This window comes from Rosa chinensis, chromosome 4, assembly GCF_002994745.2.
Source record: "Rosa chinensis cultivar Old Blush chromosome 4, RchiOBHm-V2, whole genome shotgun sequence".
NCBI classification, from domain to species: domain Eukaryota; kingdom Viridiplantae; phylum Streptophyta; class Magnoliopsida; order Rosales; family Rosaceae; genus Rosa; species Rosa chinensis.
Window position 1 is genome coordinate 4477840 of NC_037091.1, and position 142017 is coordinate 4619856.

The 142017-nt window shown below is 37.5% G+C and overlaps 11 protein-coding genes across 23 annotated transcripts; 8 read left to right on the top strand and 3 right to left on the bottom strand.

Annotated features, from left to right (window-relative positions):
- The first annotated feature begins 2883 nt into the window (after positions 1-2883).
- Positions 2884-8992, top strand: LOC112201146 (photosynthetic NDH subunit of subcomplex B 5, chloroplastic). Of its 3 annotated transcripts, XR_002936616.2 has the most exons (6): positions 2885-3196; positions 3286-3346; positions 6527-6589; positions 6679-6737; positions 6870-7157; positions 8069-8204. XR_002936616.2 is itself a non-coding variant. In XM_024342158.2 (5 exons), the coding sequence occupies exons 1-5, from the start codon at positions 2945-2947 to the stop codon at positions 8300-8302; spliced, it is 669 nt and encodes a 222-aa protein (XP_024197926.1). In that variant the 5' UTR covers positions 2884-2944; the 3' UTR covers positions 8303-8992. The 3 variants fall into 3 exon arrangements, 2 of the variants coding, with proteins under 2 accessions (XP_024197926.1, XP_024197925.1); XM_024342158.2 differs by lacking the exon at positions 6870-7157 and having other exon boundaries at positions 2884-3196; positions 8069-8992; XM_024342157.2 differs by lacking the exon at positions 8069-8204 and having other exon boundaries at positions 2886-3196; positions 6870-7356.
- Positions 8993-9908: 916 nt separating this feature from the next.
- LOC112197659 (serine/threonine receptor-like kinase NFP) lies at positions 9909-13377 on the top strand. Its single transcript, XM_040518773.1, has 2 exons — positions 9909-11094; positions 12487-13377. Exons 1-2 carry the CDS (start codon positions 9958-9960, stop codon positions 13219-13221), a joined length of 1872 nt encoding a protein of 623 aa, XP_040374707.1. The 5' UTR covers positions 9909-9957; the 3' UTR covers positions 13222-13377.
- A 1777-nt stretch (positions 13378-15154) lies between these two features.
- On the top strand, positions 15155-35816 carry LOC112196820 (putative ion channel POLLUX-like 2). Of its 4 annotated transcripts, none has more exons than XM_040518770.1 (24): positions 15164-15949; positions 17230-17306; positions 28965-29083; positions 29218-29507; positions 29766-29837; positions 30170-30245; positions 30343-30441; positions 30519-30673; positions 30771-30875; positions 31016-31102; positions 31289-31373; positions 31478-31625; positions 32089-32165; positions 32256-32336; positions 32835-33011; positions 33114-33227; positions 33916-34008; positions 34129-34252; positions 34372-34448; positions 34606-34653; positions 34751-34820; positions 34909-34982; positions 35237-35347; positions 35487-35816. In XM_040518770.1, the coding sequence occupies exons 1-24, from the start codon at positions 15855-15857 to the stop codon at positions 35586-35588; spliced, it is 2556 nt and encodes an 851-aa protein (XP_040374704.1). In that variant the 5' UTR covers positions 15164-15854; the 3' UTR covers positions 35589-35816. The 4 variants fall into 4 exon arrangements, with proteins under 4 accessions (XP_040374706.1, XP_040374704.1, XP_040374705.1 ...); XM_040518771.1 differs by lacking the exons at positions 28965-29083; positions 29218-29507; positions 29766-29837; ... (11 more) ...; positions 33916-34008; positions 34129-34252 and adding exons at positions 17868-17986; positions 18296-18582; positions 18834-18905; ... (11 more) ...; positions 22998-23090; positions 23209-23332 and having other exon boundaries at positions 15225-15949; XM_024337276.2 differs by lacking the exons at positions 28965-29083; positions 29218-29507; positions 29766-29837; ... (17 more) ...; positions 35237-35347; positions 35487-35816 and adding exons at positions 17868-17986; positions 18296-18582; positions 18834-18905; ... (17 more) ...; positions 24273-24383; positions 24528-24929 and having other exon boundaries at positions 15531-15949.
- A 1794-nt stretch (positions 35817-37610) lies between these two features.
- On the top strand, positions 37611-49169 carry LOC112196821 (putative ion channel POLLUX-like 2). Of its 2 annotated transcripts, XM_024337278.2 has the most exons (24): positions 37611-37836; positions 41077-41153; positions 41728-41852; positions 42261-42547; positions 42806-42877; positions 43265-43340; positions 43428-43526; positions 43607-43761; positions 43859-43963; positions 44114-44200; positions 44387-44471; positions 44560-44707; positions 45173-45249; positions 45340-45420; positions 45902-46081; positions 46183-46296; positions 46964-47056; positions 47185-47308; positions 47423-47499; positions 47655-47702; positions 47804-47873; positions 47964-48037; positions 48317-48427; positions 48639-49169. In XM_024337278.2, exons 1-24 carry the CDS (start codon positions 37760-37762, stop codon positions 48738-48740), a joined length of 2544 nt encoding a protein of 847 aa, XP_024193046.1. In that variant the 5' UTR covers positions 37611-37759; the 3' UTR covers positions 48741-49169. The 2 variants fall into 2 exon arrangements, with proteins under 2 accessions (XP_024193046.1, XP_024193052.1); XM_024337284.2 differs by lacking the exons at positions 37611-37836; positions 41077-41153 and having other exon boundaries at positions 41740-41856.
- A 14896-nt stretch (positions 49170-64065) lies between these two features.
- On the top strand, positions 64066-74347 carry LOC112200809 (alpha-mannosidase I MNS4). Its single transcript, XM_024341819.2, has 17 exons — positions 64066-64263; positions 65149-65268; positions 65387-65479; positions 66086-66172; positions 67219-67309; positions 68370-68425; positions 68667-68739; positions 69127-69236; positions 70327-70377; positions 71289-71377; positions 71458-71539; positions 71665-71778; positions 71934-72013; positions 72178-72313; positions 72952-73022; positions 73127-73352; positions 73564-74347. Exons 1-17 carry the CDS (start codon positions 64138-64140, stop codon positions 73777-73779), a joined length of 1821 nt encoding a protein of 606 aa, XP_024197587.1. The 5' UTR covers positions 64066-64137; the 3' UTR covers positions 73780-74347.
- Positions 74348-76388: 2041 nt separating this feature from the next.
- LOC112196014 (auxin-induced protein 22D) lies at positions 76389-77861 on the bottom strand. Its single transcript, XM_024336269.2, has 3 exons — positions 77508-77861; positions 77111-77416; positions 76389-76868 (listed from the first exon to the last, which is right to left on the bottom strand). Exons 1-3 carry the CDS (start codon positions 77723-77725, stop codon positions 76793-76795), a joined length of 600 nt encoding a protein of 199 aa, XP_024192037.1. The 5' UTR covers positions 77726-77861; the 3' UTR covers positions 76389-76792.
- A 23100-nt stretch (positions 77862-100961) lies between these two features.
- On the top strand, positions 100962-103133 carry LOC112200817 (auxin-responsive protein IAA14). Its single transcript, XM_024341827.1, has 5 exons — positions 100962-101418; positions 101727-101947; positions 102146-102281; positions 102419-102480; positions 102792-103133. Exons 1-5 carry the CDS (start codon positions 101162-101164, stop codon positions 102827-102829), a joined length of 714 nt encoding a protein of 237 aa, XP_024197595.1. The 5' UTR covers positions 100962-101161; the 3' UTR covers positions 102830-103133.
- A 3080-nt stretch (positions 103134-106213) lies between these two features.
- LOC112196109 (sec-independent protein translocase protein TatB) lies at positions 106214-109329 on the bottom strand. Of its 4 annotated transcripts, XM_024336415.2 has the most exons (8): positions 109141-109328; positions 108792-108913; positions 108524-108662; positions 108376-108437; positions 108079-108280; positions 107337-107449; positions 107132-107170; positions 106636-107071 (listed from the first exon to the last, which is right to left on the bottom strand). In XM_024336415.2, exons 1-6 carry the CDS (start codon positions 109199-109201, stop codon positions 107346-107348), a joined length of 690 nt encoding a protein of 229 aa, XP_024192183.1. In that variant the 5' UTR covers positions 109202-109328; the 3' UTR covers positions 106636-107071; positions 107132-107170; positions 107337-107345. The 4 variants fall into 4 exon arrangements, with proteins under 4 accessions (XP_024192186.1, XP_040373604.1, XP_024192183.1 ...); XM_024336418.2 differs by lacking the exons at positions 106636-107071; positions 107132-107170 and adding an exon at positions 106214-106237 and having other exon boundaries at positions 109141-109329; XM_040517670.1 differs by lacking the exons at positions 106636-107071; positions 107132-107170 and adding an exon at positions 106297-106484 and having other exon boundaries at positions 109141-109329.
- A 427-nt stretch (positions 109330-109756) lies between these two features.
- Positions 109757-113536, top strand: LOC112197398 (tRNA ligase 1). The gene is made up of 2 exons (XM_024338043.2): positions 109757-109917; positions 110223-113536. The coding sequence occupies exon 2, from the start codon at positions 110319-110321 to the stop codon at positions 113367-113369; it is 3051 nt and encodes a 1016-aa protein (XP_024193811.1). The 5' UTR covers positions 109757-109917; positions 110223-110318; the 3' UTR covers positions 113370-113536.
- A 14275-nt stretch (positions 113537-127811) lies between these two features.
- On the bottom strand, positions 127812-129750 carry LOC112198660 (protein FAR1-RELATED SEQUENCE 5-like). Its single transcript, XM_024339794.1, has 2 exons — positions 129026-129750; positions 127812-128946 (listed from the first exon to the last, which is right to left on the bottom strand). The coding sequence occupies exons 1-2, from the start codon at positions 129748-129750 to the stop codon at positions 127812-127814; spliced, it is 1860 nt and encodes a 619-aa protein (XP_024195562.1).
- Positions 129751-130941: 1191 nt separating this feature from the next.
- Positions 130942-135134, top strand: LOC112200144 (magnesium transporter MRS2-I). Of its 4 annotated transcripts, none has more exons than XM_040519162.1 (11): positions 130949-131598; positions 131702-131731; positions 131961-132114; positions 132243-132364; positions 132991-133065; positions 133559-133786; positions 133882-133911; positions 134256-134300; positions 134404-134433; positions 134553-134672; positions 134755-135134. In XM_040519162.1, exons 1-11 carry the CDS (start codon positions 131326-131328, stop codon positions 134839-134841), a joined length of 1194 nt encoding a protein of 397 aa, XP_040375096.1. In that variant the 5' UTR covers positions 130949-131325; the 3' UTR covers positions 134842-135134. The 4 variants fall into 4 exon arrangements, with proteins under 4 accessions (XP_040375097.1, XP_040375096.1, XP_024196925.1 ...); XM_024341156.2 differs by having other exon boundaries at positions 130962-131598; positions 133867-133911; XM_040519163.1 differs by lacking the exon at positions 134404-134433 and having other exon boundaries at positions 130942-131598.
- Positions 135135-142017: the final 6883 nt, after the last annotated feature.

Genomic DNA, 142017 nt, shown 5'->3' on the forward strand with positions numbered 1-142017 from the left:
TGACAAAAAACACTCTGACCGGACTTTTGAGGTGGGTGACATGGTATTTCTTAAACTCCAACCCTACCGACAACAAACTGTTCATCAAGGTGCTTTTCATAAACTCTCTCCTAAATATTATGGTCCTTTTACTGTGTTGGAGAAAATTGGTTCTATGGCTTATAGGCTAGAGCTGCCAGCTAGTGCCAGAATACACAATGTATTCCATGTTTCACTTTTGAAGAAGAGAGTAGGAGAGCATGTTCAAGTGAGCGACCACTTACCTCCCATCATGGACCCAGCCAACCCCAAGTGGGAACCAGCTACTGTGCTCCAACGAAGAATGGTGAAACGCAATGGTGCTGCGGCTACTCAGTGGCTAGTACATTGGTTAGGTACAGCTTCGGAGGAGGCCACGTGGGAATTCGCTGATGACATTCTCCTCAGATTTCCCAGTTTTGAGTCTGCAACTTGAGGTCAAGTTTCTTTGTAAGGGGGGTGAAATGTTATGGTTTGGAACTGATCTATCTATCTAATAATATTGGCTTGTGCACATGGCTAGCACATGGCTGTTTTGTGTAATTGCTAGGGTTAGTTTAACGAGCTAGATGACTGACAAGTGTCAGAATCGTAGGCATCCTTGAGTGGGTATATTAGAACTCTTTGTAACCCTTACCGACTACTGAATGAAAAATCTGTTTTTATTTTACTTCTTTCATTTCTTTCCTTATCTTCTTCTAGCTTTAAGGGTTACTACCTTATCACTGCCCGACCGGGTGGTGGTCCGAATCCAAGTCCGGAGAAGGCGGCGGAGTTGAAGGATTGGAGTTGGAACGGTGACGTTTCAGATAAAGCTGGAGGACAAGGACATCATAAAATATTTTCAGATACGCTATTTTGTTTGGTTGGAGAAGAAGGGTAATATAGGAAACAGATATAAAAGGACATTAGAAAATATTAAAAATTTAAGAAGGGAGTGCAGAATGTAAATTGGGGAGTGCAAATTTCACTCCCCTTAAAAAAATAAAAATAAAAGCCACCATCTACGATCGCACCACGTAGGGTTGTCAATTCCGACACGACCCGATAACACGACTCGAAACCCGCACGAAATAAAGCGGGTTGAACCCGCACGATTAAAAAGCGGGTCAGCCGTGGGTTAACCTGCCATGACCCATTTAATAAATAGGTCAGTCACGGGTCAACCCGCCAACACGAAGTGAACTCGTATAACCCAATTATGTTGTACTTCTTCTTGAAATTTTGAACGTTGGAAGTATTAATCTTATATTTTAAAACAATTTGAAATATTTTTCTTTATAATTATTGGATTTAATTATTTATGAATTATATATAATTATTTATATTATTCGTCTTGTGGAGTTTTAAACAAATTTAATCAATTTATACATTTTTTTAGTTAAATGGGTCGCATAGTTAACCTTTAAATTAGTCATTTTTGTCTAACACTACATGTCCTATTTATTAAATGGGTTAAGCGGGTTGGAAACGGGTAACCCGTTTAATAAATAGGTTGGGTTTGGGTTTAAATTTTTGACACGATTATTAAATGGGTTGGGTTTGGAATTGTCTTTTGTGACACGACAAATACCTTGACCCGACACGAACCCAACCCGACACGACCCATTGACAGCCCTAGCACCACGGCACCAGCAGCGACCACAACTTCGTATTGCTATCCCCTCCATAGCACAGCAACACATTAAAAAAAAAAAACTACTTTTTATTATACCCAATCGGAATCAACGCCCTTCTCAGTAAAGAGAGAAAGAACTACAGGGGGAGAGGAAGAGGTGGTGGTCTCATTTTCAAAATCTGAAATTGGGTACTTTAATTGATAATCCATACAATAGGGAAGAAACAAAACCAAAAGAAAAAATTCTTTAAATTCAAAGAATAATCTACTAGTAAAGGAAGAATATTCAATAGGATATTCATCAGTTCATGATTAGACTGCAAAAGGAATCGTAACTTATTAACACCGTAGGGAACAAAGGTTTGAGAAGAAGATGAAACTCCATGTAAATCATCATACCCAAAGGGAGTTGGAAGCCAAAGAAAACATAGTACAAGACTCCAGCTTTACTTGGCATTTATCTGAGCCCAAAACCATGAAGATTCATCGAACACCCAGTTGGGCAATCATAGTTATGATGTTATCAGAATCCCTTTTTATTAATTAACTACTTCAACATCAGTAGTTAGAAAGAATGGGAATATGGAAATCCAACTTCAACCATGCCTAGTGATTTCAAACTAGTTGAAGAAGAACAAAACAATTAACGTCGCCGATCAGGTAAGATTAAAAACCCACTCTCCGATCACACCAGCCTGTGGGTTGTTGATTTTATTTTTGTTAATAATTGTGGATGATAATCTGGAAAACAAAGAGCGTGTAATAGAGGGGAAAAAAGGATAAAATAGGAAGTTCGTGGTAAAAATAGTCATGGGAGGTCTAAATGCGAAATTAGGAGGTTTGAATAAAACCACTCTTAAGTTAACCATAGTTAGCTATAGTTATGAGTTATCACATGTGACTGTTTTTTATTGAGCGGTGGTATCATCACTTAAGGGATAATGATGAGCAAATTTAAATCCACAAAACTGATGGAATGATTAAAGTGAAATACAATATCTAGGTTGAGTGACTAAAATTATATTATTAAAAGAAAAATTAGTTACCAAAGTGTCAAATGTTCAAAATTCAGTGACCATCTGTGTAGTTGCTTAAATTCTAGTCCCTCCTTAACATTCTTCTTTTATCTTTTCATTTTTTCTAATGTTATTCTCTGTAATTCTTTCAAATACGTGTCGAATTACAACCAGGTCTTCTCCAAACCGATACACACTACGGGTGGGTATAACATCCCTCCAATACAGTTGCATGAAATGAAGCGCGAATTTGAGCCTCACACAACGGCTCAAACCCAAGATAAACCAGAATATGGCAGTCTGCTCCTCTCCACTCGCAGTTGTCTCTCCCAACCCAGCACCACTCCCCAGACTCAACTCTAAGCTATCGCAAACTAGGCTTAACGTTTCCTCGGGTCACATTCACAGCCCCTCCAAATCATCATTGCTCGTAAACTTGCCTAAGAGAAGTTTCACACGGTTGAACGCTGCTGGGTTCGCAGAGATCGAGCCTGACCTCAATGAAGACCCCACTAACCGTTGGGAAACTAACAGTATCTCCGCGGTACGTATCAAATAAATTATTTTTTCATTTTTGATGGAATTTTGTGAATTAATTTATTGTGATTGATGGTTGTGTGTGGTTTGTTTCAGGAGGATTTTAAGTATGGAGACTATGATGACCACCATACTTACCATGAAGGAGAGGAGACAGGTACTTCCATTTAGAGCAATTTTATTGTAGGATCATAGTTACTGTTATTTAGCAATTCTAAAGAATTAATTAATTTTTTTTAGTCACATTTTAATCCCCAAATGATAGATGAGGAGCAAAATAGCAAATGGAACCTAGAGATGAAAAGTTAGCGAAAATTTTTACGAGTGTAGGCTACTTTTGCAAGTGAAGTAATGGAAGATAGGATTCTAAGAGCATTGTGGTTAGAAAACGTTTAATTTGCATTTAGATATGATATGGACTATATAGGACACTCAGAATGCATATAATCTTGGTTTTACCAGTGGAGGAGTGGTGAGACCAAGATTTAAGGGTTGGCTTTGGAGCCAGTTTAGGAAGAAGAGGGCTTGTTGGTTAGGAAGACCTTGTGAGGAGGAGGAAACAAGAAATGTTGAGTTTATCAAGGACAAACTTTTCAGGTCTCGATGGTTTTCATTGGCTGTGTATCATCATTGTTGGGATTGGAGGTGATTTGCTCAAGGTGGTTGAAGAGCTTTAAAGAAATGGGATAGTAAAATGTGTCATTAGTCACTAGTGGACATATATTCATCTTTTTCAGTAAAGGGTAGTCGCTGTTCAGGTAGTGATATAAGACCAATTAATTTGGTTATTCTTGCACAAAAAGCTTCTCAAGATTGAGAAGATTTTGTGAGGGCGAGACAAATTCTAGATGCATCTCTAATAGCCAATGAGGTGTGCAGGAGGTGGAGAAGAAGAAAGAACAGGCCTTTGTAAAGCATGTCTATTTGTATTGGTACGTTTTCTGACTAAGTCAAGGGACAAACAGGTTAGACATTTCTTATTTCAGGGTAATCAGTCATTTGCAATTTGCAGCTGATGCTCTATTTTTTCTCTTGGGGATAGAAGATGACCTGAATAGCTTATTGAGGGTGATTGATACTATGATACACCATTATCTCGCCCATTTTAAGATTCCTTATGGTGTCACAGGAAGACTGGAAGGAGTAAAGTGAATTTATGTGGGAGTGGGTAGCAGAAGGTAAAAATAATCATATTGTAAGGTGGGATGTGGTGGTGCAAGCTAATTAAATAGGACGGCTAGAGGTGGGTAATCTGGTGAGGAGCAATGAAACTATTCTAGGGGAATGGCTACGAGGAGGAGGAAACAAGGAATCTTGAGTTTAGCAAGGACAAACTTTTCGGGTCTTGATGGTGTTCATTGGCTGTGTATCATCATTGTTGGGATTGGAGTGGATTCGCTGAAGGTGCTTGAAGAGCTAAAAAGGAATGGGATAATAAATGTGTCACTAGTCACTGGACATATATTCATCTTTTTTCCATAAAAGGTAGTCTGTTCATGTAGTGATTTAAGACGTTAATTTGGTTAATCTTGCACAAAAAGCTTTTCTCAAGTTTGAGGAGATTTTGTGAAGGCGAGACAAATTCTAGATGCTTCTCTAATAGCCAATGAGGTGTGCAATAGGTGCAGAAGAAGAAATAACAGGGTTTTGTTTGAGAAAGCACATGTCTATGTGGATTGGTACGTCAAGGGACAAACAGGTTAGACATTTGTCATTTCAGGGAAACCAGTAATTTGCAATTTGCAGCTGATGCACTATTTTTTCTCTAGGGGATAGAAGATGACCTGGGTAGCTTATTGAGGGTGATCGATACTATAATATGTTAGAGAGACTAAATCTTCTCCTGAAATCAAGTCATCTAATTCTTCTCCATTGATTTGTTCATAGGCTGTTTTGATACTGAGCTATAATTGCTTATCAGTTTTTATTCTAGCTGTAAATATAGTTTATTGCCTGCATTGTAACAGCAGTTTATTACTGCTATATATGTGTACAATTGTAAACATCAACTCAATGAAAATCACTTTCTACATAATACACCATCATCTCAGCCATTTTTAGATTCCTTATGCTGTCACAAGAAGACTGAAGGACTAAAGTGAATTTATGTGGGAGTGGGTAGCAGAAAGTAAAAGTAATCATTTGTAAGGTGGGATGTGGTGGCGCAAGCTAATTAAATAGGACAGCTAGGGTGTACAATCTAGTGAGGAAAATGAAACTTTTCTAGGAAAATGGCTGCTGAGATTTGAATCAAATAACATATCTCTCTGGCATGCTGTAAGTAGGAGTAAGTACAGGCTGAATCAAATAGCTGGGATACTACCCATTTTGTTTCTTGCTCTCATTTTCAGGTAGGCAGTGGAGACAGACTGAGGTCTTGAAAGAGTGGTGTTTCTTTTTCTTTTGAGTTGCCATTTTAGATTCCAAAGAAATCTAAATGGGATGGGGCTGCATTGCTGCCATACCTGACCTGTTCTAATAGTTCCAGATAAACTAGAGACAAGAATTTGGTGGCTGGAATCTTTTGAAGTTTTTTCCATTGATATTTTTAGAAAGTATGTCGTGGATAACTACATATAATAGGGAAGCAAAAGTACCTTCCCCCACCCCCACCGCCACCCCAACCTATATTTGTTAGCCTGTATAATTTCTCGTGGAAGCTCAATCTTGAGATATGGTTCACAGAAGGCATCCTTTCATTGTTACCTGTCTCCCCATTGTTGTCTTATGTCAAATAGTGCAGTTTAAAGTGGGATAACACTGTTTTATATAATGAATTACTTTGTCTGAGGTTTAAATTCTCTTGGAGGAAAAGAAAAAAAAGGGTGTGGTCTTGAGAATATGTGCTGTATGGCTAATATATATGGTGAGATGGTTGATCTCATCTGGGAAAGGGTCTGTTTTTAGGTTTCTTCATGGGCATTTACTTCAGCTGAGTTCAGGAATCTGTCTTTTTCTCTATTCTTTTACTTAATGTCTCTGTCTTTGGTTTTCTGAAGCAGACCTCTTGTAGGTGCTTCTACAATTTTTCTGTAGTGGACTCTTTACTTTTAATGAAAGTTCTGTTACCCAAAAAAACAAAAGTGCTTTTTTTTTTTAAAGCATGGAAATCAAAGTTGCAGTATCCCAACTGGTACAGTCAGTTAATAGGGGATGCAACTGACAATGCTGCAGTGGAGTGACACCATTATAAGGAGTCCAAATAGAGCTATGAGTTTGGTGTTCTTGAGATTTGGCCTTTTTGTATCTGATTCAGCTCATAGATTGCTAAAGAAATTGAATACTAAATTGTACAATCCAATAATCTTGATTTATTGCTGGAATCTCTGTGATTCAGGAACCTTCTGGGGATCAATAGCAGAAGATGTTGAAGCAGTAGGACCCCCTACAGGTTTTCAGGGTACAAATGCGTACCAAAGAACTTTGATAATATAGTAATTGACCTATAAGACAGTTATTGATCATCATCTGGTTTGATTCTTTTGGCAGGTTTAATATCATGGCTTTTTCCCCCTGCAGTTGCTGCCGCAATGTATTTTCATGCTCCGGTAATGCACATTTCAGACATATATGAAGGATTAGACTGTCAATTAAGATGTTTCTTTGTTTGGGCATAAGCATTATGGTCTTGTTTATCATTTTAAGGAAATCAATATCTAATTTCTGTCTTTGTCTTTCAGGGGGAGTACTTGTTCATTGGAGCAGGTCTATTTACGATTGTATTTTGTATTATTGAGATGGATAAGCCAGATCAACCCCACAACTTTGAGCCTCAGATATACAATATGGAGAGGGGATCTCGTGACAAGTTGATAGCTGATTACAATACCATGGATATCTGGGATTTCAATGAGAAATATGGGGACCTGTGGGATTTCACTGTGAAGGCGAAGGATGATATAACAAAGAGATAAATGATGCAACACAGCACACCATAATGGGAATCTTTAACAACTTGAGTATAAAAGGTATAACTATATTTTAGGCCTCTTTTAGTATTGTCCAAATTCTCCTTTCTTTCTGCATTGTCTTATGTTTTGTTTATATATCAGGTTTAGTAATTGTAATTTGTAAATCTCCAAGAAAGAGAGAGTACATAAATGAAATTCATATATTATGTTATTGGTGTACAAATTCAATAAAACATGCAGCACTTCTCTGTCAGTCTCTCTCCCAGCGTACAGAAGCGATCTGTTAGTTGAGATTAAGAATATTCAAGTTCCCTGACCAAAAATTGGAAAAACAAAAAGGGATGTTTGAGCTCCGCTGATACGTTGGGAAACATTCTAGTAATGAAAACTAAAAAATCACATCATGCTGCAGGCTACTCTCAAGTCTCTTGTAAGTGGTATTATGCGCACATATATTATGTTGAAGACTAGAAATAAACAGGGGTATATGTCTGTTTAGAATATGAACTCCAAATTATGAAGTGTCTGTCCGTCTTATCCACAATTCATATGCAGCTCCCAAGACGGCACTTTTCCTTTCTTGCATTTTGACATGTGGAATTTGAACGTCCAATGTAATGACTTGAAGATTGTTAGTCCAATATCAACTTTGTATGAAACAACAACATTCTAGGACCAATCAATTATGGGTTGTTTGCTTCCTATTTTATATTTATGAAATCTGCATTTAGTATTAGCAAATCCAGCTGTTTAATACCAGAAACTCTGTAATCCATGATGAATCCACATCGGGAACATTTGAATCTTGTGCCCTCTGTTCCCTCTATGCCTATTAAGGCTATAATTTCAGACATATATGAAGGATTAGACTGTCAATTAAGATGTTTCTTTGTTTGGGCATAAGCATTATGGTCTTGTTTATCATTTTAAGGAAATCAATATCTAATTTCTCTGTCTTTGTCTTTCAGGGGGAGTACTTGTTCATTGGAGCGGGTCTATTTACGATTGTATTTTGTATTATTGAGATGGATAAGCCAGATCAACCCCACAACTTTGAGCCTCAGATATACAATATGGAGAGGGGATCTCGTGACAAGTTGATAGCTGATTACAATACCATGGATATCTGGGATTTCAATGAGAAATATGGGGACCTATGGGATTTCACTGTGAAGGCGAAGGATGATATAACAAAGAGATAAATGATGCAACCCAGCACACCATAATCGGAATCTTTAACAACTTGAGCATAAAAGGTATAACTATATTTTAGGCCTTTTAGTATTGTCCACAGTCTTATTTCTTTCTGCATTGTCTTATGTTTTGTTTATATATCAGGTTTAGTAATTGTAATTTGTAAATCTCCAAGAAAGAGAGTACATAAATGAAATTCATATATTATGTTATTGGTGTACAAATTCAATAAAATATGCAGCACATATCTGTCAGTTTCTCTCCCAACGTACAGAAGCAATCTGTTAGTTGAGATTAAGAATATTCAAGTTTCCTGACCAAAAATTGGAAAAAGAAAAAGGGATGTTTGAGCTCCGCTGATACGTTGGGAAATATTCTAGTAATGAAAACTAAAAAATCACATCATGCTGCAGGCTACTCTCAAGTCTCTTGTAACTGGTATTATGCGCACATATATTATGTTGAAGACTAGACATAAACAGGGGTATGTCTGTTTAGAATATGAACTCCAAATTATGACGTGTCTGTCTGTCTTATCCACAATTCATATGCAGCTCCGAAGAGGGCACTTTTCCTTTCTTGCAGTTTGACATGTGGAATTTGAACGTCCAATGTAATGACTTGATGATTGTTAGTCCAATATCAACTTTGTATGAAACAACAACATTCTAGGACCAATCAATTATGGGTTGTTTGCTTCCTATTTTATATTTATGAAATCTGCATTTAGTATTAGCAAATCCAGCTGTTTAATACCAGAAACTCTGTAATCCATGATGAATCCACATCGGGAACATTTGAATCTTGTGCCCTCTGTTCCCTCTATGAAAAAGACTTATGTGGCTAACCTCTTTCATACGCCAAGGTAAATTTGGAATATAGTGTCAACATTAATACCAATGAAGTCATGATCAGATGATATGTATGAGCTCTCACAGGTATTGCAACTTTTCTCAGCTAGGTTTAGCTACAAGTCTACAAGCCTACAAAGACACATTTCTCGCAGATACATAGACTTTCATGTCATTATCTCTGTGTTCACAATTGTTATCTCTTTGTATGTCATGTAAGTCAGTCTTTGTCTGCTAAGTGCGTAGCGTGCTTGACAATATGGCCAACAGTATTATCCTTTGCACAAGTTAGATAAGAGCTATTGACCAAGTCTTGGTCTTTCCATCCAAATCTTAGCTGCAAATTTGATGCCACAAGTGACATCAATGTACAAGCACTCTGTATTTACTTAGCTTCAAAAGTAGAGAGAGTTCGGAAAGTGATTTCCACACACCTCATCAGTACATTTGCACTCATTTTTCTGGCTTTTATGTTTCGGTAAAAGATATTCAAAAGATTAGGAACCCCTGATGTTCTGATCAAACGATCCAGTTTTATTATATCCCTTGGAATTCCAAAGCCTTATAAATTAGTGCAGGCAGAGGATAGTGGAGTGTATGGCTACAATGGCCATTGGACCTTGACCAGAAAATTTTACAAGTTTGAAAATTTATGAGACGGGATAACAAGTGGATTGATAATGCAGTAGAATTAAATAAGAAAGCATCTTTGACACCAATGTTGACAAAAGGGGCTTCAAATTAGAGCTATATATACACCGAAACATACGCTGATGCGCAGGTAGATCTGTCACAACTACAGGCATTAGAAAATGAGAAGCTCCAAACCCAAGTGTCTCTTTTCTCTCTTCCTGTTCTTCCTATGCTTCCATCTCCTTCTTCACCTTTCACAAGCTCAAGAGCCATCAACTGAAGGCTATACCTGCTCAATCAATGAGACCACCACCAATCCATGCCAAGCCTATGCCTATTACAGAGCCTCGGCTCCTAACTTTCTTGACCTGGCCTCCATAGCTGACCTCTTCTCAGTTAGCCGCCTCATGATCTCCAAACCCAGCAACATCTCTTCCCCAACTTCACCTCTGAACCCAGACCAACCCCTGTTTGTTCCTCTATCTTGTTCCTGCAACTCAGTCAACGCCAGCATGACCATCTCCTATGCCAATCTCTCGTACACAATCAATGAAGGTGACACATTTTACCTAGTCTCCACCAACAGCTTCCAAAACCTCACAACCTACCAATCTGTGGAGCTTGTGAACCCTACTCTTGTAGCCACCGACCTTGCAATTGGGGTAACTGCATATTTCCCTATCTTTTGCAAGTGCCCCACCAAAACCCAGACGCAAAACAACGTCAGTTATCTAGTCTCCTATGTGTTCCAACCTTCTGATAACTTGTCAACAGTTGCTTCAAGGTTTGGGGTCCAAACAAACTCTATAGTTGAAGTTAATGGCAATAATACTCAGCCTTTTGATACCATTTTCATTCCAGTGACTCAGCTTCCTGAGCTATCACAACCTACTGTTGTTCCTTCGCCTCCTTCAAATAAGACTGAGAGGAAAGGAGTGATTACAGGGTTGGCAGTTGGGTTGGGGATTACTGGGTTTTTGCTGATCTTGGCTGTCGGAGTTTTGATTTTTGGAGGTGGGTTGGTGAAGAAGAGGAGAGGTACAAGAGGAGATGAAGAGAAGAATCAGAATCTATATAAGAATGAGAAGGGAGATAAGAGGGCGAAGGAAATGGAAGTGAGTTTGATGGCTGATGTTTCAGATTGCTTGGACAAGTACAGAGTGTTTGGTATTGAAGAACTCAGAGAAGCTACTAATGGGTTTGGAGAGAATTGCTTGATTGAAGGGTCTGTTTACAAAGGAAATATTAATGGGGAGGTCTATGCCATCAAGAAGATGAAGTGGAACGCCTGTGAGGAGCTCAAGATCTTACAGAAGGTACTCTGTCTTTTCACTTTGTTTCTTTAACTTCTGTCTATATGGTAAAAGTTTTGCTTTTGGCCTATCTGTATAGCTTCACATGGTTACATTGAAATTTGATATTAGTTTCTGTTGCATGAAGTTTTTAACTCATCTATTATCATTTCATCATCCCATATAGCTAAGACTCATAGTTTAATGTTGAGTTAGTAAATATAGGATCTTTTTCTTCTGTTTCTTATGTTGATATATATTGTGCTTATAATAAAAACAACTGTGTTTCAAGATTAAGGATTACATGAAAGCATGAAGCAGTGTAGCTTTGGATATTAACTTAATATAAGCAATGGATTTGTAGTTGTATTAGGTAATCCGGTTGAACAATTCTTCCAAGAGACTTGCTCACTGAGAGTATCAATTGTCATTTGGCATATAAAAAGCTAGAAAAGCTAGTGCCAAAGTAAAAAATAGGTATCATATGTACAGATGAAACTGTAGTTGATATCAGATCATTGGAATGATTTTTCTCTTTAGATTTAACCAAAAAATGACATTGTGTAGAGGTTCTTTTTTTTTTTAGTGATCAATGCATTTCATGTTTGTAAGCATGTTTTGGATTGCTACTAGGAACATAGACACAGATAGTGAAGGAATCATTAGAATTCCAAAAGCCATAGGGATCCCGTTAAGAAACCTCATTATTAAATTGGTTCATCTTTATTGCTAATATAAGATGTTTAGGTGACCTGTCTGCTTATTACGTTTTTGAAGTTTTAAATTGTATCTTGTTTTTTTGGAAGCTTTATAATAGTGATTAGGACTGGTGGAGAAAAAACAATGTGAAGAAAATGTGTTCCGTCAGGGTCACAATTTGGGTCCGTTTCATTGAATATGCTCAAACAAAGGGATATATCCATGTATGATTTCAATAAATAAACCCTCAGAACTTATGCCTTACTAGGTTGGATTAGCAAAAGCCCTCCATAGATGACATAATTCTAAAATTCCGAGGATAGTTTGACAAACGTGATGAGCTTTCCAGATAAAATGAAGTCATAATCTAAAAGATTTCAAAACTGAGTTGTAAATTGGTTTAATTGGACATGAGGCTTCAAATTTTTGGTAGAAAAACAAAGTCGTCCATGTACATCAACTCCAAGAGTGCCCTTAGGATCTGTTTCTTTTTCATGTTTCATGTTTTATTAGTTGTTTTATATCTATAAATAATAGATTAGGTGAGGTCAGGGAACTTTTATTGATTTTTCATAATAATATATGGTTGGTAGATAGAAGTTCAGGGACTTTCAGAAGGTTTACTATTCCTAAGATTCGGAAGGTTTATTTTTTGCCATATGTACTTTGAAGTTTGAACTATATAATTGATCAAAGATTGACTTTCAAATTTTGCAGGTAAACCATGGCAATTTGGTGAAGCTAGAAGGCTTCTGCATAGACCCAGAGGATGCAAATTGCTATCTAGTTTATGAGTATGTCGAAAATGGCTCTCTCTATTCATGGCTGCATGAAAACTCGAATGAAAAGTTGGGTTGGAAGACAAGGCTGCATATCGCTGCTGATGTCGCAAATGGTCTGCAATATATTCATGAGCACACTAGGCCAAGGGTCGTGCACAAAGACATAAAGAGCAGTAATATTCTCTTGGACTCCAACATGAGAGCCAAAATAGCCAATTTCGGGCTTGCAAAGTCTGGTTGCAATGCCATAACAATGCACATTGTTGGAACTCAAGGTTATATTGCCCCCGAGTATCTAACTGATGGGGTGGTGTCAACAAAAATGGATGTGTTCTCCTTTGGGGTAGTTTTACTAGAGCTTCTTTCAGGGAAAGAGGCCATTGATGAAGCTGGAAATGTTCTGTGGGCTAGCGCCGGTAGGATTTTGGAGGGAAGTGAGGAACAGAAGGCAGAGAAAGTAAAGCAATGGGTGGACAAGGAACTTTTCCTTGAGTCATGCTCAATGGAGAGCATAGTGAATGTTGCTACTGTTGCCATTGCCTGTTTGCACAAAGATCCTTCTAAAAGGCCAAGTATGGTGGACATTGTTTATGCCTTGTGTAAGAGCGATGAATTGTTTTTCGATATCTCAGACGATGGATCATCAGCTCCCCCAGTAAGAGCACGGTAAGTTTAGGTTCTCATTTTCTATTTGATTCAGATGAAGGGTAGACAAAATAATCAAATTCTTGCACAGGATATGAGACCAAGGGACTATTTGGTTTTACTAGTTGAGGCGATGTACAAGAATAAAGTGAGCAGTAAAAGTTTGAGAATATTATCATTATGTACCTGTATATAAGATAGAGAAAAGTTATAGTACTATTTTTTGAGTCTTTTCTCGTACATAAATATTTCTAAAATTAATTAACTACTCTACAATCAGATCGGGAACCTAAAATTAATTAAATTTTTCTAAAATATTTCTAAAAAGCTTTTTTTACCATGTGCTTGCCACGTCAGCAAATAGACGGAGCCGTCACGGATTTTGGACAGAAGTATCATATTGATGTGAATATAAGTCTTTAGGTATTATATTGATACTTTTGAGAGTTCAGGTATCAAATTGGCCTTGGCAGAATTGTTTGGGGACGGTAGCTGAATTTTTCTCATTTTTATTTCACTAGCTTTGAGGTTAGGTCCTCAAAATGAAATCAGGTCAGTCTTAAGGTATATACTCTATCAACAACTACTTTCTCATTTGTTTGTCTTATGATTAATGATCTAGAACACTACTAGACGAACTTCCAAAAAAAAAAAAATTATTTTCCAGGGAGGACTGTCTTAGAGTTTATATAAGATAAGGGTCGCCACGCAATATCTTGAAAGTAAGGGGACTTTTGCCACCTAATTTAGTGGAAAACCTCTGTACAATACTTAATTTTAGAATTCACCCGCTTATGATAGGAGTTATATTTTTTAGGAAAACCTTGCTGATATAAAACATATTGCTAGAATTTGGACTACAAGCCTTACAAAGAAATCACAATGTGAAAATGTACAGTTCATTGAGATATTAGAAGGGGCCCCTATTAGAATCATTGAAGAAATTTTTAAGAGAGGACTTAAAGTGCACATTAATGTGATGGTCTACCTTCACCAAATTGACGTTGAAAAGAGGATGATGAGACCAAAATAACTAATGATATATTGTTGTTATTTTTGTGAATCATTAATATAGAATTAGGCGGTCGATCCAAAATAATTAGTTCTTGGCCATTGACTTCATTTATGTTCATGTGCTTTATAGTTTCATCAATGATACACCAACCCCATCCATTGATATGACTAGCCCCATCAATGCAGGCAGGTGTATTGCTAGTTTTTTTTTTTTTGGGAGTAGGTGTATTGCTAGTTTGAGACGCACGTTTCTGATATTAATTCTTGTCTTTTAATGATATATTGACTCTGAGCTTATGCTACTGACAATCCTTACCCTTAGACCTCGTTTGGTTCATGAAATGAATTTTTTAGGAAAGTGGTTAATTTGTATTTCTATAGGAGAATGGAATGATTCATTTTTCTCCCATTTTTCCTTGCAAGATGAACCATTTTCTCAACCTTACACTTAACAAACATGGGAAAGTAAGCACTTTCTCTTTCCCAAATTTAAAATCCATGAAACAAACTAGGCCTTAAAGAAAGTAAGTGAGGTGGACTGGCTAAGGGAGGAAAGAAAAAGAAGTCTTCTTGGCTTAAAAATTTAGTGACTACTTTTGAGTGAAATGACAATAGATAGATGCAGACTTGAGTTTGATTTGTGTTTGTGTAGTTTTAGGGAACTTGCAGTGTCTGTAATCGGCTCATCACGTAAAAGTTGAAATTACTTTAGTTTTGGCTCTTTTTGTTATGCCCCCAAAGAATTACTGGTGAATACACCCTCCTGTCTTCCCATTAAAAAAAAAAAAAATGAAAGTGAGACTCTATTCACCTTCACATAAATAATAATAAATCCATCACGCGATTCACCTGGCAATATTTCTATGTTATGTTAAAAAATATTTCTTATATGCAGCTGTAATATGTTATAAATTCATCACGCGATCCCATTGCTTCAATAAAGTCAATGATGATGACCTACAAATCAATCCCCCTCCTTTGAATTTATGAGGTTGTCATTACTTGAAGGTACGAAAACACATTATCGGTCTTAGTGTGTTGGTGCCTTGGTGGTGAGACCACTGAGAATGAGATGGGTGGAAAGACTGAAAGAGAGACTCATGGGGTGTTTACCATCTTTGATAGTAACCGAGCGCATTAAAAAAGTTCACAATTTTGACAAAGTTTCCATCTTTTACAACGTTAGGCCTAGCCCCAAAAGTAAATCGGACCCAGTTGCACGAAATCTTCAAAAAGATCTGAGCTAATGTTCTCAAAATCATCAAATATCACCCACATGATTGATCACCAAGTACTGCTCTGTATTGAAGTGAGGCAATAACTGAGGTGGATGGTGATGATTACTTGCTTACAAACGTTGAAAACGACAGTGCACTGTAGTTGCGATGGTCCTGGACTCCTGATGGCCCAACTTGGGTTGTTTCTTCTAGATAACGAAAACCCCAATAAGAAAAAGACACCTCAGACCTGCCTCTCACTTATTCTAGTGCTGTTGGACAGAACAGAAGCCTTCTTGTGTTAAGATCCTCTTGTGTCTCCCCATGTTTTAAATGCTGCTTATTGACCTCATCATCAAGGTCCAATCTTTCAGCTCAAAAACAACAGCTTCTTCTCACTAACAGAGATACAGCAGAAGAAGAGAAGATGGTTGTGAGTCAGTTGCAGCTATGCGTTTTGCCACATCGGTTTCCGAGACTCAACCCCTCTCCTTCTTCTTCTTCTTCTTCTTCTCCAAACAGGTATCTCTTCTTCTTCTTCTTCTTCTTCTTCTCATTGTTGCCATTTTGGCTTTCTGGGTTTTTGTGTTTCTGTGAGTTTATGTGTCAGGTTTTCTAGTTTGTGATGTGGCATTGAGCCATTGCCAGTTTTACATGAATTGAAGTGGTCTTGTTTTCTGGACAAATGGGCATTGAGGGTCAAACGGTTTATGGTTAAGTTGGAGTGTGATTTGCTCACACTAATTTGAACTCCATCATGTGGGAGATGAAAGATTTGTGGAATTCTTAGGTATTTGGGAACTGGGAATGCTTAAGTTTTGAACTTTTGTATAGTAACTCGAATCAAGATTAGCTATTGATATGGCATTGAGCCATTGCCACTTGTTCATGAATTGTGGTTGTTGTAGTGTTCTGGATAATGGGCATTGAGGGTCAAATGGTTTAGTTACTGGTTTGTGAATGAGTTGGAGTTCATCACTTGGTAGTTGATATTTTTAGAGCTTTGTTTGTGGGTAGATTTTAATCTTCGTGCAATTCATAACAATTTGGGAACTGGGAATGCTTATATTTGTGAACCGTTGGTTGATCGTAAAACTAATCAAGATTAACTATTTATGATATGGCATTAAGACATTTTGCAACTTATATGGTTAGAGATGGATTGGAGTGGCTGTAGTGTTCTGGATAATGAAGGTCAAAGGGTGTATTTCCTGGATATGGTGTAGTATGCTTTGCACGAACTAATTTGGAGTCCATCACATGGTAATTGAAAAAGTTTATGGGTTTGTTTTAATCTTTGTGTAATTCATAGCATTTGGGGACTGTGAATGCATAGGTTTCTGAACTCTTCCATGTGCTACAAATCTAGAGATTCCAGGATTTAACTATTGGGGTATGCCAAAGCTGGAGTTGGAAATGTAGAATAAAGGGGCTTAGGATGGAGAGAATGTGTGGTGAGGGTAAGAGAGTGATTGCTCAAAATTTTTAAGAAGTTTTTTCTTCTGGGTTTCAAGCCCCCTTCCTTTGATTTCAACGTTTGTCCCAAATGTAGTTTTTGATTGTATGATATATCTATACTGAATTCAAGGTCCCAATGTTTTTGTCTGAATGATACTGAAATAATATTAGTTCTGTAACAGAGGCAAAATTCATTTTGCAATGCATTTGCTGATATCTTTATTTGTACAATACTACAATGTACTGCATATTGCATATATTGGATAACGTGTTGAAGCACAGTTATCAATCTATTTTTTGAGCTAGGAGCCATATGATGCTAATATTGACATGATACTTCTCAGGAAATATATGCCCTGCCAGTTTTGGTGTATGAAATCTTCATCTTTACATGGACATAATTTCATAACTCCAAACAGAGGTAAGAACAAACTGTCTCGTTAATAAGATTTTGAAATGCCTTCTAGTATGTATACTTTATCAAGTATCAATGCATTAATCGTCAATTTAGTACATAATTGAGCAAACCTTATATGAGGTTGATAAATCTATGATTCCAATGTGGAAGAAAATCAGTGACTTTACCAAAAATTATTGAAGTGGCATCAGGCTCAATCCTAAGTAGACCCATTTCACCTCAACAATCATCTAGATTTGGTCATGTCATCCTTTCCAGCAGGTTTTTCTTGGATTGTAAGAGTTCTTTTATTCTTGGTTTAAGAAGTTGTCTATTTTGGTCAGATTGGTTGAAAAATTATGGTGATGGACCTTAAGTTTATTTGGAAAATAAAAAAGACTAAGAAGTAAAATGAGAAGCAATAAAAATTAAAACAACAAGAAAAGGCGAAAGGTGTTCAATTGTGAAAATTTTCTTTTTGTTTATTGCACGGATGGCTGTCATGTATCAAAGAATCATGTGTCTTAGTTATCCTTATCTTGCATCCTTCACGGTTTACCTATGTTGCGATTATTTTGTTTACAGGAAAAGGCAAGGTCAGGTCTCAAAAGACAGACAATAAACTAGATTCCACTATGTACATAAATGTTGAAGATGACTCGGACACCGAACTTCTTAGGATAGAACAAGTAAAAAGTTCTCAGGTGAGTGTAGACTAAGAATTTGCTTTACTAATACAAGTTACTTTATTTTTCTTAATTTCTTTTTCCTGAACAAAACAAAATTACAATAGGTTGTTCGACTATAGTTCATTTAAATTTTTATAATGGTCTCTCACTTCAATCATGGTTGGTGTTTCATTTCCAACCATGAATTTCATATTATTCATGCGATAGTGCCAGTAGTGGTGAAGGCGAACCCACTGTCTCTTGATCTTGCATTTGATTCAAGCCATAGTGCTGGTGGTGATGATTTTCTAGAAAATGTTCTTATTGGAATTCTCTGTAATGCAGATTCACCTAGCTAAAGTCTTGATGGGATTGACGTGCTTATATATTCCACTTAGACTGGCAAAGCTAAATGTCGTTGATACTTTCATTAAGATTGTCCAAGAAAGACTTCTCTGCACTGTTCAAAATTTAGGGGCCGCCACCTTGCCTTTTGCCTGTGCTTCTAATTCTCTGAATAAACCACTGCCTCTTGGATTGGATGTGTCGTTGCCATCATTTCAAGATGTTAGATGGAGCTTTCAACGATTATTGTATCTTTTTAACGTCCAACTTGAGAAAAATGTTGCTACGTAAGTAAAATATGTAATTTCTTGCTCTTAGTTTATGCTCCTGCAATGTCTAGTGAACTGATTAACAATCTTGCTTCTGATGTGTTGAATAGAGTTCTTCACGATCAAGTTTAGGTTTCATGCTTATATGAATGTTAACCATTCATGATTATGATTATTATATGTGCATGATTATCATCTATGTGTAAGCCTTTAGGTAGCCTGCTTTGTCTTTAATCATGATGTTCTCATTTGGCTGGTCTATTTTGTAGGTTCTTCATAGTGCTCCTGGTAGCATGTTTCTCATTTGTTATCATTGGTGGTTTCCTATTCTTCAAGTTTAGGTAAGCTAAAATCTTTCTAAGAGTGTTGTGGCTATTTTAGTTTGGAAAATTACAATAGCCTTTGGAACCTCTACTACCTTAATATCTAAATTTTATGTTTATTTCTGCGAGCAACACTTTGATTTATGAATTATGCCTGATAAAATCATAATATGAATTTAACAATAACCTTGTTTACAATGTTTGCCCTATGTGCACAAATTACTTTGAGTTTCTTTTTTTACCTAATTTTCCCATCAATTCATCAATCTATGATCAACTCGGTGTGCTGCTTAATCCATTATTTGATTCTAGTCTGTTATAAATTTCTCTGTATTCCATTCTCATTCGGAAACCTGGATATGGGTTTTGGACTTCCATATTGCACAGGGGTAGTAAAGAGTCTTTGGAGGACTGCTTCTGGGAAGCTTGGGCATGCCTATGTTCATCATCGACACATCTAAAGGTGGAATATTTCTTTATTCTCTGAATTAGTCGTTTTTGTCATCATCTTTACTGTTTCTTATTTACCATATTTTAAATAATATGTATTGTACACTGCAGCAAAGAACACGTATTGAACGTGTTATTGGTTTCGTTCTTGCTATATGGGGCATATTATTTTACTCCCGCTTATTGAGCACAATGACTGAACAGTTCCGGGTAACTTCTTGAATCAAGAAACATTTATACACTCAACTAATATGTAAACTGCATCCTGATGACCATCATTTGCACAGAGTAATATGTACAAGCTCAGAGAAGGGGCACAAATGCAAGTACTGGAGACTGATCACATCATTATCTGTGGAGTGAACAGTCATCTTTCTTTCATACTAAAGCAAATAAACAAGTATCATGAATTTGCTGTCCGCTTAGGTACTGCTACAGCTAGGTAATCTGTTCATGTGCTGTTGACATAGGTTTCTATCTCTGGATTGCATGATTAAGCTACTGTCTTGTGTATATTCTACTGTGTTATGCGTTCACAGGAAGCAAAGAATTCTTCTTATGTCTGACTTACCAAGAAAACAGATGGACAAGTTAGCTGACCATATCGCCAAAGATTTTAACCATATTGATATCCTTACAAAAAGGTATGACTACTGAGTGGTCAGAGAATCCCAAAATATATCCAATTTCTTATTAGACATCTTGATCTGATGTTGAACAAAAATAAAAGTTTTGGAACAATACAAATGGTAATTAAATTTAATAGAGCATGTAAAACGTAGTGTGCTTTGATTTCTTACATTGAGGTTTTACTGTTGCAGTTGTAGCCTAAGCTTAACAAAATCATATGAAAGAGCTGCTGCCAACAAGGCACGTGCCATAATTATACTGCCAACAAAGGCAGATAGGTGAGGACTTGATCCACTTTGATTCTATTCGAGCAATTGTTGTGGACTTTATGCTCTCAAAGTTGCTTTGAAATTTCTTGTCATGCCAATAGGGCTTATGAGCGATATGGAAATTCCATTGAATATTCTGGCACATCTGGAATTTTCACTCCAGTTAACTAATTTGACTTGATATCCTTAATTGGTTAGGTATGAAGTTGACACTGATGCCTTTCTATCTGTTCTGGCTCTTCAACCTATTCCTAAGATGGAATCCGTCCCTACTATTGTTGAGGTATATCAGTAATTACTGTATATGTACGAAATTATGTTATGAAGTTTCTGGAAATCAGGTTAAATATTTCCCCCTAATGGATGCAGGTTTCCAGTTCAAATACATGCGAGCTTTTGAAGTCAATCTCAGGGTTGAAAGTAGCGCCTGTGGAGAACGTTTCATCCAAATTATTTGTTCAATGCTCTCGTCAAAAAGGACTCATAAAGATCTACAGACACTTGCTTAACTATCGAAGTACCAATACAAATCTCTCTTGAAGAAAAAACTAGTCTTCTTCTGAAGTTATTGGCTTATTTATGACCCTCTATCATTGAATCCTCAGTTTTCTTAAACCATTGAAACTTTTGAATCTCTATTCAAAAGGGTAAAGAATATTTTAACTTAAGTGCTATTCTTAAAGTGATTTGACACGACCATTTTAAGTTCATGTGTTGGTTTAGTTCAGTCATCTGTTTAATAGGAAGTTCGGTTCAGATTATTGAATGCATTTAGTAGTAAAGTCTTCAGAATCAGTAATGTGAGTAATGTCTAGGCACTAGAACTTGAACTTTCAACCCAATCATGTGTCGCTTTTTTTTTTTTTTTGGTTTGGCCATCCTACAATGTATTGGATTTTATTAATAGTTGTTGTTACTTTTAGTTTTCCTTCGCTTATGAGATGGAACACTAATTCATTTTTTTAATTTTTAATTCCTGCAGAAAATGTGTTCAATCTTTGGAATTCTCCTAGTCAAGCAGGGCTGAAGTATAGGCAATTAGGGCCTGGATTTCAAGAGGTAATACCATCTGCCAAATGTACTTCCGTAGTGAATACATTATTTCATTTAACTGATTTGGATTGTTTCTGCATCTGGATATCCTTTCAGGCAGTTGTTTGTGGGCTTTATAGAAATGGGAAGGTATACTTCCACCCAAATGATGATGAGATCTTGCAGGAAACTGACAAAGTAAGCAGAGTTGTGGACACAATTTGCACTCTTTTATAAAATAAACTAAAACAAGCAAAAATGACTTGGAGATTTCTCATGACTTGTGAAAAACCGAATCAGGAATAATATTGAAATTTTGTTCTTATAAATTTTTCAGACTCATATGGTTGATTAGATTGTTTAATTTAGCAGTTTACTATGTCCTATTTTATTTCAATTCATACAATTTACAACTATACACGACAAAAAGTATTGGAATTCATTAATTAAAGAAGTAGAAGAAAGAAACTAATCAGGTTACTGTTGATTGACTGACTTCCTTCATTATGTGCTAGGTTCAATTGTTCTGATATTAAAACCCTATCATTTTGTTGGCTGAATGGGTGTAGTTAATCATCAAAGAGTTGATAAGAAATTTTGTGATTCAATTTTCATTCATTTTGCTTGGACGAAACTGTTCAGGTAATCAAATTCCTCAAGTTACTTTTCAATTTCCAACCTTGTGCACTTTCCTCATGAAGGTATTGTTCATTGCACCTGTCAGTGGGGTTAAGAAACCTCCTATTACTTATTCGAATGTTAAAGAAATAAGCGATGCCAACCAGAGTTTGGAAGATGTAGAAAAGGACAGTGATACTCAATCGCATGCCTTAAAACTAAGGAAAGAGAACACACATCCCAAGAGAAGAGGCTCCAAGGTACAGCCTTTTTTAATCTTAGCAGCATATACATAATTGCTTGATGTCCACAATGCTGTGATATATTTGGTTATGAGTCTGAATAAATATTTTCTTATTAATGCAGGCTTCAGACGGGACTCTAGGACCAAAAGAATTTATACTTCTTCTTGGATGGCGGCCAGACGTTATTGAAATGATTGAAGAATATGACAATTATCTCGGACCTGGGAGTGTCGTGGTATGCAGTTCTTCCCTTTATCGTTTGAGTATGCATTCAGAAAAAACTTCATTGTAAGACAAGTATGTGTGTGATGGAGTAGCATATCTAATAAGTGGTTGCACTGTACTCCACAATCCTAGGAAGATGAAATTGGCAAGGATCAATCACGTTATTGAGAAACTTAACATTAATAATTAATGAATTGTGGACTTTGTAGTACTCCACGATACTAGAAAAGCAAGAGTTTATTTTTTTGTATAGCTTCCTATACCAGCTAAGGATGTATCTTGAGCATCTTCGTTTTCATCATTCTTGCTATCCACATAGTTTCTGGACTGTCCTTTCACCTTATTGATGGTTCTCTTCAAGCTCAATCGGTATGCATCTGTGCTCAGAAGATTGGGGTAATCAGAGTTGTGTCTTTACACTGTTTTAAATGATGTGCTTCAGAATTTAGCCTTGTGTGCATTTCTGCATCAGCTGGATGCTAGATTTGTAACAAGGATCATGTCTTCATAGGAAATTACATGGATGTTAAACCTGCTATCAATGAATTGACATTGTTATTGAACTCTTAAATCATTAGGCAACAGAATTTTCATTTAATCATCTAAAGTTCCAGACATAAATGTCTCATCATCATGTGCAGGAGATATTATCAGATGTACCGTTAGATGACAGAAATAAGGCAAGAAGAGGTGCCGGTCAAGCCAAACTAAAACATGTGCGGGTTTCACATAGGGTACTGTCTCATTCAATGAACCCAGAGAGTGAAACCTTCTCTCTTGTTATCTTTATTATAGTTTTCTTGAAAGTCTCTTTCTTTCTAATCCTTCATTTCCTTTTCTCATATGCTACAGATTGGAAACCCGATGAACTTTGACACTCTACAAGAAACCATAAGAAATATCCAACATTCTTTGAAGAATGAAGATATTCCCTTATCCATTGTTGTAATATCTGATAGAGAATGGCTTCTTGGAGGTGAAATTACTTGAATCCCCATGCCCACAATTTGTCTTTTTTCTTTTGGCTTTTTCTAGGGTCGAAATAGCTGACCTTGCATTAAAGAACCTCTCTTCAGATCCAAACAGGGCAGACAAGCAATCCGCCTATTCCCTTCTTCTTGCTGAAAATATTTGCAACAAACTTGGCGTAAAGGTAAGTCTAGCACAATTGAACATCAGTATCCAATCAGTGAAGTTCAAACTATTGAGTCTTATTATTGATCAAATAGCTTTTGCAAAACACAGTCTTTATCTTCACATAGAGAAAAGATAAGAACTGACAAGGTGGTGTATTTCAGGTGCAGAATCTAGTTGCAGAAATCGTGGACTCAAAATTGGGGAAACAAGTATGCTTCAGCAGACTTTGTGAAAGTTTTATGATCTCTATTGATACTTTCCAAATTAATGCTACTAAATACTTGCTATACATTTGCAATCCCTATAGATCACAAGAATAAAGCCATCCCTGACTTATATTGCTGCGGAGGAAGTAATGAGCCTCGTAACAGCTCAAGGTCTTACATTATTGTACTATATGTAGCTCTCTCAACATACATAATAGTGGCATTCCAAATTAACAAGTAATTATACGTTTCTGCATAACAGTTGCTGAGGACAGTGAACTAAATGAGGTGTGGAAAGACATTCTGGATGCAGATGGTGATGAAATATATGTGAAGGTAAACTTCCTTAAGTTTTCAATTCTATACATATTTTACCTCAAGTGGAAATAATTATTAAGAGAGCTCTAAGGCATGAAAGGCATACTGAAATGGTTACAACATAAAAGGGACTCTTATTTGGTTGTCAGATGCTATGATTTTATTGGAAAACTGTATCTTACTCATTAGTCAGATTGTCTTATCAGTGATGGGGTTAGTGGCTCTATATTTACGTGACTGTTTTTATACCAACAGGATATCAAACTCTATATGAAAGAAGGAGAGACTCCATCCTTCACGGAGCTTGCTGAAAGAGCTCACTTACGGAAGGAAGTTGCTATAGGTTATGTGAAAAACAATAAGAAGGTATATGTTATCTTCAGTTGTTTACCTCATAAATTGCTTTAGATCCTCATTCAAATATATATATATTTGATACCAACAGGATATCAGACTGTAAATATGTATAGATCAGATTCTCATTCATATTTGTTTGATCTTCTGTTGCAGGTTATTAATCCAGTTCCCAAGTCAGAACCCCTCTCCCTTGAGTTGACAGATTCGTTAATAGTTATATCTGAGCTTGAAGGAGAACAACCGATCGTTATGTAGAATGGCCTCTTGGTCTTTCACAGTTGCCTATATCTTTCAGCCCAATTTTCCTCTCGAGTCTAACTCACTTGATAAGTATAGAAGCAAACGTGTTTTGACAATGAGCGTATTCTTTGAGCTTGCACAGTTATACCATCGGTCAGTACGGCAATAAAGGGTACTGATTACTATCCTGTAGTTTTGGTTCAAAATCAATTCAGTCCCTGAACTTCTAATTTCATCAAAAACACTCATGCACTTTCAATTTTGATATAATAGGTCCAATTTGTTAGTTTTCCAATAATTGAAGTTATTTAACTTGTTAACGTGGCTCATATATGGCCTATGTTTTATGATGTGATGTCGAGGTGACCTGCATAGTCAATTTGGGAGTGAGTCCTACTATAAAATAAATAGTTTTTTAACAAATAATCCAACTATAACTTGAACTCATAACATAATATTAACGAATTGGACCTATTAGATCAAAATTGAAAGTGCATGAGTGTTTTTAATGAAATTAGAGGTTCAGGGACTGAATTGATTTTGGACCTAAACTACAGAGTAGTAACTAGTATTTAGCCCGGCAATAAAACTGCAAATTAATGAGTGCATCACTTAGCTTCATTGTTGCATGATTGTAACACTGATGTAGGGGCATCATTCTTGTTATGCTATAAAAACTATTGCATGAGATGCGCGAATGTGGAGAATTAGTACTGATTAGCCATTCTTTTAAGTTTTAACTAAATAATTTTCTATCTGGTATGTGAGACTCAAATGAGGTTCTACCTGGTATCTCCGCTGATGTTGCCTTCGACCGACATGGCTCAGAGTATGTGCCAAGTACGCTAAAAGAACTTGATCATCTTGAGAAAGTACAGCAAGAAAGGAGAAAATGCTAAACTTGTTCGAAACTTTTTATTTATTTTAATCTTAACACATCTTTTCGTACTCTCTTACCACTTGAGCTGACCTTCAAGGTTTTTTTTTTTTTTTTTTTTTTTTTAATGTTCTTGGTTGTACGTATCCGTATATACTTGGTTCGACAACTATATGTCACCTTGCAGGAAAAAGAGAGGAACTCACATTTCAGTGATGGTAAATCTGATCGACCCCTTTTGTTCTTGTCCGAGTCTGTGCTCCAAAATGCAGCTTTTTTTTTTTTTTTTTGGATGAGATACAGACTAGAGAGGCAAGAAAACATGAACTATTCAAACAAAAAAATAAATAAATATTTTTTCCAACTGTGATAGGGAAACTTGGGTTTACCAATTTACAAAGGTGTCAATTCAGGGTTCAATAAGAAGCGAGGATCACAGATGGAGTTCAATACTTGGCTCTCACACAAGCGTCCGTCGTCTTTCACTTTGATTAATTAGGGACGCATCTTCTTTATTATTTGTCACTCTAGTGTTGTTAGTTTATGCAGCCGCAACTGCAAGTACAACTACGTGCTTATTTAACCTGCATCTTTTATTGTTATGTGTTTGTGTTCCTTGGGTCGACAATATGTGTCACTAATTAACTCCTGTTTTAATTTTCTTTTACTTTCAAGGAAAGAAAAAGGTATTTGTATTCTAATTGGCAGATAATCAAGGAAAATTGCTGTACTATTAGCTATGCTGTACAACAAAATATTTGAACTGCTCTGTTTTGAAATTCATAGTCAAGCCTTATACGGTTATACTATGGTTGAAAAACTGAGCCTAGGCTATATGTGTTTAACTGAAGGGACTAAACCTTTCCACTATACTATCCATGTTGATCTCTTTCATATAGTCTATCTTGTTCATGGCATCAACTGTTGTGTGTTCTCTCATTTTGGCTACGACTTGTGATGTGTATTAATTATGGCTTTTCAGATTCGTAATTAAGCCGGAAGAGTTACTTGACAATTGGTCCTTGAAAATTGCTAGACTATGGTTAGAAGAGTTGGGTGGTGACTTCACAAGGCAAGACGGGATTTAACTAGTTAATGTTTGATCGTAGTGGAAACCAACTGAAAGGCGTGTCAGATTAGCCAGAAAACATGGGACCTCTCCCCTCAAGGAACCAGAACCCAACTCATGACGAGTTTAATGTTAATATGTCAGTCCAGTTTTGTCCTATATATGCTTCTCAGGTTGCTATTAAGTTTGAAAGTTTCAGTGTTAAATAAGTTCATACTAGAGAAAGTGGTGACAAATGGAATCCGGATACAAAATGAAGAATTTAAAAGGTTGAGATACTTGAGACTATTAAGTTCATGGCCTAATCTTGATGGAATTTCTGAGAAGCGAAGTTGTCCCGAGGAGCAATTGATCAACAGACTGCATGATCTAGTCTTCACTTGCATGGTCCCCTGAAACAACAGTTGATCATTTGATGATCACCTTTTTGCACCCAAGTAAGATGCAATCTTTGGGTAATATATATCAATTATTGGTGTGACAATAATTCAAGTGAATGGTGATGCATGATTACTTGCTTCCAAGGCTGAAAACGACAGTGCACTGTAGTTTCCTGCCCGGTGCTGTTTCTTGTAGATACCCATAACAAAAACCCCAATAAAAACACACCTCAGACTTGAGCTCACTTTATTGGCCTCATCAAGGTCCAGCCATTCAGCTCAAAAACAACAGCTTCTTCTCTCTGACAGAGAGAGCAACAGCAGAAGATGGTTGTGAGTCAGTTGCAGCTATGCGTTTTGCCACACCGGTTTCCGAGACTCAATCCCTCTCCTTCTTCTCCAAAGAGGTATTTCTTCTTCTTCTTCTTCTCCTCATTGTTACCATTTTGGCTTTCTGGGTTTGTGTGTCTATGAGCGCGCGTGTCAGTTTTTCTAGTTGATGATACTTTTACATGAATTGAAGTGCTCTAGTTTTCTGGGCAAGTGGACATTGAAGTCAAATGGTTTATGATTTTGTTGGAGTATGATTTACTCACACTAATGTAACTAGCAATGTGGTTGCATTTCTCGCAGGTGATATTGTGAGATTAATGAAAAATGGATCCACTGGAATTTTTTTTTTTTTTGGACATACAATAGTGGGTGGTTTAGTTACTTTTTCAATTTTACATTTTCTTCTATATATATTTTATTGACTTAAATTGATAATTATGTTATGTAAGGATAGTATGGACATTTTAAAATTTCATGAAAAACCCTTGACACAAATAAAGAGCCTCCAGCATCATTTGTGTAATTCGCAAGTATTTGGGAACTGGGAATGCGTAAAATTCTTACCTTTTGTATATTGTAACTCGAATGCTCTTTTTTTTATTTATTTTTTTTTAAACTAGCTCTGAATGCTTTTACCATGTGCATTATAGTCACATTCATGTAGTTGCCTGCCATAGAACTTGAAAACTCATTGATAAAATTGGTCAGTTTGTCCGGTGTCGTATGTATAGATGTCTCCTTGGTGAGCCCTTTCACAATCGCTAATCAAACTGTTAGGTATTGAACGAACAAGTACATTAATTGTGTGCATGTAGTTTTTGATTGTATGACAGATCCATACTGAATTCAAGTTCCCAACGTTTTTGTCAGAATGACTGAAATAGTACTAGTTTCTGTAACAGAGGCAAAAGTTCACTTTGCAATGCAATTGCTGATGTCGTTATTTGTACATTACTACAATGTACTGCATATTGCATATATTGGATAACACATTAAAGCACAGTTATCCCAAATCTAATTTTTGAGCTAGGAGCCATATGATGCTGACATTCATCGTACTTCTCAGGAAATATATGCCCTGCCAGTTCTGGTGTATCCAATCTTCATCTTTACATGGGCGTAATTTCATAACTCCAAACAGAGGTAATAACAACCTATCTATGTTAATAAGATCTTGAAATGCCTTCTAGTATGTATACTTTATCAAGTATGAATGCATCAATCGTCAGTTTAGTAAATTATTGGGCTTCCCTTTTATGAGGTTGATAAGCCTATGATTCCAATGAGGAAAAAAACCAGTGACTTTACAAAATGATTGAAGTGGCATCAGACTAAATCCTAAATAGACCCATTTCACCTCAACAATCGTCTAAGTTTGGCCACGTCATGCTTTCCAGGTTATCCTCCATTTTCTAAGCAGGTTTTTGATGGAATGTAAGAGTTTTAGTAAGTTGTCTTTTTTGGGTCAGATTGGTTGAAAAGTTATGGTGATGACCATAAGTTTATTTGGAAAATAAAAGACTTAAGATGTAAACAGGACGAAATAAAAATTAAAACACGAAGCAAAGACGAAAGGTGTTCGACTGTGATAATGGTCTTGTTGTTTCATTGCCTTGGTGGCTGTCACGTATCGTTATCCATATCTTGCATCTTTTCACATTTTACATATGTTGGGATTATTTTGTTTACAGGAAAAGGCAAGGTCAGGTCTCAAAAGACAGGCGATAGACTAGATTCCACCATGTACATAAATGTTGAAGCTGATTCGGACACTGAACTCCTTAGGATAGAACAAGTGAAACGTTCTCAGGTGAGTGTAGAGTAAGAATTTGCTTTGCTAAAACACGTTACTTTATTTTTCTTAATTTCTTTTTCCTGAACAAAACAAATTTACAATTGGTTGTTCGATTATAGTTCATTACTTCATTTAAATTTTCTGCTATGCAGATTCACCAAGCTAAAGTCTTGATGGGATTGACGTGCTTATATATTCCACTTAGACTGGCAAAGCTAAATGTTGTTGATACTTTCATTAAGATCGTCCAAGAAAGACTTATCTGTGCTGTCCAAACTTTAGAGGCTGCCACGTTGCCTTTTGCCTGTGCTTCTAATTCTCTGAATAAGCCCAAGCCTCTTGGATTGGATGTGTTGTTGCAATCATTTCAAGATGTTAGATGGAGATTTGATCGATTGTTGTATCTTTTTAACGTCCAACTTGAGAAAAACGTTGCCACGTAAGTAAAAAATGTGATTTGTTTTGCTCTTAGTTTATGCTCCTGCAGTGTCTAGTCAACTGATTAACAATCTTGCTTCTGATGTGTTGGATAGAGTTCTTCACGATCAAGTTTAGGTTTCATGCTTAGAATGTTAACCATTCATGATTATGATTATCATATGTGCATAATTACCAATTTACCATCTATGTAATCTTTAGGTAGCCTGCTTCTTTGTCATTAATCATGATGTTCCCATTTGGCTGGTCTATTTTGTAGGTACTTCATAGTGCTCCTGGTAGCATGTGTCTCATTTGTTATCACTGGTGGTTTCCTATATTTCAAGTTTAGGTAAGCTAAAATCTAAGAGTGTTGGGGTTATTTTAGTGTGGAAAATAACAATAGGCTTTGGAACCTCTACTACCTTTAATATGTATCTAAATTTTATGTTTATGTCTGAATAAAATAAAATGAATTTAACAATTATCTGGTTTACAATGTTTGTCCTATGTGCACAAATTACTTTTGAGTATATCTATTTTTACCTAATTTTCCCATCAATCTATGATCAACTCGTTGTGCTGCTTAGTCCATTATTTGATTCTAGTCTGTTAAATTAATTTTCTGCTTCCCATACTCATCCGCAAACCTGGATATGGGTTTTGAACTTCCATACTGCACAGGGATAGTAAAGAATCTTTGGAGGACTGCTTCTGGGAAGCTTGGGCATGCCTATGTTCACCTCACACACATCTAAAGGTGAAATATTTTTTATTTTCTTTGAATTTGTCGTTTGTTATCATCTTTACTGTTTCTTATTGACCATATTTTAAATAATATGTATTGTACACTGCAGCAAAGAACACGTATTGAACGTGTTATTGGTTTCGTTCTTGCTATATGGGGCATATTATTTTACTCCCGCTTATTGAGCACAATGACTGAACAGTTCCGGGTAACTTCTTGAATCAAGAAACATTTATACACCCAACTAATATGTAAACTGCATCCTGATGACCATCATTTGCACAGAGTAATATGTACAAGCTCAGAGAAGGGGCACAATTGCAAGTTCTGGAGACTGATCACATCATTATTTGTGGAGTGAACAGTCATCTTCCTTTCATACTAAAGCAAATAAATAAGTATCATGAAGTTGCTGTCCGCTTAGGTACTGCTACAGTTAGGTAATCTGTTCATGTGCTGTCAACATTGGTTTCTATCTCTGGATTGCATGATTACGCTACTGGCTTGTGTATAATCTATTGTGTTATGCGTTCACAGGCAGCAAAGAATTCTTCTTATGTCTGATCTACCAAGAGAGCAGATGCACAAAAAAGTTGACGATATTGCCAAAGATTTTAACCATATCGATATCCTTACAAAAAGGTATGACTACCGAGTGATATATCCAAATTCTTATGATATATCCATCTGATGTTGAACAAAAAATAAATTTTTTGGAGCAATTAGAGTATGTAAAGCTTAGTGTGCTTGTGGTTTGTTACATTGAGCTTTTACTGTTGCAGTTGTAGCCTGAGCTTAACCAAATCATATGAAAGAGCTGCTGCCAACAAGGCACGTGCCATAATCATACTGCCAAAAAGGGCAGCTCGGTGAGGACTTGATCAACATTGATTCTATTTGAGCAATTGTTGTGTATGTGCTCTCAAAGTTGCTTTGAAATTTCTTGTCACGCCAATAGGGCTTATGAGCTATATGGAAATTCCATTGAATATTCTGGCACATCTGAATTTTTCACTCCAGTTAACTAATTTGACTTGATATCCTCAATTGATTAGGTATGAAGTTGACACTGATGCCTTTCTATCCGTTCTGGCTCTTCAACCTATTCCTAAGATGGAATCCGTCCCCACTATTGTTGAGGTTATCAGTAATTGTTGAGGTTATCAGTAATTACTGTATATGTACAAAATTATGTTATGAATTTTTCGGAAATCAGGTTAAATATTTCCCCCTAATGGATGCAGGTTTCAAGTTCAAATACATGCGAGCTTTTGAAGTCAATCTCAGGGTTGAAAGTAGAGCCTGTGGAGAACGTTGCATCCAAATTATTTGTTCAATGCTCTCGTCAACAAGGACTCATAAAGATCTACAGACACTTGCTTAATTATCGAAGTACCAATATAAATCTCTCTTGAAAAAAAAAATAGTCTTCTTCTGAAGTTATTGACGTATTTATGACCTTCTATCATCGAATCCTCATTTTTCTTAAACCAGTGAAACATTTTGAATATCAATTCAAAGGGGGTAAAGAATATTTTAACTTGAGTACTGTTCTTAAAGTGATTTGGCATGGCATTTTAAGTTCATGTGTTGGTTTAGTTCTGTCATCTTTTTAATTGGGAAGTTCGGTTCAGATTATTGAATGCATTTAGTACTAGTAGTATGATCTTCAGAATCAGCAATGTGAGCAATATCTAGGCACTAGAACTTGAACTTTTAACCCAACCATGTGTCGCCTTTCTTAATTTGGCCATCCTGCAATGTATGGGATGTTATTAGTAGTTGTCGTTACTTTTAGTTTTCCTGGTTCGGTTATGAGATGGAACACTAATTCATATCATTTCTATTCCTGCAGAAAATGTGTTCAATCTTTGCAATTCTCCCAGGCTAGCAGGGCTGAAGTATAGTCAATTAGGACCTGGGTTTCAAGAGGTAACACCATCTGCCAAATGTACATCTTTAGTGAAAACATTATTTCATTTGATTGATTTGGGTTCTTTCTGCATCTTGATATCCTTTCAGGCAGTTGTTTGTGGGCTTTATAGAAATGGGAAGATATACTTCCACCCAAATGATGATGAGATCTTGCAGGAAACTGACAAAGTAAGCGGAGCTGTGGACACAATTTGTTCTCTTTCATAAAATAAATTAAAACAAGCAAGAATGACTTGGAGATTTCTTATGACTTGTGAAAAACAGAATCAGGAACAGTATTGAAATTTTCTTCTTATAAAATTTTTCAGACTTGTATGGTTGATAAGATTGTTTAATTTTCTGTTACTATTTCCTATTTCATTTCAATTCATACAATTTACAACTATACAAGGCAAAAAGTATTGGAATCCAATAATTAAAGAAGTAGAAGAAAGAAACTAAGCAGGTTCAGTTGATTGACTGACTGCCTTCATTATGTGCTAGGTTCAATTGTTCTGATATTAAAACTCTATTTTTTTTACTGAATGGGTGTAGTTCATCATCATAGAGTTGATAAGAAATTTTCTTATTCGATTTTCATTCATTCTGCTTGGATGAAACTGTTCAGGTAATTAAATTCCTATAGTTAACTTTTAATTTCCAACCTTGTGCAATTTCCTCATGTAGGTATTGTTCATTTCACCTGTTAATAGGGGTAAGAAGCCTCCTATTACTAACTCAAATGTTAAAGAAATAAGTGATGCCGATCAAAGTTTGGAGGATGTAGAAAAGGACAGTGATACTCAATCACATGCCTTAAAATTAAGGAAAGAAAATACACGTCCCAAGAGATGGGGCTCCAAGGTACAACCTCTTTTAATCTTAGCAGCACATAATTGCTTGACGTCCACAATTCTGTGATATATTTGGTTATCAGTCTGAATAAATATTTTCTTAATAATGCAGGCATCAGACGGGACTCTAGGACCAACAGAATTTATACTTCTTCTTGGATGGCGGCCAGACGTTGTTGAGATGATTGACGAATATGACAATTATCTCGGACCTGGGAGTATTGTGGTATGCTCTTATTCCCTCTATGTTTTGAGTATGCATTCGGAAAAAAATTCATTGTAAAAATTTAGGATAAGTACATTGATACTTGGCCAAGTACATGTGTGATGGAGTAGCATATATATATCTAATAAGTGGCTGCAATGTACTCCACAATCCTAGGAAGTTCAAATTCCCTAGAATCAAGATCAAGTTATTGAGAAAAATTAACAGAAATTATTAATGTGGACTGTGTGGTACACCAGAATACCAGAAAATGGAATCAGAAGTTTATCTTTTTGTAGAGCTTCCTATGCCAGCTAATGATGTATCTTGAGCATCTTCATTTTCATTATTCTAGCTATCCACGGTAGTTTCTGTACTTTCTTTCACATTATCGATGATTCTCATCAAGCTCAATCGGTATGCATCTGAAAGCAAACTTCATTTTTTTATGTCAAAAGAAGGGGGTAATCAGAGTAGTGTCTTTACACTGTTTTAAATGATGTCCTTCAGAATTTGGCCTTCTGTGTATTTGTGCATCAGCTGGATGCTAGATTTGTAACAAGGATCATTGATTCATATGAAATTACATGTATGTTAAAGCTGCTATCAGTGAATTGACATTGTTATTGAACTCTTAAGACATTAGGCAACAGAATTTTCATTTAATTATCTAAAGTTCCAGACATAAATGTCTCATCATCATGTGCAGGAGATATTATCAGATGTACCGTTAGATGACAGAAATAAGGCAAGAAGAGGTGCCGGTCAAGCCAAACTAAAACATGTGCGGGTTTCACATAGGGTACTGTCTCATTCAATGAACCCAGAGAGTGAAACCTTCTCTCTTGTTATCTTTATTATAGTTTTCTTGAAAGTCTCTCTTTCTTTCTAATCCTTCATTTCCTTTTCTCATATGCTACAGATTGGAAACCCGATGAACTTTGACACTCTACAAGAAACCATAAGCAATATCCAACATTCTTTGAAGAATGAAGATATTCCCTTATCCATTGTTGTAATATGCGATGGAGAATGGCTTCTTGGAGGTGAAATTACTTGAATCCCCATGACAGCAATTTTCTTTTTCTTTTTTTCTTTTTTTTGGGGGGTTGCTTTTCCTAGGGTTGAAATAGCTGAGACCTTGCATTAAAGAACCTCTCTTCAGATCCAAACAGGGCAGACAAGCAATCCGCCTTTTCCCTTCTTCTTGCTGAAAATATTTGCAACAAACTTGGCGTAAAGGTAGGTCTAGCACAATTGAACATCAGTATCAAACCTCCTTTCCAATCTGTGAAGTTCAAACTTTTGAGTCTTATTATTGATTTAATAGCTTTCGCGATAATAGAGTCTTTATATTCACATGGAGAAAAGAAAGGAATTGACAAGGTGGTTATTTCAGGTGCAGAATCTAGTTACAGAGATTGTGGACTCGAAATTGGGGAAACAAGTATATTTCAGCATACTTTGTGAAAGTTTATGATTTCTATTGATAGTTTCCAAATTAATGATACTAAATACTTAGTATACGTTTGCAATCCCTATAGATCACAAGAATAAAGCCATCGCTGACTTATATTGCTGCGGAGGAAGTAATGAGCCTCGTAACAGCTCAAGGTCTTACATTACTGTACTATATGTACCTCTCTCAACATACATAATAGTGGTATTCCAAATTAACTGGTAATATGTTTCTGCATAACAGTCGCTGTGGAAAGTGAACTAAATGAGGTGTGGAAAGACATTCTGAATGCAGAAGGTGATGAAATATATGTGAAGGTAAAGTGCCTTAAGTTTTCAATTGTATACATATTTTACCTCAAGTGGAAATAATAAGGATTAAGAGAGCTCTAGTTCAGCATGAAAGGAATACTGATATGGAATTATGGATACAACATAATGGGGACTCTTATTTGGTTTTCAGATGACATGATTTTATTGGAAAACTGGGTCTTTTGACTCATTAGCCAGATTGTCTTATCAGTAATGGTGTTAGTGGCTCTATATTTACTTACCTGGCTTTATACCAACAGGATATCAGACTCTATATGAAAGAAGGAGAGACTCCATCCTTCACGGAGCTTGCTGAAAGAGCTCATTTACGGAAGGAAGTTGCCATAGGTTATGTGAAAAACAATAAGAAGGTATATGTCATCTTCAGTTTTTTTACCTCATAAATTGCTTTAGATTCTCATTCGAATATACATATGATTATATGCACATAGATATTTGATTATGTATTGATCAAATTCTCATTCATATTTGTTTGATCTTCTGTTGCAGGTTATTAATCCAGTTCCCAAGTCAGAACCCCTCTCCCTTGAGTTGACAGATTCGTTAATAGTTATATCTGAACTTGAAGGAGAACAACCGATCGTTTTGTAGAATGGCCTCTTGGTCTTTCACAGTTGCCTGTATCTTTCACCCCAATTTTTCTCTCAGTCTAACTCACTTGATAAGTATAGAAGTAAACATGTTTACAATGAGCGTGTTCTTTGAGCTTGCACCGTTATACCATTGGTCAGTTCGGCGATAAAACTGCAAATTAATGAGTACATTACTTAGCTTTATTGTTATAAGATTGTAACACTGATGTAGGTGCATCATTCTTGTTATGCTATAAAAACTATTGCACGAGATGCGCGAATGTGGAGAATTAGTGCTAATTAGCTACATTCTTTTAACTAAATAACGTTCTATGTGGTATGTGAGACTCAAATGAGGTTCTATCTGGTATCTCGTCTGATGTTGCCTTCGATCGACGTGGCTCAGAGTATGTGCCGAGCCATTTACACATACACTAAAAGAACTTGATCGTCTTGAGAAAGTACTATAAGCAAGAATGGAGAAAATACTAAACTTGTTCGAAACTTTTTATTTTAATCTTAAATAATCTTAATATATCTTTTCGTACTCTCTTACCACTTGAGCTGACCTCCAAGATTTTTTTAATTTTTTTGGTTGTACATATCCATATATACTGAGTTCGACAACTGTATATCCCCTTGCAGGAAAAAGAGAAGAACTTTATTTAAATCAAGGTAGATCTGATCGACCCCTTTTGTTCTTGTCCGAGTCTTTGCTCCAAAATGCAGCTTTTGATGGGATACAGATCCAGCAAAGCTTCAAGTATACCTGGGCAACAATGAAGAAAAATGTTGTGTGGACGAGGATGAGGATGAGATAGCTAGAGTATGATGAACGTTCTAAATCATATTTTGATTGTAGGTATTGTGATCTTGTGGCCAGAGAACCGGTAGTGACAGTGTGTGGACACTTGTATTGCTGGCCTTTTAAAAAAAAAAAAAATAGAGGATTAGGCGATATTAGCTTCTCTGGCCTTGTTTGTCCTTTTGGTTATTAAACTTGAACAATGAGGACTGCTGTGTTTGTAACACTCACATTAAGGAGTCATCAGTTGCACCAATTTACAAAGGTGTCAATTCAGGGTTTAACAAGAAGCGAGGATCACTGATGGAGTTCAATACTTGGCTCTCACACAAGCGTCGTCATCTTTCACTTTGATTAGGGACACATCTTGTTTACTATTTGTCACTCTAGTGTTGTTAGTTTATGTAGCCGCCACTGCAAGTACCACTATGTGTTTATGTTGCACAGAATGTGCTTATTCAACCTGCTTCTTTTATCGTTGTGTGTTTTTGTTCCTTGGGTCTACAATTTTGTATCAATATGTGTCTGCATTTGAATTGCATAATGTTTAGACAGTTGATAGAAGGGGATCCAAATATACTCTTGAATCAGATATGCAACCAGAGAATCTAATTAACTCTTCCGTACCGCGTATTCACACCGCTACGACCCGCGATCTAGGTAACACTGTGTCAGATTAGCCAGAAAACATGGGACTTCTCCCCTCAAGTAACCAAAACCCAACCGACAGAGTTTAATGTTAATATGTCGGTCCAGTTTTGTCGATGCTTCTCACGTTGCTAGAAGTTTGAAAGTTTCAGTGTTAATTAAGTCGATACTAGAGAAAGTGGTGACAAATGGAATCCGGATACAAAATGAAGAAATTTAAAAGGTTGAGATACTTGAGACTATTAAGTTCATGGCTTAATCGTGATGTAATTCTGGGAAAGTGAAGTTATCCTGAGAAGCAGTTGATCAACAGACTGCATGATCTAGTTTCACTTGCATGGTTCCATGAACAACAGTAGATCGATCATTTGATGATCAACTTTTTGCACCCAATTAAGATGCAATCTTTGGGTAATATATATCAATTATTGGTGTGGCAATAATTAAAGTGGATGGTGATGCATGATTACATGCATGCTTAAAAAGTTGAAAACGAAAGTGCACGGTAGTTGCCATGGTCTAGGTGCTGTTTTTTGTAGATAACCCATAACAAAAACCCCAATAAGAAAAACACACCTCAGACTTGAGCTCACTTTATGCACAGAAGCCTTTTGTTAAGGTCGTCTTGTGTCTCCCCATTTTTCAAATGCTGCTTAAGTGCTTATTGACCTCATCAAGGTCCAATCATTCAGCTCAAAAACAACAGCTTCTTCTCTCTGACAGAGATACAGCAGAAGATGGTTGTGAGTCAGTTGCAGCTATGCGTTTTGCCACATCGGTTTCCGAGACTCAATCCCTCTCCTTCTCCAAAGAGGTATTTCTTCTTCTTCTCCTCATTGTTGCCATTTTGGCTTTCTGGGTTTGTGTGTCTGTGAGCGTCAGTTTTTCTAGTTGATGATGTGGCATTGAGCCATTGCCGCTTGTTAGAATTTGTGGCTTTCAACACCACTTTTACATGAATTGAAGTGCTCTAGTTTTCTGGACAAGTGGACTTTGTAGTCAAAGGGTTTATGATTTAGTTGGAGTATGATTTGTTCACACTAATATAACTAAACTAGCAACGTGGTTGCAGGCAGTGGTATCGTGAGATTAATGAAAAATGAATTCACTAAAACTATTAGTGGTTTTTTTTTTTTTTTTTTGACATAGAATAGTAGTGGTTTTTTTTTTTTTTTGAATCAAGGGAGGTCAGCCATCTTATTAGAATAGTGGTGGTTTAGTTACTTTTTTAATTTTACACTCTTTCTTAACTTAAATTGATAACTAGCATTCTTCATACATACTCGGTATGTGTAAATATGTAATAGTTCTTTTTTTTAAATAAAAAAATTAAATGAAATAAAACAGTTATTGCAGAGAGAAAATAGTGGGGAGTTTCTATTGGGACCTCCAAATCTGCTCACTTGACCTCACTCTATTATTAATTATTAAATGACATATATAACCTACTATAAAATGACTATTAAGGACAATAATTATACTAAAAAATATTATATTTATTTTATGTAGACTTTCCAATTCAATAATATTATATTGTATTTCTTATTATTTTTCTTATCTATTTTTATTTTCCAATTTCACTACATACTCATTAAAGCATTCATATATATTTAATAAGAATTAAAAATATGATTAAGATCATATGACATAAAAATGTATGATATATATGTTGAATGCATATTGGTGAGTTTATGATTTATGACCTAAATCTAAGTCAACCAATTATATTTGCAAAAAAAAAAAAAATAGTAGTTTAGAAAAAAAAAACTAAAAATATTTAAATAATTAATCATGTTGTACAAAAAAATAGAGAAAAAAAAACATTAAAAACAAATGATTTTTTTTTAGAATAAAAAAAATGATTTCTTCATTTTTTTTTTTTTGCACAGCTAAAATAGAAAAAAAAATAGAATAGTTCATGGCATTTTCTTATTGATTAGACATTAATTTTTGAAACCCAAGTTTGATTACGAAATGTATATTTAGTTGAGATTTATAGAGTGATTAAATCATTGAAATGACTAACTTTTTTATTTTAAAGATAACAATTTGTTTGCAAATTATATGATTTGGGGTTATTTGAGGAAGTTTAGTGAGGTTTAGTGAGTAAATTTAGTATTTGAAAATTTGATAAGAGGTGTAAAAAGCATAGAGGTCAGGTGAGCAAATTTGGAGGTTCCAATACAAGGAGAGAAAAGTAGGGGTTGTGGGTTAATTTCTTTTTAATTTTATTAACAACATCTATTTTATTTAATTTAGGAAAAAATATAGTTTTAGTCACTCAACTTTCGCTTGATTGACACTTTGGTCACTCATATTTATAAAATCTCACTTTAGTCACTCAAATTTAACTCCGACTATCACTTTAGTCCACCGGTGAATTTTTCAAATAAAAAAAGTCACATGACACCTCTCATGCCATTTTTCAATGGTTATTTTAAGATGTTGAAGAGATGTGAGACCTTTGGTTTGAATATAGGTTGAAATTTTCTGAAATTATAGGACGAAAATAACCCTTAAAAATGGCATGTTAGGTGTCATTTGACTTTTTTTATTGAAAAAATTTACTGGCGGACTAAAGTGATAGTCGGAGTTAGGGGTCATCATGGGTCGGGTTAGGGCCGGCCCTACCCTAAATTTTAGGGCTTAGGGTCGGGCCGGGCCGGGCCTGGCCTAGTCAAAGTCAACAAAATTTTGGGCTAGGTAGGGTCGGGCCAGGGCCTAAATATGCTAACCCTTACCCGCCCGAAAAGCCCGATTCGCTAGGGCCGGCCTTCCGAATAGGGCCAAATAGAGCCGAAAAGGGCTTTATTTTGTATAACCAAAAAAAAAAAAAATACATTATTTTTTTGTCCTCAAAATGTGGCTCAATGATTATATAGGTAATACAAGACTCTTTTTTTTTTTTATCATATTTAATACATATATATATATATGTAGGGGCCGTGACCACTTACCCATTTTTAGCTTAAAAATTGTCCACCTACTCCACACACACACATATATATAGAAATCAACTTATAACATTTATTAACTTAGTTAAGGTGGTTATATTCAATTAACTATCTCTCTAAATCTATCAATATTAATTGTTGTGTAACAAGGAAAATAATAGTTAAAGAAAACAAAGCCTATGTAATAGAAAATAATATATAAATTTTAGGGTTGGGCCTGGTAGGGCTTTTAGGGCCGTAGGGTAGGGCCAGGCTTCATTTGCGTGACCCTTACCCTACCCTATTTGAGAAAGGGTAGGGCCGGCCCGCCCTAATGTAAGGGCCGGGTCGGGCTTCGGCCCTACTAGCCGGACGGGTTTAGGGCGGGCTTAGGGTCGAAGGGCTAATTGTTGAGGCCTAGTCGGAGTTAAAGTTGGGTGACTAAAGTGAGATTTTATAAACATGAGTGACCAAAGTGTCAATCAAGCGAAAATTGAGTGACTAAAACGATATTTTTTCTTTTAATTTATTCTCAAAGTTTTTTAATCTTTTAAGGTTAAATCTGTCAAAATTTTCAATTTTGGCTAACAAATCCTCTTCTCTTAATAATAGTACTAGTAACGTGCCCGCGTTTCTCACGGGTGACATTGTGTTAAGGGAAAATGATCGACTAAAAGGAATTTTTTTTTTTTTCTCTTGAACATAGAATAGTGGTGGGCTGTTTTTAATTTCAATGTACACTTTTATCTATTTATATTTTATTGATTTAATTTAATAATTATGTTATAAAAGGGTATCATAGACACTTCAAAATTTAGTGAAGCCCTTTCAAACTGTTAGGTATTGAACGAACAAGTAAATTAATTGTTTGCATGTATTTTTTTATTGTATGATTGATCCAAACTGAATTCAAGTTCCCAACGTTTTTGTCACAACGAGTCTGAAATAATACTAGTAGGCAAAAGTTTACTTTGCATTGCATTTGCTGATGTCGTTATTTGTACATTACTACAATGTACTGCATATTCCATATATTGGATAACACCATTAAAGCACAGCTATCCCAAATCTAATTTTTGAGCTAGGAGCCATATGATGCTGACATTCATTGTACTTCTCAGGAAATATATGCCCTGCCAGTTCTGGTGTATCCAATCTTCATCTTTACATGGACGTAATTTCATAACTCCAAACAGAGGTAATAGCAACCTGTCTACGTTAATAAGATCTTGAAATACCATCTAGTATGTATACTTTATCATGTGTGAATGCATCAATCGTCAATTTAGTAAATTATTGAGCTTCCCTTTTATGAGGTTGATAATCCTATGATTCCAATGAGGAAGAAAATCAGTGACTTTACCAAAATGATTGAAGTGGCATCAGACTCAATCCTAGGTCGACCCATTTCACCTCAACAATCGTCTAGATTTGGCCATGTCATGCTCTCCAGGTTATCCTCCATTTTATAAGCAGGTTTTTGATGGATTGTATGAGTTTTAGTAAGTTGTCTTCTTTGGGTCAGATTGGTTGAAAAGTTATGGTGATGACCATAAGTTTATTTGGAAAATAAAAAGACTAAGAAGTAAAACAGGACGAAATAAAAATTAAAACAAGAAGTAAAGGCGAAAGGTGGTCAACTGTGATAATTATGTTCTTTTTGTTTCATTGCCTTGGTGACCGTCATGTATCAAAGAATTATGTGTATTACTTATCCATATATAACTTGCATCTTTCACGTTTTACATATGTTGGGATTATTTTGTTTACAGGAAAAGGCAAGGTCAGGTCTCAAAAGACAGGCGATGGACTAGATTCCACTATGTACATAAATGTTGAAGATGATTCGGACACTGAACTCCTTAGGATAGAACTAGTAAAACGTTCTCAGGGGAGTGTAGGTTAAGAATTTGCTATACTAAAACACATTACTTTATTTTTCTAAATTTCTTTTCTGTGAACAATTGGTTGGTTTTGGATGTGAATCCCAAACCCTTATAAACTCATAGGTAAGGTCCCATTTTTCTCATGTGGGATGTATATATTCTCAACACGCCCCCCGCAAGTGTGGCGGATTTTCAAGCCATACACGTGGACAGCTTTAGGTGATGTGGAGCTCGTGCGGCCGTGAGGCATGCACACGTGGGATAATCTGCTCTGATATCATGATAAAGTAATTTGGGGTTCACATCCAAAAGCCAATTGGCAATGGATGGGCTCACACCCTTATAAACTCATAGGTAAGGTTCCATTTTTCCCAGTATATATTCTCAACAATAGTTCATTTAAATTTTATGTTATGCAGATTCACCAAGCTAAAGTCTTGATGGGATTGACGTGCTTATATATTCCACTTAGACTGGCAAAGCTAAATGTCGTTGATACTTTCATTAAGAATGTCCAAGAAAGACTTCTCTGTGCTGTTCAAACTTCAGGGGCCGCCACCTTGCCTTTCGCCTGTGCTTCTAATTCTCTGAATAAGCCCATGCCTCCTGGATTGGATGTGTTGTTGCAATCATTTCAATATGTTAGAGGGAGCTTTGAACGATTGTTATATCTTTTTAACGTCCAACTTGAGAAAAATGTTGCCACGTTAGTAAAATATGTGATTTGTTTTGCTCTTAATTAGTTTATGCTCCTGCAATGTCTAGTCAACTGATTAACAATCTTGCTTCTGATGTGTTGGATAGAGTTCGATCTTCACGATCAAGTTTAGGTTTCATGCTTAGAATGTTAACCATTCATGCTTATGATTATCATATGTGCATAATTATCATCTATGTAATCTTTAGGTAGCCTGCTTCTTTGTCTTTAATCATGATGTTCTCATTTGGCTGGTCTATTTTGTAGGTACTTCATAGTGCTCCTGGTAGCATGTGTCTCATTTGTTATCATTGGTGGTTTCCTATATTTCAAGTTTAGGTAAGCTAGAATCTTTTTAAGAGTGTTGGGGTTATTTTAGTGTGGAAAATTACAATAGCCTTTGGAACCTCTACTACCTTCAATATGTATCTAAATTTTATGTTTATGTCTGCGAGCAACACTTTGATTTATGGATTATGTCTAAAATCATAAAATGAATTTAACAATTATCTGGTTTACAATGTTTGTCCTATGTTCACAAATTACTTTTGAGTATCTATTTTTACCTATTTTTACCTAATTTTACCATCAATCTATCATCAACTCGTTGTGCTGCGTAGTCCATTATTTGATTCTAGTGATCTAGTCTGTTAAATTAATTAATTTTCTGCTTCCCATACTCATCCGCAAACCTGGATATGGGTTTTGAACTTCCATATTGCACAGGGATAGTAAAGAATCTTTGGAGGACTGCTTATGGGAAGCTTGGGCATGCCTGTGTTCATCATCGACACATCTAAAGGTGGTTATTCTCTGAATCAGTCGTTTTTCATCATCTTTACTGTTTCTTATTTACCATGTTTTAATTAATATGTATTGTACACTGCAGCAAAGAACACGTAATGAACGTGTTACTGGTTTCGTTCTTGCTATAGGGGGCATATTATTTTACGGCCGCTTATCGAGCGCAATGACTGAACAGTTCCGGGTAACTTCTTGAATCAAGAACATTTATACATTCAACTTGTACGTAAACAGCATCCTTATATATGACCATCATTTGCACAGTGCAATATGGACAAACTCAGAGAAGGGGCACAAATGCCAGTTCTGGAGACTGATCACATCATTATTTGTGGAGTGAACAGTCATCTTCCTTTCATACTAGAGCAAATAAATAAGTATCATGAAGTTGCTGTCCGCTTAGGTACTACTACAGCTAGGTAATCTGTTCAAGTGCTGTCGACATAGGTTTCTATCACTGGATTGCATGATTACGCTACTGGCTTGTGTATTTTCTATTGAATTATGCGTTCACAGGAAGCAAAGAATTCTTCTTATGTCTGATCTAACAAGAGAGCAGATGCACAAGAAGGCTGACGATATGGCCAAAGATTTTAACCATATCGATGTCCTTACAAAAAGGTATGACTACTGAGTGGTATATCCAAATTCTTATCACATATCTCCATCTGATGTAGAACAAAAATAAAAGTTTTGGAGCGATACCATTTAACAGAGTATGTAAAGCTTAGTGTGCTTGTGGTTTCTTACATTGAAATCTTACTGTTGCAGTTGTAGCCTGAGCTTAACAAAATCATATGAAAGAGCTGCAGCAAACAAGGCACGTGCCATAATTATACTGCCAAAAATGGCAGATCGGTGAGGACTTGATCAACTTTGATTCTATTTGAGCAATTGTTGTGTATATGCTATCAAATTTGCTTTGAAATTTCTTGTCATGCCAAAAGGGTTTATGAGCGATATGGAAATTCCATTGAATATTCTTGCACATCTAAATTTTTCACTCCATGGAACTAATGTGACTTGACATTCTCTATTGATTAGGTATGAAGTTGACACTGATGCCTTTCTATCCGTTCTGGCTCTTCAACCTATTCCTAAGATGGAATCCGTCCCCACTATTGTTGAGGTATATCCGCAATTAGTTTCCTTATGTACGGAACTATGTTATGAAGTTTTCTGAAATCAGGTTAATAAATTCCCCTTAATGGATGCAGGTTTCAAGTTCAAAGACATGCGAGCTTTTGAAGTCAATCTCAGGGTTGAAAGTAGAGCCTGTGGAGAACGTTGCATCCAAATTATTTGTTCAATGCTCTCGTCAACAAGGACTCATAAAGATCTACAGACACTTGCTTAATTATCGAAGTACCAATACAAATCTCTCTCGAAGAAAAAAAAAACTAGTCTTCTTCTGAATTTATTGGCGTATTTATGACCTTCTATCATTGAATCCTCATTTTTCTTAAACCACTGAAACTTTTTGAATATCTATTCAAAGGGGGTAAAGAATATTTTAACTTGAGTACTGTTCTTAAAGTGATTTGATATGGCCTTTTTAAGTTCATGTGTTGGTTTAGTTCAGTCATCTTTTTAATAGGGAAGTTCGGTTCAGATTATTGAATGCATTTACTAGTATGGTCTTCAGAATAAGTAATGTGAGCAATATCCAGGCACCAGAACTTGAACTTTCAACCCAATCATGTGTCGCCTTTCTTAATTTGGCCATCAGCAATGTATTGGATGTTATTAATAGTTGTCGTTACTTTTAGTTTTCCTGGTTCAGTTATGGAATGGAACACTAATTCATATCGATCATTTCTATTCCTGCAGAAAATGTGTTCAATCTTCGCAGTTCTCCTAGTCAGGCAGGGCTGAAGTACAGTCAATTAGGACCTCAGTGTCAAGAGGTAACACCAGCTGCCAAATGTACTTCTTTAGTGAATACATTATTTCATTCGATTGATTTGGGTTGTTTCTGCATCTGGATATCCTTTCAGGCAGTTGTTTGTGGGCTTTATAGAAATGGGAAGATATACTTCCACCCAAATGATGATGAGATCTTGCAGGAAACTGACAAAGTAAGCAGAGTTGTAAATACAACTTGCATTTATTTATAAAATAAACTAAAACAAGCAAGAATGACTTGGAGATTTCTTATGACTTGTGAAAAACCGAATCAGGAAAAAATTCTTATAAATTTTTTCTGACTCGTACGGTTGATTAGATTGTTTAATTTGCTGTTATTGTTTCCTATGTCATTTCAATTCATACAATTTACAACTATACAAAAAGTATTGGAATCCAATAATTAAAGAAGTAGAAGAAAGAAATAAGCAGGTTACCGTTGATTGACTGACTGCCTTCATTATGTGCTAGGTTCAATTGTTCTGATATTGAAACTCTATCATTTTATTGGCTGAATGGGTGTAGTTAATCATCAGAGTTGAAAACAAGTTTTCTTATTCGATTTTCATTCTTTCTGCTTGGATGAAACTGTTCAGGTAATCAATTCCCATCGTTACTTTTTAATTTCCAACCTTGTTCACTTTCCTCATGTAGGTATTGTTCATTGCACCTGTTAATTGGGGTAAGCAGTCTCCTATTACTTATTCGACTGTTAAAGAAATAAGCGATGCGAATCGAAGTTTGGAAGATGTAGAAAAGGACAGTGATACTCAATCGCATGCCTTGAAATTAGGGAAAGAAAACACACGTCACAATAAGAGAAGAGGCTCCAAGGTACAACCTTTTTAATCTTAGCAGCACATAATTGCTTGACGTCCACAATGCTGTGATATATTTGGTTATCAGTCTGAATAAATATTTTCTTAAAAATGCAGGCTTCAGACGGGACTCTAGGACCAACAGAATTTATACTTCTTCTTGGATGGCGGCCAGACGTTGTTGAGATGATTGAAGAATATGACAATTATCTCGGACCTGGGAGTGTCGTGGTATGCTCTTATTCCCTTTATGGTTTGAGAATGCATTTGGAAAAAACTTCGTTGTAAAAATTTAGGATAAGTACATTGATACTTCGGCAAGTGCTTGTGTGATGGAGTAGCATATCTAATAAGTGGCTGCAATGTATTCCACAATCCTAGGAAGATCAAATTCCCTAGAATCAATATCAAGTTATTGAGAAACTTAACACGAATTATTAATTTGGACTGTTTAGTACACCAGAATACCAGAAAATGGAATCAGAAGTTTATCTTTTTTCCTATGCCAGCTAAGGATGTATCTTGAGCGTCTTCATTTTCATCATTCTAGCTATCCACGTAGTTTCTGTACTTTCCTTCACATTATCGATGATTCTCATCAAGCTCAATCGGTATGCATCTGAAAGCAAACTGCAATTTTTTTTATCAAAAGAATGGGGTAATCAGAGTAGTGTCTTTACACTGTTTTAAATGATGTCCTTCAGAATTTGGCCTTCTGTGCATTTGCGCATCAGCTGGATGCTAGATTTGTAACAAGGATCATTGATTCATATGAAATTACATGTATGTTAAAGCTGCTATCAGTGAATTGACATTGTTATTGAACTCTTAAGACATTAGGCAACAGAATTTTCATTATCTAAAGTTCCAGACATAAAAGTCTCATCATCATGTGCAGGAGATATTATCAGATGTACCAGTAGATGACAGAAAAAAGGCAAGAAATGGTGCCTGTCAAGCCAAACTAAAACATGTGCAGGTTTCACATAAGGTACTTCCTCATTCAATGAACCCAGAGAGTGAAACCTTCTCTCTCATTATCTTTTTAATTTATTTATAGTTTTCTTCAAAGTCTCTTTTTCTTTCTAATCTTTCATTTCTTTTTCTGGTATGCTGCAGATTGGAAACCCAATGAACTTTGACACTTTACAAGAAACCATAAGCAATATCCAACATTCTTTGAAGAATGAAGATATTCCCTTATCCATTGTTGTAATATCTGATAGAGAATGGCTTCTTGGAGGTGAAATTACTTTGAATCCCGATGCCCACAATTTGTCTTCTTCTTTTTCTTTTTCTTTTTTCTCTTCCTAGGGTCAAAATAGCTTAGACCTTGCATTAAAGAACCTGTCTTCAGATCCAAACAGGGCAGACAAGCAATCCGCCTATTCCCTTCTTCTTGCTGAAAATATTTGCAACAAACTTGGCGTGAAGGTAAGTCTTGCTCAATTGAACATCATTATCAAACCTCCTTTCCAATCTGTGTAGTTCAAACTTTTGAGTCTTATTATTGATTAAATAGCTTTGCGATAATAGTCTTTATTTTCACATAGATAAAAGAAAGGAACTGACAAGGTCGTGTATTTCAGGTGCAGAATCTAGTTACAGAGATTGTGGACTCGAAATTGGGGAAACAAGTATACTTCCGCATACTTTGTGAAAGTTTATGATTTCTACTGATATTTTCCAAATTAATGCTACTATATACTTAATTACTATATGTTTGGAATCCCTATAGATCACAAGAATAAAGCCATCCCTGACTTATATTGCTGTGGAGGAAGTAATGAGCCTCGTAACAGCTCAAGGTGTTACATTACTGTACTATATGCTCTTTCTGAACATATATAATAGTGGTATTCCAAATTAACTAGTAGTTATATGTTTCTGCATAACAGTCGCCGTGGACAGTGAACTAAATGAGGTGTGGAAAGATATTCTGAATGCAGAAGGTGATGAAATATATGTGAAGGTAAGCTGCCTTCAGTTTTCAATTGTATACATATTTTACCTCAAGTGGAAATAATACAGATTAAGAGAGCTCTAGAAATAATGAGGATTAAGGGAGCTCTAGTTCAGCATGCATGAAAGGCATACTGATATGGTTACAACATAATAGGGACTCTTATTTGGTTGTCAGATGCTATATTTTATTTGGAAACTATCTTTTGACTCATTAGCCATGCAGATTGTCTTATCAGTAATGGGGTTAGTACGCTCTATATTTACTTACCTGGCTTTATACCAACAGGATATCAGACTCTATATGAAAGAAGGAGAGACTCCATCGTTCACGGAGCTTGCTAAAAGAGCACATTTACGGAAAGAAGTTGCCATAGGTTATGTGAAAAACAATAAGAAGGTATGTGTCATCTACTCATCTTCAGTTGTTTACCTCATAAATTGCTTTAAATTTCTCATTCAAATATATACATGTATATGTATATGTATCTGTGTGTGTGTGCGCGCGCACGCATTTGATCATATTTGCATGATACCAACAGGATATCAGACTCTAAATATATATTGATCAAATTCTCTTTCAATATTTCAAATGTGATCTTCTGTTGCAGGTCATTAATCCAGTTCCCAAATCAGAACCCCTGTCCCTTGAGTTGACAGATTCGTTAATAGTTATATCTGAACTTGAAGGAGAACAACCGATCGTTATGTAGAACGGCCTCATGGTCTTTCAAGTGGCCTATATATTTCAGAATGGCAGCACCATTGCTGCTGCAGCCATACTGAAAGATTGTAAGATTGTAAGATTGATGTGGTGCATCATTGTTGTTATGCTATAAAAACTTTTGCACGAGATGCGCGGATGTTTAGAATTACTATTAGTACCATTAATAATGTTCCATGACTTCTTTCTGGTATCTGAGACTGGAATGGTATCTAAAAGACAACAAGCATCTAAGCCAGCTTGTGCATACCTCCGCAGATGTTGCCCGATCATCTTGAGAGTACTACAATCATGGAGAAATATTAAACTTGTTCATATCTTTTTATTTATTTTTTCGTGCTCTGTTTCATTTGAAGTAACCTCGAAGATTTTTTTATTTATTTTTTAATAAATGTTCAATTAAGGTAAATTTGATCGACCCCTTTTGTTATTCTCCGAGTCTTTGCTCCAAAACGCAGCATTTGGTGAGATAAAAATAAAAAATATTTTTAAAAAAAAACTGTTAATTTTTTGTTTTTGTTTTAAGCGGTCATATTTGGGAAACTTGGGTATCATGAAACTTAAGTCCCTATGGACTGGGGAAACTTGGTACACAGGCCAAGATACAAATCTCAATGGACTAAGGAAACAAACCCCAAATGCTTATATCTGGTACAGAGTACACAGCTTTAGGAAATAACCCAAGATTGTATGTTTGAGTTTCTGTTGATTCATTCATGGCTTGCTTTATTCACACCCCAAAAGTCATCATGGCTTCCAGTTTCCAAAGAATTGAGTTACCAAATTCATGCCTTCTAAATATGAGATTTTCATACCTAGGACGAACTTTAAAAGTTTGGCCCTCTAATCATAATACACATTCAATTTTTTTTTCCGGAAGAATTTTCCAGAAGTAAATCTATAAACTCAAAATTCAACAATAAAATAGCAAGCAAAACGTAATATCCAAAACATTTAAAGTCACATAATAAGGCCGAAGATGTTACAGACCAAAATTTAAAAGATTAAGCTAAAGGTGTTTCAAATTAGAATTATAAAAATAAGCTAAGAGCATCTCTAACAGAGTGCCTAAGTGAAAGTTAAATCTAACCATTGTGTAGTTACTGCAATGGTGTATTTCTCTAGGGCATTCCTGATTATCCTCTCAGATATTTCATCAATACTGCTGTCACACAAGAATGCAGTTAGTTTTTGAGCTGCATCTTCGAGCTCCCTCCAAGTTTCCTGGTTATCAGCACTATCAAGAGTCTTGTTAAAAGTCTCCTTGACCTCATCAAAAAAGCTATCCACATCTAATTCTATGACTCTAATTTAGTAGCCGATTTTCCAAGTTTTTGGGATGAACGACTTCAACAATGCCTTTACAGAAAACCACATACGAATATCACCTTTCCATCATTTCAAAACTATTAAGAGGTCATTCTAACAGGGCAAAAAATATTATTCAAACAATTTCATCAACAAAAGTGTCAACTTCATTACTGAACAATTTCATCAACAGTAGAAACAGAAATGACATTTACTGAACAATTTCATCAACATTCACTAACATTAAACATTTAAACCCATTATTTCTAAAAAGATAATACGTAATTCTGACAGGATACAAAGCCCAAAACTTCTAAAACCTCACAAAAGTGGCAACTCCATTATTGAACAACTACAGCAAAATTCACTGCATCATTTAACCCATTTTAAGAAAGAAAATTACGGATCTTTTCGTGTTTAATTATCGTTTTCTTTCCAAATTACTATGAAATTGTAACTTAACACAAGCTTAACCATTAACAGAGCTAAAGCACTCACATTTTCTGATCAAACAGCTTGTCTGCAATTTTCTTGCTCCTGAATTCTTCAACCTCTGAATTTTCGTTTTCCCGCTCAAACAAGAATTGGGTAATAGCTCTAACATAAATGTATGCCCTTTCTTATATAAAGAGAGCCGCATTGTGAAGGCACCCCCCCCCCCCCCCCCCCCCCCCTCGTAGGCTCTCGTCATTGAGGTCATCCCGCTCGGAGGCTCGTCAAGTGAACAAGTTTTGGGATTTTCGTTTAGCAGAATTGACTTTATTTCATCTAGTGATGGAAAAAGGGCCGGGTCGGGCTATTTTAAGCTGGTCTCTTTATGTTCCATGCTGTGTTCGGGCCGACTTATTTAATAACGTACTCGGGCTCATGTAGACCAATTTTCTTGTTCGTTGAGTCTGGTTTGGTATCGTGCCTGGCCAAATATCGTAACGATTTAGAAAAATAAAATAAATAAATCTCAAACACTTTTTCTAATCTTAATTTTCTAAGAATAATTTCCTAACTGTTTTTATATTCAACAATTTTTGAATCAAATTAAATCGATTTATCATTCATTTCAAGCCAGAATGACTAATACATACCATTCCGCTGTCATCAACAAGACAATAGACAAACAAGACGCACGTTGTGGGGGCACATAGAAATAGATCTACTCAGTGAGCATCTGGCGCTTACTAATTTCTAGTAAGCCTATTACACTATGAAACATAAACATAGTACATAGACCCACTACCAACATAACAAACATATATGTGATTAATGCGGTCATTCCTTATGGATCCCAAAGACGAAACCCTAGAGGACCAGAGCCCATTAGTTTGGTCCAATTTTTATGCCCAAGTCCAAAATGCATTTCTATTTGTTTTGGGCACCCAAAGCCCATTTGACTTCGGCACCCAATCTAATTTGGGCCACAAAAGTGATATGGGCACCCAACCCAAATTAGGTCTTCCCCCTCCTGCACTGATCAGAATCGCAGCAAAACTGTCGCTGCATGTAAGGGATGCAAGCCACTCTGTCTTCGAACCTTCAGGCAGACAACCTCTCTCGCAAGTTGAAGCACCTAAATTGTCCCAGCCACCTCTTCTTGGAGTACATAGCTTTACGCCACCACCATCGTGAAGCTTGTCGTCGTCGTCCATTGGGAATTGAAATCTTGCCTTTTCCATGAAAATATCGCTTACATCTTCATTGCCTTTGTCCAGTTTAAACTTATCCTCGTTGGCAATTTCAGTCCTTCACATGGCTTGAGCCTTGCTTTACTTGGTCGAATTCAACTCGAATCCTGACCATCGTCCTCCCCAGTTAACAAACTCCGACTCTAGAGTCCGGTAACCGCAAATCCACTCCTCTCCAATCTTTGGAGAGGAAGTCCTAATGAGAGCTCTTCGAATGAAGTCGGCGTTGGATCACCGCGAGAAGATAGCGAGAGGCAGTGAAAGAGAGAGTCCACTTGGTATTAGCACCGACCGGCATTACTTAGACACCCAGCCAAAGTGTTAGGGTTTGATAAAATTTAGAAGATCGAGGATCTGTCGCATATCGGGTATTGTTTGTTAAAATAATATTTTATATTCCACAATAAGAAGGAAAGATTTAGTATCATTTTTTTCCTCAATTCTATAATTATATTATTATAAAGAGAGCCACATTGTGAAGGCACCCCCCTCGTAGGCTCTCGTCATTGAGGTCATCCCGCTTGGAGGCCCGTCAAGTGAACAAGTTTTGGGATTTTCGTTTAGCAGAATTGACTTTATTTCATCTAGTGACCGAAAAAGGGCCGGGTCGGGCTATTTTAAGCTAGTCTCTTTATGTTCCATGCTGTGTTCGGGCCAACTTATTTAATAACGCACTCGGGCTCGTGCCGACCGATTTTCTTGTTTGTTAAGTCTGGTTTCGTATCGTGCCTGGCCATATATCGTAACTATTTAGAAAAATAAAATAAATAAATCTCAAATACTTTTTCTAATCTTAATTTTCTAAGAATAATTTCCTAACTGTTTTTATATTCAACTATTTTTGAATCAAATTAAATCGATTTATCATTCATTTCAAGCCAGAATGACCAATACATACCATTCCACTGCCATCAACAAGACAATAGACAAACAAGACGTACGTTGTGGGGGCACATAGAAATAGATCTACTCAGTGAGCATCTGGCGCTTACTAATTTCTAGTAAGCCTATTACACTATGAAACATAAACATAGTACATAGACCTACTACCAACATAACAAACATATATGTGATTAATGCGGTCATTCCTTATGGATCCCAAAGACGAAACCCTAGAGGACCAGAGCCCATTAGTTTGGTCCAATTTTTATGCCCAAGTCCAAAATGCATTTCTATCTGTTTTGGGCACCCAAAGCCCATTTGACTTCGGCACCCAATCTAATTTGGGCCACAAAAGTGATATGGGCACCCAACCCAAATTAGGTCTTCCCCCTCCTACACTGATCAGAATCGCAGCAAAACTGTCGCTACATGTAAGGGATGCAAGCCACTCTGTCTTCGAACCTTCAGGCAAACAACCTCTCTCACAGGTTGAAGCACCTAAATTGTCCCAGCTACCTCTTCTTGGAGTACATAGCTTCACGCGACCACCATCGTGAAGCATGTCATCGTCGTCCATTGGGAACTGAAATCTTGCCTTTTCCATGAAAATATCACTTACATCTCCATTGCCTTTGTCCAGTTTAAACTGATCCTCGTTGGCAATTTCAGCCCTTCACATGGCTTGAGCCTTGCTTTACATGGTCGAATTCAACTTGAATCCTGACCATCGTCCTCCCCAGATAACAAACTCTGACTCTAGAGCCCGACAACCGCAAATCCACTCCTCTCCAATCTTTGGAGAGGAAGTCCTAATGAGAGCTCTTCGAATGAAGTCGGCGTTGGATCACGGAGAGAAGATAGCGAGAGGCAGTGAGAGAGAGAGAGTCCACTTGGTATTAGCACCGACCGGCATTACTTAGACACCTAGCCAAGGCGTTAGGGTTTGATAAAATTTAGAAGATCGAGGATCTGTCGCATATCGGGTATTGTTTGTTAAAATAATATTTTATATTCCACAATAAGAAAGAAAGATGGAAAGAAAGATTTAATATCTTTTTTTCCCTCAATTCTATAATTATATTATTATGAGATTAATCTACTTTAACATACATATATATATATATATATATATATATAAACCAACCCGATTTGAGAAAAATATCTAAAGATAGCGCTGTGAGGACCTAGCGCTCTACTAGGGTTTGAGGAGGGCTTCTATTCTCTTCCCTACATCTACCGTCTTCGATGGCTGTATTCCGATTTGCTTGTCTAATCAGCTTTTGTTCTTACTTTCTCTTCATGAGTGGTGTGGTTCATCAGCGCATGTTGGCCGGGTCGATTCGTGGGCGGTTTCGATCCATGGCTTCGAGAGCGGATCCTTGGATCTAGATTGGTTTAGGCCGGACTGGATTCTCACTGCAATGGTGTCGCCTTGGCTGGGTGTGGCTTTTTCTTCCTACGTCGTTTGGTCGGACGATGACTGCGTGGCTATCAAATCTGGTCTTATTGTGAAAGGCACTGGAGCGTCTGTTAGGGGTGGTGGAGACTCAAAGTTTTTGAGTTCTGCAGTCCTCTATTCTCTGTTGGCGGCGATGAAGTCTGGGTGCGTGGAAGAACGTGTTGACCAAAAGTCGATCCTGTGTGACTCGAGTTTGGTGCTGGCCTGGGTGTGCTTCAATCCTAGTGATGGTGCTATCTCTTTGGCGGCGGCGGCTTGTTTGGTTGTGATGGAAATCTTGGGGTGCCCTTAACAATTCCTACCCAGCGGGTCTGGCACTGGTTGGTGAGCTTGATGCGTGGCTAGATATGGGTGGGCAGGGTCCTAGGTTTTTTTAGGGCCTAGTCTGTCTTTGGAATGGGGATTGAGGGTGATTATTCACTTTCTACTCCCTCTATGAATAGGGTCTCTATGGTCCATAGTATTGTTTAATTTCTGTTTGGGTGGCAAAAACCAGTGCCTTAGTTGAATCCTTTTATGTCTGCTTCGAGGTTTCTTGGTTTTTGCTAGAATAATGGTGCGTTGACTTTCTAAAAGGAGGGTGTACTAAGGACTTTTTGGGATTTTATTCCTCTAGAATAGGGTTTTCATGAGGTTCTAAGGAACTATTCTTTCTGTCGACCCCATAGGGGTGTTTCGTTTTTGTACTGCTTGCTGAACTTAATAAAAGGACTGACCTATTTCGATCAAAATATATATATATATATATACATATATATAATTGTTCAAGTAAACCCTAATTTGTGTTTGGCACAAACACTAGGTTACTTGACCTAGTAGTAATAGGGTTAAATTAGAAGGATCTAGATTCCTATTCAATGTACGATTCCTTTCCTTGTATGATTGAAATTCTATGCATTGTAATCCTCTATATAAATAGGCCCCTATTATCAATGAGAATACACAGCAATTTACTCTCAATTTCTGATTCCCTAAAACACGTTATCAGCACGAAGTCCTAACCCTGAAACAAATAGCCAAACCCTGATTCAAGAAGCTAAAAACCTTGAATCCGAATATAAAACCTTGAAGCCTTTTCTGCCTCCACCTCACACCTTGAAGAACTCAATCCCAAGAGTCCAAAACCGGCAGCCCCACCCCAAGAACCGGCCGGAAAGCCACCGAACGGGCCACTGGAAGCTCCATACAACTTGCAGCAAATATTCCACCGATTCACCATCTTTCGAACCTCCAATTTCCACCAAATTTTGGTAGCAGAAGCCTCTTGATCTGAAGTTTCAGGAACCGGAATAAAAAGTCCAAAAACCGGTGCAAAACTTGCTGAACCGGCCGACTCAAATTCCTGCAAAAAAACCGGTAGAAGGAAAAGAAAAAGAAAAAAAAAAAAGGAAAGGAAAAGAAGCCAAGAAGCCCAAGACCAAGCCCAAGGCAGAGGCCCACTGCCACGTCATCAGGAGGACCCACCGACACGTCAGCATAACCACGTCATCACTGCCACGTCAGCACCCCCGGTCAACGACCTATTTCGAGGTATTTTTTACTAAACATTCCCCTTTTTTTAGAGATTTTTAATTCAATTTCTCTTCTTTCTCGGGGACTTGCAACATCCCTTCTTCTACCCCCCTTTCTTCATCATAGGGGAGACCTAATTAAGCCGAACTGTGGGGGTTCGTGCTCACTCCAAGCTTGGAGCTTGTTGAGATCTCCAAACTCAGAGTTCGTAGAGAAATTCCTAATTTCTTGGAAGCAGCTAAGCTCAGAAATTTTATATGTTTTCGTAGTAGCCTTTTTTGCTCCGAAAATAACCCTAATATCTTGTTCTCTTTCAAGATGAGTAACCTGAACAAATTGAACTTTGCTCCATTGGGAACAACTGGCTCTGGATATCACAGGTGGGTTCATGATGTCCGCCAGCATCTCAAGGTCGATGGAATCTTTGATATGATTCTCGAGTCTAGCCAGGACGTGCTAACTGTTGAGCAAGCTCAAGTTTTGGAAGCAAATAGAACAGCCTTAGAAGCAAATAAGGCGAAAGCCATCATCCTAATGACTCGTCATATGGATGATTTGCTCCAGTACGAGTGAAGAAGACCCCAGAAGACTGTGGGTCTCACTCAAATAGTCTGTGACTCCCTGCTTCCTGACTAGAAGTGAGATGGCATAGCCTCCGCTTTTGGGATTTCAAGTCAGTTCTTGACTACAACTCGAAAGCACTTCGCATTAAATTCTTAATGGAATTCTGTGGTAAAGAGATCACACATGCGATGTTGATTGAGAAGACTCTCTCTGCTACCTTCCCCGTCTCTGCATTGATGGTTGCTAAGAACTATCGAATCGATGTTACTGCAGGACGGATCACAAGGTTTCATGAGCTCATTGGATTTATGAATGTCGCTGAAAAGCATGACAACATCCTTGTGAATAACTATAATTCGAGATCCATGGAAATAGAGCATATTCTTGAATCCAATTATAGTCGCGCCCCTAAGAGAAGGCGCCAAGAGCGAAACCCTAACCTTAGGGATATCTCTGGACATTCTGGTCCATATAATCGCTCTACTTGGGAAAGTAACCACCAATATAGGCGAACACGGAACCGAAGAGGTCAACGTGGAAAGAGAGAGGGAGGCAACGCCTCTGGCCATGTTGGTGGCGCCACCAACACTAAGAGCCATCTAAATGACGCTTTCAAAGCGCCTCAATCAATGACGTTTGAGCAAAGAGATGTATGTTCTCGATGTAGAGTGTCTGATCATTGGGCACACATTTGTAGAGCTCGTGAAGAAATTGTCACCGCTTACAAAGCATATTGTGAAGCAAGAGAAGCTCACTATATAGAACAAGAAGATCAAGAAGATGATCTAGAATGAAGGGTTGAAGACTACAAATCTGGCTGGGATCAATAGATCGTCAATTCTGTTTAAGTCTTTATTTTTCCAAGAGATGTAATAGGCAATTGCCATATATTTTTGTAGTAAATGCCAATGGTTTAGTTTTTCTTCAAAGTAGGTTCACTCAAAGTAAGTGTGATGTCTAGGAAGGTTCTGAGATTAGTAGTACTTAAGCGAGCCTTGCTCCACTGACATCTCTCTACTCACCTGGTCACATTTATTTTGGAATTACCGAAAGAAGTTAGACGACTACCATTGTTTTACATTAGCTATCATTTTGGATTAGATTTTGTTTAGTCAAAGAGACAATGATGTAACTCTGTTGGCTTATGAATAAAATTTCGAGTTCTTTATGACTCCATTTTGATTCTGAGCATATTACTTTTGTGACTACGATGGCTGGGCCATCAGTATTAATTAAAGGACATGGAATAGCCCAAGTTCCACTTGCCAAATGGCACCTTAATTATTGTCACAGAAACTCTCTACGCTCCTAGGGCCAATCGCACCTATGAATAGCCAACGGATTCCATGCGAAATCGCATGTAGAGAACATAAATGAGTTCCTTTGCAATACCTCCAATGATTGCGAATGAAGGCGCATCTTAGAGAAGTTTATGTGTCTCTCTAGTGGATTCTATGTCACTATTCGAGTTATTAATCCAATAAAGTTATGAGAGAATATCTCTTGGATTTAGACACATATTGGCTTTGTCACGACAGGATAGATCATCCTAGTCATGATATGATGATTCGTCTACTAAAGACTTCACATGGACATCATTTCTTTCTAGAGCGAAACGAAGCATGAATCAAAAGTTGATTTCTGGACTAAGTGTGACCGATGCAGCTGCCTAGGCGCCACCTCCGTCCACCACTAGCCTAGGGCTGGCACAGTCCCTATACATGACACCATGGATAGCGTCCATCATGGTGTTGGCGCCCCAGGTGATGCTGCAATCACCAACTTGCTTCAAATAACGTTTCAGACGCTCAGGCCCAACCAAAATTCTCATTGGTTTCTTCTAAAGCCTCTCGCTCATTTTACAAAGCCCATTCCTTAGGGAAATTAGTATTTAGACCATCCTATGCAAAGGATATGAAAATACTCATTATGTTCTTACATAGAATCCATGGACTGATTCAACCAACTTGCGGATGTTTAAATATCTCATGATATTGGTTGATATACAAACACGCTGGTCACGTGTTTTGCCATTGTCCACTTGTAATGCTGCTTATGATACACTCCTACCAAATATCATATGACAACGGGCACACTACCCGGATCATCCTATTCCGTCAATTGGACTTGACGATGCTAGAGAGTTTACATCGAAGATTTTCGATAGATATTGCAATAGGATTGATGTTGGACATTATATTCTCATGGACACACCCAAATGGTCTCTCGAAAACGACCACGATGGTAGTCAGGACATTGGTAATGCGCACCAATCTCCTTATATCCGCTTGGGTTAATGCAATATTGCATGCAACTATGCTAATTCGTCTACGACCCACACTCAATCTATCTCTGTGTCACAGCTAGTGATTGGGTACAAGTATCATACTTACGCATCTTTGAGTATGCCACTTATGTACCAATTGCGCCGCCACAGCGCTCTATGATAGGTCCTCACAAACGAATGGCCAACTACGTTGGATTTGAGATTCCAACAATCGTCCGCCACTTAATGCCCTTGCTAGGCGATCTCCTTATCGCTGGATTTGCGGATGTCACTTTGATGAGACAGTCTTCCTGTCGTTAGGGGGAGATAAGAACACGAATGTTCAACAGGAACGACAGGAATTGTCGTAGTCTGTCCCCACTATGTCTCATCTAGATCCCTGTTAAAGTGACGAGATCACACAAATATGTTGCAAACATGCCAGCAAGGATGGACGTCCCTACGAGAGGACGTAGCGCCACCCTACACAGAGGTAGGCATGGCGCCAACGCCATAGAGAGTGGTACTTTGGCGTTACAGGCCATGGCCCCAGCTAGTATGCGTGGGAGGCTCGTGAGTTCGAAGGATACTTTGGCACATTCCAATCATTTGATCATCAAGACTCAAAATCCTTCTCATGAGAATCTTCATGATTATGGTTATCGTTAGGGGACGCCTCAACGTCAGAACCTATTCCTGAGAATATAGAGCTCTATGAAAATTACACTAGTGTACATGAGACGTGGGATAGAAACTCCATCATAATTGATGATGTAGAATGCGCATGAGTTTTTTGAGTCAGATGATATCGAACCACGCTCCGTTGATGAATGAATGCCAACGTAGAGAAATTTGGCCTAAATGGAAAGATGCGATCCATGTTAAGATGGATTCTCTAACGAAGATGAAGGTTTTCGAGCTAGTGATGTCAACACCTCCTAACATAAAACATGTTGACTAATGGGTCTTCGTTAGAAAGCATAGTGAGAAAAAGATATGGTAATCTCGCCTTATGGAGCAAGGCTTCTCATAAAGCGCCCTAGAATCGACTACGATGAGACATATTCTTTCGTAATTGATGTCATTGCACTCCACTACCCTGTCAGTTTGGTAGTTTCTGAATAACTAAACATGCAGCTTACGAATGTGGTCACTAAGTATCTCTATAGGGATTTAGATACGGAATATACATGAAGGTTCATGGTGAACTTCATTTACCCAAGTCAAGTGGCTCTAGACCACGAAGCGCGTTTACAAAGAGGTTGAAACACTCGCTAAAATGACTACTTGATTGGGAAGGGATATGCCCACGTGTTTCCATAACAAATTTCGGATTCCATCGCTGTTCATGTTGGACATGATCTTCATTAGAAGCCCTTAAAGAGTTAAGGGAAACCACTGAACAGTTGAAATCCGATTTTGAGATGAAGGATTATGGGAGAACACGATTATGTCTCAGTTTGGAACTTGAGCATCATGTCGATAAATGCTTAGGCATTTTCACAAGGTCAAACCTTTAAGCACCCCCATGATCGTCCATAGTCTTGATCCTGAAAATGATCATCTTCGTCTGAAGGATGACGACGAAGATGTGCTAGAGGCAGAAGTGCCTTATTTGAGTACAATAGGCATATTATTGTACTTAGCTCAATGCACAGAATCGGACATCTCATTTGCAGTGAACTTGTTAGCTAAGGTATAGTTTTGCGCCAACGCGACCCCATTTTGATTGGTGTAAAAGATATCTTTCAATACTTGAGATGTACGATTGATATAGGCTTGTTCTATCCCTATAGAGAGATGATGGATTTGGACCTATCACACACCAGAAACGCCGCCAACGCTAGCCTGCATTCTCTATCCCCATCCCAAAACGATATAAGTGTTTTGGAAGGTTTTGCTGATGCTGGGTACCTCTCTGACCCACACAAATGTCGCTCCCAAACTAGTTAAGTGTTCACCGTGGGAAAAGACCGTGATACCTTGGAGATCTACAGAACAGACCGTAGTAGCTATATCTTCGAACCATGCAGAGATTATTGCTCTTCACGAAGTGGTTCGTGAATGTTTATGGATTGGATCCATAATCACGCATGTTCGAACAATTGTGGTTTGAAGTCTACCACAAGATGAGCCTACGAGCATTTAGGATAATGCTGTTCATTTTGAACAAATGAAGCAAGACTATATCAAAAGCGACAACACCAAGCATAATCAGCAACAACAGACTCTCCTCAAATACCAAAGTGAACTAGGTTCGATCTGAGGATAATGTGGCAGACTTGTTTATTAAGTCATTGCCCAAATCCACGTTCGGGAAACATGTGCAAGAATTGGCTTGCGGAAATTATCAGGGGGAGACGCAGACATCAGGGGGAGATGTCTACATGTTCACCTCGAAACGTGAAGGGTGTGTTGTGCTCTTTTTCCCCTTCGACCGAGGTTATTTTTATCCTACTGGGTTTTTGTTACTCGGCAAGGTTTTTAACGAGGCAACGAGAGAAGCACCGCGTTTGGGCAACACAAGAGGGAGTGTTCAAGTAAACCCTAATTTGTGTTTGACTTAAACTCTAAGTTACTTGACCTAGTAGTAATAAGGTTAAATTAGAAGGATCTAGATTCCTATTCAATGTATGATTACTTTCCTTGTATGATTGAAATTCTATGCATTGTAATCATTTATATAAATAGACCTCTATTATCAATGAGAATACACAGCAGTTTACTCTCAATTTCTGATTCCCTAAAACGATAATGAATTTTTCTATAAGGACCTCCAAATTTTCGCTTTTTTTTTTTTTTTTAGAAACAAATTTTCGCATTTGACCTCTCTTGATTTTGAGTTATCAAATTATTTATTTATCTTAATATAAAATTATGATTTTATTCAAAAAAAAATTATGATTATGGCCAACAAATCAGAGGCAAAAATTATTTCTCTACACCTCCTAATTTAAATAACATAAATCTATTTTCATGTCTTCATCTAATTAATGCCATGATCGCTTACTAAATTATCAATATGGTAAACATGTGACGGATATAATTCACTCAGATTAGGGAGTCATCACGAGTCACACCAATTTACAAAGGTGTCAATTCAGGGCTGAAGAAGAGAAAATCACCGATGGAGTTCAATACTTGGCTCTCCCACGCACAAGCATCGTAGTATTTCACTTTGATTAGGGATTAGTCTTGTTTATTTTTTGTTACTCTAGTGTTGTTGGTTTATGTAGCAGCAACTGCAAGTACCACTGTGAGCCTGTTTTCATAGAATGAATGAAGCTAATATACGTTTTTGTTCTTCTTGTGTGTTTTTGTTCCATGGGTATGTATCAATTAATATCTTTTCTTCTTAAATGAGATATGTACACCGTCCCATACAATCTAATTTACTTTCAAGAGTAGAAAAAGGTATCTGGGTATTTGTATTCTTATTTTGGGAATACTATTAGCTATGCATGTAGTAGAACAAAATGGTTCAAATGCTCTGTTTCGATCGAATTTCAAAGTTAGATCTTATAATATGGTTGAGAAACTAGGCCTAGGCTAGCTATGTGTATAACTGAAGGGACTAAATCTTTCCAGTACTGTACTTTCCATGCTGATCTATTTCCTGTAGTCTATTTTGTGCATGGCATCAACTGTAGTGTATCTTCTCATTCTGACTATGCATGACTTGTGTACGTATTATGGCTTAGATCTATTGAATTGATTCTAGAACAACTTAATCTCCTGCTCATCAGTGACCTTCGAATGAGTTTAAGTGTTTAACAGGTGTCCTCGATCCCATTATAGGTTTGAGTCACACAATTAATGTCTACTTGGATATTCGTCAGCATATATATATATATATATATATAGGATTTTTCTCCGGTAAGGATGTCCTTAGTTTTTCTTATGGAACGGATTTACTGTTTTCACCCACTTTCCGATCACATTTTCACATCTTAACCGTTCAGTTTTTAGGTCCTAATGTATGGATCACCTCTGCAAAATTTCAGCCAATTTGGTGATCGTTAAGGCGTCCAAAACTGCAATTTACACGAACGAACCGAATCTGTCGAACCGGAACCGTTCGTTTACATTGTTGTAATTTGCAGTTTTGGATGCCTTAATGATCACCAATTTGGCTGAAATTTTGCAGAGGTGATCTATACATTATGACCTAAAACCTAAACGGTTAAGATGTGAAAATGTGATCGGAAAGTGGGTGAAAACCAGAAATCCGTACCTAAGAAAAACTAAGGATGTCCTTAGTGTAGCCGGACTGTATATATATATATATACATATATACAGCCGACATCCGTTCCTAAGCTAAAGAACGAATTTTCAGTTTTAACCCACTTTTCGATCACATTTTCACATCTTAACCGTTCTGTTTTTAGGTATATATGAGTAGATCACTTCTGTAAATTTTCAGCCAAATTGATGATCCTTAAAGCATCCAAAACCGAAATTTACCATTATAAACACGAACGGTTCTGGTTAGACAGATTCGGTTCGTTCGTGTAAATTGCAGTTTTGGATGACTTACCGATCATCAATTTGGCTAAAAATTTGTAGAGATGATCTATACATTAGGAACTAAAAACTGAACGGTTAAGATGTGAAAATATGATCAAAAAGTAAGTCAAATATGGAAATCCGTACTTTTTGCTTAGGTACGGATATCCGCACCTGAGCAAAGTTGTGTATTAGCTATATATATATATATATATATATATATATATATATATATATATATCCAATTCATGAGTCACACACTTGCTTCCAGAGGGGTACTAATATCTAGTCACTTTGGCTTATCGTTTGTCTTTGAAGTCTATAATATAACTGTTTTGAGAGACGAGCTAGGGTGGGTTCATACATACATTAGGTGAGTTTTGAAAAGTTTTGTTGAACTGAATGAACTTTCAAGTTTATAGGATACACCTGCCCCATCAGTTACCAGGATCTTCTCATTGTAGAAGGATGTATTGGCGCGTAGCCTCAATTTCTACCATATGATAGGAAAAAAATGACTAGCAGTTGTAACTGCCACTGGATTTTACAAAACGAAGGTGAGGTTCGCAATTGGCGACTATGAAAGAAAACATGTTAGAGGCTATAGCGATTACAGTTGAGAAATGGCGAGAGCGGATTTACATCTTGATTCTCAGAAAAATTATTTTATAATCCTAAATCTCACGTGCATGCAGTTCGAGCTAATATCATTAGTTCACGTAATAACAACTTATTGTTGATTGGTCATTCAATATAATTTTTTGCACTCTAACAATAATGAAACTCACAAAAATAACTCAATTCAATTGGCCTAAATCACCACACAACAATTCCACGTAATTACTCGATTCTCCAATTTAAGCAATTATATCCGATTGAAATTTACAATCTCAAACTGAAACTGTAACTGAAACCAGAACCAAGCAAGGTTTGATTCAGCATTTGTTCGCTTAGTTTCTATTGAGATATTTTTCAGTTTTCGGGTTTTATATCTCAATAAAAAAACAAATTTAAAAAAAGAACTCTAAATTTTTGTTTCCTCTAAATCTTAAATCCCTCACAGAACATTTTTGTTTTCATTTTTATTTTATTATTTAAAAGTTATCAAACTAGCGCTCGGCTCAGAGGCAGTAAAACCCAACAGAGCTGGCAAGAGTTTTAACTAGTGTTTCCTTCCCAAAACTCGGAGTGGGAGAGAGCCACAACACAATGCCCTCAGCTCCAATTCTCCTATCCCTCTTCTTCATTTTCCTCTCTGCATATTCCCATTTCTTCCTCCACCCAGCTCTCGCCGATGGCGTCACTCCCGAGGAGGCCAAGCAGCTCAGGGACGAGGTACCCTTCTCCAATCATCCCCTAAACTACAATCTAATTAATTAGGGTTTTCTTTCAATTTGGTATTGCTTGATTTCACTGCCCTATTACTTTGAGTGATCCGACATTGGGGTTTATGTAGTCTCAGCTTGATTGCTACTTGAAAAAGCTGTGGAATTTGTACTGATTAGAGTAAATTGGAGCCCTTTCGGTTCTGGGAATTTCAAATTTGTGTAAGATTGGTGATCTTTTGCCAATTTAGTTCATTGACAGCTCAGTATCATGTATAAAGTTTTTATCTTTAATAAAATTTTAGTAAAACTTTGGGATATGAGAATGCAGTGCTCAGTACAATGTAGAAAGTTTTAATCTTGAATAAAAGTTTAGTAGAACTTTGGGATGTGAGGATGCAATGCTCAGTATGATATAGAAAGTTTTAATCTTTAATTAAATTTTAGTACAAGTTTCGGATATGAGGATGCTGTGCTTCTGGGATTCGGCATGTTCTGGATCTTATCTCAAAATCGGCAGTTCACATTCTCTATAAAGTTTAGAATTTTATTACTGGTTCTTCTATTTCCCTCAGGATTATAGCCCTCTATAGAATAAGCTCTGTCACCAAGGAAAGAGAGTTGGGTGTTATGGAAACAAGATGGTATTGTCTCAGAGTTCATGTTGTGTTGGTATTTGATGTCAAGCATCGAGATCTTAGGAGATGATCCTTCTTGGAACTCTCTTTTTGAGAATGAGGAAGTTTGGAGTGTAGGCTGCAAGTGCATTAAGCAAAGTAGCTTTAATCTATATTTACTTACGTATCTATATAGTTTTGTATTTCTTGTAAAGTTGTTGTTTTCTTCTTACAACATCGTTCTTAAATAACTTGATAATATGTACTTTTCATTGTAGGTCAGGGAAATGTTTTATCATGCATTTAATGGTTACATGGACCATGCTTTCCCACTTGATGAATTAAGGCCTCATTCTTGTGGGGGTGAAGATAGCCTTGGTGGATATGCCCTAACTTTGGTAATACAAATCACAAATTCTTATTTTCAATTATTTCTTTTTGTACTACTGCGATCTTCTTTTTAATGTTTGTATTCTTAAACTGTTGTGCAATGCGTCTGTCATTTTGTTGTCACAGATTGACGCTTTAGACACACTAGCTTTACTTGGTGATCGGGACCGCTTTGCTGCCTCTGTTGAATGGATTGGTAAAAACCTTCAGTTTAATATAGTGAGTATAGTATTTGTCTCTCTTATCACTCCTTGTAGATATCTATCTTCCCCTCTCTTATTAATGGTTTCTGAATTGCTGTTTTAAATATAAGATTTTAATGTTGTGTTTTGGCTTACATGCATGAATCGCATTAAAGTTTTTTAATTTTATTTATTTGTTTTTTTATTTTATTAGTATTTGGATATAGACCTAATTTCTTGTTTTCTGGAAGATATCTTATTAGTTTAGTTGAGAACATTGTGTTCAGTATTATGATCTAACTACTCCAAATTAATGTTATACCAAGAGGCTAGTTCTCAAGACCTGTAAAAGTTATTTTACATGATTTTGAACATGACAATTTGACTTGTTACATGTGAAATTATATGGCGTAATATATAGTAGCAGATTATTATTGTGAATATCTGACGTTGAATTGTTTTCCTCATGATGTTGATCTCATTGTTATTGTAGATTCTAAATATATATGTATGTATTTGTACTAGTTTACCATCCTTATGATATTTATCCATTTATGATAGGATGGAGTTAATGTTATACATGTTACTTTGCTAGTAATGAATGACTTTGTCCATCTAACTTTGAATTGTTTGATTGTTGCAGAATAAGACAGTATCTGTTTTTGAGACTACCATCCGGGTCCTCGGGGGTTTGCTCTCCGCACATCTTATAGCAAGCGATTATGCTACGGTAACAATTAGTCGCATTTATCATTTGTTTTAATTCCATGAATTACAATTTTATGCCATGAGATAACAGGGGACTGTGCCCTTTGGGTTAAGCTAGAGGATATATATACACACACACACACTCACGGAGCCGTTCACGGCCAGGTTTCTGCGAAGCTAGTCTGCCGTCTGGTGGAGTCGCCGGCGAGCGATTTGCAGCGCTGTCCAGAACCTGCAGTTGCAGGTGAGGTCGCCCCCCAAAAACCTGCAACCCCGACCTCGATTGCTGCCTAGAAGCCGTCTAGGATGCTTCCGCATTCGTCCGGCAAGCCCTACACCGCCGTCGAGGCCTGAAAGCCGCTGCTGCGTCGACATCCGCACTTTAGCTATAGTGTGGACGCCCGTCTGTGATCCGGCCTGTATGTATGTATATATATATATATATATATATATATATATATATAGAGAGCTGTTCGAGAGCGAACGTCCGCAACCCAGAAAAAGTGCGGACGTCGCTCCTCCGGCCTCGATCAAGCTTTGACAGAGCGGCGTGGCTTGCCGAATGGACGCCGGGGGTCTGCGAAGCTGGTCTGCGGTTTGGTGGAGTCGCCGGCAACCGTTCTGCAGTGCTGCACAGAACCTGCAGTTGCAGGTGAGGTGGCTGCCCAGAAACCGGCAACCCCGACCTCGATCGCTGCCCAAAAAAGGTCTGGGACGCCTCCGGCCTCTCTCCGGCCAGCCCTGCGCTGCCGTCGCCGCCTGGAACCGCCTGCTGCGTCGACGTCCGCACTTTAGCGAAAGTGCAGACGTCCGCCTGTGATCGGGCCTGTATATATAATATATGTATGTATGTGCCATAAAGAAAAAAAAAGAGAGGATGGGTTAGTTGTAACAAAGGGTATATCCGTATATACCAATATAGCATTTCTTGCTTTTGCTGTCCAAGCATACTATTATGATCTAAGGTTCTTTCTTTTTATTACTCCAGTGGAGTGCAGCGGTATAGAATCATAGAATTACGTAATTTGAAGGTCAGTATTGAATCATTCCTACACCCTTCTGTTGCAGGGCATGAGAATTCCAACATATGACAACCAGTTGCTGAACTTAGCTGAGGATCTAGGTCGACGATTGTTACCTGCATTCGACACTCCTTCAGGTGTACTTTACTTACTCGATTACCCCTTGTTGTTTAATGTACACAAAAGTCTATGCAAGATCTTTCAGGTTGAACTCTCATTATTTAGCATTCTTTATCACTCCCAATGTTTCAGAGGATTGCTCCTAATTTATGACTTTGGGTACCTAATAACATGTGTTGGTATATTCTGTTGGGAACAGGATTATGACTTATTTTACTCTAGACCAATAGTAATAAAATAAGCACAGCACAATTTATGTTGAGAAGCACAAATTGATGGCTGATCTGGAATTGAAGCTTAAGAAGGCATAAATGGTTGCTATTTTCTGTATTTTGTTTTTAATGGCTGAATATTATAATTAACGAGTAAACAAGGTCTCTTTGAAGTTGAGATGATTGTCTACTGGATAATAAATGTCAAACTTCGTATTACAGTTGCAAAAGCACATATTTATAGTACTGATATTCAAAATATACTTTTCAGCTTCCGAAAAAAGTATTACTGTGATTTGGTTCAGAGGAGATGCCCCTCTGGTGCCTCTCACTCCACTAGTGTGTGATGTGTTAAAGAGCAGCTCAGTTCGGATCATGTGTTGCTTTGACGTTCTGTTGCTCTATCTTTGTGTCCAGAATTATATAGGGAACTAATGTCAACTGGAATAATCCAGGCGCATGCAATGCCCTATTGTATGAGAGATATAGGTACTTGGGAGGCAAGAAAAGGGATGGTTGATGTAATGTGTTGTCATTTTTTTGGTTGGTTTGGATGGAGAGGAACAAAAGAATCTTTGTGGAAGCTAGGGATGAGGATGTAGAACAATTGTGGGAGGGTTCTTTTTTTGATGTCTCTTTGGGTCTCGGTCTGTCAGGCCATTATTTTCTAATGGAATGCAGCTGTGACTTAGATTTTGTTGCTTGTTTAGCTTTACTGCTTTTCTTTTTATGTTATTCAAGTGGTCACCTTGTCCTCTGTGCTGTATGTTGTGTCGTATATGCTTGTTTTTATTTTTTTTTTTATGTAAAGTTTGTTTCTTATATGTGAAAAAAGGTATCCTTTCTAAGCAATCTTGCCTTGCAGGAATTCCTTTTGGATCTGTCAATCTAATGTATGGAGTTGATGAACATGAAAGCAGGGTAAGCTCTCTACTTTGTCTCTTTTATGTGCAACTTTCTTAATTCTTTAATATGCTCGGAGTCCTGACACGTATTATGACAATGAACGAGTAAATTTTCCTGCTCAAGCTAAAGCATAGTATAGATGTAGAATCCTATCTGCAGTTGATTTATTTTGTATGTTTAATTATTTATCATATCAAGACTAGTATTTAGCTTGCTGCTTGCTGAAAATTTGAAAATTCAAGCCTGGTTTATCTAGATTACATCAACAGCTGGTGGTGGGACTTTGAGTTTGGAATTTGGAGTGCTCAGCCGATTGACAAATGATCCCAGTAAGTAGTAGCTACCTTTTCTTCGCTCCAGTAGTTTTATCCTTCTATCTTGACTGGACTCTTGGCTTCTAGTTGTCTTCTTAAAGTGCCTGCTCTTGGGCTTCACCAACAGATTAATATGCATTTTATCGCAGCCTTTTATGGCCAAAGTTTATATTAAAGCAAGGTCGATATGTTATAAGCAACTTTACGTGCTTATTATTTGGTATTGAAGTTGTAATTATGACCTCTATTCCTTCATAATTCGTCTGTAAAGAAGCTACTTGAATTAGGATATCCCACCTTAATTTCCCCTTCTTTTTCCTCGTACTGTATTTGTCCTTTTTGTTTTCTATTTTTTACTTATGGAAGGGGAAATTTACCTTTTCTATCTTCATGTAATTGCAGTATTTGAACAAGTTACCAAGAACGCAGTGCGTGGACTTTGGGCTCGCCGTTCAAAGCTCAATTTAGTTGGTGCCCATATTAATGTTTTTACAGGTGAATGGACACAGAAGGTAACATTCCTTCTAACATGATTATGTTTAGAAACATATAAGTATCAGTCAGCACAGATCTAATATGAAGATGAATAACAATCTCTACATAGCTTCTACTGATATCAATGTAGAATTGTGAAAACTAAGCAGACAAAAATCCATGTATGAGTCATGACTTGTAGATTCTTTATTGATTTCTGAATTTAAACAACCCTATGGGATGATGAATTGTTTCACTAAATCTTGTATATGTGACTTTCATCAGTACTGTTGGAAATCTTTGGGATGTCTATTGCTGGCGATAGTAATTAGGAAATTATTTTTATTGCCTAAATTAGAGACAGGGTTACAGATGACCTTACAACATTGTTTCTCTACTATTAAGATTGTCAATTGTAATATAAAAGGAATTTCATTTCTAAAGGTTTTTATTGATCATTTAATCAATGTTGTTCTTCCCTCCTTTTTCATTGTAAATTAGTTTGGAGTTGTGTTTTAGATTTAGATGTTCTTCTATCTTCATTATCATAGATATAAATGTGCAAATAAGATATGGGCTAACTTGATTTTTCCAGAGTTTGAAAAGCTGAGCCTAATAACAATAGTTAATTATTGTGAAATTGAGGAATTAATGGTGGAGTAATTTCTTCTTAAGACTGATCAAGCTTCTCTGGTCTCTGGTCAGCTGTGATATACTACCAAATAATTCTGTATCTGTAATCAGACATACCATTAAGCACATGATATATGATTACATGTGGATTGATCACCCTAACCCAATACTTATGGTTTATCACTTTATCTATTATCACTGAGTGCACCTTAATATTTTGGTCATTCTGGCAAGGTGGGATTATAATCCTGCAGTCCTGCAGGGTTCCCACTGTCCCACTTAGCTGTCATACCTTCTGCACCAAATTAAACTGAGAATAATATTATCACCCTCTAGTTTGACCTTCCTAACTAGCACTGGATGTGCGGTACTAATAGGATAAATTAGTGGTTTTTTCTTTCCACCTTTTTTTTATTTGTGTTTGTACTCTCTATCCGTTTGGGTTTTTAACCACCCTCTTTCCTTTTATACTTACATTTCTTTGCTGCTTTGCAGGATGCTGGAATAGGAACTAGTATTGATTCTTTCTATGAGTATCTTCTAAAGGTGTGTAACATCAGTTGGAATTCTGAACACAAAAATGCCTGAACTACTATTTGAAACATCATTCGTCACATAATTGCCTGAACTAGTATTTGTCATGTTGGAAATAGCATTATCAGGTTCTTGTGGTCACCAAATCATATATATGCTTGTGTCAGTCATGACTGATACAAAAGCTCCTAGAAATAAAATCTGCAGGAAAGGGTAACTAATGTTTTGGGAGCTTTTGGGTTTAAAATGACACGTCATATAAGTTATCTGCTAGATTGTTGGAAAACAGCACTCCTGTTACAGTAATATTACTTTATGGTCTTGTGACGGTGAAGGCCTTTTATTTCCCTTAAAAGAAGACCCGGCTCTTAATAAATCTAGGAAGCAAAATGCTAGCCTTCCTTCTCATAGGCGATTGTCATTGTTGACTAGTTTGCAGTCTCGGTTTTCTGTACTTGGATGATCTTTCGGGTCATTTAGCTGGGAGTTAGTGGCACCTTAGTAATTTCTCATAGTTTGGGAATTACCATTTTGCCCATTAGAAAGATATTGAGAACCAATTGTTTTTTGTAATTATGTTAGCAAAGAAACTAGTCCAAAACTCCTAATTATTACTATTTCACCTGGTGATGAGAAGCATGCTAGCATATCATGTTTAATTTTCATAATATATCTTTGATCTACTTGATATTCGTCCATTCCGAGCATTTCTCTGATTTTAAGATTCTGCATGACAAATATAACTCGTGCAGGCCATATGTCTTCATAGAAAAATGACATTGATCTGTAAAATGTAAAAGACAGTATCTTTGCTGCCAGCCTAAATGTGTTCTTATAAGATCTGTAAATACATTGATATGTGAAAGGGGTGGGTTTTGTTTCTTTCTTTGTATTCTTGTTTACCATCAGTAACATCATTTCAGGCCTATCTGTTATTTGGAGATGAAGAATATCTGTACATATTTCAAGAAGCTTATGCCGCTGCTATGCGCTGTCTTTATAATGATCCTTGGTAAATGCTGAAACTATTATATCCTACCACGTTTTTGTACAGCCCCATTAACTTGTTAGCACTTCAATTTAATTGTGTAGGTATGTAGAGGTAAATATGGATTCTGCTGCTGTTGTGTGGCCATTGTTTAACAGTTTGCAAGCATTCTGGCCAGGACTTCAGGTTTGTAATATATGATCAATTTTAGGATATATATAAATATATAATATGTATACAGTTGAGAATAGATAATCAAAAACTTGCTCGTTAGGTTTCTGTAAGATTGATTACTCTCTATCTTTTGGAAGGTTTTAGCTGGAGATATTGATCCTGCAATTCGAACTCATACTGCCTTCTTTAGTGTATGGAAAAGATATGGTTTCACTCCAGAAGGTTTCAATCTTGCTACATTCAGTGTTCAGGTACTATAATTAACTTTTTCTAAACCTTGATTTGATTTATTCTTATTTTAATTGTATGATTAATTTACTCTTATCAATATTTTCAACCCATATCACAGTAATGTTTTAGATTACCATATCAATTGCATCTGTAATCTTTCTACATTTATTCGTAGCATGGACAAAGAAGTTATCCGCTGCGTCCAGAGTTAATGGAGAGCACATATTGGCTCTATAAAGCTACTAGAGATCCCAAGTAAGCTCATAAACTTTAAATTTGTGGGCCCTTTTTAAGCTTTTCATTGCACATTTTACTTGGAGTGATATTAATGGAGTTTGTAAAATGTGCATTTCTATTACCTAAAAAACAGAATACCTTCAGAAAAAGGCATTTTAAATGTCTTATGTATTTCATTGTAGGTATCTTGATGCAGGACGTGAAATGGTTGCCAGCTTGCAGTACAGTGCACGGTGCCCCTGTGGATATTGTCATATCTCAGATGTAGAGTTCCATAAGCAGGAAGATCATATGGAGAGTTTCTTTCTAGCCGAAACAGTAAGAACTTGCATGTCAAATATCCTGTCTTCATCTTGGTTCTCTGTACAGTTTTGAAGATCATTATCGTCATAAAATTTAAATTACCTTCTCTCTGTAGCTAATACTCATGTTGGTTAATTAGAATCGACAGTAGAACACTAGAACCCAAATTGTTTTGGTTAAAAAATCCACTAGGATAATGGATTTCCAAAAGTGTCTTATATCTATCAAGTTCTTGGGTAGAGCAGAGGTATATGAAGGATATAACTAAGGTGACGAACATGTTTACAGTTAAAGCATACCTATTTTTTTATCCTGGCTTTGCCTTAGCAGACTTGAGGATTTGTTTTTCTTGATAAACCTTTACATTTCTTAATGAAATTATTATTATATTGCTCTAGGGGAAATATATAAGAAATTAAAGTAACCTATTTAAGATTTTAAGATGAGCTTGAGAATGGTAGTTCTCACCTCACTAAATATATCTTAGTGGCAACTGGCAAGGTAGTATTGGATTAGTTTCTGAACTCCTTTTTTTTTTTTTTCTGTGAATATTGTACGGTTCCTATGGTTTGAATTGTGTCCTATCTTTGTGTTCATTTATCTTTTTCTTTTCTCTTCCATTACACGTTGCTAACAACATGCAACCCAATTAGGTTAAATATTTGTGGCTACTCTTTGATTTGGCTGTGGGACCTGATAACCTTGTTGATAATGGACCATACAAGTAAGTTCTTTCCACCCCTTCTGTGTAGTGCCTGACTTATTATTAAAGGTTAAAGAGCACACTTATCTTATTGCTGTATGCTATGAAATTGCCTCTTCATACAGGTACATCTTTAGTACTGAAGGCCACCTATTGCCCGCAACCCCTGAAATATCTCTAGTGCAGGAACATTGCTCATATTTTGGGGCTTATTGTAATACTAGCAACATTAGACAGGATGCATCAGATGTTGCAACTAATCCTCTAGATAACTTACATGGAAGGGTTGGCACTGCATTACCATCTAACTCCCGTTTTTCTGATTCAACTCCTATATCAGGATTAATAAAAGTAAGAATTGCATACCATTTTCTCTTTGAACCTTTTATGCTTGTCTATTGGATTTTATTTCACTGATTTTAGTTGGCAACTAAAAGCTACCTTAAAACATAGATATTATTACATGTTTGATTAAATGGTTTTAAATAATTTAAGTCTGCAAAAGCTTGTGCATTATGAAAGTTTCACTTTGAAGTCCATTGAAAATTTGTTCTGTCTGCAGGGGGTTTGCCCAGGACTTACTCATGGGCAAAAGTTTGGTATATCATATGTGTTACCAAGCCACAGAGCTCATGAGGATGTCTCCAGGAACCAAGGAGAGCAAACTAATGCTGAGAGCCATTCAATGGTGGTAGTGCAAAGCCAAAATTCTGATTACTCACCGTCACAAAATAAGAATTACCATGAAAAGTTGGTGGAATCGAGTGAGGGAGAATGAGCAAATGATCCACCTAAGAAATGATGATTACCCTTGCCCGTGCATCTATTTTCTTCTGCTAGAAAAGTTCATTGACAAAAAGATGATTCTAGAAAGGGTCTAGTCCAGCATGTCAAACTAATTCGGGCTGTATTATCAGGTGAAACTAGAAGCTTGGAACTGCGAGATTCTCAGCTTCAGACTTGTAAATTATGCGGCAATTGTTACGGAATTAAAATTTAGCTTTAGGGTGGAAATATAAACTGGAAGAATGAGGCTTTGCCAGAGATGCCTTGCTGGTTATACTTCCCCGCAAGACCTGAACAGCGTCATCTGTTGGGCTCAATGTAAGTTTGGCATAGTTAGCATAATTATGTACACCATTTTTTTCTTTCATAGGTCTCAAAAGTTTCATTACAGATGGATAGGTACTCGAATAGTGAACTATTCTTGTAGATTACAGTCCAAGTTAATCATTATCTTAGAAGGTGTTATACATCTTTACTTCTTGAAGACCCTGAACTCTAGGGATAGTTTACTTTCACACAATTGTATTCAAAATACAATAAAAGGGCTGAATTTAGCTGATCTTACAGAGTTCCTTTTTGGGCTTATGACTGTTTGCTACTAATGTCTCTGATTTTGATAGGCAAAGCTGTTCAAATATAAGCTAGTAATTTATTTTTGCCTGATTATTTAGGACAGACTGTGGGTCCTTTTACTGTTGGATCATATAGAGAAGACAAATAGTCTCATACTATCTGGCATTCTTTGATTATTTTTCTCTACTGAATAAGAAATCAATCAATTTACCAATTCATTAGGTCGAAACTCATTTTCTAAAGTTTTGTGATTGAAACAGAAACGAATTGATTTGTAATAACTTTTTTTTTTTTTTCAATTGAAACACCACAGAAATGCAAAACTACTACAACTCCTCCCAACCCTACATCTCATGCCTTTGATATGAATGTTTTTATCAAGCGTTACTCATCAAGACAATAGAATGAGTGACATGAACTTTCAAGTGAATTGGGACCAAGCTATTAATATTAGTGATAGCTATTGAATTGGATCCACCAGTCTCATGATTTTAGTTCAAATTTAGTGATATTTGAACTAGTAACCACACAATACTAATTATCCAACAAATATCTTACAGACCACAGTTCACTGACAATCTTTGACACATGTTTCTTAGAAGCACTTCAATTGTTTTTACAAAGCACATTTGAAGTTTTTATGATTAAAGTCTATGGGATTCTAAAATTACTTCCAAGTAATGGCGCTACATATTAAAAATGCTTGAACAAAACAGCCTAAATTTCTAAGCAGTTCGGTCAGTTTCTTGCAGAACATCACTCAATTTGGCAGTGGCAGACAAACTCCCAGCGATGCATGTTTGGAGTTGTTTACCCTTGTACGGTGTTGGCTAGTCTAGTACTACTGAAGTTAAATATTTTGGGTTAATTTCATTTTACTTTCTAGATCTTACACCTAAAATTATTTTGTGTCCATGTGCTTTTAATTTCTTTACAGTCACGGATATTAATCAGTCTTATCTTTCCATTTGATTTTTTTTTTGTCCTAAACCTAAAACACCATGATGTCTTATAAAGTAGAGCATTTTTAGTGAATTATCTATTTTTTAATTTTTTAGGAACATGTTTAGGCTGCTTAATTTCTATTAAAAACAGTTAAAAGGGGCATGTTTTTTGCATAAACGCCTCAAGTTTTTATTCCTTGATGCAGGCACTACAACTTCTAATGAGGTGAGCAGAAAAACTGTATGAAGTTGTAATTTAATTTGAAGATGATCTCTCGCAATTATAAGTCGCAACAAAAATAAAAGACAATCTCCTCAAAAAAAAAAAAGGACTATCTGAACCAGTCATATCTAAAAATTAAAAATCTAGTTTTTAGTGCTTCGATAAAGATGACTTTCTTATTAAATCGCACCTAACATAAACAGAGAACACATAACAGTCAGATGCTTCCCAATTAATTTAATTATCAACAGTATGTACACAGTTCACATAAGAGTGTAATTATTTAATGTGATGATTACAAAGTCCCAAATATTTTCTATTCTTTTGTTAAGATTTTCAGACATGATGAAGAAAAAACTTGATGATTTTAATTTACCAAAGCACCGACTTACTGACATGTTTGCTTAGGATAGATTTACTGACAGCCATATCTTAAAATGCCAGGAAACATGAATCAATTTTGCAACCATAAATAGGAAGAGATAGATCATGTGAAGTGGTTTGTAGTCCTTAAGAAAATTGAAATTTTAGAGTTGAAAATAGTTAGATTAGTTCATTATGTGGGGCATATCGTTGAAAACAGTGACCAGTCAAATTGTTCTTAATCTTAAAGTTTCAATACTCCGAAACATTATAAACTTGTCATGTGGAGTTTTTGATTATGTTCCTACAATGCTTACCTTTTAACCTACCAAAACATGATTTGTATCTTAAGCCTAATGGAAATAAGTTAATGAGTCATTTAATAAAAGTTCATTATCAACATGCATGATTTGCATCTTAAGCCTAATGGATGAATTTTTGAAGTTGATAGAAATTGATCAACTTTGGATTGAAACCTGCACATCAAGGTTAAAGATGTATAACTTTCTATATATTCATCAATTTTATATAACTGAAAACCAAAACTTGATACATATCATACATATTCCATTTATACAAATCTAACTGGAACCAAAACCTCTCAGCTGTATGCTGTTTTGGTTTGACTGAATCATCAGAAACAACAGGAAAGCATCACATATGCGCAAACCCACAACAAATCTTTGCTGACAAACTTATGTAACATCCACTAGACATTCTCTCTGCTTCTCTATAATCCCTTGTTACAACTCCAAAGAAGATCGACGAGTCAGTGAGGAAACTGAGATCCGAATATGTATCTTCTTCGAAAACCCGAGCTTTGAGATTTTTGATCTCTCCCTGAGTGATGTATATATTTCTTTAATATTTTTTCTTCTCCTGCTCTTATGGGTTGCCCTGGCTCATACACCACAGCCCAAGCCTCTAGCTTCTGACCCTTTCATGATTCTCAACTTCTTACAGGATGACATGAACATTCTGCAATTTAAAAAAAAAAAATTTGAGGACTTATTATAAGTATATGGGATTCAAACAATTAACTAGTGTAGAGCGATCGAAAACGCGCACTAAGTACCAACTATTATCCCATCTTTTAGAATATAAAAGAGATCATGAGTGGATTCGTATATGAACATACCAAACACTAGTGCTACATGTTGGATCTAAAAAGTTGGTGCTTTAAGTATTACTCAAGACTCAAAGAGAAAAAGATAACTTACTCCCATGGAACATCTCCAACTAGCATCCAGTCACCATCTTTGTCCTCGTAAGTAGGTGCATAATCTGATCCTTTGTAGCCTTCCCTCTCTGAGTATTGGCCTACAATGAATTTAAACATGGATTCTAGAGCCTTTAGCAGATCTGGGTAACCTTTGTAAACCTTCAGATCAATCTTTCTGAGGTAAGGTGCCCCATCCATGCTCACTTTCACATAAATCCCAGGAGTCTCAGCCTCACTAATCTTATTGGCCTGAAGGCAGTTCTTCCTGTAAGATCTGACTGGTGGCCACCCCACTATTTGTGCCCTGAAAGTTCAAGACATCAAAATATATAAGCATGATATTCCAAGTCCCATAATACTACTTTTCCAAAATACTAATTTGAACAAGCACTTACTTTGCAGGAGGAGCAGTTATCTTTTCAGCATCATCAGTGTTCCCCTTGGATCCAATCACTTCTTCACTTTTCTCAGGCAATGCTCTCTTCTTATTTAAAGCACTACTGGGAACCAGCACTGCTTGATCTTCGCTTGCATCTGATCCCGGCAACCCCAACCTCAGCTCGGTTGCCTTGAGGTTGAGGTTAAGATCATTATCATAGCTCTTGCTGTCCATTTTTTCCCAACAATCAGAACAAAACCCCAGCAAACCAGTAAGTTAACCCAATTCTTTGATGGCCAAGTTCTTTTCTTTGGTTCAGGCAATGCTAGTGTTTTGGACAAGTTTGAGAAATGTGTTTCATCTGTGGGGAGGTGGTGTATTATATAGAATGATGATAAAGGAGGAGTAGAGATGTGAAAGGCTTTTGTTAATTTCAAAATTGCATGAATTATGGACAAAGGAAAGAAAAGCTTGTCGGTAGCGATAGCAGCACCTTTGAGGCAATGTGTCCCAGCATTCGGGGGACACGATTGGGACAAGCTCAGCCTCCCCCATGCAAGACTCAAGACTGGGAGTGACGGTCAAGATGGGGTTCTGGGGGACTGTGGGGAGGACATCAGGACCGTTGATTTTAAGGGAGACTTGGGGAGCATCTCCATGTGGAAAGGTCCACACGGATGTTGGATATGAACTATGAGTATTTCCATCGCCATGTGAGGAGAAACTCTTCCATGGGGGACGGGGCAGTCGTATCTCGTGTGCAACCATTCCAATGATGTATTGCCACGTGTTCTCTGGAGATATGACAACCGCTAATATATTGCCACGACTACCCAAAAAGGTTTTCTTCAAAAACTTTCTGCAGATTGATATCTCTTCATTTGAAAATACTTATGACTACTTGATCTTGTAACATAAATCTTCATTTTTTTTTAGGAAAAAGATTTATTAAAAATAAAGGAAAATACAAGCAAGAGGAGAGCACATATCTTACACCTTCCAGAAGTAAAGTACTATTGATGAGGAATGACAGACGACATCCCGCATTCCAAAACAAAAGAAACCATCTAAAACGAAAGTTAGGAACACCCAACTTATCTCTTAAACAAAATTGATTAACGAAGCATGGAGATGAATCAAACCAAGTAAAGCCCGTACCTGAAGCACAAAAATTGGCCAATGCATCCGCACTTGGTTTCCTTCACGAAATATATGTGAACAGCGAAATTGCATCACTGAAATGCGATCCACACAATTCTTCCATACCACCTGTAATTGCCAAGGTACCATTTGGGGAGAGTGGAGAAAATTTAGAATTAGGGACGAGTCAACTTCAACCCAAATATGCTTCCAATCACGAACCTATGCAAGCTCGATTGCCTTGATCACTGCCATAACCTTAGCAGCAATGAAACTAGGAATGTCAAGAGATGATGAAATAGCACCGACAACCTCCCCATGAAAATCACGAAAAGCTCCACCATAACTTGAATGATCCTTCCCTCGCTTCCAAGCACCATCCGTATTAAGTTTGAACCAATCAATAATAGATGGATGCCAATTCACCTCATAAATTTTTGGGCCACCTCGTATGTCAATTTTAGTTTGGAGGGTATTTTATGCATCAGATGTCTAACTTCGATACAATGATAACGGGTTAGTTGTATAATAAAACACTTTAATTTTGTTAGTGATGAATTCCAGGTCCAAATATGTACCACATTACCTTAATGATCAATGGATCCACGATAAATACCATGTCAAGCAATTAAATTGCATGCATTGTGGAAAAAGGTCCATCGAAGAATGAATGTTTTTCACCTTTGCTGGTCCTCTGAGAATTTTCATTATTGGTTTTGGTAGCATGAAGTACGAACTGATAGAAACATGCACTCATGAAATCCACATTAGTTAGCTGAAATTTGTGGCAGACAACCAATTAACCTGCTGGCCTATTTCAGCTCTTATATTACTAGTCCTGAATCTGTGGTGCCTTAACTATAAGCTAGCTCGGCCACAACCTTTGTTCACTAATCCAAATACTCATGAATTCTTTAAAAGAGAAAACGATATGCAACTACTTGATTAATTATCTACAGATTTAATTAGTTTAGTCAACATAATTTCTCTACAGCACGATTTGACTCGTCAAGAAAATGCACGTAAGAATATACAGTTATAGCAATTTAGGCCAGTCGACAATGTTTGACTAGGTCTATATATATGTGGCTAGCTTGTTACCCAAGTAAATAGATGAGACGTGTGGTGGTGATGCCATGTTTTGCATGCAGAATAATTAGTAGGAGTCTGCTAAGTTTTCGATCTCGATTATATTTATCAAACCTAATCCTATATATCAAGATATAAGATCATAATTTTAACTGAGAAAATAAAATTACAATTGTCTGAAATATACAAATTTGAAATAAATCCTTTATAATTTTTTTCTTTTTCTCAAATTGTTTCAGCACCATTGGCAGCTTTGTGCCAATGATATCTTCCAAGTTGTTCAAGATGCCTTCCTTAATTGTACCATTCCTGCATGCCTAAATCATACCATCATTGCTTTGATTCCGAAGATTGAGGGACCTCAAAATATGGTAAACTTCAGACCTATTAGTCTTTGTATTACTGTTTACAAAGTTATCTCTAAAATTATTGTTACTCGGATTAGACCTTTGATGAAGAGTATGATTAGCCCCAATCAGGTCAGTTATGTGCCTGGTAGGCACATCTCAGATAATGTCATGATTGCTCAGGAGCTGCTTTTCAAATTTAAGAAATCTCATGGTCAGTTGGGTTTCTTTGCTTGGAAAGTTGACCTCTCCAAAGCCTATGATAGACTGAGTTAGAGTTTTATTGAAATGGTCCTTTATGAAGCCCAATTCCCTCATAATCTGGTCAAATTAATTATGCACTGCATTAGATATGTGAGCTTTCAAATTTGTTTCAATGGTGAGCTCACTGAGTCTTTCCATGGCTAAAGAGGTATCAGACAAGGTGATCCCATGTCCCCCTACATTTTTGTCTTATGCATGGAAGAGCTATCTCATCTTATTCAGTCTACAGTTGAATTTGGGAGCTAGAGACCTGTCTGTGCAACTCAATCTGGTCCCTTGGTTTCTCACCTTTTTTTAGCTGATGATCTAATGCTCTTTGCTGAAGCTTCCATTCAACAGGCCAATGTTTTGAAAAAATGTCTTGATGCTTTTTCCTCCTTATCTGGTCAAGCTGTGAGCTACGAAAAGTCTCTCATCTTTTGCTCTCCTAATACATGCAGATTAGTTGCTTCCAATATTAGTGGCATTTGTGGCTCTCCCCTTACTAGTGACCTTGACAAGTATCTTGGAATGTCTTTGATCCATACTAGAGTGAAATTTTAAATTTTGTACAATATTATACAAACTTCGGTCTTTTCTCTAATCTATATTGATTTTGAGTTGTTTACTATCTCTAATATGTCGTCAAAGCCAAGCAACAATTTATTTATATATGTCAAGCCTCTCGGTTATATATGCTCCTACACTACGTCACTCAATATGATGAGACCGATTGCTAAAAAAACAAAAATAGATGCATCGTGTCATGTGAGTACGTATGTTCGCAAATTCCTCTGTTTTTGATTGCTACCTACAGCCCTACTTACTTTCATGCATGTCATTTGAGTGTCAGATCAAATTAACACATGAATCATCCTGATCTATGAATATTTCAGCAATTTACTTAAGAATAATGCATCAGCATCAAAGAGGATTATAGCAAACGCGGTTGCTTATCCTACTTAAATTTGACAACTGTGTGATTATGGCATGGTGTACCTGAATGTGGCATTGTGGCTGCTAAAGCAGACATTGAGGCCCGATACAGTATGTCAAAGGTTGGAATATATTCTTGAGAACTGGCTCGACCAAATTAGCAAGTCGGTGAATATATCATACTTTCTTAATTTCGCAGCTATTCTCTTAACTATGCGGGGTCTTATGTTCCGAGGCGAACGCGTACTCATGTTACCCAAATGTCAATCCTCAATTTACTCCTCCTTAGCTATAAGGACTAAAGAGAGAGATTAGGAAAGGAAAGTTGTCAATACCCATGGATACCTATTTGCCATATCTAATTACGAGGATGTTGTGAGAAAATTAAACCAAATTTTTGGGTCAAATTGTGTTCTAATCACGTTGTAGTGATTTGCGAGAAAACAACTATTTCTTGAAACTTTACAAACAAGACAGTTAGGGTTTAAGATTTTGGCTTTTCAAATAAGTTTAAGGTATTTAACGTCAAAAATTGAGTTTATATTGTATTAGTATAGCAAGCTAGTACCTTCGAACAAATAAAAATTACAATTCAAATTCAAGACTTTCAACAACTAAAGTTATCATACCATATTAGACCATAAGAAAAAAAAAATTTCAATAGCTAAGTTTCTAAGTGAACAAATAACCAAACAATGTACATCAAGCTATCCCTCCAAAGAAAACCCTAAATCCAAGTACTTAAGAACATGAGGAATACAAAAGGGTCCTTGACCCAAAGCCCCAAAATGAGCTAAAGTTATCCCACTTACCCCAACAACAGATTTTTATTCCTCACTACCCAATTTAAATTAAAAAGACAATTTTAACCTCAGTCAAATTAATAAATTACACCATATGCCATCGAGCTCTCTCTCCTCTCTTCCCTCCGATCTGTCTCTCTCTCTCTCTCTCTCTCTCTCTCTCTCTCTCTCTCTCTCTCTCTCTCTCTCTCTCTCTCTCTCTCTCTCTCTCTCTCTCTCTCTCTCATCCGACGATAGCCATGCAACCCAGAAGACGGCGGCGAATTCGTGCAGCGAGCTCGGAGTTCCATTACGTCACCTCCGTGCAGCTAGGTCGGAGTTCCGTTTCGTGCAGCGAGCTCGGAGTTCGTGCCATCCATTGCCGGCGGCGAGTTCGTGCTGAAGACTGAAGTCACCGGTTGCTTTGCTTCGCCGATCACGAAATCAAAACCGCAGCTCATGTCCGGCAGGAATTGGCGCTCGAGCTCGACCTCTGGTGCTCGACCCAGGCTCTCCGGCCTCGACACAGGCCGGTGGCAGAGGAGAACATGGATCTGGTATGCCGGTGGTGGAGGAGAACCACGATTTGGTGCCCAGAGCTTTTCTCTGGGTGCCCAAATCATTTTTTTTTTTTTTTGCTGTAAATTGGTTCAGAAGCCCAAAATGAAAAGAAAGGAAAAAAAAAGTTCTATTGGGGCAATAGAGGCCTCTTAAAGATCTATTGGGGGGCAATAAACGTCTATTGGAGGGCAGTAGACGTTTTGAATTGATGTAATCTCCTCTCTTTTTTTCGTTAATCAAAGTTTTATTTATCTAATTTAAAGAAATAAATGGGTGTTAGGGGTCAAATGGGTGTTAGGGAGCAATAGACATCTATTGGAGGGCAATACATAGCTGATAGTCGTTTATTGGGGGGCAATACATGGCTGATAGTCGTTTATTGGGGGGCAATACATGGCTGATAGTAGTCTATTGGAGGACAATAGACTATCGGGGCAATAGACTTCTATTGAGGGGCAATAGATGTCTATTGGGAGCAAAAAAACATTTCCGGTGAGATTTTCAGCAAATTCCGGTGGGCTGCGGCGGGTGACTTGATTCTGACGGCCGGTGACCGGTGACCGGAATCCTGCGAAAGTTGGCCGGAATCCGACGGCCGGTGACCGGACTCCCGCGAAGTCTCCTATGGTTTCTCTCTCTTCCATTCTCTCTCTCTCTCTCTAAGTTTCAAAGGGATGAGGGTAAAATAGTATTAAAAAAAAATAAAAAACAAAAAAAAAATCTTAATGGGGTATTAGGGAAGACCTCCTTAAAGTGTTTTGGGTAAGAGGGAATTAAAAAAACTTAATAGGATAAGTGGAAAAAAAATCTCTAAAAATATGATAAATGGACAAAAACCCATACAAAGAATGTGCGAACCGCCGATTGCTACAGGTAGCTCTGCCTGCCTCATTCTTAGGATGCTCTGTTCACTTTCACCTAAAAATGTATAAACAAATGATATAGCTCACGTAGGCCGACACTAAGCATCTGGGTCAGAGTATTAGCGCTAAAAACTAGTCTTTTTGGGGCACCCGAAAACCGAGTGGAAGGAGCTCTACCTTTAAGAATATCAAGGACTGCTTTCATGGCTGTAGGGTTCCCCCCGGCCTTCCTCCGAAAATGGGCATAGACAAAACGACAATGGACCAGTAAGCTTTGGTGCAGTGGTACCCCACAAGAGGAGGAGCTGCGTGCTCATGAGGAGCACTAGACAAAAATTAGGGTTTATGGGAACCTGGAAGAGGAGGAGGCTAGGAGGAGAATCGGGTCACCACCTTTCTTCAATAAATCCGCGGGCGTTCCCTAATTTACTCTCTCCAAATCTCCAGCTACTCTCTTTTCTATATATGGCAGACTGGATATATATATATATATATATATATATATATATATGAATGAATATTTATGGATTGGACCACCATTGCACTCGGTTCCCCCCTAATTTGTTTAATTTTGCTTCATTGTGCACCTCAATTCGAATATCTTTTTGCAATTATATACGAACCAACTCATGTGTGGGTGTTCGTTAGCAAAAACCCAATCCAAAACCCTACCCTACTCAACCACCACACTCCATTCCACGGTCTCTTTCGTCTATTAATCTATGTTGTGTGTGTGCGCGCGTATATATAGGCCCTCTGGAGAATGTACGTAGTACTAATGGAAGATAATTTGAGGACATTAGTTTTGTGATAAATATATACAGGTTGATTATCAGCTGGCCGGACACGTTTACATTCTTCTTTCAACACAATATGAATGCCATGCTCTTAACTTAATTTGTTATTGTGATGATGGTGTTTCTATGGGTCAGACGCGAGTTTTGAGTTTTTTTTTTTTGGCAAACAAATAGTACCAAACTCAGCAAAATGAGTTGGAACAGACGCAGATTTTGGGTTTAGAGTGTTTGTATTGAAAATATAAAGACGATTTGCATCATAATCTGATATTAATTTAAAAATATAAACGCTTAATGCGACAATCAATATAGTTTAATTTTGACGTATAATATTTTTTTTTGAAATGGAAATTGAATGTATTAGATCAATAGCAAAAAGGTTGTAGTCTTCCAACACTTACATAAAAAATCTGGCAAGAAAATCCGGGATAATCTATCTAAGCTAAAGCAAACTATTAAGGACCACTGAGACGCTCACATTTAAGCGAGCCTATACAAGAATGAAAAAACCTCGCCTCCTACGGAAAAAAAATCATTCAATAACTAGCCCTCACTTGCCAATCACGCAATTGTGGTACAAGTAAAAACTAGAAACGTCATAGAAGACTCATAGAAGTTTATTCAACCTCACACAGGCTCAATATCCTAATAAATTAGGGTCCAGACTGCCTTGACTTGAGCCCAAACCCAAATCAAATCTTGCCCCTGCCTCATCAGCCCATGAGTGAGCCTAAGCCCGAGCCAACAAAGTAGGAGACGCCTTGCTCTGCTGCACCTTTGCCTCCGCCGCCGGAGGAGCCGCCGTCATGTCCTCCAGCTGCAGACCTTTCCACATCATCCTGTCGAGCAGCAGCCTAGTCTGCTACAACAATCCTCGACCACTCCTCGCTGGAGCACTAACGAAGCCACCGACGTCAAAGCCAGTTCTGCCTCCGAACTCCAACCCACCAGGCCGCCGACGGAATGGACCGGTTCTGACAGCGCAGCAACGTCTCGCACTTTGCCCAACCAACTGGAACCAAGGAGATCAAAGATCCTCCAGACCCTACCGCCACCATCCTCTGGGATCCAAACCAAGATTCTTGCAACCATCGGCCACGAACACATCAGAGGCCAAATTGGCCTACTCTACCTGAGGCGAGGGGAGACTGCCGTCGCCCAAGACCACCGCCATCGCTTTCTCGAGTGCTAGGGTTCGCCTCGCTTTCTTCCGCACATCGCTCATATTTTGACTTATAATATACTCTCTTGAAATATTATTCAACATGGTGCTGATAATTAACAATTTGATGTCAATATAATGAATTATATCACATAAATAAGAAAATACATAATCATATATGCTCTCAATTAGAAAAAACAACTATGAAATGAAAGCGATGTTCTACTAAATTTATAAATGCTCTGTTGTTAATTCTATAAATTTTTATATTCCGGCAACCCCCCACTCCACAGATGAATTGCTATGGTAAAAGAACACATCAAGTTTTCTCCCATCATATTTACGAGTTGTGATTGCAATAATTGATTTCAAAATAAATTGTTACAGTAGTTAATTAATTAATATTACCATAACTAAATCAATTCAGGATCACTTCCGCTCTAGCTCTCATAAATATATATATATATATATATATATATATATATATATATACAAGTTTGCATAAACGCTTATCGTGTGGATGCACTCCTATCAACACATATTAATTTGAAATTGTGGCTTTATTGTTCATCCATGCATATATAACATGTAAGTATGTAACTGCATATTGTTCAATGCACAGGGATACTAGCTAGTGTGACTGAATTACACATGCATTCCATTATCATGATTCTATTAGAAGATATAGATAATACAACATGTTAAGCGTTTTAAGTTAAAAGTTAGTATAATGTGACAATCAACAATGCTAAAGTCGATCACCAAATAATTTGAAAATATACTAGTTAACGTTCAAAATGACTTGCGTGATTAAGGCTAAATGAACATATAGCTTCGAGTACTTTTTAGGGACATTAACGTATGATAGTTCTTTCAATAGTAATAGACTTGCTCTCTACAGTGAGAGATCTTACAGTTGTAAAAAAAAACATTGATGATCATGCTTTCCGTGGGCCGGTCTTTAAACTAGTTTATCACTATTAAACAATTAACATTGCGACATGACCCACCCCGAAATTTCACCCTGAAATCTGAGGTGACCCTGCACATGGCTCACTTGTAAATAAGATTTTACTGAGAATTAGGCAGAACCTCCCCTAAAAGTAAGCAACCCAAAACCTATGAGAACACATTTACACTTCTAACAATCCACCTTACTCTCCTGGAGTCACCCTGCTCCCATAAACCAAACTACTCCACATCTAACAAAACAAAAACACAACTCAAGTACCAAAATTTCAACAAAAGAACCTCAAATTAAATTACAACAAATCCTCGTAATTGGTTCAAAAACCCTAAATAAAGAATACCACAAATTTATACAACAACCCTAAGGTGATCAGAGCAATCTAAGGTACAAAAAAAAAAAAAACTGAGATGATAACTGGTAGATTAAACAGATAACCTACAACAAGATGATGGCAGCAGATGTGGATACTATGCCTCAACTCATAGTATGCCGAACAACAACACTGCAAACTGGGCATTTGAAACCAAAGGGCCCAGGGGAAAGTATTTGCAAAATGTCAGAGTGAGTGGACAAAAATAACTAAATCAAAATAAAATAAAATAAATAGTTTAATACTTTTCCCGCTTCAAAACGCTTTGAAAAACCAAGCATGCGATTCACCAATAAAAAGCAAAGAACTTTACATCAACCTTTATGAAATCGTGTTTATCGGAGAGAGAAGCCAACAATTTAAGGCTCACACATATATTTACCCAAATGCACAACAATAGCTCAATGGGTCCTCAAACATACCTGCATACATCATTACATAAATCTCCGAAAATGAAAACATTTATCTAGACCTCCAGTACATTCCCCCTCTAGGGGAGCCACCGCTATTTCTAGAGCCACCATTACATCCCCTCTCCTGGAACCTCCATTTGAAGACTACTAGTCCATCCTCTCTTTCCTAGTGTCTTCTACTCAATTATGTAGCTACCAGTACATCCCCTCTCTTATGGTGCTACACTCAAATGAGACCACTAGTCCATCCACTCTCTCCTGGTGGCTCAAACAACATAAGTCACAATTCAACAAACAAACAAATATATCAAATCATACAATAACTGACATCAAAACAAATCACAATTAATTCTCCAAAATCATCATATGCTCAAGTTCTAATATTGGATTAAAAAAAAATCATTTTTCTAAAATTTCCAAGAACCATTCACAAATATTTAATTCGAATACTTAGAATAGCGTGAAGTTCAAATTAAAATAAATGTCCACTCACAGTATACGGCTAACGTGGCATCCAAGCATAAGGATCATCATCGAGCGATAGGTCGATATGTTGTCCTTCAATTCTTCCTCTATGGCTCAAATTGGATCATGAAACTTGGAGGGATTCATCTATATATAAAGAATGGGCTTTCTAGAATGACCAGAATCGTCGAAGATGGTGGCCGGAATCGGGAGAAATCGCCTGAAATGTCCAACTGCTACAGTAAACGTGTTTTGCTTCGATCTTCAGTTTTATGGTCAAATCGCCGCAAACCACCACTATAGGCGTGTGAGGGAAGAGGAAGCGGTCCTAAAATGATCGGTGGCATGCCGTCAGGTGGCTGGAATCAGAAGATATACCGAAAAAACAAAAAAAATAGAAACCAGAGAGAGTGAGAGCTCGGGGGGGGGGGGGGGGGGGGGGGGGGAGAGAGAGAGAGAGAGAGAGAGAGTTACCAAGTGGGTAGGTTTTTGGAAATGAAAACCTACCACAGTAACTTTTCTTATTTATACTAAATTACCATGAACAGTAATTTTAGTTTTTCGGTTATAACTTTCACATACGAACTCTTATTTTTATGTACCACATATGCAAGGACTCGGTTTAACGTCCTTTACGACTTTAGTGCAGAAATTTTTTCCAAAAGCTGACCCGAACAAAAAGTCAACTTTTTTGTCACTAAAAGTATCAAAACGAAATAAAAAATGAAAGTAATTATCGTTTACTATCCAAATGACTAGTAAACAGGTAAATTGAGATACAGGATGTAACATATAGTAATACGTGAACATAGACTTGATTTTCTTTATATATAGTACAGATTGCGGATACTGATATCAAAGACAATAACGTAGATCAAAATGTAAGATCTGGAATTTTATTGTCTACTCATCTCTCCCCTTGGATCATGGAGTCTTCATATTTCGAAGAATATGTTTAAATAATTAATAATACATGTGCTGATGTACGTTTACATTCATTGTATGAGGCTGATTAATTTGCACCAAAAAGATTGACCGATGCACGCACCAGTTCACACAAAACAATGCAAACTTTTTTCATAAATCAACATGAATGAAATGATTAAAGCTTGGAACAGTACACATGTGATATATGTATAAGAACACTATTACTTACTGAAAATTTGATTTATAGCTTGAACATCATCTTTGTGTTTCAACCCAATGACTGGTACATAAGGCATTGAAATTATAGTAGCTAGACGAGTGTCAGAGATGATTCTCTTGAGCTATTCTTTTCATGATTTTCCCGGAGGTGTAATTTCCAGGATCTCATTTTCTAGTTACTATAAACTCATTCTTCATCCCTTTTATTTCTTTCATCAAAAGAGGAGATTCTTTTACAGAAAAATTTAAAAGAAAGAAAGATCTAATAACAAATTTATGGCAAATCTTTATGTAAACAATGCAGTTGAATATCATTTGGTGTAATAACAAGCTTTAGATTGAATGACTTTTAACAAATTTTTGCATAAGATCGATCTCAAGGACATCTATCGATCTTTTCAGTTTGAAAAGGAAAGAAAAAGAAAAAGGACTTGAAGCCTGAGAACCACAAATGGAATTAGGGTTTTGCAAAACCAGCTGTCGACCTGGAATTAGTTAGACGATGTCAATCTTGTTACGGTGGAAACATCACGTAGGGTTTAGAAATTAGAATACACACGTACGAGTGGTGTCTGTGAACATGTTAAATATTAATACGTAGTCCCAAAGTTTACAAGCCACACGAGAGGTTGGGGAGCTGGGTCCCCAGCCATGATATCTGGGAAGCAGAGAGGTGGCCTTGTCTCTGGCTCTCTCTGTTAAGTGATAACCCATTTGATTGAATCAAATTTAAGAAGAAGAAGAAGTTAGACAACGACCAAGTGGTTGTTGGAGTGAGCCACGTCTACGCACCCATGACCATTCATGGTATTGGAATTGTTATCATAGCGGTAGTTACCTGCAGTACTCGATCTGCAGAAATGGGGCCGTAAGCAACCTGGGAAATTGAAACACCATAATTCATTATTCATTATTTGGGGCCAGATTGCTTCTCTGTATAGTCTTTTCAACCACAGAACCGAAAATTCTACCGTACTCCAAAAATAGTAAAGACAGTAAATCGCTTGCACCATGTTCGGTGTTCCCCATATTTAATGTAACTTTTTATCCACTCAATTATGATACTGAAAATTTAAACATGAATATACTAAAATTGGTTGATCTAATGAAATAACTGTCAAACTTGGAAGATTTTTTTGCTGAAATCTAACATACATGTTTGTCATACAATAACACATTCAATTCACTGAAATTCTTTATATATAATTGAATTCTAAAAGTTAGATTTATTCAAGTAAAATAAGTGACTAGATTTCAACATAAGTGTGTCACTTGAAGATGATTTTAAATTTAATCAATCATTTAGTGATGAAGCAGATTTCAACTATTTGAAGGTATTTGAAGCCTTGAAGGAGTCTAAATCTTTAAGAGAAGCCGTAAACGAGGTATCCATCGTCGTTAGTAGAGCTTATACTATGAGACTAGTATAAGTATGAGAGGTGTGAGTAGAGACTCATATCTAATGATTATTCATCAACAAATGGTTATCTGGGATTGTAAAAATGGTTTCGAATATGATTGATAAAATATTTGATTCCTTCAATACAACTCAAGAAAGTAATAAACATTTTAAACAAAATTTCGAAACCAAAGGCAGAGGGAAAATGATTATATCAAAGATTTTCTTATTCGGGCCTAGGTTAATATTGTAGGATTTGTTGGCAAAACCAGACATGCACTTTATTGATTTTGGATTTGGTTGGCACTGGGAATCTTAAAAAGGCCGACATTCATCAGCTGGGGCTATGTGTTTGCTAACAATTGTTTAATTTGACATGGGTTGAGGGCCTTAGGAAATCTTACAGGCTTCCAAGGTGGACTTCAGATCCATATTAATGCCCTACTTGTGGGTTGTGGCCAACATGCTCCATCATCTAAGATCAATGATTCCCCAGAAATTGCGATGTCTACCGCAATCGAATCGGTCAATGCAACCTTGAAAGCGAGGCTGACTATCATCTCTTCGTCATGAAAGATTGAAGAATGTGCTTCTTCTCAAAAACCCAAACAAAGCACTTTCGAGACTTTTTTTTTTTTTTTTTTTTTTCAGTTAGTAACACCTGCATTTAGTTTCATCGAATTAAGACTTTGATTGATATATATATATATATATATATTTTTTTTTTTTTTTCACAATGTTTCAAATCTATTGTATCACTAATTCATTCTAAAAAAAAAAAAAATGTATCATCAAAAATTAATTAAGGAAGAGGCCGGGATAGCGCAATTAGGCCAGTATGGAATTTCACATTGATTTAAGCGAGAAGACAATGATAATCTCACTCTGATAGAAGACATAAGTTTAAATACCCTAGCTACCTATAACTTCATGTAACTTAAACAATAGGGAATTAATGTCACTTTTCTGTGGGCAAGAAAATTATATATATTCATCCAATTGATCTTTTCTGTACAAAAGCATCAACTAGCTATTCTGTTGTCACCCACTGGGCCACTAACTGATTCGGTATCCTCCTTGGTTTCACTTAAATAGATGTAAATCAGTTTTCTCAATCATGCATATACAAATGTAATCACTCCCAGATTGCAACATTTCGTCACGAATGACTTTAAACAATCCCTAAAATAGGGACCCAAATAATCTGACTTCAAGCTCTCTTCAGCATTCATAATTATTAAACGATCGATTCGATTATCATTATTATTACTATTAGTTCTATTAGTTTTATACAAGTTGGATGTGATTCTGGTTTGATGCAAACCGCGTAAGTTACAAGAATGATGATGATAATGAAGAAGAAGCAGCCTGGCCGGTGACTTGGTCTGCAGGCTGTATTTCTTAACGATCAAATATATTCTGAACAAAGCTTGTACTAATCAGCCCCCACTATCGTATCCACTGTCCCAAGTTCTACCAACACATGGAATAATATTATTGGGATGGAATAATAATATCATTGTGGAGAAGATTCTCATACACTTCTTCGTAGGACCATCTAAATAAACCAGATCGAGCAGTGAGAGTACTTCCACCGATTTAATAATTACCTAATGCGCAACATTAATATTACTTAAGTTGATGCATATGTTTTGCTTTACAAAAGTATCAAAACGGATCAACTTTGGATTTGGCTTGTTATTCTGCTAAGTACCTACTATTGAACTACCCCAGATCTGAAACTTGTATCTCGAAATTTGACATTCGAGAGTTAAACTCTAAGTTCACATTTTAACTATATTTTTATTCTTAAAATATATCATACTAACTTCTTAACACACGCCGCTAAGTAATATCACATAGAAATCCGATATATAAAAGACATTTTTTAAGACTACATTATTTCAATCAGATCAGGACCTGAACATACTGAAAACCCCGTCGTTTTAGAGTCGGTTTGGACATAAACCTAAACTAAATCAGAGTGATAAGAACATTAGGAAAAAAGAAGAAATCCTATTTGGTATTGAGTGGAGGTTGGGAATATATTATGGTAGGTGCATGTTACCATAAATTTAAATAGTAGTCTTTATGGTTTCTAGTCCTCGCTACATATATACCTTAGCGGCATCATCAGGACCACCAAAACCCTAGAGTTTCCATTATTAGGTTAGGTCAGCCGTAAAATACATCAGATTGCCAAAAGTAATCTAAAAAGCAGTCACTTTCTTCACTGGATATAATTAAGGACATGTTTGGGGATTCAAAGCAGAAGAAGGAACTGTTTTCTAGTTTCTTCGATTCTCTGGAAATGTTCAAAGGGATCGAATTCGTGGTCAGAAGAGAGCCTCATCCGATGGACATGCATGCAATAATATAGCGATCATTACAATTGATAAGATAGTAGGTAGATTAGAAAGAAACAACCCAGAATGGGGTTGGGAGGGACGTTGACAGGGCAAGGGCACAGCTAGGGTTAGGGATGTTTCCTTCTCTTGGGGACGTGACCTGTCTCTAAGTCAGCACCATGCCCTAAAAAGTTTTTAGGATCAGTGATGTTGCACACTAGCTAGCGATTGATGCTCATGTGTCCTACAGGTTACAGGCCTATACCAGCTGCTGTATTAGTTTGACATTCGTGTAGAGTCACATATAATCTAGATAATTAGGAGCCATTCTTGTAAAATGCCAAAAACACAGATGTATTGGGTGAGCCAATGTGTTAAAACCCTGTACTTGATTGTACAAGAGCTACTTCAATTATTAAATATGTAATGGAAATTAGTTACGAGTTATGAACGATCTGTGGTTTTACTATGTGTAAAATGTGGTTTTACTATGTGTCAAATACCGATGTGGTTTGTGATAAAATAATCTCACATCCAAAACCAATTGACAATAGATTGAGTGGCCCAAACCCTTATAAACTCATAGACAATGTCTCATTTTTCCCATGTGGGATGTATATATTCTCAACATGCCCCCACACGTGTGGCGAATTTTCAAGCCATACACGTGGACAACTTTTGGGTGACGTGGAGCCCGTGTGGCCGTTTGACATGCACACGTGGATAACCCGCTCTAATATCATGATAAAGTAATCTGGGGTTCACATCCAAAACCAATTGGCAATAGATGGAGTGACCCAAACTCTTATAAACTCATAGGCAATGTCTCATTTTTCCCATGTAGGATGTATATATTCCCAACAATTTGCAAGTCAATCCATTTGCTAGTAAAGATGTAGTCTAGGTTGAAGAATAAGAAATTATAAAATAGTAACAAGAAAATAAAGAATTTAACTGTATGTGATTCAATTCTAATAACACATAGGCTTTTTCTATAAAAATATCATACCTTAAACAGGATTGTAAAATATGAGAGAATGGGTGCATGCGTCAAATTAATTAGCAGTACTACGACTGTCTACGCTAGCTTATTATGAATGAACTATCAACTTTGAATAATTCACATGTGACCAACAATTAATCTCGCATTGAAGAAAATAATGAAGAAAATAAGTATGTGCATGACTAATATAAACAAACAATTAATCAATTTCAATGTGAAAATTGATTGCCCGTGTGGACAAGTAATGAAGTCTTACATGAGGCAACCTGTTGATGAATTATAAGATCAAAAAGTAATAAAAGAAGAAAAAGCTTAAATACGGGTCCCTAGTTCATTGTTAAGTTGAGAGCAACATCGGTGTATCAAACTTAGCAGTTAATTACTGTTGTTTAAAGATTTCAACTAAAATTTTTAGTTTTTTTTTTGTCTTCGAGAGAATTCTTCTTTTAAACGAATAGTATTATTAAAGATTATGCTTCAATTTTGAAACCCAATTTTTGAGTCAATTACATGTTAGCATTTGACATGCAGGGTAGACATTTCAATGGTTTTTTTTTTTTTTTTTGCAGACTAGTAGTGTGCGTTAACCATATTTCCAAGTAATTAAGCTATCTATTCTTAAAAAAAAAAAAAGTAATTAAGCTATCAGGTAATTAAGCTAACCATATTGCACATAAGGGTAGACACCAACTCTAAACTACTTAGCATCAAAGGCTCAAACTTCGTGCCTCCATCCTGGTTGCATATATCTTGTAACTATTTGGAGTCGATAATGATTTTAACAAATTAAATCTTTTATGGTGAGAAGGAGACCGGCAGTTATATATCTCAAGGGGTCAACAAAAAATACAAAATTGACCAATCATGTGCTCATATGGTTAGCTTAATTTGGAATGAATTAAATTACTCATGCATATATGGTATGAATGATTCGTTCATGTGCGATTATGCACATTTGGAAGGTTCCCAGAAAAGTAAACTATTTGCATTTCTACGGAGACAATTCAAAATGGCTCAGTCGTGGTATATGCCTATCTCAACGCCCACAGATTCAAATTAAAAACATGGAGTTTGAAAAGGCAAGGGGCTATGGAACATCCATGATTCCATGGTAATGGTAATGTAAGATAAAAATAAATTAGGGATAATGACCATTTACACAATTTTATGATAAAAATTGCCCACCTACCTAAATACTCTAAGAGCTTGCCTATTTACCAAAACACTCTAAGAGATCATTTCCCTATTACCCAATTAATTTTTTTTTTTAATTTTTTTATTCCTTTTTATTTATTTTTTAGACAATTTTGCCCTATGTTTCTTTGTCACTTAGAGAGAGAAGTCATCGGAGACCTTGTCGGACTCCGGTGATCGGTGGCCGGGCGCGGACTCATGTGACCAGTGGTCGGGCGCGGACTCCGGTGACCGGATTCCAGCGTATGAATTTATTGCCCCCTAATAATACCCAGTAACCATATTATTGCCCCCAAATAACAAATTTATTAGGAGTCAATAATTAGTGAAAAATGAAGATGTTTTTAATTTTGAAAGTTTTAATAGGTTTATCCAAATAAATAATCTTATTATTGCCCAATAAATATTTTATTGTCCCCCAATAATCTTATTATTATCTTCTAATAATCATTTTATTGCCCACTAATGATCTTATTATTGCCCAACCAAATCATAATAAACAAAAAAATAACTTCTAGCAACATCCCATATTGAAATCGGCTAATTTTTTGGAGAAACAAACCACCACAATCAAAGCCCAGATACAACATTTGCTTACCCCTCTTCTTCCTTCAACGAGAGAGAGAGAGAGAGAGAGAGAGAGAGAGAGAGAGAGAGAGAGATTTTTTGGCTATTCTGCTTGGTCTGGGTTCTCTGCCTCTAAACATTGCAAGAGAACTCTCATAAATCTCCCCAAACTTCAAAATCGCCCTTGCCAATTCCCTACACGCCGCCATTCAATTGAGCCATTGATTGCGGTTATCGGACCGCCGGCATTGGCGGCGGCTTCGTGACCTTTGATGAAGAACCGAGCTCTGATCAGGTTCTTATTGAAATTCTGAGCTATAAATTTAACTCTGGTATCACAGACCCCTCTCCACTGCTTCGGAACCAGACTTAGATTCCTATCAGAAAAGCTCCGACACTCAGGCCAAACTCCAGTTTTGGAAACCTTGACGATGACGTCGGAGCCCTAGTCCGATTCTGATCACAGCCCCTTCTGGTTTCTCAGGCCTAGGAACTGCGGCGAGCGGGTGGTGTGGAGTTGGCGGTGGCGGTCTTCGAAGAGGTGGAGAACAACAGGGTGTTGGTTGAGGGAGGCAACTTGGTCAGAGGTGAGAGTTGCAGAGAACCTATGGAAAACGGTGTCGTATATGTGGAGGATTTGAGGTGGGTCGGCGAACTCCGATGTGTACCAATGGTAATGGGATGCAGACATGGAGAGAGAGAGAGAGAGAGAGAGAGAGAGAGAGAGAGAGAGAGAGAGAGAGAGAGAGAGAGAGAGAGAGAGAGAGAGAGAGAGAGAGAGAGAGAGAGAGAGAGAGAGAGAGAGAGAGAGAGAGAGAGTCTGAGAAGAGATGTAATTTATTAATTAAAATAGGGGCAAAACTGTCAATGGATTTTAGATTGGGTAAATGGGGTTAAAAAACTCTTAGTGGAGTAAGTGAGCAATTTTTAAGTTGAAAATGGGTAAGTGGTCACGGCCCCAATAAATTAATAGGTAGTACCAGTAAATTAATTAAGATAATAATTAGTATATCTTGTCAATCGGGGCACCCTATTGATTACATTTCTTATGGTCACAGGATACATGTAAAATTCTGTAAAATATGTGATTAGCAATGTGATATCAACAGAACATAAATATTATCGCAGAGAATATAGTCTTAAAAACCTTAGCTGTGTGGAGAGTAGTTAGGAAGTAAAGTCAACCAAAAAATCTAAAATCCTTCCTCTCGTCCAGTGGCGATCAGCCATCAACGATGGCTCTTGTCTGGCTTATGATGGGTTGCTGCTGGACGGGAATGGTTCCTATTGCCCTCTGACTTTTGGGATTACATTGATTGGGTTTGGACAGTGAATGGGCAGTGTTGCTTGGGTTCGAAGCTTCTCTATGGTTTAGGCGTTTGCCTGCACCGGTTCATCGGGACAGTGTCGGCAGCGCGGTGCGATGGCGCCTTATCGTAGATCAGCTAGAGGCCTAGGGTGTAGGGCTATCCCAATCTAACTGGATTTAGGTGGGTTGGTCCATTTTGGTTTTCGTGGTATCTTCTGGATGGCGAAGTAGTGGTGGTGATGTTGTTCCCTAGTGGCGCTGGCGTCGGAGTACGCATTAGTGTGGCGTGGCTGCGGCGTATGCTTTGATGTACGTGCGACAGTTCTACGTACTCAGTGGGGTGAATACTTAAACTAGGCCGGACCATTCCTGTTTGGGTTACGGGAACTATTTTCTAGGGATGACAAAAATCTCCAGCGGGACGGAGCTCCATTAGATACCCGCCCCTAATGGGGGAAGAATTCCGGGACAAATGGAGAATGAGGATGGGGATCCCCAATCCCTGCTATCCAAGATTGGGGATGGGGTGGGGATGATATTGTGATCCCCATCCCCAAACCCGCCCCAATAATATATGCATATATTTAACTTATATATATTTTAATTTATTTTTTATAATATAAATCATAAATATATACATTAATTAATTTACTACTTTACTTTAATGACTACACTTTTACATTAATGGTGTTTTGACTTTTGCACTCACTAAATTATGATTTATGAATTTAATCATGTTTTAAATTTATTTGTTGTAGATTTTGATTTAAAGAAAAGCAATATGAGAAAAAATTATTTTATTTATTAAATTCTTATTAGGGATTTATGGCGGGTTTGGAGGGCTTAGTCCCCAGTAGGGATGGGGACGGGGAATCTCAATATATTTTTATTGGAGATTGGGGAGAGGATGAACGGCCCCGGGGATGGGGATGAGGGATCACAATACATCCCTAACCAGCCCCATTCCCATCACTACTATTTTCCCTTTGCACAAGTTGGCCTGCAGTTAGTTTTATTTTATTTTAGTTTAGCCTACCAGTTTGTGGTGGATTTAGTGGGCTTCGTCCCCATTTAGTTTTTTTTTCTTTTCCTAATCTTAGCCTATCAAATGGACTTTGGTTTTTGTTGACATAATTTTTAGTTTTTCTAGTTGTATACCAATTGAGGTATCTAAGCGACTAGATTTACTATTTGAAGGAGTTAGTTTGTGAGGGTTTGGGTCCTTTGGTTTCTAGGCTCGGATAAGTGAACTCATTTTGTTTGCAATGAGAGTTAATTACCTGTCAATTTGCTTGGCGGTTTATGCCAACTATGACATTGGGATAAGACAAGTTTTGATGTAAGTGTTTTCTGGTCATGGATAAGTAATGAAATTATTTATTCTAAAAAAAAAACATAATATAAATATATATTGATATTACTCTCTCAAAATGAGTAAATATGAGATAAATATTACCATCGAAATTAAGCATGTTATTAGGCTAGTTTCATGATCAGCTATAGTTGTACTAGGACATATATAATGTGACTTCGAACAGACTTTTTCTTTTTTGTTTCTTGGTCGGCTCAGAATATTTGAATCAAGAATAGATTCATGATATACGATATGATACTCAATGAAAGTTGTATCCATGTTCCAACATCACCATGAACCTAGATTTGAGAGACATGCCTTTAATTTTCTCTCTTCTTTCGACCTAAATTTTCTAACTTGAAAAAACCACACGTAGTGGGATGGCATATGCACTCACATGATGGATGAAACTGAGATTGTAAAGGAAGATATCCACAAACCTAGCAAGGGCTTTGGAAAGAGGCAAAAATTCAAAATTAATTCTAATTAATGTGGCAAAAGATCTTGAGTAAAGTCTGGACGTCATAATAGAGATAGGACAATTCTTAGGTTCACCCCTAGGGTGAATGAGTTTATCCACCCTTATTGTCGATTAACATACTTTTACTTAACAAATTTATATTTCAACTGTCCATATCTTAAATTAGCTTTTAAATATCATCTATGTAAAAAATCAATTGAATCCAAAATTGTTTAATTATCTAATTGAATCTAACAAATAGATGGTTCTAACAATACTCACTACTATTATGATGAACTGTCAATGTATTTCATAGAAATGAATAACTAAAATATCTTCAATTTGATTGATTTTTTACAGAGTTAATCTTTGTATTACGTTATACAACATGAATGGTTGGATTATAAAATTATAAAGTTATTATGAGTTATTTAAAGAGGAGGTGAATATGCTCATTCACCCAAGGGGTGAACCTAAGAATTGTCCATAAGATAAATACGCGATAACTACTTATCAATGAGGTTTAGGAATAAGTATTAGTCGTAACCACATGTGACAAGTGAACACCGTATGACCTCTCTTTTTATTTTGTTTTTCTTTTGGGTTAAACTCATAAACAGGAAGAGGTCAAATCATTCGATCACTTGTCTTGGTCTTTTTCACCTTTTCTCATAGGTTGTTTTGAGACTAAGAATTCTTCACTTCAATCGATTATTTAGTAATATATATATAAGGATTAAATTCAGTTTACCCCCCTAAGGTTTGGGGGTAATTTCATGTTAGTCATTGTCCTTTCAATTTAATCAATTTACCTCCCAAGCTTTCCAATTTCAATTAGTCGTGTCCAATTTCTACTATTCCGTCTAATTTGGACCGTTAAGTCTGACTTTTGAGGGCTAAAATGGTCATTTCAAGACAAAAAAATAATTAAAAAAAAGAATTAAAAAAAAAAATTTCTGTTTTTTTTTTATTTGAAAATTTTTTTTCCATCTGTTTTTATTTTTATATAAATTCTGTCTTCAACCTATACACCACAAGTAATAATAGGTTTATAAAAACAAAAAGATACTCTAGGTGGTTGAAAGTCGCTCGTTGATCTACGATATTTATGATATATCTCCGATCAAGAGAAGAATTTTAGGATATATCCCCAATAAAGTGAAGAACTGTCTGTGTAAAATTATTTTTTTACAGATAAAGTGTAAAATCATGAAGAAATATCTGTGTAAAATCATTTTTTACAGATATTTATAGATAAAGTGTAAAATTATTTTTTACAGATATTTCTTCACTTTATTGGGGATATCTCCTAAAATTCTTCACTTTATCGGAGATATATCACAAATATAGTAGATCAGCGAGCGGTTTTCAACCACCTAGAGTATATTTTTGTTCTTATAAACCTATTATAACTTGTAGTGTATAGATTGAAGGAAAAAAAAAAATGAAGGAAAAAAAAAAATATATATATATTTATAGTTTTTTTTTGTCTTGAAATGACCATTTTAGCCCTCAAAAGTCAGACTTAACGTCCAATTGGATGGAATAGACACGGTTGAGGAGAATTGACAAGCTTGGGGGGTAAACTGATTAAATTGAAAGGATATGGACTAACATGAAATTATCCCTAAACCTCAGGGGGGTAAACTGAATTTAATCATATATATAATATAATAATAAAATATTTTTAGAGACATTTGGCGACCAAGAATTCATAGTCCTATATATAATATAAATTGTTTGATATTCTTTATAAGAAAAAGAATACAAAAAAAAAGAAAAAGAAAAAAAAATAGGATAGTTACTAAATCACGTAGTAATGTGAACAAATTTTTCTGTTTGTTTGACATGTGCCTGTTTTTAAAATTTAAGGATCACTGTTTTAAGATGTAGAACTAGTAGAGCGTAGATTCCTAACTAAAATTTTGGCCGGTTGTAAGCACATGCAAAAACAATTTATGCATGAGATGATCGATAAAACATAAAACTAATAACCACATGTGAAGTAAAAATACGATAAATACACCATTAAAACTGTAACCAGGAAGAATATATATATATATATATATATATATATATATATATATATGCAAAAGGATTAGCTGCAGTGGAAAATCCACTTCGAATAATTAACTTACATGAGTTTTCCATTTATTCAGTAGTGTTAGCTCAGTGGTTAGAACATCCACTACCTAATGACGAAGTCATTAAGGACCAAACGTTCAAAACGGAAACTCTATTAGAAACACTTTTATTCTGTACGTAAGTGAATGCATCTGACCGGGGCTGCCTTGCAGGCGAAGGTTGACTATGAGAAGAAACAAACAGCTCAAGTAGGGATCAAAACGGAGAATTGGAGAGAGCCCATATTAGCCACTATCTTCACGAAACCTAATCCCGTCGGCAAATGATTGTGCCATCAATTAAGTCGTGTACTATTTCCAAATCAATAGGTCAGATCAAACCGTTCCCAATCCCCCACGTGTCAAATCACAAGATCAGAAACTCCATAACACATACACATGCAGACATAGACACAAACGTCCCACGCAGTGATATATTATTGTTGTGGGGAGTCTCTCTCTCTCTCACATCGCCGAAACCAACATTATTAACAGAAGAGGACACAAGAAGCAGAAGCTAAAGCATCTCTACATCTCCACAGATATAAGAGCAAGCATACGGACATTCACAGGCTTTTTATCAGAGCACTTATCTTCTAGTGTGGGTGGCCGTGGCTCAGTTAGTTTCCATGGAAGCTGTTAGCCGGAAGATGACTTTGAACTTCAAAGAAACCGAGCTGTGCCTTGGGTTGCCCGGCGGGGCTGCTGTGACCGAGCCGGAGATCTGTACCCCTAAGGCTACCGGAAAGAGAGGTTTCTCCGAGACCGTTGATCTCAAACTCAACCTACACGCCAAGGAAGATCTGATAAATGAGAATGTCAAAAATGTTTCTTCCAAGGAGAAAAACCTTCCTTGCGTTAAAGATCCAGCAAAACCACCAGCCAAGTAAGTCGTCTGTCCTTAAATTTCTTGAGTGATCATTGGTCTCTATATGCTTACACAGTTACATGTGTTGTGAAACTTGTTTATAAATCCTTTTCTTTCTGTTTTGCTTTATGATTTGTTTCTCCCATACCTTTTTGTCGTTAAACCTCTCACAGATGCCGATTATTTAATCACAAAGAGGTTATATACAACTGTTATAAGCAAGAAATTCTATTTTCGGTTCAAAGATGATTTCATCTCTTTAATAATAGTCATAGTAATCTGGCTAAACTTGTTATTAATGTATTATGCATTAATTACTTCTTCAGGGCACAAGTTGTCGGTTGGCCACCAGTGCGCTCCTACAGAAAGAACGTTATGGCGCAGAAAAGCACCGGCGAGGAGAGCAGTACTACTACTGAGAAGGCTGCATTCGTGAAGGTTTGCATGGATGGTGCACCCTATCTTCGTAAGGTGGATTTGAAGATGTACAAGAGCTACAAGGAGCTATCTGATGCCTTGTCCAAGATGTTCAGCTCCTTCACCATGGGTAAGTTCAATATACTTAATTTTTAGCTTGATTTAGAAACACTGACGTACTTGTTTTAGACCTTGATTAGCCATGATTTTGATTCCAAAATTAGCGCACACGAAATCATTGTTGTTTAGTTAATTGTTATTAGTAACTCCAATATTATATTTCTGAATCTTTTAATAATTATCATGTTTACATGGTTGTTAATTGAAGGTTACTATGGGGCCCAAGGAATGATAGACTTCATGAATGAGAGCAAGTTGATGGATCTTCTGAACAGTACTGAGTATGTGCCGACCTATGAAGATAAGGATGGAGACTGGATGCTTGTGGGTGATGTTCCATGGGAGTAAGTTCTTCAATCTTCATCCCCTCTTTATCTCTCTTCAAACCCTAAATTCAAACAATAAATAGAAGAGTATTAATTAATTAACAGTACCACTTCATAAGTAATTACTTGGTTACTAAATTTTAGTTTGTATGCAGGATGTTTGTTGATTCATGCAAGCGCCTGCGAATAATGAAAGGATCAGAAGCAATTGGACTTGGTATGTAAACGCAAATGAGTTTTTTTTTTGGTAAAGGAGAATATTAATTCTTCTGAACTTCTTCATTCTTCTAGAGATAGTGATATACCTATTTTCCAATGTATTATAATGTTATTTTCACACCACCCTAGCATGATGTACATATAAAATTACCCTTTTCTGAAAAGAAATAATAGTAATAGTTTTTGAGAAATTTTTATAGCTATCTAGGTTTGAAGAAATTTTGGTTATTAATTTAGAAGGAAAAAGAAGAACTTTTTCATCTATATATAGTAGAGTAATAAATTCTAATTTGTTTTGATTGCTTTCAGCTCCAAAAGCGATGGAGAAATGCAAGAACAGAAGCTGATCGGTCAAGCTCGATCAACCGGCATTTGATTAAGTGCATGTTCTACTGATTGAGCAGCCTGGTGTTCTTTGGAAGTGTCTGTATTTTTATGTGATGATGATGGTATATAGATATTAATTAAAGATTGCTGAATATCTGTAATCGACAAGAAGCAATAAACTTAACCTAGTGTCTCTGCCTTGTTTATCGCCAATGGCTTTCTTTATAATTCCCCCATTATTTTTTGTTGTTGGCCTTGTTGTCATAGTTGTGTCTTGTGTTTTATTCCTTCAAATTCAATACTACTTTTTTTTCTCCCTCAAAAGGATTCTTCATTTCATATGATCAATTTCCTTTTATGTAATGTATTCAATGATTTCATTGTATAATTTTGTATTAATTCCTCTGAGGTAGGTACTAATAAATTCATGAGGGCAAGTGAGGGGAGGGAACAAGGCCATGTGAATGTTGATGGGGATCTCATTCATGGCCATTAATTTTTATTTCCATATATCAAATATATGGGATCAGAACATGATCATAAACTTTATAATGTGTATGGTAGTTAGGTATATAGGAATAGCAGCCTTGCTTGTGGATCCTATTTGTTTATACATTAGTTACTATACGATTGAATTTTATAGGATCACTAACATATGATTTAATTAGGCCAATAAATCTTATCTCGATAGCAAATCCCCCCTCTCCTCTCTCCCTTTCTCTCATGCGTATGGATTTCTTGGATCTGACATTGTGTGGCAGCTCCATGTTTCTTCTTTCATGTAAGATCAATTATTTTTTGGCAAGTTGATAGAGCAAGGAAACAAAACAATTCTTTCTTAAAGTTGATGGGTTTGGATTCCGGACTATTGAAACTAAAGACTGCGATTTTCATTCAAAAACTAATAAGTTTTAGCACTGGTCAAAATTTAAGAAGTTATTGTTTGGCTTGACTAAAGAGGCCAGCAAACAGTCTCTTTTTGTTGGCGCATGGCATGCCAACACCGTGGGGTGTGAATCGTTTGGGCTGTCCCAGACTTGACTACTTGCTCAAGCTTGAGGACGAGGAGAGCACCAACTTTGTCACAAGGTTCTTCTTTTGCTTTACGGATAAGGACTTTCAGTGTGATCTCTAAAGTCACAGAATCAATACTTAGCCTTGTAGGCTAAGCAGAGCAATCACTAGGAAGATGGAAAAAGCATGAAGGTTGCTAAGGTGGTCCTTAGCTTCTTCCCGTCAAGGCGGTCCTTGATCACTATCTCAGGTCTCAAAGAAAGTTGAGATTTTGCTCTGAGGGAGAACATCTACAAATATAGTTGTGTGTCGATTTTTGCTACTCCTTGTGTTTGTACTTATAGACTTGGAAGTTCCTTGCAATAGAAGGATTATTGAATGATAGATTTCTAATTGATCTTGCCTACATGAGTTGCATAAGGGCTCGTTTTTCTTATCAACCTTGGATTGGGTGAAGCTGTAACCCAATACCAATAGTAGACTCGTTTTGTGCAACCAGTATTGGCCCAGTAAACTGAACAGTCTTAAGTCTGCAGCCAAAATACTTTGGGGCTCAAACAGTTATGTAATTAGAGTAAGGGCTAGTTTGAGATTGCTTTGACTTTTAAAAAAAAACTGCTGTTGCTGTGTTGTGAGAATAATTAGCTGTGAATTAAAATAGTTTCGTGTTTGGTAAATAATATTTTTAAAAGTGCAGTTAGTACATAAAATAATTGCAGAGTGTGTTTTGATCCACAACAGCTTCTAAAAGCAACCTCTAGACTGCTTCTAAAATCTGCTGCCAGTGACCTATAACTTTCAACTTTCAATTAAAGTTGATTTTTATGTATTTACCAAACACAATAAAAACTAAAATTTTGAACAAAAACTGATTTTTCTAAAAGCGAAGCAATCCCAAACGGAGTCTAAGAAGCTCATGCACATGTTATATATACATAAGCCTCTTTCCATATCCTATATTATCTCTGTTGAGCTCTATTTGGATTTGATATTGCAAGCACAAGCTGCTTTGCCAAGAGTTTTGTCGACAACTCTAGTTCCCTTCTTGCATCTTTGGTGATTCTAGGGTTGAGCTAATCTTTCTCTCCTCTCCTTTAGGATTTCTTAGGTTTGGTGATCGATGCAGTACTACTTGGTCATTAATTCGAGACCTTTTTGGGGGCATGTTAATCCTTAGAGTCTCACTTTCATGCTTTCATCAATTTTTCCTTTAGGCCATTAGGAACGATTGGTCTAAGGGAGACATGGATCGTCTTATAGTTTAAGCTGCGGTGACTAGTTTCCCTTTTTTTTTTTTGATTTTTTTTTTTTTAAATCTTACTGGTGAGATGGATTAGGTTAGTGGCTCACTCGGGCCGATCTAGACTGTGGTATGGCGTGCTTTGGTGGTTTTGGTGGCTGAAATTTGTAGGTTAGGGCAGTCTGGGACTAAGAAGAATCTTGTTGTTAGTCTTGGTGTGGCCTCTTCGGTGTTTGGCTCATATTGAAGATGGTGGAGCGGTTCATCAACGGTCTTCTCTTGAGGATAGTGGAGCTATGACGGGGCAGATTGTGGCATTTGTAGATCTAAGTGATGGTCCTTAGAGGTGCCTACCATCGACTTAAATGGTGGTTCGACGTTGATGCCTCAACAAATGGGAATCCTTGCTTAAGAGAAACCGTTGACATGTTTTGGGCTTCAACTATCGACATCAGTCCTTACCCTGAGAGGAACCATTGGACTTTGGACTTGAGATACTGGACAGAGTATTGTTTTACTTGCTGGCTACATTTGGGTTTAATTGGGCTTCCAAGACCTCCAAGACCTCAGCATGGAACCAAGGGAACCAATTATAAGCACTGGAAATTTGGAACCCTCAAATTAAATTACATTTATTCGATACAAGAAATACTAGAAATGACCTCTTGAGACCGACGATCTTCTCTTCGTCAACTGTCATTTATTAGATTTAACACATATTTTAAGGTAAAAGTAATGGATTCTTGAAACGAAACTCCCAGGTGAGTACCTTATAATAAAGATTTTCAAAGTCAACCATTGGAAAAGTACGATGATATTCTAAATATTAATGTCTAATATATTCTAACGGTTATGATTAAACTTGAAAGTCCTATATGAGTTCTTTGCCTTGTCTGAGGCAAATATCTAGATAGTAAAAGAATTGCAACATTTTCCAAGTGCCAACTTAGTTGCTTCGCTTCAAATTAATGTGTGCTGAAAGACTTGATTCTGATGATTTGAGTCTGGTTTCCAAGAAATGTAATATGATCTATCCAGAGTTCCTTTTCGCACTGGTATATAAAGTTGGAGAACAACACCCATGAATATATAGTTGGAGGATTGTGATCAAAGCAAGAGGACTCAAGGTAATGTACACCTAACCTTCACCATTGCTCCTCAGAAACTTGATAGTCTGATAGACAAATGAAATGATACTAATGAACTACAATCATACTCACCATAGACTTGAAAGGCAGTAAAAAGTTGTAACACGTTTAGATTGAATTTAAAGCTAAAACAACTTGTAGATTGAATTTAACGCTAAAACACTTTTAGATTATATTATCTTCATCAAGAAACTATATACAAATTCAGAAGTGGTACCTGCATTAGTGACTATGAACTACAAATATGCTCACAGTAGACTGCAGGAGGAAAGACTGGAAGAAAGATTTTCTTGGGTAAGATGCATATGGCAAGACATCTCTCTCTCTCTCTCTCTCTCTCTCTCTACATATTCAACAATCTCAGTTTAACCTTCCAAATGGCAGAACAGTATTAAATATCCATACATTCAATTAAAAATGTAAATAGTGCCACATACATTATTCTAACCATTATTAAAAAAATATAAACAATTTCAATTTTTAGGATGAAGCTAAAGTTGCCTTCATTAACACTACTGCTATAGCTAACTAATCTTAGGACCATTTTGACACTACTGCTATAGCATAGTTCAACATCACTGATTTATGCTTCAACTGTTTTTCTGTCTTACAACAGTTACAAGTTACACAAGACAATCTATCTTTGTCATTTCACTTAAACTTGACAGACAATGGTGCTATAATTACATGTGACAGTACTAATTGTACAGTCTTCATAAGCAAATAAAGCTGCAGGTTGTATAAGGTTTTTACGGCTAATATACTCCTCCTCCAATCCCCTGCACCATAAATATCCCAAGACATAAACAGACCAACAATTTAAAATGTGAACAAAATTTCTCTACTGCCATCATTTCTCTAATTCTCTCTATCTCTCTCTCTCTCTCTCTCTCTCTCTCTCTCTCTCTCTCTCTCTCTCTCTCTCTCTCTTTTGTAGCAATTCTCATTGATCCCAGTAGCTGAAAGAAGAAATGAACATCTTAAGAATGTCTGTAATTCTGATCTTCCTAAGTAAAAACACACACTTTAAGGAATCAAGATGATCCTAATACAAATCTAGTTCAATTATGTATTTAAAACTGAAAATGCTTACAAGAAAGAGTGAAGATATAAAAGTAGCATCACCTTTTCTGTTCATTGTATTTGATTTTCAGGCTGTGAAAAGAAATCTTTGGCGTTACGTGCTACCTCTGCTTCAAGCACTGCTTCCAACACAATGTCCGATCCTTCAACGTTTTCTGTCATTAAAACAACTGATTATTTATATGCACACATATCCAGAAGAAATTCACAACTATATGCAAGGTCTCATACGAAATGTTCAATCATAAAGTGAAACAACTGCGTACATTTATGTGTGTCAAGACAAAGGTTTACAGGAATAATTTGATATGCAGGATACATGCTAAATTATCAAGGAGAAATGATTTCCGCAAAATATTTCAGGAGTTTCTTTAGGACATGAGTTTAAGACATCAGATAGCCCAATCAAGTGGGGACTCGCAAATCCAGATACAGCCACCATGCATAGGAAGTCAATTCCATATGGGCGCATAATACACAACCAGGCCATGAACAAGAGCGACACCTTTCTTGGCCAACCATATAAAGGCATAGATATCTGCCTTATTATGAATCACAGTATTTCCAGCACACACCATCACAACTTACATAACTGATGATAATGTGAAGGTATGGCAATTCAAAAGATTAAATATGTCACATAAGACGGTTTAAACGACTGTTCTTCTTCCATTTATTGAAACAAATTTTTAGTTCCTGACTGCTCTTTGCAGTGTGCTCAAATTGAAACCCAAAAGTATATAATAACATCAATTTATGTGTTAATAGTTTCGACGTCTATTACCCTTGCGTTTTGGTAGCATTCCGGTGCTTTCAGCTGAAATTGGGAGAACAGTGAAAAGGCCATTTTCATCAATAAGGCTCGCTTTCTCTTCATTACTTTTCAAAGAGCCAGTTTTCACAGCAGCAGATTCAGCCAATTTAGCATATGCAGAGGCTTGTGTATGCAAATTAAGTGATTCTGAGGTTCTGATGTTAATATTATCCTGTGAAAGATATTAAAAGTAATTCAATACAATGCAGAGTGGAATATCACAAAAGCAAAACATATAAAAACAAAAGAAAGAATCTAGTACTAAACCTTGATCACACTAGTCGTCAACTTCACTTCCTCCTTAGTACTCTCGATTGAACTGTTGGCCCCTAACAAGAACAAATATAAACTGGAAATCATGAAAGAAGCAAAACATTACTCAGCTTGCCAAAACTACGGCTGCCAAGAACACTACCATTATGTGGAGAGGCAAGTTCCTCAGCATTTTCCATCAGCTTTCGAGTCATAGGACCGGGGTTTATAAGCGACAGATTTCGTACTTCATAACGAATCGAATCTAACTGTGCAAGCGCATCTTGAAGTTCCTTTTGAACCTAAAATTAAATGAATTGCACACTAAATCATTTAACTAGTTGACCACATTGTCATACCATGTAGTGCAGAATGAAGCATCATGGGTCACAGAACAACTCTTAACTGATTTCTTTAGAGGAAAGAAGTACCTGGCGAGCTTGAGACTGCTGCATTACATTGTCGAATTGGCCCCGAGCTAACTGGACATACCCGATTGATCGACCCGCTAACCGCCCCGCCATTCTTGCAATCCTAGGCAAATCTTTTGGTCCTACACCCAATTCCATCAAAGCACAAAACAAAATGTAGCTAATTAATTTTTTTTTTTTTGATTAAACTCCACAATCTCAGATTACCCATAACCCAATGTTGAAAATGCAGATGCGAAAGAGCCCAATTTTATCACATGGAGATGATATGGGTTCTAATCTTCTATGGTAAATTTGCGAAAATTTGACTATAAAGAAGCGTTCTTTGAGAAAGAGAGAGAGAGAGTACCGACTAAAGCAGCGGTGGCTCCGATCAAGAGGAAGAGCTCGCCGTACGAAATACCAAACATTCTGCGAAGAACGGAAGGCAAGGGCTTTTGGGGAAGAAATTAAGACCGTGTGCCTGAAGCTTGGTTTTTATGAAGAGGAGCTTCGCCGGCTGCCTGTGTTTGGCGGAAGGTAATAGTTGCTTTTTATTTGCGAGGTCATCTGTTCGAACTTAGGTGGAGTGAAAAAAAAAAATTCACAAGTGGTCAAGTTAATAAGAGCTTCTCGGTGTGAAATCCTCGTACCTAAATTTGAATTTTGCCGATGATGATTTAAGTTTAAATCCCAATTTATTTTTATTGGATATGAGAAAAAGTGTTTTACATGATCGTGATATGGATTAGTCAGGTGTAAAAAAATCTTTAAAGATATTGTGTGATCTCGATAATAATAAAAAGAAAAAACTGTTGTAAATATTATAAATATGTGGCTGTCCTCATAAATTTTCATTTTTATGTCATTAAGATGTAAAGAAACAGAATAGTGGAGGAGGTAGAAGTGTGTATTATAGATTTTCGTTGATTTCATATAAGAGTTTGGGTTGATAACAAAAACTACTTAAAAACGATGTCGGTTTGACCAAACGATGTCGGTTTGAAAGGTCTACTTAAATACCCAGAATTTAAACGAACCCGGCTGGCCATATCCATCGGTTCAAGAGCTCTTTAGGGTTTTGTTTGAGCTCAGGAGCTTCAATTTTCTCTCCCTCCTCCTTTCTCAATCCTATTACGAAAGCAAGGTTTGTGATTTCGCTTTCTGTTTCAATTGATCTGTATTTCTGCTTTCGTCTTTTGTATTCGATTTTTTTTTTTTTGAATTTTCATGAATAATCATCATGATTTCTGCTATCTTCATATACATCTGTGGATTTGGGATTCTGAATTTGGTAGCAGTTAAATTTATGGTTCCTAGTTGAATTAGGTTTTCTGTTCATGTTAGGTATTTCTCAGTTTGATTTTGACTCAATTTATTGCGTTTAAGATGGAGAAGAATTAAACCATAGTGATTATTTGATCTATAATATTTATTATTTAACAAAATCAGGGTCCAGTAAAAGGTCAAAAGGGAATTTGGAAAAGCCGAAATCTTGTTGCTGCGGCGGCGGTGGAAGAAAGAACTTCTGGTGCAAGCAACTTGTTGATGGATAATTTCATGGAAAAGTTTAGTGTAGACGACTCGACGTATGCTCAGGTGCAAGTCCGGGCTACTTTCTATCCCAAGTTTGAGAATGAGAAGTCCGATCAGGAGGTTAGGACAAGGATGATAGAGTTGGTGTCGAAAGGGTTGGCTACATTGGAGGTTTCCCTCAAGCACTCGGGGTCACTTTTTATGTATGCTGGTAGTGAGGGTGGTGCGTATGCGAAAAATAGCTTTGGGAATATATATACTGCTGTGGGTGTGTTTGTTCTGGGGAGGATGTTTCGTGAGGCGTGGGGATCGGAATCAGCGAGGATGCAAGCAGAGTTTAATGATTTTCTTGAGAGGAACCGTATGTGTATATCAATGGAACTTGTGACTGCTGTTCTAGGAGATCATGGACAGCGTCCGAAAGAAGATTTTGTTGTGGTCACGGCCGTCACAGAGTTGGGCAATGGGAAGCCAAAGTTCTACTCAACTCCCGAGATTATTGCATTCTGTCGGAATTGGCGCCTGCCCACAAATCATGTATGGCTGTTCTCAACAAGGAAAGCAGTGACATCTTTTTTTGCTGCTTTTGATGCCCTGTCTGAAGAAGGAACTGCAACAAGTGTATGCAGAGCTCTTGATGAAGTTGCAGATATATCTATACCAGGTTCCAAAGATCACATCAAGGTGCAAGGTGAAATCTTAGAGGGTATTGTTGCTCGTGTTGTAAGCCATGAGAGCTCAAAGCATATGGAGAAAGTCTTAAAAGATTTCCCTCCTCCACCAATGGAAGGAGCTGGTCTTGATTTGGGACCAAGCCTAAGGGAGATTTGCGCTGCAAATAGGTCTGATGAAACACAGCAAATAAAAGCACTTCTTATGGGTGTCGGCTCCTCTTTTTGTCCTGACCATTCAGACTGGCTTGGGCCTGGAGCTGGTGATGCACATTCTAAAACTGTAGATCAATCAGTGCTATCAAAATTTTTAAAATCTCATCCTGCTGATTTTTCTACCACCAAGTTGCAGGAAGTGGTTTGTTTGATGAGAGAAAAGCGTTTACCTGCTGCCTTTAAATGCTACCAGAACTACCACAAGCATGATTCCATGTCCAGTGACAACGTTTTCTATAAAATGGTCATTCATGTCCGTAGCGACTCTGCATTTCAGCGGTATCAGAAAGAGATGAAGTCAAAGCCAGGACTGTGGCCTTTATATCGAGGTTTTTTCGTCGACATTAATTTGTTCAAGGCAAACAAGGAGAGAGCTGCTGAGATTGCAAAAAACAAAGGCACTGTTGTGGACATAAATGGGGGCTGTGGTATGTCAGGAAAACATGGATTGGCGGAAGAAGATGCAAACTTAATGATCAAATTGAAATTTCTTACATATAAGCTGCGAACTTTTTTGATCCGCAATGGTTTATCAACTCTATTTAAACAAGGTCCGGCTGCTTATAAAGCCTATTACTTGAGGCAAATGAAAATATGGGGCACTTCAGCAGGAAAGCAGAGGGAACTCAGCAAGATGCTTGATGAATGGGCTGTGTACATACGAAGGAAATGTGGAAACAAACACATGTCGTCATCAGTGTACCTCAGCGAGGCTGAGCCTTTCCTTGAACAATATGCAAAACGTAGCCCACAGAATCAGGCTCTTATAGGATCTGCTGGAAACTTGGTAAATGCTGAAAACTTCTTGGCCATAGTTGAGGGAGGAAGAGATGAAGAGGGTGATCTCGAGAAGGAGTCTGTACCATCAAGCCCCAGTGCCTCAGTTGCAGACACCATTCCAAAGGCTGAGGGTCTGATTGTATTCTTTCCTGGACTACCTGGTTCTGCCAAGTCAGCACTATGCAAGGAACTACTCAAAGCCCCGGGAGGATTTGGGGATGATCGGCCAGTTCAAAGTCTAATGGGTGATCTTGTTAAAGGAAAATATTGGCAGAAGGTCGCTGATCAGTGCAGGAAAAAACCATATTCTATAATGCTCGCAGACAAGAATGCACCAAACGTAGAAGTGTGGAGACAGGTCGAAGACATGTGCCACAGAACTAGGGCCTCTGCTGTACCAGTTGTTCCTGATTCTGAAGGAACTGAATCAAATCCGTTTTCTCTTGACGCATTAGCGGTTTTCATGTTTCGTGTGCTTCAACGTGCTAATCATCCGGGAAACCTTGACAAAAATTCACCGAATGCTGGCTATGTTCTGCTAATGTTCTATCACCTTTATGAGGGCAAGACTCGGAGAGAATTTGAGTCTGAACTAGTTGAGCGTTTTGGTTCACTTGTCAAAATACCACTGCTGACATCGGAGAGGAATCCATTACCGGATCCTGTGAAATCAACTCTTGAGGATGGAATAAATTTATACAACCTTCACACTGATAGACATGGAAGATGGGATTCAAGCAGGGGAGCCTACACAAAGGAGTGGGCTAAATGGGAGAAACAGTTGCGAGAGGTTTTGTTTGGCAATGCACGGTATTTTAATTCTGTTCAAGTTCCCTTTGAGTCTTCTGTTAAGGAAGTATCAGAACAGCTAAGAAAGATTGCAAAAGGTGAGTATAAGACTCCAGAGTACAGGACTTCAGATTCTGGGAAGAGGAAGATCTCGGCTATTACATTTGCTGCCATCAACCTGCCTATTACCGATATCAAAGGTTTGCTTGATAATTTGGCTGGGAAAGATAGTAAAGTCGAAGCTTTTCTAAAAGACAAGAATTTGGAGAACAGCATTAATAAGGCTCATGTTACTCTTGCGCACAAGAGAAGTCATGGTGTTACTGCCGTGGCTAATTATGGCACCTTCCTACACAAACAGGTCCCTGTGGATATAACTGCACTTCTCTTCACGGATAAAATGGCTGCATTCGAAGCTTGCCCTGGCTCTGTTGAAGGTGAAAGAGTCACCCCCAAAAATGAATGGCCTCATGTTACCTTATGGACAGCAGAGGGTGTTTTAGCCAAGGAGGCCAACTTGTTAAGCAATTTGCATTTAGAGGGCAAGGCTACCCGTATTGCGATTGACCCACCTGCCACCATTCATGGGACGCTGGAGTTTTACTGATATTTGCTATGTTTTGGCTTAATTCGTAGACTAGATTGACTTTGACATAATAGTGGAATACAGTTTCCTTTGATGATACTGATGCGGAATGAGAGAATATCTCAACCGCCAAGTGTATGAGAAAGAGTAGAAAAAGAGGAAAATTTGATTTGTTACTTCTTTTGATAGCTTTTTATTTTATTTTATTTATTTATTTATTTCCAGAGGAAAACTTCTTTGATAGCTTTGTATACAGGAAATAGAAAACTTGAATTATAGACATATATACATAAGAGAAAAGTTGAGATTGCATCACCAGATGCTTAAAAGTATGTCCTTTCAATTTTTCATTTGAAATCTCTTGCTAATTAGTCTTCAATAGTTTTAAACTTTCGTTTTTTAGTTGTTCATTGAAGATTCCATTTTAGTTGCATCATGAAACAAATTCTACTAGGAATGAACTTTTGTGGGCTATAGACTTGAGGGCTACAGCATGAAAGGGGTATTAACTGCAGATTTTAGCAAGACTTGCCATGCTTCCTCCTCCTCACAAGAGATCACAGATTTAGCAAAAGCAATAGATTTCAGGTAAGTTGTGCATTATTTTACCTTGTTCAATATGCCCACATAGGTTTAGTGAAATTTCATTGGCTTAACGTTCTTACAAAAAGAGTATCCCGGTGAAAATGCAGGAATGTTTTGTGTTTTGACAGCATTAAGAAGGAAAGTGCCCAGACCCTTTAAATGATGAAAAATTCTCATCTTCTTCTCTGCCCTGATCGAGCACTTTGACTCTTGTGTCCTTGCCAGTCTAGGAATTCCTTATTAAAAATTCACAATGACTGTAAGTTGTCGTACATACATATGGACATCTTTAGACATGTATACACTCTGTGCTCTTGGTGGTATTGAACACTTTATTGAAGTTAACTGCTTTGGTTTGAAGCTTGAACTGATTTTCATTTTCAAAAATTGTCAGCACTCTGAATATTGAATGGTGAACATGTAAACTGAAACATGTATAGCAGCTGAACCAAATTAAACAAAATAAAGTTGATTTGTGAAAGGAATGCATGTCGTAACAAATGGGCAGGAACTATACTTTACAGGCTTACATAGAATTTGATCTCTTCCAAACTAGTTAGTAATCTTGGTGCAGCCAAGAAACCAAGAACATGTGGGGCTCTCAAGAAAGGGGCATTTGTTTTGGAGCAATTGCCGGAGACTGCTTGGGAGACTCTGGTTATGTTTGATTTAAAGGTTTTTGTTCACAACCTTGAAATTTCCGAGTCCTCGAAGGTGGTGGTGTTTCACGGATAAATGGATCTTTCATATTTTCAGGTACTCGTTTCTTCTTTGCTTTCCATATTTGAGTAGAAGTAGAAACATGGACTAGATTGTTTTCCCCTAGTTTCTTTAGCTTTTAATTGCATATATTGGGCAATTACTCTTTCTGCGTTAACAGACTTCTACTCTTGTTATGAATGGGTTGCTTTAGGTAGTGTAGAAGACAATTATGCATAATTTGGAGATTAATTTGAAGGGAGGACTTGGGTAGTCTGTACACTAGTTTTGGTTCAGAAGTTGAATGCTTGTCAGTACACTAATTTTGGTATCTGATCCAGGACTTGCATTGGCTCCAGGATCATGGTCTCCAGATGTTGGCATGCAACTATAAGCCCAGGAATTATTGTAGACTCCAGTGTCATAGAGGTTACTGATGCATCTATTCTTCTCAATTTTTATGGTTGTTCTCTTGTTCAATCCGGAGTTGCACAGCTTGAGGATCCTGTTGAGAGATCAGGTGAGTTCATGCTGCTAGGCGAGTCATTTGAGTCGGATCAGTTGAGAAGATGTTTGTGGCACATTTGTACTCGTGATGAAGAGGATAAACGAAGATTGTATTGTGATGCAAATATTGAGATACGCTTGTTTCTCATCGGAAAGCCAAAAATATAGCAAATAGTAGTGATATTGGTGAGGGTGGTTCTGATACCTATATCAGATGGCTGGATGACACATTGATACATTTTGCTTCGAAAACTATGTGGAGGAAGATCCATCTTCTTTCTGCTTGTCATCCAACTTCTCCCTTTCTCCCCAACTCATGTACTACTTGATTAGATTGATCTTTCATGGTACTCCTTTGTCCTGATGAGATAGCTTTCTTGGGGCTGATGCTGAACCGAACCATGAGGGCGGTGGCGTGGTTCTATTCATGATCCAACCTACACTTCTTCAATGTACCTTCGATGGTCCACCCATTCCTGTCCTACTAGACATTCGCTTTATCTATCTGGATGTTATCTTTCTCTTTGGTTCTTACTTTCATGTGGTTGTTCATTATGGGTCAATGATTGCTCAATTCTGAAACAGTGGAAGTTTGTTATAACCCAAACCATGAGAGTTTGAGGTAGCTGTTGGAACTTGGAAGCCCCAGAATTTGATGTACGGCACTTGGTGGCAAGCCTGAGGTCCTCCACCAGAGCTTATTGGGAGTGACCAGCATGGTAGCCAGTGAAGATTTCTTCTTGCAAAGTTGAATCCATGTGTTACCCAGATAACGTACAGAGCCTGGCAGTGCAAGAGTGATGAGGAAGCAGTGAAGCACACTGTGTATATATCTGTAGCTTTTATCATCAATTATCATACAAAATTAATTTTTTTGTATAGCTTTCATTAGAAATGGTGTTAAGTACTTCTGTTTTGTATTTACCAACAGTTGGGTGCTTTTACCCTTTCCATTTTCGTTTCTAGTTTCCTTAATTCATTTTCGTCACGAGATCGATCAAGTGCCTGTCTCAGTTCCCTTCAACTCTGAATACATTTTAAGTAGTTGCTACTACTGTCAGTGTTCATGATCCTATAATACAAGCTTTTTCCCCAAGCTATTCATCTTTTCGGTTCTTTTCCTTATAAATCCAGTGACTGTTCTAGTTCTTTATATGCAGAACAATGGTTTGGTTTCTTTACTTTCTTATATCTTAGTAGTATGGAAAATTCCACGGTACAAATACATCAAGTAAATTAGATTTGATACAGAGGAAGAATGACTCTATTTGGACTAGCTTGACTTAATCTCAAATTAGTCTACCTATGTATTGAACTAGAGTCTACTTAATGTATCATAGATGAACCGTAATTGTATTGCTAAAGTCTCGTATCAGATGGGATGAGGGTATCAGATGGGATGAGGACAAAGAAAGAAAGAAAGAAAGAAGGTTTTTCATGAGGGATCCCCTTCGGTGCGTTAAGGCACCGATACATTAAAAAAGATGCCATTTGGTGACCGGTACCAACAAGTTGCACCGGTTGTGAGAATTTGAATTTCCCAAGCGCCTCGACTGTCAAGCCCACTCACTCCTTTCATTGTATTCTCCGTCACAACTCGATCGTTCTCCACCTCTGGTTTCTCTCTCCCTTTCTCCACATCCAAAATCCCTCCACTTCCTCTTCCTAAACCCTAAATCAGAAATCCTTTCTCTAGTTCCTCTCACTATTAGAAATCCCTCTAATCTCGTTCCTCTCACTCTCTTCCCCCATCTCTGAAATCCCTAAGAAATCCCTAGCCCTCATCCCTAACCGTCATTCTTCTCTCGTTCCTCTCTCTCTTTCTCCATCTCCGAAATCACTCGGACCAAGCCGAAGGTCTACACAAAGAAGGCACCCAAAAGGGTGAAACCGAGCAGCTCCAGTAACTCTGATGGAGGTGCTTGAAAGAGTTCTCGAATGGTGGCCCCTAAACCAAGCAGCTCCACAACGATCTCCGATGGAGGCCCTCGAAAGAGTACTCGAATCGCGGCCTCTAAAGCATCGGCTTCGGCGACGGTCTCTAAGGTCTCGAATCAAAATTCTCCAATTTTGGAGTCGACAAAGAAAGCTTCTGTTAACGGCATCGAAGTGGTGGTTGAGGTACCTAAACTGAAACCTACTTCCGATGAATCTGTAATTGAGGCACCAAAACCTACTTCGGATGAACCGGTGGTTGAGGCGGAGAAACCTCATTCCAATGATATGCGGTCGCGAAAAGAGAAGGCACCAGAGGATTTAGAGTTGTCTGCCTCACCTGCCGAAGCCAAAGAGGTGAAGGATCGAAAGAAGTTCATCATGAAGAAGAAAGCCTCCGGTCGTTCCATGAGCTTTTTGAACTACCTGTAAGTATTCAAATTTCCATCTAATTGGTAATTTTGGACTAAATGACTCAAGTTATGTGACATTGTTAGATTGAGTGCAGGAACATTCAACACAAACAAATCAATCCCCCAAAACTAAACCATGATGTGAGTATTGGATGAAATTACATGCTCGTTTTGCAATTACATGTAATACTAACTGGGATTCCTACTAATTTAACCAATTGCTTATGTTTTAGTTTCGAGTTGAGATATCTCAAACATGGAAAGAGCTTCCAGCTGAAGAGAAGGAGCAGTATGTAGTGACTGATCGATGTGGTCAGTCATCAGTTTCTGAGGAAGAGTTGCTTGAGTTGGTTCGGATTGATACCTGTTGCTCTCCAGACCGCTTTAGGTCTTTGGTTGCAGATTTTAGCGATGAGAAAAAGGCAACCTGTTCAACAATTGGATTTGATGTGTTGTTGAAGATGTCAGGAAGGAAAATTCACCACTCTATGTTGCATGTCCTTGTGGACTCCGTAGACCCCAATGCATGTACTATAACTATGCATGGAAAGGAGATTGAAATGGATGCAAGTGAGTTTGAAAATGTGATGGGGTTGAAGAATGCTAGGTTCGAGGTTGACTTTAAAGGTTCCATTAATGATCACCCTGAGTTGATGGCGATAATAAACTCCTTGTGTGGGAAGGATAAGAAGATTAGTTTAAGGGACGTGCAGAACTACCTGAAGGATACAGAAGAAGTTGACAACAAGTTCAAGCGCCTGTTTGTGCTGTTCACAATGAGCACCATCCTTAGCCCATCTGCCTCACTGACGATACCAAAGAAGTGGCTGCTGGTCCTGAAGGACACTCGCCTGATTAGCTCTTTAAACTGGGCTGATTACTCATTCAAATGTTTGATGGAGGCCATCGTCAGTTTCAAAAAAGACTCTCAGTCCTATTGTAGCGGTTGTATCCTGTTTCTGCAATTGTTCTATTTTGATTATGTTTCACATGGGAAGACCATTGTGGACAAGTCCTTGTACCCAGTTGAAGCTTGGGGGGACCATGAAACGGGCAAACTGCTCAAATGGGTGAATAAGCAAGGTGGTTTGCTGGATGAAAATGTTCTTGTGGCAAAGGTTGGTGACCGTGTTGGTAGTGGAGATCAGGCCAAAGCATATAGGGTGATTAAGAAAGAAATGTCTGACTTGGCTGCTAAAGTGAATGGGTTGAAAAATAATATGTGCAATCTGAGAGATGATATGATGGGAAAGATAGACAAAGTCTTGAGTATGCTGAACACTCTGACTGCACAAAATGTGAATGTCAATCAGAACCTTCAAACTGATGGCTTAGCAGAAAAAGTAAGCCCTAAGAAAGTTTCAAAAAAGAAAGCTGGAGAGCAACAGGAGGTATGAAGTTGTGAAGTTGTGGGTAGTAGTGAATGGAGAATGAAACAAAGTGCTGTGTTTCTTGTTAGTTGATCAATAATAAAGGAATGCATTTAGTGCATTCCTTTATAGTTGTTGTGTTTCTTTGTGGTTGATCAATAAAGGAATGCATTCACTGCATTTCTTTATAGTTGTTGTGGTGTTTCCGTTTGTGCAGTGCATTTATTGCACCTTGTAATAAGAGATGAGTGGGTTTTAATAAAGTTACTTTTCAATGTTTCCCTTATCTATTCACTGTTAATGAATGCATCTATTTTCCCATTATGTTTACTAACACGCAACTACTTTCTATCTCACGTAGGTGTTACAGGTACATGGGGAAGACTTGCAACCAAAAAAGAAGACCTCCTTGATTTGCCTATCTGACTCAATATCTGTAGTCAGCCCACTGAAAAGTATGAAGAAAGTTGATGCCAACCCCACGACCAAAAGTAACATAGAGAAGATTGGTAACTTCAAAGTCAAGGGAGATCGGGAGGAGGCTGACAAAGGAGTGCTCAGGTTTGTTTATGATGTGTCAACTGAAGAGAAGGAGACCATTGTGGATAGTGAAAATTTCTTCACTAGTCGAAAAGCAGTTTGGTCACTTAAACCTAACGGATGGGTTGAAGATGATATTATCAATTTGTTTAGTGACTATCTACTTCTAGGACGCTTCCCAAGCAATAGATGTTGTTACTTCACAACATACTTTTGTCAGAAGATGAAAAGTTACAATGATAGAGGCATGTGTGGAGATTCAGCTAGGGCAATTTCAAAGGGTTTGGGTGTAAAGAGATTTGAGAATGGCATACCTGAGTGCGAGAAGGTAAAGGAAAGGTTTTTCTTTGTGTTTAGCAATAATTGTTGGTTTTTCTCTCGATCACACATCATTCTCACATTCATATTTTCAATAGATTTTCATACCAATGCATGACATCAATCATTGGTACCTCCTTATTGTGCGTCTTGATAATTTGACAGGAGAAGTGTGGGATGGCTTACAATGTAACAGGAGACGAATGAATCTGTGCAAAGCCGCTGTAAATGATGTTTGACTTGATACATATTTACGCAAGCGTACGTATCATTGTCTAGATAGGGAAATATTATGCCCAAAGATTATCGTATCACGGGGATTAGTGGCTAACCCACAATCCCTGGGTAATTGGAAATAAAGACACTTAGCAAACAATGAAAAGAAAAATAAAATAAATAAAAATGTTAATCTAAAGCACCAAGCTTTAGTAATGCTCGGCTTTGATTTTCACCAAAGCCTAATCAAAACTAAGAGCCTAGTGATGAATATTTACAATGAGTTGGAGTTCAATATTTTGAGAGTTGATTTTAGATTAACAAAATGTAATGAAATGTAAAGCAATTAATAAAAATGAAAATAAATTAATAAAAGTGTAACCAAATAAATGGGAATGTCGGGTGTTAGGGAGGTTCCTTCACCCAAATTCTATGTGTCGGAAGCTAATATAATGTAGATGCAAATCCCTACTTTGGCGGTAGTCGTATCCAAGGCGGTTCAAGGCTCAAGGACCGAAATTCTCTTTCATTGTATTCCTACTCCGGTTCAAGGGCCGTAGGAACTCACTTGACATGAATTAGAGCTGGTTCAAGGGTCACTAATTCACATCAAGAGGCGTAGAGATCAAGGAATTAGACTACTAAGCGAAATGCCCGCGCAATCATGCAACGGGTGTAAATCCCCATACTTATAACCCCTCGAATACGAAATTGAAGGTTTCTAGCTTAGGAATTAGAGAGGGTCAAGCCTCTAACTCCATCCTAGACATGCTCAAAATACACATCTTAGAGTTGACTAGGCTCCTAGACATGCATTTTAACCCAACAAAAATAGATATAAGCACCCATCATATGAAAATTGTATCATTACTTTAAATTAGACATCTTTTACACAAAATTTGGGTTAGGGACACAACCCTAACCACCAACAAGGAAATTACTCACAACCCATAATTATAGACATCAAAGATACAAAATTCAAATAGTAAAGAGTATAGAAGTGTAGGAGAAAACAAGTATAGTCATAAATAGCTAAAAAGCTAGCATGACTAGCCTTGAATTACAACTCCCACAAAATACCCAAATATTGAATCTTGTAGAGGAGAAGTCTCCTTGATGGATCCTTGAACCTTTGTATGAGTAATCCTTCAAATCTCAAAATAAACTAAAGAAAAGATAGAAAAAATGGTGAAGAAAGATGGGGAAGAGAGCAGCCCAAAAGGGCTGCCTCTGTTTTTGGTGTGGTGTGGCTACTCTTAGTGTTCGTAGCTGGAGAATTAGGTCGTGGTATATATATGTCGAAGAGAGAAGAGAGTATAATTGATAATGGGTGGCAGCCAAAGCAAGAAAAGTGGATAGCTGTCCACGTGTCAAGGCTGCAATGGTTGTTTTTGAAGAAGGAAAACTGTTCACGTGCTATATGTGTGAACAAAGAGGAAGAGAGTGAAAGCAAATTATGGCTGCACAATTTTTTTGATTAATTATGTTAATTAATCACTTGATTAATTAAGCAATTAATCACTTAATTAATTAAGATGCATTACTTTTGCCAACTTTACAATTCTTTCCATTTCTTCTCACTCTTCTCCATGCATTTCCGCACGTAGTATTGGAGGTAATTGGATCCCGCTCCTTTGATGGCATTTACTACAGTTGACCCGCGTCGGCTATTTTGTCCTTCTATCGGAAACTCCAAGTTTCCACAATTTTTTCTTGATTTCCGCAATTCCGCTTATTTCCTACACAATAAATAAAATTGGATTAATTACATTATAATTAGCTCAAGGATTAGCGTATTTCTAGTGTTTTAGATACAATTACAAGCATATAAATGCGTGTAATCAATGTTCTTGCATTTGAATCTTTTTGTGTTGAAAACCCTGTAAGCTTGTACTTATCATTATTTTTTCCTAATTGTGCAGTTGCAAACATTAGACATTATCTACCACCATGTGGAGTTCAAAGTCAAGAATGTTGTGAAGAAGTTTGCTGACTTCCATGTATTCGAGGCGGCTCAATGCCCTAAACAAGAGGGCGGTTCTAACTGTGGGGTGTATGTGATCAAACACATGCATTGTTATGGATCTGAGTGGTGGCATCAGGTATGTTTGTCATTTCTGCATGAGGTATGAATCTGAATGACATGTTGGTAATAGCTTAGCTTAACATTACTTATTCAAATAACACTGCAGTTTAACTTAGAAGAGGTACGCATGGACTTAACCATTGAATTGGTAAGGAACAAATTCAATGAGTGCTAGAAATGGATCGAGGAAGCCATCAAAACTCGGCCACCACCAATATGTTCTTCACCTAAGATGGCACAAAGGGAAACTAAAGCAGCACCAAAGAAAGGGACTGTGAAGAACCCAATCGTCCAACCACCTCGCACTAGAGTTCAATCCAAGAGGGGTGTGGCATCAAATGTCCGTCGTAGCAGGTGAGGGAAGGTTGCAGGACTTTGTGATTTTGGAATGTAGTTTACTTGCAGGTTTTTGTGGTTTTGTGGAAGACTTGCAGGTTTTTGGGATGTAGTTCAGTTCACTTGTAGGCTAAGAATGTAACACCCTACTGTACTTGCAATTCGATAGGCAATGTAGTTTACTTGCAGGTTTTTGTGGTTTTGTGGAAGACTTGCAGGTTTTTGGGATCTAGTTTAGTTCACTTGTAGGCTAAGAATGTAACACCCTACTGTACTTGCAATTCGATAGGCAATGTAGTTTACTTGCAGGTTTTTGTGGTTTTGTGGAAGACCTACTTGCAATGTAGTTTACTTGTGCAACATTGAAGTCATTTACTTATTTTCTAATTTACCATTAAGCTCACAAGTAGACCAACAGATTCCTTGTACAAACAGACCTACATGTTTTCTACACATGAATCCTTGGCCCAGTAGACCTACATATGAGGAAAACTTTTTCAAACAGACCTACATGTTTTCTGAACGTGTTTACCTTTCCAGCAATATCATTGTTCCCCAATGAGTACATCTCCTTTCTCAAGCCAGTAGATCTTCTGGCAAACTGATTTCTTCAAAAAGGTCTACACAATTAGGGAGACACAGATACTTGGACAAGTAGAACCACCTATGAAACTCAAAACAATTGTAATTTTCAATCTAGGTTACTCATTCTCAATCTAGAATTCGATAGGCAAGTAGACCTACATGTAAAAGAAGGGAACCACATCATAAGGAAAGCATGTTTACGTATAAAGCGATGTGGTGTTTGCCAAGAGGGTAGACCAATCTTCGATGGTTCGTAGCCTGTGGCCCACCGTAGTCCACGTGTCAACAAGATGGGGCTAGTTTGATCAACATACAAGTAGACCTGGTTCACCTCTTCATCAGGATACCTATTGATGACCAAGTAGTGGAGATACATAAACCAGTAGACTTTTCTGGCAAACTGATTTCTTCAAACAGACCTACATGTTTTCTGAACGTGTTTACCTCTCCAGCAATATCATTGTACCCAAATGAGTAGACCTCCTTTCTCAAGCCAGTAGACTCTTCTGGAAAACTGATTTCTTCAAAAAGGTCTACACAATTAGGGAGACACAGATGCTCGGACAAGTACTTGAACTACATATGAAACTCAAAACAACGTAATTTTTTTGCTTACTCATTTGCACTCCACAACACCAGTAGACAAGTAGACACCATTGAGGAGCCCAATAAAAGGGAACTACATCATAAGGAAAACATGTTTACGTGTAAAGCGATGTGGTGTTTGCCAAGAGGGTAGACCAATCTTCGATGGTTCGTAGCCTGTGGACCATCGTAGTCCACGTGTCAACAAAGATGGGGCTAGTTTGATCAACATACAAGTAGACCTGGTTGACCTCTTCATCAGGATACCTATTGATGACCAAGTAGTGGAGATACATAAACCAGTAGACTTTTCTGGTAAACTGATTTCTTCAAACAGACCTACATGTTTTCTGAACGTGTTTACCTCTCCAGCAATATCATTGTACCCAAATGAGTAGACATCCTTTCTCAAGCCAGTAGACTCTTCTGGCAAACAGATTTCTTCAAAAAGGTCTACACAATTAGGGAGACACAGATGCTCAGACAAGTACTTGAACTACATATGAAACTCAAAACAACGTAATTTTTTTGCTTACTCATTCTCAATCTAGTTACTCATTTTCAATCTAGAATTCGATAGGCAAGTAGTAGAGATACATAAACCAATAGACTTTTCTGGCAAACTGATTGCTTAAACGAAATGCCAAAATGATGGAAGTTCAGCTTAAACGAAATGCCAAAATGATGGAAGTTCAGCTTCTAACATTAAAATGATTATGCAAACAATCTAAGGAGACTACAGTCACATCCATAGAACACTTGCTTGGTGAAAATCATCAATAGCTGGAGAGAATTCAGAGTCACTAGGCCACCACCAATAACCTGAGGGAGGTGAATTGGCATTCCCATCTTGTTCCTCTTCCTAGTGGCATAAGATACAACTGCATCTCTTTTTGTTGTCTGGACCGACGTTGTACAGGTGTGCGCATGTGCCGCATGGTCTTTTAGTGACATCGGCGATATGGATGCAAAATTCTTCTTCAACAGCAGAACATGTGTGCGCATGTATTGGCTTTGAGTCGTCTTCCTTCTCATATTCATCAGAGATATGCTTATACTTTTCATCCAATGTAGGGACCATAAGGCTACCTGCAATATCGAGACTAGGCTTCTTCTGATCCCAGTTCACAATGGGGGGTGTTTATTCCAGTGAAGACATCTTGCACACCACAGTGAAAGGACCAATAATACCTGTCAAAACAACCATGAAATTTTTAACAGTTACATTTATCGATTAGGTTAAGCAATCATCAAAGCAATAACCACATCTCGAAGTTGAGCATTTAATCGAACAGGTGGTGTGCATCTTCATTTGACCCTCCAAATCTTAGCTAGAGAGACACAAAATGAAAGCAGTCAACAAAATAGAGAAATAATAGTAGCTTACTTTGACCTTAAACTAAAATGAACGCTTTCTAGCATTCCTCCAGACTTCCTAAACAACAGTTTTTGATGTTTCTCGGCATTCCCATCGAGCCACTGATCAGAGAGAGTTAGAGTTAGCTGAAACCTTTGCCATGGAAGAGAACAGAGAGAGTGGAGTGCGAAGAGAACAGAGCAGGAGGGTGGAAATCAATTTATATTGTGTGAAGAGAACAGAGCAGAAGGGTGGAGTGTGATTTATATTGGTGTTTCGATGGGATTTAAGGTTTTTTTCCGCCTTGGTTTCAAATTTCGATGGCAAAATTTTAAAATTTTGCTTTGCTGCCTTGAACAGGATGGGTTGCGTTTTGTATTATTTGAACGTCATTTTGGATATTTATGGGTTTGACTAGGGTCTTTGTGGTTTGCGGGTTTGACTAAGGTCTGACTAGGGTCTTTGTGGATATTTATGGTTTTGGGCAATTTAGGATTTTCCCTCAAGTGTCAACCCTAAACCATAAAAATGCATTTGTGTTTGATGATCCTAAACCCTAAACCCTACCCTATAATGGACTATGTAATTGGTCAACATAATCCTAAACCATATTCCTAAACCATAATGGACTATAAAATTGATCAACATAATGAATCTTATGATGATCCAAAAACCCTAAATCTCTATGGGTAAACCCTTTACTGGTAGGAGGTTACTTCTGCTTGATGATCCAAAAACCCTAAATCTCTATGGGCAAACCCTTTACAAGTAGGAGGTTACTTGTACTTGATGATCCAAAAACCCTTAATCTCTATGGGCAAACCTTTTACAGGTAGGAGGTTACTTATGCTTGGTGATCCAAAAACCCTAAATCTCTATGGGCAAACCCTTTACAGGTAGGAGGTTAGTTGTGCTTGATGATCCAAAAACCCTAAATCTCTAGGGGCAAACCCTTTATAAGTAGGAGGTTACTTGTGCTTCGTGATCCAAAAACCCTGAATCTCTATGGGTAAACCCTTTACAGGTATGAGGTTACTTATGCTTGATGATCCAAAAACCCTAAATCTCTATGGGCAAACCCTTTTCAAGTAGGAGGTTGCTTGTGCTTGATGATTCAAAAACCCTAAATCTCTATGGGCAAACCCTTTACAGGTAGGAGGTTACTTGTGCTTGATGATCCAAAAACCCTAAATCTCTATGGCCAAACCCTTTACAAGTAGGAGGTTACTTGTGCTTGATGATCCTAAAACCATCAGGAACAAAATAATGAATCGTTAGACGTGACTTCTAGAGGCAAACCCATTACAAGTAGAAGGATACTTGTGCTTCATGATCCTAAACCATAATCCTAAACTATAAGAGACATATAGATCAACGTTAATGAAGATTCATTGTGACACCTAGAGGCCTTTACAAGTAGGACTACTATATTGGAATTATAAATCAATGCAAGTTAGCTATTACATCATCTCTTACATAATGTCATATGATGTAGGGATGATATATATTGATTTCCTTATTACAATAGGATAACTCCACCTATAAAGCCTCATTGAAATATGTTTACTTATTTTTCAATTTACTATTAAGCTTACAAGTAGACCTAATTCTGATGTTTACCTTTTTTCTAAGATCACTATCAGTCTCCAAGTAGACCACCGTAAGTAATTAGTAGGTAGATTCATTACTTTTGGACGACATCACTCTACATGTCAATGGGGGATTGGGTACGTTTGTTGCCCCACAGGATGTACACAAAATATCAAATTATTTACCTATTTTTCAATACAGTTACGATAAACAAGTAGACCTAACTCTGATGTTTACCTTTTTTTAAAGATCACTATCAGTCTCCAAGTAGACCATCGAAAGTAATTAGTAGGTAGGGTCATTACCTTTGGCCGACATCACTCTACATGTCAATGGGGGATTGAGTACGTTTGTTGCTCCATAGGAAGTACACAAAATATCAAATTATTTACCTATTTTTCAATACAGTTACGATGAACAAGTAGACCTAACTCTGATGTTTAACTTTTTTTTAAGATCACTATCAATCTCCAAGTAGACCACTGACAGTAATTAGTAGATAGGGTCATTACCTTTGGCCGACATCACTCTACATGTCAATGGGGGATTGGGTACGTTTGTTGCCCCACAGGATGTACACAAAAGATTAAATTATTTACCTTTTTTTCAATACAGTTACGATAAACAAGTAGACCACTGAGTTTAAGTGCGTATATGTATTTGCTCCAAAAACAGATAGGTAACCTGGTTTACATCTATTTTCATAATTGTATTGATTAACAAGTAGACCAAGTGATAGCAACTAGTAGCTGGGAAACTGTTCCTTTTTTTTTTTAAATGGCTACACGATTTGTGAGACATGAATACTTTGACTAGTAGACCATACAATAACATATAAGATTGGCACTACTACAAAATCAATGCAAATGTCAGGTGAACTTGACCTGCAACTAGCATTAAGATTGGCACAAGATCATTATCACAACCTCTACTCACTACTTCAAAATGAGGTCTCCTTTTTGCATGTACGATATGTGTGCCCAGCACCTTTGCATCTACTACTATGAATGGATCTTTTCGCAGGTGTTGAATTCCAAGGAGTGTTGCTTCCTTTGCTGCCTGTCTTTTCAGCTTCTTTGCCGCCTATCTTCTCAGCTTCTTTCTCCTTCCTATCTTTACATGTCTGAGAATTGTGGCCAGGACCTTTGTAATAACTACAAGTAATCGGTCGTTTGGATGGCTCATACTTTTTGTAGCTTTTGGCTTCTCTGCCTTTGGTCTTAGCGGTGATAGGATCTCTTAAAACACAACCTTTACTCTTCGGTGTAGCTATACTTTGAACCTGTTCACAGTCTCTCAACAACCCTTCCATTATTGTTGTCAGTCTATTTATCTCTCTCTTCAACATGTTGTACCCTTAGAAGCATAAAAACACATTCGGTTGCAATCAACACTCATAACACCATACCTACTAACTTCCAGGGCTTCTTTGGAAATATCTTGTTCCGGATATTTGATTGAACACACATCTCTGGCAGACTTCGACCATCTCTTCACAATTAGTGACTTTGGAATCTCATTGATGTGTTTGTGTTTCATCACTGTGAACATGTGACGACATGAGACTCCCCTATACTGAAACATGTTACAAGAACATACCATGATCGGGTCTGTTGCACTTTTAGTGTTTTTCCCATGGTAGTAAACTACCTTGTGCTCAAAATCAGGCCGCTTGTAAGCTGACATTGTGTAAACACGGTGCCCATCTTCAAAGTACTCTGGTCCCTGTCGTAGTGTGGCTTGGCTCTCCTTCCTGATCTCCTTCCTAACCCACTTAAACACATCGTATGTGTATATAGAAGCTGTATGATTCTCCAAGTCTTTTAGGTGAGTTTCGAGAACAGGGGTTGAGTTCATAGTGTTAAAGTCATCCCTTACTTGATTGTTTCTCAATCTCATGAGTGCTCGGTCCATCCTCGGAATGACTTTGACTAGTTTCATGCCGCTCCCAATAGTGTCTTTGATGAACCTATTCATGCCCTCACACCTCTGCGTGCTTCTCATGCCAGCCATAAAATGGTTCCTGAAAAATGCTTGAGCCCACTTGTCTTGTTTCTCATACATCATGTTGATCCAGAAACTGTTGTGGAGATCGAATTTCTCCACCATGTCGTGCCACATTACTTCAAACTGCTCCATAGTTTGGAATTTTCTCATGCACCTGTTAAAAGCTTTCAACTTTTCGTCGCACTTCAAATTAGTGTTGGCATTTCTGGAAAGGTGCCAAGCACAAAGACGGTGCTTTGCTTGTGGCATCACGTCTTCAATTGCACTACGCATGGCCTCATCTCCATTTGTGAGTATAGCTATTGGCATCTTCCCATTCATTGCATCCAAAAACAAACGCAACAGCCAAGTGTATGTCTCCACCGTTTCATCGACAAGAAGAGCAGCACCAAACAAAATACTTCCCCGATGATTGTTTGACCCAACAAACAAAACCAATGGCTTTTTGTAAACATTGGTTTTGTATGTGCTATCAAAGATCAGCACATCCCCGTAACACATAAAATCAACAAAATGCATGCCCATCTTGTCAAAACATGTTTGCTAACCTGTCTTCTATATCTACATTGAACCTGCAGTAGAAGTATAGGTCTTGTGCTACCAGAGCGTTCATGTAGGCAAGTGCGCCTTCGGAGTCACTCTCAAAGGAAGTGGTGTGCTGTTGTTGGTCAAGCTTGTTGTATAGGTCTTTCTCAATAAATCCCACTGTCTTATATTCCCCCGCCTGCTCCACCATGTACTCATACGCATGGCAAGGTCTGATTGACACTTTAGACATTGTATTTGCACGGGCCAAGTCTGATTTGCAGACATTTCGATGCGAACGAATGAAGGCAGTTTGGTTTCCAGTTGCTAACTCGTGAGAATGCTCTGGAACAAAGGCTTTCACCACATAAGCTCCTACAAGCTCGTTGTAATTGACCCTGAACTTAGCCTTGCAATTTAACCTTGTAATTTTCCGAGGAGTACGACCCCTTCTGTCCAGTACGAACCACTTTTTAGCTCGAGTCCCTTGCTTGTTGCAAAGCCATTGTCTCCTCCGGATCGTACCTTCAGCCTCTCCTTTGGTATCCTTCCTAAATCCAAAGCCAAGTGCCAAGGAATATGCAGAATAGAACCTCTCCGCGTCCTCTACTGTCTTAAACGTCATAGCCTTCATGTCTTCAACCTTCAATCTTCTGTGGTATGGGACATTGTTGAACACTTCATCATTAGTTCGTGTTTCATCAGCTCGAGTCCCTTCCTTGATGAAACCCTTTGTTGTGTTGTCCATCGATGCTTTAGTCTCAGATAAATGAGGATAAATGAGGGAAGACAGATAAGTCGAGCCAGAGAGAGATGGGGAAGAGAGAGAACAGAGAAAGATGGGGAAGAGATAGAATAGAGAGAGATGGGCGAAACGGTCACCTTGGTTTCAAATTTCAAATGCTCCAAATGGTCAGATGACCGGATCTTCAGGTAACCAGTTACACCTGCAGGGCCTACTATCCAAGCGTACCAGTAATAGTTTGCCACGTAGATCACACATGGGTGCATTAACGCACCGAAGTCTTTCCCTTTTCATGATGATATTTCTAGTCCATCAAAAAATGGAGAAATAAGAAAAGCTTCTGAACCATTTCTCCCATGCCTCACTGCCTCTTGTTCCTTGGTCTGTAACAAACCGTGGATTATATACTAATTCGAAAACAAGACACCCATAAAAGGACACTATTATTGGTTTGGTCAGTTAAATTACACTTGCACCAGATAAGAACTAAAAGGATATAATCAATCAATTTAGATTCTTTAAAAATAAAGAAAGCTGGGTTTGGGTGGTCTTAATTGTCCTTATTCTCGCAACACACTAATCAGAAAAGGAACTAATGAACAACGACAAGATTAGATAGACCAACTCAGATTTTATATGCTCTTAACAACGGCTTGACGTTGATGTTCATAAAAAAAAGTGGAATATATTCCTTTTCTACCGTATAACTCCATCTCTTAAAACCACATTTTCTGTTAAAGTTTGATAGGAATATGGTTCCCAACTTCAACAGTGAGCACCAAACATGGTGGCTATAGTTTAGCACCCAAAAGTTGGTACTCAAGGTATATTCTGTTCAGGTTTGAAATATTTTTCAGTTTTTTCAATTCAAGCACAAAAAACGACAAATGTAGTTTCTGTACTGTCAATGGACCGCACATAAATTTTTATTATTTTTCAGTTTTTGTCATTGTAGACTCCTCAAATCAAAATAAGAGCCGCACTTCTGATGCAAAACAATATTAGTAAAGACAGCACAACAATATCGGCAAAATTACAGGCAACAAACAACCTAAACTTACTTTTAAATAATGAAATGACCGGGTAAACTTTACGAGTCAAAAACTCGATGTAAAATAATTTCAATCACGATTAACAGAGAGAAGTACAAGCGTCAACGTCGTGGGACGCTGTGACGTCACGACGTTGACAGGTCGCGTCAGGTGATTTCTTTCCAAAATCAAAGTCCCAGAAAACACCGATCCGCATTTATATATTTTGTGGTCCACCCGGACTCCTTGTGATTTCCCACCTTTTTCTTGCGTGTCAAGTCCCCATTCCCTAGCAACCTCCTCTCCCCATTCACATGAACCCTACGCAACCCCACCACCCAAAATCCCAAATCCTCCAATCCCCAATTTTAACCCAATTCTAATCCCATTGGATTGTGAATTGCTTACCGTCCAATCCAAGCTCCCAGATGATTCAAATACACAGATATTGAAATTGGTTTAGGTCTGTGCTCAGAGAGAGGTATTTGATCAGAGGGAGATGTGATTCAATTCTAGGGCTTTCGTGGCGGTTCGGGAATGGTCAGAGATGACTCGAGGAGGAGGAGGAGGAGGAGACGGGGAAGCCGTTGCGGCGGTGGCGGTGGTGGACCCTCAGGCGGTGGTGGCGGTGAAGAAGAAGTCGTCTCGGAGCTGGGTTTTGCTGGACGCGACGGGACAAGCGACGGTGTTGGATGTGGACAAGTATGCGATCATGCACAGAGTCCACATTCACGCTCGGGATCTCCGCATTGTCGACCCTCTGCTCTCTTACCCTTCCGCCATTCTCGGACGTGACAGGGCTATTGTTCTCAATCTGGAGGTATAGCCTTTCGATTATCGATTTGTTATTGTTTTTGGATTTCGGGATTTCTATAGTGGATTTTGAATGTTTGGTTTATGTTTTGGGTTTGTTTGATTTACAGCATATTAAAGCGATAATTACTGCTGAAGAGGTTAGTACTTTTTTTCTGAATTAAGCCCCTTTTTAATATGTTTCTGTTGAATTTGTGTAGTTAATCTACTACATAAACATGGGTTTAATTATCATATTCCCATGAAGCCGAATTTGTATATTCTATACGGTTTGTGTTCTGGAGAGAACAAAGTATGTGGGGTGCTTTCGGTTTCGAGTGATTGGGGCTCCTTTGCAGATGATGATTGTTAGTTTTGTTGTGGATATAGGTGCTGCTTCGGGATCCGTTGGATGAAAATGTTATTCCTGTTGTTGAAGAGCTTCAAAGACGGTTGCCTCCTGTTAATTCCAATCGTGAAAATCAAACAGATGGAAGAGAGTTCCCTGCTGGGCACAATGATGTTGACGCTGGTGAAGAAGATGGTATGATATCATAACTTTAAAGTTTAGCACTTGAGGAGCGGTATCTGTCTTTAGTGCCCGTAGTTATATGCATATCTTTTAGCACCTGTCACTTCTATCATCAGTCTGAATTCTAAATTTCAATGTAGAGTCTCCATTTGAATTCCGGGCCTTGGAGGTAGCCTTGGAAGCAATTTGTAGTTTTCTTGCTGCACGTACAACAGAACTGGAGACTGCTGCTTATCCGGCTCTAGATGAGCTTACCTCTAAGGTAGGGAATAACTTGTTTCTCTGTTTCTTTTCTACTCTGTGCGTGTCTGAATCCCTTAGGGGCTAACTGGGGAGAAAAAAAAAATGGCAAACAAACAAAAGAGTGCAAGGAACAAAATTATAGTACTTCCTGCACTTGTTTGGTTACTTCAGGAAAATAACTAATTATAGCTCATAGATTTAGGCATGTCAGTTGTCAGATAGGGTATATCAGTAAGTTTCTGCTGCAAACACAAGATGGCTAGTTCAAGGGACTATTGTCTGCAGTTTTGTGTAAATTGTGTTAAAAAATAATGATCCAAACATCATTTTTTGTTGAATTTTGGTATCCCTCTGGCTTTTCATTGTTGTGGTTGCCCTGTACTTCAGAGAATTTTTTGCTAGCATACTTGCCTGCATAGTTTTGTAAACTTACTATAGTAGTGAGAGAATGTTTATCTCACATGATCTTCTATAAAGAAAAAGTAGTTTCTCAGTTTTCTTTCTTCTTTTTGTTTTGAGTTGACAAAATTATTTACTTATTTGTTCATTTTGATTATCTATTTTTGCAGTTCTTATTTGTTCTATGAAATTTACTTCTTCTGCATGATTCTTTTAGACATTCTTGCAATCCATTTGAATATGCAGATTAGTAGTCGCAATTTGGATAGGGTTCGTAAATTGAAAAGTGCAATGACAAGGTTGACTGCACGGGTCCAAAAGGTATACAATCTTCCTCTGGTCTGTGAATGATTGTTTGGTAGTTCATCTCTAATCTGTGTGTGACTGAATTTAAATGCAACAGTTAGCTTCAAATATTAGCTTTTCCAAAATCCCATTTTTCAGCTTCTGTGGGGACATTAAAGATATTTCAAGAGAATAGCTAATGGAGTTTTTGAAATACGCTGATAAACACTTTTGCTTCAAAAAGCCCCCTAGGGGCACCCCAGGATTTGTGCTTCATGACCACTGAAGCTTGCAGTCTAAGTCAGTTGCCTTAGAAATGCAGGCTCCTGTTTCCACTTATATTTGTAAGCCACACTCTTTTTGGTGGTGTATCTTATATTAGATTTGCGGGTAATGATATCAAAATGAATTTTTGGTGTGGAGTAGGGACCAACTTTCTTGATTAGATTACGAATAAAGACAACCTACCAGTGCCCTCTTTACTTCTGCAAATCAAGGCAAGAGGTAATCCTGTAGTATTTATTTGCAGGTGAGGGATGAGCTCGAGCAGCTGCTGGATGATGATGATGATATGGCCGACCTTTACTTGTCAAGAAAGTTGGTGGGTGCATGTTCACCAGTTAGTGCCTCTGGTCCTCCCAATTGGTATCCTGCCTCCCCTACCATAGGCTCAAAAATATCACGGGCAAGTAGAGCAAGTATGATAACTGTTCGTGGAGATGAGAATGACGTTGAGGAACTTGAAATGTTACTGGAGGTATAATGACGTTGGCATACTTTTCATTTGTAGGATTTTAGTGAATCTATATACTAAATTGGTTACTAATACCTGTGCAGGCTTACTTTATGCAGATTGATGGCACCTTGAACAAGTTAGCTACGGTAAGCTTATCATTTTGTCGGCTTACAAGGAGAATTGAACCTAGAATCTGTCCTTCTTCCCCTCCTACCCAACCACATGGCTAAGGAAGGTCCTTGGGCTGGCAGATGTAAAGATCACCTAGTGGCCTGAGGATTAGGATGAAAGTAAGAAGAAATGGGAATTGTTTGGGGATGTTTTCATTGCTCTGGTACTGGACCGGGGTTATTGACATTAAGTTTAATGAACTGGAAACAGAAAGTGGAAACACTAAACCCTATATAATCTTACTTTATAAGGTAGGTACTTTTCATAATCCTTACAAACATTCTAGACAACCTTAACCTTTTAATCTGAAATTTTGCAGCTGCGTGAATATATTGATGATACGGAGGATTACATAAATATTCAGGTACTTGATTTATGAACTTTAATTTGTTGCTTTGGCCAGTACCATAAAACTTTATGGCAATATATTAATGTTTCTGATCTTAATTGTGCCTTCCATTTTTCAGCTTGATAACCATAGGAATCAGTTAATTCAGGTGCTTACTGCACTGCACTGGTTTCGTTTCTTCATACTTCTTGCTTCCTGTTTGCTTGCTAAATCTGGAGTAGTTGTTTATGACATTAAGTTTTAATCTCTTGACTATTCATGGTGCAGCTTGAGCTTTTTCTTAGTTCTGGAACTGTTAGCTTATCCGTATATTCTTTGGTGGCTGGAATTTTTGGCATGAATATCCCATATACGTGGAACGATGGTCATGGATACATGTTTAAATGGGTACGCACATTATTTCCTCCGGTAATCTTGGCTAGTATAACTGTGATCTGTGGCTGAGAATTGAATTATTTTGTATTGACAGGTTTGCATTGTCACCGGAATAGTATGTTTCTTTGTTTTCATAGTAATTGTAGCATATGCTCGCCACAAAGGGTTGGTTGGATCGTGAACTTCATAAATAAAATTTTTGCTGATAGCAAGGAGTCCAAGATTTATTGTTTAGATCTTGTCGTGTGGATGAACATAAAATTAGGTGTCGAGGCTTTCAGGTAATGAAGGAATTATAATCTCTTCCAGAGTTATGGTAATACTGCCCATAATTGCTTCTGTGGTTAACAAGGCCCAGTCTGACTAAGGATGTGGCAAATTTTTATGATTGTTGACAACCTTATTAACAAGATTCGCTGGACAACACTGGCTGTAAAACAATTCTTCTGTTATTAATTTCTTGATTTTAGTCCATAGTTCTTGTTCCGGTTACACAAGTATTTTCTCTAACAAGTATATTACTTTGAATCAGCAACAATGTCATATTGATCGAGTTACTAATGCGTAGCAAGTAATTATCTGAAGGATATACATGCCAAAAAGTAAAAACCGAGCAATTTATTTCTTTGGGACTATAACATTTCAACATTCCCTTCCGAAAAATCTTAATATGATAATTTCCACAAGAGAGTGTTGTATAATTTTTCATTGGTTTTGCATGCTTCAAAAGTGCGAACCAAAACCAGAATGTCATATTACTCGATATTTTTTCAAATTCAAAAATTAAAACTTGGTGATTGACTTCTACCGCCAAAAGGTTAAGCAAAAACATCCATCATCTTAAATTTGTAATTCCCCGGTTTCGTTCATAGTATTGATACTCAAGTGGTGACACATGTTTTTTAGGGGAAAGTCGTGTTTTTCCTTGAAATATGAAAATGGCCAATGTCATATCCAACCCTTATAAATAACTCAATTATTTTGTTTTGAGAAACAAAATTTTATATTTTTAATTCATTTGAGAAAGCTAAAGACTAGAGTAACACATATGCCTAGATCAAGCAAGCTTCGAGCTCTTAATACATAAGTCTTTATAGACATTGAATTTCCATTAAAAGAAAACATAACAACTAAAAAAAAAAAAAATTGTACTTGGTCAACCTCCAGCCTTCAAAAGGGGAAGAACCGCCGCGGTTGCAAATTGCAATCATACTTGGTTGGAAAACTGCTTAATGCTAGGGTGGTTCACAGTGTTGTCACTATTTGAACATTGGAGGCTCCGGTGTCTCCTGCAGTGTCACTCAGAGGAGTGAGGAGAAAACGGGACAGTTTGGATGACTTGTCGCCTAAGAAACCTAGGCTGAGTTTAGCAGTTGGCAAGACCAACTTGGATGCTGTGTCAATGGGGCTTGCCTTGGTGATTACTAAACAAGAGGCTAAAAAAAAAAAAAAAGGGTACCTTGCAGGTGCATCCTAAGAACAAGAAAACAATTGAGGTTAAGGCAAAGAAGACCTAGCTCCCCCATGAAGTGTAGTTCCAAAGCTTCAAAGAAAAAGAAAAGCTTGTTAATGGTTTATCCGAGTTTACTCACCCTTATGATGCTGAGAGCTCTAACCCTAAGGAAAAAGGAGATTGTAGTTACTTAGGTTAGTTCTTTTTTAGTCTATGCTATCGAGAGCTCTTTTATGAGCTTTTGTAGATGTGTTTGTCTCCATCATACTATAATTGTGTGCCCACCGCATGGGGGCAAGTGGACTAGATTGCCTACAAGGTAAAGTGTCTTTTGTTTTTGTGTAGACTACTTGATACTCATCTTGTTTTCTTGGAGTAATCGTCTTTGTATTATTTTAACCCATGTTTAGATGATATTTAATTCTATGAATCCTTCAGTTAAAAAATAAATAAATTGTGAAGCTTAATTTGCCACATGTTTACTATTTGAATATGTAGCAAAATTAGTGGAAAGATATGCGCTCATGCACCTAAGATATATTGACAGGACCCGCCCCGGATTTCACCCTGAAATCCGAGGTGGCCATGCGGGGTCCACCTTAGAGATAACTCTATCGAGAATTGGCCGAGTCAACCCTAAAGTGGACTACCCAAAACATTCACCCATAATAGAACAGAGCCAAACGAAGAAGTGCGGAAGCTATTAGTCAACTATGCCTCGAACCATGTACGCCCGACCTCAACTAATAACGCCTGCAAACTGGGCATTAGAAACCGAAAGGCTCAGGGGAAAGTAGACAAAAAACGTTAGCGTGAGTGAACAAAAATAAACAATTTAAAAGAAAAAGGATTTCATACTTTCCCACATTTATTCTCTTAAAAATCAGATGCATGAAACAATAAGAAAACACATTTAGCTTTAAATCCAAGAATTTCAAAACGATAAACCGACTAGCCTCGCTAGTCACAACATTCGAAAAACATATCGTAAAACTGAAATCTCATTTCTCAAGAAGATAAGACCAGCCCTGCTGACTACAGTGAAAATCGGACTAGCCTCGCTAGTCAAGCAACGATAAGATATGGGGAAGAAGTATCACCATAAGAAAGAAGGGAGCCTCCCAGGCTCGGGTCAAAGTGTCCCATACTCTGAAGCATCTCATGCTCTGCTCAACTCACCCGTAAACATATAGTAAGTGGGCATGAGTACTAATAAGGCTCGACTACACCCACGTGAGGAGGATAACTAAATGACGACCCAGGTATGGTGGGTAAAAACCATCTAAATCCAGTTAATCTATAAGGCTTCCCCATAAGTCCCGCAAATTAAAAAAACACGGGTACGATTCCCAATCGTACCCAGAAATTCTCGTAAAAAGTCACATAAATCAACAGCGTGTCCCACACGCTAAAAGAATAATTAGATCAATCGTTTCCTCGACAAAAATTCCATTTTCGAAAATCCTTCAAAATTCTTAGATCAACGAATAAAAATACAATATTTAAATCCGGAAACAATTCATTCCCGAAATCACTTTATAATATTTCATAAATCTGAGAACCCAATCAATTCCGAAATCACTTCATAATCCAAAAACCAAAATCACTACGGATAGCAAATCATCATATGCTCAAAATATAAAAGACGATAATTAAATAAAGCATTACTTTAGAGAAATAAATGCATGCATCAATATTCAAAATCAAACGTCCACTCACTGTACTGGTTGGCGACCACGCAAACGAGTTCCTTCATCAAGCGGTAGCTCGATATATCATCCTGTACACAAGTACACTTCCATAAACAACAATTCCAATAAATAATTACGAACCTAAACGAAACCCGAAAATTCCTATCTCCATTACTTCTCGGATTTAACCCAAATCACACCTATAACACCAATTCTTTGATTTACATATTCCACAATGAAAACGAGGGAAATCCGACGGCCGAATTTCCCACAATTCAATCGTAAAATTACGAACTTTGGAAAATCACAAACAATTTCAAACTCCTCCAAAATTCACCAAACTTCACATACAAAGCTCTACAACATTTATAGGATTTAATGGGCTAAAAACTAGAATTAAAACACTGCCCTACACGCTGCAGTAGCCGCCACCGCCACCAGCTCCGATGGCCACCAAACTTTTTTAGCAGCACCTACTCAATAGACCCAACAACTTTCTCAACTGAGACAAAGTCAGAAAATGAGTAGAAGTACCTCAATAATTAAGGAGAAGGTTGAACCCGATTCGTGAATAGTGACCCAGAATTTCAAACCTTTGATTCTTCCTTCTCGCGTCAAATTGTTGTAAACGGTTCGGGGAGCATCATCTACGTCCCAAGGCGCTTCCAAAGGACTAAAGTTTGTCGTCTGTGGTGGCCGGAATAGGGAGAAACCGGCATTGACCTAAATCTGCTACAATAACCGTCCTCTTCTTCTCATTGCTGCACCTTCCACAGTTCAAATTAAGCTACCAAAACAACCCATAAATGAAGAGAAGGAAGAGAGCTTTCCAACGACATCTTATACGTCAAAATCCGTCGCCGGATGAAGGAGTTGTGGCCGGAAGATGGTGAAGAGGTCGGAGAGGAAGAGAGAATCGGGGAGAGAGGAGAGAGAGCTCGGTAAGTTTCCATTTTCGGAAATTTACTACAGTAACTCGGCTATTTATAGACAAATTACCATAAACAGTAACTTTACCTTTTCGCTTATAACTTTCTCATACGAACTCCGATTTTTACGTACCATATATGCACGTGCTCTACAACTTTCATGAAGAACATTTTCTCAAATTTTGACCTATTATTTATATCAGACCTAACACGTGATGAGAGAAATAAACTGATTCCTTTTCTGTAATCAAAAAAGTTGGTTGACAAGAGTTTGAACGGATTGTCAGAATCCACAAAAAACATGCACTATTGCTATAGATTTAATTACTATACTTATTAGTTACAATTTGCGTAACACGTATCACCATTAAATACACAGACGTTTCGCGTGAGAAAATTGCTTATATATGCTCACCAACAACACAGAAAATAATGAGAAACAAAAGAGCAAAAGGAGGAAATTAGTGTACTTGTAAAAAACCCCATTTTGAGCTCCAAGAAAGTTGGAGCACAGCGAAAACCGTAGAAACACAACTTCTTAATGCCCCGTCTGGCAGCGGGTCCATGAGACGTTGTCGTCGGATCGGTGAACTGGTTCTGTGAGTCCACTGGCGAGGGATAGAGGTTTTAGGGCCGGAGGAGAAGGCTGGGAACGCCTGGGTTTCATCCAGAGAGGGTACGACAAGATGAGGGGATCCTCCTTGATCGTTTCAGATATGCATGACAGGGGTTTCAAGCAAGCACGAAGCAGCGGGGGCATCTGATGCTCGACGACAGCGGGTTGGGTTGCGGTTTCCCCTGTTTTGTGGCTGAGAAAGACTGATGGATGTCGTGATCGATTCTGTATTGGATCGGGTTTCGGGGTGGAATCCAGATCCAAGGCGATCCAGCCGGCGAAGTTAGTTGGTGGTTATGATTCGGTGAGGTGACTTGATCCGCTGGAAGCGGCAGGGCTGTTCCGATAACACATACGGGCTAACTCCAACCTGCCCAAGCTTGCTTGGTTTCTGGGCTTTTGGGCCTGCTCTAGGTTGCTGGGCCTAATCTGGTGGGCTGATTTTTTTAATTTCATTTAAAGAATAAGTTTTATAATTTTTATTTATGTTATTTTGTTATTTTAATTCGACGTGGCTTTATGCCGGTAATAAGTCCCTACCCTATTGTGGTAGGGTGACGTGGGTTTTGTCCCAGACTGCACACATTGTGTGCCTTGTCTGCCCTAGGAAGGTTGTGAGTTCCTTACTTTGCCAAATTGTCGTAACCTTCTAGTGGCAGGATGAAACTAAGTGTCACCACCTTTGTAAAGTGGTGATGTTTATGGAGAAGTTACATAGCAAATCAAATAATTTCATTGCATGGCACATTAATATAACACATTTACATTTTCGTTTCTTTTTGTTGTTCCTACAAATGGTTGTTTTGTTTTATTGCCTCCTAGAAGCTCCTATCTACTTATGAAATTGACTCATTAGAGACAAGGATAGTTGTGATTCTCAAAGTTTCACACTCAAACTTTGAGTCTTTGACGATTTAGTCATCGTAGAGTGCTCCGCGAAAACTGGAGACAGAAACTAGGGTTTGGGAAACACATGGGATTTTTCAACGCTGGTCCGGCGGCGCCCCCTGGTTGACCATGGCTTCTGGCCTCATCAACGAATGGCGGGTGTTGCCGGAATGGTTCGTGGAGTCTCGTGGCTTCAGGTTTTGCTTTTTCTTCATTGGTCTGGGCTCTGTATGATGCGTCTCTCCTCTTAGGCGGCAGCGCAGGCATGGTTGATGGGCGATTGGTAATCGGCGACGTTGCAAACATGGAGTAGGTGGCCAGAAACCAGATCGTGGCGGCGGCATGCCATGGATTGTATGGGGCTGGTTACTGATCTACATTGTGTCGATAGTCAGAGCCTTCGATGGTGGAGCTTTCAATGGTGGTTTCAGGCTCTCAAGCCGGTGGAAGCAAACAGGCGGTAGGGTACGGTAAATTTCTTACTGGTTTTTGGTTTGGGTCTGTGGTTTTGGTCTGGATCCCACTGAAAACAGGCAGAGGGTTTAGTGTGGATTGTTGAGTGGGTTGCAGTTCTTCAGCGAGGCGAGCTCGAAGGGATTGATTTATGGTGGTGGTTTGCCGGCGGAATACCTGGAGAAAGAGAAGAGGAATGCAGCGGCTGGTTTGTGCTTTTGTTTAAGGTAGTTTTTTTGGTTAGGTTTTCCTGGTCGTTAGTATGTCCCTACTCATTTGAGCTAGGGTTGGGTCAAGTTGAGGTGCCATGGATGTGGTGTCTTTCCTGTATACGAATTGGTTTATTGTTGGTTTTATCTTATGGTCAATGTGCTGACGAGCGATCCTTGCACGTGGTCTGGTACCTTTGAGACAAGGTGTGGAAGAGGGCGTTGGTTTTTTTGGCGGTTGTTTATGAGGTAGTATCGATATTCTCTGGATTCTTCGTAACCCGAGAGGTTGGGCGATATAAGTGGTTAGGGGTTGGGCCCTTTCGGCTCATGGAGGTCATTCATGACGGACCCGTAATTGGTTTAGGTTTCAGAGAGGAGAGTGGGGAATTCTTGTCCACCACCGGTCTATCCCATTTTATGTAATCTGGTTTATTTTAATAAAAATTTATTTCTCTAAAAAAAAAAAAAACTTTTTAGACTTTGACATGCAATATCCACATCAATATATAACACACCGCACACAAAATACAGACGAAACAAGAACCAAAATCCCTCTCCCCCATTCTTTTTCTTCATCACTGACAACAAATCAACAAGCCCATGTTGGGTTTTTGGGTTTCTTGATTGTGATTGGTGTCATGCACCATGTGCTTACGTGAGTGAAAGCAGAGTGCTCTGTTCCTCAGTGGGTTTTGGACTTTCGGACGAAGATAATGATGACGACTAGCAGCAACCAAGTTGTGAAAGTTAAAGAGAGAGAAGCTCGAGGCGTGCATCGGACAATCCAATCTCGGCGACTCTGCCTAGAGACTTAAGCTTCTTCATCATTGATGAAAACCAATAGCCAACGAGCAGATCTCCAATAATATGGAATGAGAGTTTTCGAGAACTTTTGAGATCTTGGATATGGTTTGCCCTTGTTCTTGTACAAATTCAGATGAAGATCCCAAATTATTGTAATTGTATGCTGGATAATTGAGTTTAAATGAAGTATCATCTACCACAAACAAGTGGACCTTGTTCTTTACATCTATCCAACTGAAACCTGGTTCTTTCTTTACATTCTTCCTTTTCATCATTTGTCGAGCATCGTTCACAGCATCCCACTGGTTGGC

Bases quoted from the DNA above. Each gene is read 5' to 3' on its own strand.
- LOC112201146 (XM_024342158.2), top strand. From the start codon at position 2,945: ATGGCAGTCTGCTCCTCTCCACTCGCAGTTGTCTCTCCCAACCCAGCA. The intron at 3,197-3,285 runs GTACGTATCAAA...GGTTTGTTTCAG, and splicing joins AAACTAACAGTATCTCCGCG to GAGGATTTTAAGTATGGAGA. The intron at 6,738-8,068 runs GTAATGCACATT...TTTGTCTTTCAG, and splicing joins CAATGTATTTTCATGCTCCG to GGGGAGTACTTGTTCATTGG.
- LOC112197659 (XM_040518773.1), top strand. From the start codon at position 9,958: ATGAGAAGCTCCAAACCCAAGTGTCTCTTTTCTCTCTTCCTGTTCTTC. The intron at 11,095-12,486 runs GTACTCTGTCTT...CAAATTTTGCAG, and splicing joins AGCTCAAGATCTTACAGAAG to GTAAACCATGGCAATTTGGT.
- LOC112196820 (XM_040518770.1), top strand. From the start codon at position 15,855: ATGGTTGTGAGTCAGTTGCAGCTATGCGTTTTGCCACATCGGTTTCCG. The intron at 15,950-17,229 runs GTATCTCTTCTT...GATACTTCTCAG, and splicing joins TCTTCTTCTTCTCCAAACAG to GAAATATATGCCCTGCCAGT. The intron at 29,838-30,169 runs GTAAGCTAAAAT...CATACTGCACAG, and splicing joins TTCCTATATTTCAAGTTTAG to GGATAGTAAAGAATCTTTGG.
- LOC112196821 (XM_024337278.2), top strand. From the start codon at position 37,760: ATGGTTGTGAGTCAGTTGCAGCTATGCGTTTTGCCACATCGGTTTCCG. The intron at 44,472-44,559 runs GTATATCCGCAA...TAATGGATGCAG, and splicing joins CCGTCCCCACTATTGTTGAG to GTTTCAAGTTCAAAGACATG. The intron at 47,309-47,422 runs GTGAAATTACTT...ACCTGTCTTCAG, and splicing joins TAGAGAATGGCTTCTTGGAG to ATCCAAACAGGGCAGACAAG.
- LOC112200809 (XM_024341819.2), top strand. From the start codon at position 64,138: ATGCCCTCAGCTCCAATTCTCCTATCCCTCTTCTTCATTTTCCTCTCT. The intron at 65,269-65,386 runs GTAATACAAATC...TTGTTGTCACAG, and splicing joins GTGGATATGCCCTAACTTTG to ATTGACGCTTTAGACACACT. The intron at 71,779-71,933 runs GTACTATAATTA...ATTTATTCGTAG, and splicing joins TTGCTACATTCAGTGTTCAG to CATGGACAAAGAAGTTATCC.
- LOC112196014 (XM_024336269.2), bottom strand. From the start codon at position 77,725: ATGGACAGCAAGAGCTATGATAATGATCTTAACCTCAACCTCAAGGCA. The intron at 77,417-77,507 runs GTAAGTGCTTGT...TTGAACTTTCAG, and splicing joins ATAACTGCTCCTCCTGCAAA to GGCACAAATAGTGGGGTGGC. The intron at 76,869-77,110 runs GTAAGTTATCTT...TTTAAATTGCAG, and splicing joins GTTGGAGATGTTCCATGGGA to AATGTTCATGTCATCCTGTA.
- LOC112200817 (XM_024341827.1), top strand. From the start codon at position 101,162: ATGGAAGCTGTTAGCCGGAAGATGACTTTGAACTTCAAAGAAACCGAG. The intron at 101,948-102,145 runs GTAAGTTCAATA...TGTTAATTGAAG, and splicing joins GTTCAGCTCCTTCACCATGG to GTTACTATGGGGCCCAAGGA. The intron at 102,481-102,791 runs GTATGTAAACGC...GATTGCTTTCAG, and splicing joins ATCAGAAGCAATTGGACTTG to CTCCAAAAGCGATGGAGAAA.
- LOC112196109 (XM_024336418.2), bottom strand. From the start codon at position 109,201: ATGTTTGGTATTTCGTACGGCGAGCTCTTCCTCTTGATCGGAGCCACC. The intron at 108,438-108,523 runs GTAGTGTTCTTG...TGTTCTTGTTAG, and splicing joins ACTTGCCTCTCCACATAATG to GGGCCAACAGTTCAATCGAG. The intron at 107,450-108,078 runs GTAATAGACGTC...TTTTAATGACAG, and splicing joins AATGCTACCAAAACGCAAGG to AAAACGTTGAAGGATCGGAC.
- LOC112197398 (XM_024338043.2), top strand. From the start codon at position 110,319: ATGGATAATTTCATGGAAAAGTTTAGTGTAGACGACTCGACGTATGCT.
- LOC112198660 (XM_024339794.1), bottom strand. From the start codon at position 129,750: ATGGACAACACAACAAAGGGTTTCATCAAGGAAGGGACTCGAGCTGAT. The intron at 128,947-129,025 runs GTTAGCAAACAT...GATCTTTGATAG, and splicing joins AATGTAGATATAGAAGACAG to CACATACAAAACCAATGTTT.
- LOC112200144 (XM_024341156.2), top strand. From the start codon at position 131,326: ATGACTCGAGGAGGAGGAGGAGGAGGAGACGGGGAAGCCGTTGCGGCG. The intron at 131,732-131,960 runs GTTAGTACTTTT...TTGTGGATATAG, and splicing joins CGATAATTACTGCTGAAGAG to GTGCTGCTTCGGGATCCGTT. The intron at 132,115-132,242 runs GTATGATATCAT...ATTTCAATGTAG, and splicing joins TGACGCTGGTGAAGAAGATG to AGTCTCCATTTGAATTCCGG.